Source organism: Emys orbicularis, chromosome 12 (assembly GCF_028017835.1).
Source record: "Emys orbicularis isolate rEmyOrb1 chromosome 12, rEmyOrb1.hap1, whole genome shotgun sequence".
NCBI lineage: Eukaryota > Metazoa > Chordata > Testudines > Emydidae > Emys > Emys orbicularis.
Window position 1 is genome coordinate 22,795,471 of NC_088694.1, and position 144,179 is coordinate 22,939,649.

The 144,179-nt window shown below is 44.3% G+C and overlaps 3 protein-coding genes across 3 annotated transcripts in view; all 3 read right to left on the reverse strand.

Annotated features, from left to right (window-relative positions):
• Window positions 1-68,505: 68,505 nt before the first annotated feature.
• DHX35 (DEAH-box helicase 35) lies at window positions 68,506-114,143 on the reverse strand. The gene is made up of 22 exons (XM_065414246.1): window positions 114,089-114,143; window positions 111,824-111,957; window positions 111,349-111,441; window positions 107,247-107,324; window positions 102,504-102,608; window positions 100,733-100,794; window positions 98,861-98,930; window positions 98,213-98,272; window positions 96,716-96,828; window positions 94,872-94,968; window positions 92,886-93,044; window positions 91,318-91,528; window positions 86,948-87,072; window positions 85,720-85,774; window positions 83,114-83,209; window positions 81,659-81,753; window positions 80,926-81,003; window positions 79,437-79,566; window positions 78,621-78,702; window positions 77,771-77,842; window positions 75,532-75,643; window positions 68,506-69,869 (listed from the first exon to the last, which is right to left on the reverse strand). The coding sequence occupies exons 1-22, from the start codon at window positions 114,126-114,128 to the stop codon at window positions 69,825-69,827; spliced, it is 2,112 nt and encodes a 703-aa protein (XP_065270318.1). The 5' UTR covers window positions 114,129-114,143; the 3' UTR covers window positions 68,506-69,824.
• Window positions 114,144-122,256: 8,113 nt separating this feature from the next.
• Window positions 122,257-131,020, reverse strand: LOC135886949 (protein FAM83D-A-like). Its single transcript, XM_065414730.1, has 4 exons — window positions 130,559-131,020; window positions 123,900-124,067; window positions 122,919-123,043; window positions 122,257-122,647 (listed from the first exon to the last, which is right to left on the reverse strand). Exons 1-4 carry the CDS (start codon window positions 131,018-131,020, stop codon window positions 122,257-122,259), a joined length of 1,146 nt encoding a protein of 381 aa, XP_065270802.1.
• A 6,759-nt stretch (window positions 131,021-137,779) lies between these two features.
• LOC135887090 (protein FAM83D-like) overlaps window positions 137,780-144,179 on the reverse strand; it is an 18,974-nt gene continuing 12,574 nt past the window's right edge. Inside the window, exons 3-4 of the mRNA XM_065414873.1 lie at window positions 139,832-139,956; window positions 137,780-138,737 (exon numbers count right to left, since the gene is read on the reverse strand). Of these exons, the coding sequence (XP_065270945.1) occupies window positions 137,780-138,737; window positions 139,832-139,956 (1,083 nt within the window). The remainder of the gene's footprint in view (window positions 138,738-139,831; window positions 139,957-144,179) is intronic.

Genomic DNA, 144,179 nt, shown 5'->3' on the forward strand with positions numbered 1-144,179 from the left:
GAATCTAAGGAGACCTCCTGTACTGCTTGAATTCACTGAGGCTGAAAATGCCAACGGAATAGTTCTGCAGAAACATTGCAACCAGAATCAGGAAGTGAAGAAACGAGCAGAAATATAATCCATCCAAAAAGTGAAGAGAATTCTTAAATAGTTACACATTTGTCAGGGTTAATTGATTTTTTGTAGTTTCAGATTAGTAGTTTACCTTAACAGGATCACCCAGCCCCACTAAATACACATTTGTATACTCACAGAATTTGAGCTACCTTAAAGTAACGTTAAGGGCCATGCATTTAGCCGCAGCCTCCAATTTTGTACACACAAGTACATGCAAGAGCAAAATGGGGTCTCACAAAGGTAGGTGTGTGCACAATTTGAAGCTGCAAATACCTGCATACACCTTCTTGCAACACCAAACATTAGGCTGCTTTGATGTCAACTGAAAAATTGTTCAAGGGTCTACACTCACCCCTACAAAGCAATAGACACACAATATTTAATACTCTCAGTGCTTTTCGTCCACTTTACACATAGCACCATAAAACATCAAACTTTACAAATGTTACCCCCATTTTCTAGATTGGGAAACTGAGGCCCGGAGGGGCCTGGTAAGTAACTTACTTAAGTTCTCACAGAAATTCGGTCACAAAGCCAGAAATAGAACCTAGGAACTCCTGACTCCTAGTGAGCATCTACTAGAACACACTGCCTCTCTCTCCCCATCTAGCTGCTACCTTACTGAAGTCAATTTATCTCTCGTCCCAGAAAACCTCTGCACAGAATAGCATCTCCCATGAGTGACCATGCAACAGGGATGATGGTAAGGGGAGTGTGTACTCCACTCTGGCTTTGGTGGGTTTTCCACAGGCCTTCCACATTATTTTGATGCAGTTTTCTTTTTTTTATTTTGCCCATGAATATGATGGCACTGTACATTGACACATGTAACTATAGTATATTTATTCTAGTTAAGCAAAATTGCTGGCCCGCATCATTTAAAGCTACAGTGTATGTTCAATCTGTACCAGTTTAACATACCAGCACCATATGGCATTCCATAATCAGCCGCAGTATTGTACTTCAAACCCAATGCTGCATTTATAATATTATTGTATCCAGTGCAAACACCAATATTTAGAAAGAAAAATGTCCTTTTTATTGAACTCCTGCTGATACTCCAGCTGTTAGCCAACACATGTAAAGAGTTTCTCTTTTTTGTATTGGGGGGAAGCCCCAAGCATTTTAAAAAAATACAAAAATCTTACATCTGAAAGGTATATTTTGTCCTGCCCCAGTAGGTCTGTACAACTGGGTTAAAATGTGTTTTTTTATTAGATGAACTGCATCATTAAATTACATTATAAAAACTAAAAATGCACCATTAATTTTCAAAAACAATAGTACATACATCTCATTTCTGATACACGATTCTGCATTTAATTTGTGCCCTGGGCCACATTTTTCTAGCAGCCTCAGTGTCTTCCATTATGCAGACTATACAAATGGAGCTAAATTGCCAAAGACTTTTTTTTTTTTTTTGGCCAAACGTCTAATGTGAAAATAAATGAATTTCTAATCGGCTGTTGCAAAAAGAAAAATTACTTTTTGATCTCGGCTCAGCCAAGCAAGAATCTACCTAACTTGAGTAATAAGATGCCAGGGTATTGTATAGGATGCAGAGAAAGACAAAAGGCTAGACAGAGAGACAGACAGACATGGCCGTAAATTAGGTTAGCACATTCAGTTCTAGATGAGCAGCATTTCTTAATTAAATATACAGAAGTTCCACTGAGCTTGAGCTGAGTTGCTGGAGGGTCTTCCCATTTAATGTAGCTTCAGTTCTAAATATCCATGGATCGCTCCCATTTGCAAGGGAAACCAAGAATTAACAGAAAGACTCTGTGTCCCATCCATAAACCACTGGGTGAATGAGAAAATGGAAGCGCTGGAGAAATGACATTTTTAACATTTAATGTACCAGGAATGGATTTTGACCGTTACAAAGGGTCTGGTGATGGCTATTACTGGCTATTGAATACAAGCAAGTTCATTGCTTGCCTACAGCATGCTCTAATGCTGCACACATTGCTATTCATTGTGTGACTTCTGCTGAGCAGTGCTCACCCTTCCTAAACAAGTCCCCACCTGAAAGTCTGGTGTGCCTTTTGTATAGACTTGTTCTTCAAACCCTGGGGCCCGACTTCTCCCAAGTCGGATGTGAGTAGCTCCCACTGAAGTCTATCTGGACTTCAGTTACACAAAGAGATCAGACCTCAGGTTAAAACAAAATGGCATGATTCTCTCCCCTGGCCCCAGAAAATGACCAATTCCTGCTAACTTCGCCACACTCCTTACAAAAGGAAGTAAGCATTATTCCCCATTTTAGACAGACTTCAGTGACAATTTAGTGTCCTTCAGGGGACAAGCAACAAAGTCCATCAGCTGTTATAAAAGTCATTTTCCTCCTTCTCCCAGCATTAGCTGCATTAGCTGTAGTAATGTTATGTTATGAGCAGGGGCGGCTCCAGGCCCCAGCACAGCAAGCGCGTGCCTGGGGTGGCAAGCCACAGGGGGCAGCGTGCCGGTCGCCATGAGGGCGGCAGTCAGGTTGGCGCGTGTACGCCTAAGGCGCGGGACCGGCAGATCACCCGCAGAAACGCCGCCGAATCCGCATGACCAGCGGACCACCCACAGGGGTGCCGCCGAAGGCCGCCTGACTGCCATGCTTGGGGCGGCAAAAAACATAGAGCTGCCCCTGGTTATGAGGTCGTTAAGGTTGAGTTTCATTTTACACCTAAAGCAAAGGATTCTACCTCCTTATGTATGACACAGACAGCACACGCTCCCCAAAATTACAGCACTAAGAATACAGAATGAAATTTACTGATTTACAAGTAAATCCATTAGTTTATGAATTAAGTTATGAATTATGTTTATTATGCTAGTGCCTAGGGCCCCAGTGTGCAGGGCACTGTCTAAACAGAGTAGGAGAGAGAGTCCTCGCACCAGAGAGCTCACAACCTCAACAGATAAAACAGACGCGGGGAAGAGACAGAACACACATGCAGAGTGAACAAAGTGATGGGATGGCAGCCAAGGGCATGAGAGTTTCTTGATTTTTCCCAGGGGAAGGTGGTGGTGGGGGCGTTTAGTCAGGAAGGGATTAACTAGAGGGAAAGACAACGCAAGGGAAGCGAATGAGCAGGAAAGGGCAAGGGAGAAGGGGATGGATGAGGAGAAGGTATGGAATGAGGCTGAGGTAAGGATACAGAGGTTTGGAGCAAACAGCTAATCAGCAAAGAGACAAAAAGTTGAGTCAAGACTGTAGAAGATATCAGTGTCCTATGGTCCCTGCTTAAACTAATTCTGCAGCTGCTGTGCTGGGTTCAATCTCTGGATGGCTCCTCCCTGTAGTTTATTTCCCCAGGAACAGAGGGCTAAGGGAGAGGGCGACACGGCAGGGGTTCTAGTACCCCCTAAGCAGGGGCGGCTCCAGGCACCAGCGCACCAAGCGCGTGCCTGGGGCGGCAAGCCGCTAGGGTGACCAGACAGCAAATGTGAAAAATCAGGACAGGGGGTGGGGGGTAATAGGCGCCTATGTAAGAAAAAGACCCCAAAATCTGGACTGTCCCTATAAAATCGGGACATCTGGTCACCCTACAAGCCGCGGGGGGCAGCCTGCCGGTCGTCATGAGGGCGGCAGTCAGGCTGCCTTCGGCGGCATGCCTGCGGGAGGTCCACCGGTCCTGCAGTTTCAGTGGCAATTCAGCGGCGGGTACGCCGAAGGCGCGGGACCAGCGGATGTCCCGCAGACGCGCCGCCGAAAGCCGCCTGACTGCCGTGCTTGGGGTGGCAAAATACATAGAGCCGCCCCTGCCCCTAAGGGGTGTCCCTCCCACACAGTTCTGGATGGTTTGTGGGAGAGGTAGCCCCATTTCACCCTGGTGAAGCAGTTCCTGCTTATACTGCTTCAGCAGCCACTCTGCTGGCTTTAGCCTAGTTTAAACCTAAATTTTAAATGGTGTTTATGAAATTTAGTTTTCCCTTTGTCCCAAATCATCTTAACAGAATAATGGAGAAGCTTCAAGCTGCCCATATATTTAATATTGAAGCTACACGAGCTAAGTTTGAGAACGTTAGTTTGTAAGTAAGCTACATTGTTAACATTGTTTTATCTAATTGTTATGGTATAGGGTACAGACTGGCTCCATTAACTTTTTAATGAGGCAACGGTGACCGAAACTCAATCAGTCACCACTCTTCCTCTACAGTAACTTGCATGCAACAGTTCTATTGGTTGTAACAAGTCGATGAAATGAGGAAGACTAACACGTGTCAAGAGTTTGCATGGGTAGGTTAAACAGCAGCAAAGGTTGGACCAAGGAAAGCTCCATACCTGCATGCTTGCTTGGGAATCGGCATCTGAAAGGCTTCCCTGGCACTGCTGCTCCACTGTGCAGCCAGGCAGCAAGGCCGGGGGGAGCCAAGGCCAGAGCATAGGGGGAGCCCTTGCAACACAAACAGTGGGACTTGGGGACTGGGCTTCCTTGACATACAGCTGGTCTCACTAACAGGTCTCTAAACCAATAAGGGAATTGCAAATCCAGGGCCAGATTCACTAGTACACTTTGGTTGTTTTGCCCTGTTCTAGTGATGCAAAGTGGCTGTAAGCTCAACTTCCATTAGCCAGTGTATTCTGGCTATAGTGGTGAGTCTGCCCTTTGAAGTTAAAATACAAAACGATTTACAGCTGATGCTATATCTCTAGACATAGCAGAATTCAATTTTTATTTTTTTATATTATTTTGATATTGCTTGTTTTAGATTTTTATGCATTTAAATGTTTACAGGTGTGGGAAACGATGGGCGGGTCCGACAATAATTATTTAATGACAGTAGGCTCAGATGCAAGAAGTTAAATCTTTATAACCATGAAAACACAAATTGTCAATGTCACGTCAAAATATACACAGTAAATATCCTTCAAACTCTAATAAGGCCTCAAGCAGCATTTTTCTTACTTTGCCTATCTGTACATTTCAATTATTATCAATGGAAATATTTGTGTACAGTGAAAGAGATGTTTACTAACATTTTTACCCATAATCCTTCCAAGCCTCTATATGTCTTTAAATCATTAATATTACATGGTAGCATTCTCTTTGGGCTTCTTGCTTAGTGTTCATGTATGAATTATTTAAACACCCAACCAACCAACGGAAATTCCAAGACAAAAAGCTAGGTTGGAATAGCGGTAAGGCTGAGAGTACAATTCATTAATGTAAGCACAGAAATCTTACAAGCGTGGCAGGAGCTCCCTTCGCCCATAGCCCGTTCCAAACCCCCCACCCCTTGCCTTGCCAGAGAACTCTCCTACAGACTTGAGGAGGTAGGAATCAACTGAGAAATGACTCCAACACCTTTATTAGCAAACACACAGACTGAGCCCCCCCACCCCAGCATGAGTCCCTCAGTCACACAGACTGGTACCCCCCAGCATGAGTCCCTCAGTCACAGATCACGGGCCTGAGCCTCCTTCCCTTTGGGCTCTGGCTAATTCTCACATGTGGTGCAGGCTCCGTGGCTCTCCCCAAACCCCCGCCCAGATTCCAAATGTATGTCCCAGCAGCAGCTGCTGCAATATGTTACGTGCTCAGGACTTAGCAGAAGGCATTTCTCCAGCCTCACTGTATGCCTAATTGATCACCATATTTGGGGTCAGGAAGGAATTTCCCCCCAAGTCAGATTGGCAGAGACCATGGTGGGTGCGGGGTTGCTTTCCTCTGCAGCATGGGACACGGGCCACTTGCAGTTTTAAACTAGCGTAAATGGCAGATTCTCTGTAACTTGAAGTCTTTAAACCATGATCTGAGGACTTCTGTAATAGACCCATAACCTCTGGCTGAGTTCCTGGAGTGGTTGGGCAAGGTTCTTGGCCTGCAATGTGCAGGAGGTCAGACTAGATGATCATGATGGTCCTTTCTGGCCTTAAAGTCTATGTGTCTATGAGTCTACAGCCAATCCCATGTCCCCACTTGGGAAGGGCTGTGTTCCTGCTTTGGAGTGGCATTCCTCTTCTCCAATAAGAATCTAGCTAGCAGCAGACAGTCATGGGAGGGATTTCCTCCTAGCACTCTACCCCAGTGGAACTATGGGGCCCTCTTCCCTCTCTGCCCACCCCTTGATCCATTGGGCTGTTAGGGGTGGTGCCGGCCCTTTTACACTGCTACTGGCCTGTGGAGTGGGGGCTCAAGAATGCAGTAATTATCCCCAAAACAACCATTATAAACTCGGGGAATTCAGAACTAGGGTAGAGAGGAATGAAATTTTTCAGCAAAAAAAAAAATGCAGATTCTGCATCACCAAAACATTTTAAGAAATCATGTTTTCAAGCATTAACAACTTTTCATTTTGACATTAAAGAATTCAAAAATATAAAATATAAAAAATGCTCAAAATCAAAAAGGAAACATCATGTTTTGGGTCAAACAACCTGACCTGCAACAATTCTCTCCCCTCCCCCCCCCCCCCCAACTTTTCAGTTTGCTATATGTTTTGAAAAATTTCATTTTCAGGTTGACCCAAAAGTGGTTTGGGGGGGGGGGGGGTTGTTTTGTTTGTTTGGTTATTTTGGGGGGTTTTTTTTGTAACTGCAAGACAATGGGAAAAATCTGGTATTTGTTACCGTTACATGTAAGAGAAATCCAAACATATTAAGGTATGGTGAAAACACCCCAAACAACCTTAACTCTACCCTGTAGTGACACCATAAGTGGAAAATATATGACAATTTAAAAAAAAGAAAAAAAAAACAGTTTCTCTCTAATCTAGGACCACAAACACTAAAATGTCTCCATCATAATTATCTGGTTATTCCATGACATCTCTCCATGGCAGAGTTAAGGTAGGGTGGGTGCATGCATTTCCATGCATTAACATGTTTGAGTTTCTCTTAAGTACAATCTCAACTCTGAACTGACTGGGGTTTTAGTGCTTGGTTTGAGGATAAATTACAACATCATTGTAATACTTTTTACCCTAAATTACTAAATGGCTCAACCTTACCTCTATTTTAGTGTAATTTTTTTGTCTTGTAATATATAGAGGCAATCAGAAATCAATCCCCAATAACCTGAAATATCATTAGGCAAATTATTTGCAAATGGCAGTTTACTCAAAGAATAAAATTAAGCTCCTCTTTCTATTCAAATTCTATTCTATCCGCAGGCTAACTTTGATTTTCCAGGACTGGCTTGTGAGTTGAAGCTATGTAGTGAATGGAAGATGTTCATACATTTCTGCCTACAGATAAATTCTGAATGGCTGACATGCACGCATTCCTGCCTAAAGATTAATCAAATAGTATTCACTGCAATGGTAGCTTCAAGTACAGTAGTCACTATTACCAATTTGTTAGTCATACTGGGTGATTTGCTACCTAAAAATCACATGGCACTGTTGCTGCTCCCTGACTGGATGGCTCAACCTGCAAAGAGCTGTCAGGATAGTTGTGCTGCCACTTCCAGCATGCACAAATGCGTGTGGACACATATGCATGTGAGTATTCACAACACTCCTTTCTGGGAACAGAAATGCCCTTGTACAAATGTTGCAGATGGCAAAGAAAGAGGAATCATGGATCCAGTCAAAGCAAAATTGCATGTTTTATTCAAACGAATATGCATGAACACTCTTCTGCGGTGTGTGCCCAGCTCGGTGTGAAGCCCTCATTTATACAATATCATCTAGTAGAGATCCCGATCCTGCAAGATGCTACGTGCCCTCAACTCCCAATGGGCCACTGCTGGGTCAGGCCCTCAGAGCACTGGTGGAGTAGAGGGATTGTGATTGACCTAGAAGGTGGCCAGCTTGCCTCCAGGCAGAATATTCCATTCTAGCAGGGGGTTCTCTGTGACAAAAGTATATAAATCAAGGGAAAAGCGAGAGCTGAGAATCCTAACTGCAAGAACAATAGAAGGTGATTACTACTCTAATCAAAGTCAGGAGAGAGATGAATATCCTCACTTCCTGAGCCACTCGGCACCTTTATATCATACTCAGACAACTTACAAGAAGACACTGATATACACTGCATCCGCCAGTACATATTCATTTTTGTTTATTATAAGGAGCTGTGTTGGATTGAAGCGAAGCTAAAGTAACCTATGGTCAGAGGTAGATTTTTAACAGGGAGTTTTGTAATGCACTGTCATTTTGCCTCCCAGGTCCCCAGTCAGAACAGGCATCATAATAAGATGCTGCTGGTTATATAGCACAGCAGCAAATGCAGAACCAGCAACAGCTGGAGTAGTGCTGTAAAATGGCATCTGGAATTCATTAAAATCCCTCACGCCACCATGCAAGAAATAATAATTCTACAGTAATAATAAAAGCACCTACAACTCTCCTCCCGAAAAAGGCTATTTCAAGCTACGCTAAATTATTTACATCATTTTATTAGCCTGCCGCCGATGCAACAAACCAGGGAAACACAAGGACAAAAGCAGATATTACAGCCATGGCAAGGAACTTAGAATCCCTTTGCATTCGGTGTCAACAAACCAAAAGGAAATGATTCAACACACAAATTAGCATGCAAGGCTGCAAAAAAAAAATCAAAACAAATGTAGCACGTGAAATCAGATTTTGGAAGCAGGTGATGAATTTTTAGCATCTTGCACATTGAATATTAACCAAATCCCCAACATTTGTGGTGCTGCTGCCTAGAACCAGCACCCATAACCAGCATTGTCTTCTCTGATCTACACTGACACTTTGAAGTTTTGTGTTGCCGCCCTTTGACCTATGCAGATAGCCAAATTTCAGGGTCTTGCAGGGTTATTTCCTTTAGGATGAGAAATTGGTGAAACAAATTAGGTAATTCTTGGTGTAATCTTGTGCACTTTTCTTCCTTCCACAAAGCCCTGTTGCCCTGAACACAAGTAGAAACAAACAGCAGGCAGTTTCCTGGCTCTGAAATCCTCAAATTTGCCCATCCAGCTAGCTCTGTGCCCAAGTAGCTTTATAATTCTGCTTCCACCCAAAGTCACACTGAACTCCTTGTCCTGGCATTCTTCGCTGCCTCCAGCACACAAGCTACAAACCAATATCCCAGCCCCTGCATTTGCAACCACAAAAACCCCTCATTCCTCATGGCTTAGCTCTGACCTGCCATGTGGCCAAGTGCCTAGGGTGGTAGGCTCTATTGTTTGCATCCATCTCCACCACATGAAGGGGCTTGATTGCTCCTTCTGTTGAACCCACTGGCATTAACAAGGTCTGCGGTTGTATTTGGATCCAAGACTCCACCAATGGCAGCCATTAACACCTCTCAGTGTAACGTTTTTCATGTTCTTTTAGTGCTGGTGAAAGATGCCACATTGACAGCCCTGCAGACTGACCCTCTCTACATACAAAAAAAAAAAAAAAAAAAGTACAACATGGGCAAGAGCGGCAAGAGCTTTTCCACACTGCCCTACAAACAAATGACAATGCTGACAAGGGAAACAAAATAAATGGGACCCAGCGGAGGTCACGGGGGACAGGATACATGCAAAGGATACACCTGATATATCCATCTTTGACACCTTGTAGAAGACCCTCCATTGCAGTTCTACAGTGTTGGGCCTTCGCACAAACTCGGACATAGGAGATAAAGTAAGTGGAGCAAGGGAAAAGCCACTCTCTGCAGTATGTTCCCTTACTGACCCTGAATATAACCTACCAGATGTTACACTGTTCGTCACAGCAACAGGGGAGAGGTCATCAGCCAGTAAAGACAACCAGCAGCACAGCTTTGCAGAAGCACTGGGCCTCCACAGCTTTCAGAAGATAATCTTTTCTCCCTACAGTTCCAGTGGGGAAAGCATCTGAAGACTCTGGGACCACTGGATACAGAATTGAGGCCTCTTGGGATGCATGGGGCAGTTTTGGGGAGCCTGGAGATTGGAAGCAATTCTATCTGGAGTACTAGGGCCCCGTAATATCTGTGTGTGAATATGGTCAATTCTATTGGAAGGGGGTCTGGGTAACATATAGAGGGAGGCCAGTTATCACATGTGCTGGTTAATTAATGGTGGATCTCCCAAGCTCACGCAATACCAAAATGAGCTATCACCTAGAGTGGATTGTGTAGATCTTCTATTCTGCCACTTTCTCTCCTTCTACACAATGAGATAGTAATGATAGTTAATGCTGGCATTTATACTGGGCATCTGTGTTAACACCCACTAAGATGAATAGGGACCTCTCAGAGCTAATATTTCATGCTCTCTGCAAACTCAGGCAGACGTCACTGCATCACTTGGCATGCAGGACTTGTCTATACACAGTTTTTGCACCAGTTTAACTACATCAGTTATGAACAGTTTTGATTAAATCAGTACTGCACACCACCACCTCCAGTGGGCACTCAAATTGACTTTCAAGTATTTTAAATCAGTTTAGCTTAAGCTGATTACAAACTGACTTAACTAAACTGATTTAGGACCCTCTTGAACCAATTTAAGAGTATCCAGACAAAGTTGCACCGATTTAACCAGGTCAATGGGCTGGGGGGGGGGGGGGGGGGGGAGGGGGAAATCACACCTTTAGTTAGGCCAGTGCAACTTTGTGTCTAGACCAGGCTTCAGTTCATGTTTTCAAGGTTGTCTTTGCAAGCATAACAGCTAGAGACTTGAAAATGAAAGCAGCGGTTCCAGAGAAAAAGAAAGGCAGTTGGAGAGAGGCAGAGATACATGTACAGCTGCATACCAGCCCAATTCAAACCCTACCCCCAACCTGCTTTTGCCTCAGCTGACCCAGGCAAACGTGGAAACCTGGGTAATCTAGATAAAGTCCTGTGAACTCACTGAAACACAGGTGCCTGTTCCTGCTAGATCTCACCTCCATGTAGAGTCTCTAACATGAGCGCACCCGCTTAGATCAAAAGGCTTAATTACCAATTCCATCCAAGGTTGACCTGGCCCAGGACCTGAAGGGGATACAAACAGGCTAACAACCCCCATAACTTACAGCAACCACAAGGACAAACTTAAACCCAGCTGCTTATGATCACAAGGGGTAGATCCAACACCTGAGACTACAAGGTCTCAGTAGTGCTGGAGCCACGTCCATTCGCATGGGCTGCACATTCTGCACCATGGAGTAATCAAGTGGATGAGTGGTGAGCCACTACATCCCTCTCCGGCAGCTGAGGAATTCCTGTACACCAAGTGCGTTCCTAGTGACCAGGTCCACTGACCTCACAGCCCCCTTTGCTCCACTCAAACATAACAGGGAGTTGGGTCCTCAGTGGTTTGAGCATTGGCCTGCTAAACCCAGGGTTGTGAGTTCAATCCTTGAAGAGGCCATTTAGGGATCTGGGGCAAAAATCTGTCTGGGGATTGGTCCTGCTTTGAGCAGGGGGTTGGACTAGATGACCTCCTGAGGTCCCTTCCAACCCTGATATTCTATGATTCTATGATAACTGGGCCCCCGCATCAACAGGGCTTATAGGATTAAACCCATTGTGTTGCACCTAAACTGAGCCTTTTCTGGGCTAGGCACATTGAAATCACATTATAGGGTTTTCGCTAACCCAACCCTAACACACACACACGCAGAGAATTCTATGACCATTTCCTGATCAGCCTCTAAACCACTAACTAGTTTGAGAAAGAAAAAAGAAAAAAAAGACTCATTCTATTTTTAGAACGCATATTAATTACCCTTACGCAGGTGCAAAATCACCCCCCGTTTATTATTATTTCTTTGACTCCTTAATGGCAGTTGTGAGCAAATAAATCCAGTTAATGCAATAAAAGGATTTATTGTCACCCAAATTTACGCCAGCAGTTTAATCATAACACCTTTTCATCTGACAGACTTTTTCGAGAACAGTTTGCCCCACAATTTGTCAGCAGGAAAATGGCCTTGGATAAATGCTAGGAGGAAATAAATGCTAATATGTGGCATAGTCTTTCATTCTTCTAATTGTCCAGGGAATTTAAAGGAGACAGACTTGTTTACTCAAAGTACGAAGTATGCTGCAATAAATTGTCACCATTATAGGCCTAAATAAGTCCCTGACAGTGGCAGAATGGGGAGGAATGATGGAGTCCTGGAAATTTACATGCCAGTAAATGAGTGTGTGAAAGCATGTATATCCATGTTAGTAATAGCAGTACTGAGGTATTAATATTCAGTATCCATATGGGACCCACATAAGACATTCCCTGCATTTTAAAGAGACAGCCCCTTGCCACCAAGTTGTTCCTAAGCAGATAAGTGGCAGAGGCAGTAATGTTAGTGTCTCTCTCCCCATGCTCCAAAGGTTCCCTTGGTGGAGTGGAGTCAAACCTTTTCATGCAACTGTGCCAGTTTCCCAGGCTGAGATTTGGCTGTGCATGTTCTAACCCGCCATGGAGCTCAGGCTCAGAGCTGTGTAGTGCAGGAATCCCCTAGGAGGGAGAGGAGTTGCTTCAATCCCCCTTCCCCAGCAGGCTCCCACCATCCTCATTCCCCCCCCCCCCCCATGAAGATCTCCCCATTCTCCCCATTCCCATTGCTCAGATACAAGTCCACAGGTCTACTGGAGACAGTTCTGCGAGGGGCTGCTGCCTTCCCATTCGGAGTGCCTGATTCTCACAGGACAATGTATCCCCTGGAGACTAATACAATCCCACCTGGTTTTGCAAACATTTGTTATTTCCATACCTAATGTCAGGCTGCTTAGCCAACGCACAAGGAGCTGGACTGCTTTGGCAGTGAGTGGAAGCCTCAAGCAGTAAAATTTTACCCGGGGGTTCAAGGAGCCAGCTAAGTCCCCAAATCAAAAGCCTGCAGGGGAAAGTGTGTGTTGGAAATGGGCCTGAACCGAAACCTTAGATATCAACGCCCTGCAATTTTGGGGAAAATTCCTATCTGGATTCAAACTCTTCAGCTCAAAGAATCCTCCCTGCAAGACTAATGGTCAGGAAGTGCTCTTTATGCCTTAGCTCCAGTCACATGACTGGAGTCTTGCTTATAAAGGTCAGCAACCTTGTCATATGACTTCGGTGGCTACTATAAAATGCTCACATAGAAGTAAGTGTCGAATTTAGGCCGCCAGCTTTGACAGGTTAGCTGCCCCTTGTGCTCAGTGTAATTATTTAGTTTATTAAAGTTTAAGATACACGGAGGCATTCAGATATCAATTATTAGCAAGCCAGCAAAGAGGTGAGTGAAGGTGGCATGAGCAAGAGAACCTAAACCCAGCCATTCTCTTCCCCAAAAAGGTACAACACACGTCTTCCTCTCCTCTGTGGACTCTTAATTTCATGCTAGGCACTGAGTTGCCCAATAGGGGCCCCAGGTCTGTCCTTGAAACTGGATATGCCCATTGCCATAACAACTGGCTGCTGGTGCTGGAAAGAGGACAATGTTTCTCTTTTCTTTTTAATTCCTTTATTTTCTTTTCCTTTTTGTCGTTTCCTTGCATCCCTCTCTCTAAAAAGAGACTCTCTCATTTCTCTGAAACAAATTGCCCACAGCTTGCTTTCCCATACATCATAGAGCGTGGACCGGGCCTTATCAACATGGCTCTGCTTTTCTCATCTATTACCCGGTTTGTTTGCACTTTTATCCCATCGTCCTTGCACAGGGGAGAAAACATCCATCATCGGCACATCTGCCACCTGTCACGGGGCTGTCAACGCTGTGACAGCCAACATGACAAAACTGTTGTAACACCACGCTGGCTCTGGGGCTCCAAGTTAGAGATTAAACGGCATAGGGGAAAAAATGTAGAGATAGATGGAGCAGTGACCAGGAATAAAAATAGCCCCTGTTGGAGAGAATAAAGCAGAAAGTGGCAAACAATTAATATGAGTGAGTAGTGTAATTGAGAAGTGCCTGCATGGTGCATCTGAGCTATGCTATGTTGTGGATTATCGTTTGACTCAGCTGGATGTTACTGAAGCAAATAGCTTTGGAGTCTATTCTGCCACCCTTGCTCGCACTGAGTAGCTTTACTCCTCAGGTAGTTTGAAATCAATGGGACTACTTGAAAAATAAGGTCCTACTACTCAATGATGGCAGAATCTGGCCCTTGGTAAATTACAAAGGTTTACACATTCACAGAGTTAATCAACATCACCTGCAATTATGCCAGCTAGGATAAATATTTCTTTCTGCTTCTTCCCTGCTGTCCCCCATGTGTTATCACTAGACCTGGAACGCCATCTATAGCTCAGACCACCATAACTGTCCCCTCCACCAAATCCTTCTTTAAAACTCACTTCTTCCACAAGACCTGTTAGACCTCTGCTTGCCCATTGCCACAAGGAGCTAAGGGGGAAGAGGCAGAAGGAAGGAAAGACTAAGGACTTGTCTGCACATGCAGCTATTCCTGCATAGCTCCATGTCCGGTCACTCTTATTCCTGAATATTTCCATTACAGGGGTGCTAGACCCCCTGCTGTCCCAATTCCACTGCCCCTGGCTAATGTTGTTTAAGGACGTAATTTAGCTACGCTGGCAGAAATCCTCCTGCCAGGGCTTACACTGCATCTCCCCTAAGAGGCTATACCAGTATAGGTATGCCAGCAAAACATCTGTAGTATAGACAAGACTTTAGTGTGGATGCAGGATAAATAAGGTTCCTTTTGCTGCTATAGCTTATTTACCTTCCCTTACAGGAAGAAGCTATGCAGATATAAACACTTTGATTCCAAAATAGCTACATCCCCATTTGAGAGCTGAACTGTTTAAACTTAGGGTTTATCTAAACACAAATTGCCCAAAGACACCCAAACTCTGAGAACTCTTGGAGACACAAGACACACGCTGCACATCTCCACTCGCTCAGCCATTTGTTTTGTAGCATCCTCTTCCTCATCCCTCATCTACTCATTGTCTATTTAAATAGTAAAGCCCTTGCTTCTTTATTGGCTTGTAATCACACCAAACACACTTTGGCACCTATGGGAATAATAATAATATAAGAGCTATATAAATCCTCATGCTTCAGGATAAAAGATGCTCACTGTCTGTGGTCAGTAAAATATCCTCCCTCTAGCCTATGACATTGTGTTGGACAGTTAGATGTATATAACATAATATATACCTACCTCCGAGGTACCCAGCATTAATGAGTAGCAGAGACAAGACAGCAAGGGAGGGACACATCATATGAGAGAGAAACTTTCCAGTCAACATTTCTGGTAGCAGCAACTGGTTTTGGGTACACAGTCAGAACCCCTTTGAGCCAGATTTTGCAGAAGCCCTGAGTACTCACAGTTCCAAAGGGATTAGTTCAGGTGCATAGCACCTCTGAAAATCAGGCCTAAAGCATCTCAAGTTAGGCAGCCAGAAATTTAGGCACCCAACATCATCAGCTACTTCTGAAACTCTCTTTGTAAAGGGTGCAACCTCATTCCTGCCCATCTAACTCTCTATTTACCTAGCTAAGCATTTATACAGCATTCATGCTAAGGCTGTCCAAGGGCCTCCCTGAGACAGAGTGTTCAATAACTCAGCAAAAAGGGCTTGACATTTCTAAATAATACTTCTATTCAGAGGGTTTGGTTCTGCAACCCTTCCTCACACTGTCTCATTGGTTTCATTTCAGTGGGACTCCTCACATGAGGTAGTTACTCTTCAATAGGCGATTAAAGAAGCAGGCCTTAGACTGTCTGTGATTTGTGACAAGTGATAGCATTCCTGTTACTCTGCTTTTACCACTCAAATTCATAGCATTTAACTTTGTTGTGAAATGGAACCAGTCTGTAAAGAGAACTATGAGTCTGGGTGTGCATGTAAAATAGCTCAATTTTGGCAAAGAAGTCTATACATTGTAACAGTAGCAAATGATGTTCATATTGGCTTTTTCTGATGCAGGGTGCAGCAGGGTCAGACACAGCCTATATGCCCCCTCACGGCCAGGGGCGTCTCTGTCAGGGCCGGCTCCAGGCACCAGCTTCTCAAGCAGGTGCTTGGGGCGGCCGCTCCAGAGAGGGGCGGCACGTCCAGGTATTCGGCGGCAATTCGGCGGACGGTCCCTCACTCCGCCTGGGAGCGAAGGACCTCCCGCCGAATTGCCGCCGCAGATCGCGATCGCCGCTTTTTTTGTTTTGGCTGCTTGGGGCGGCCAAAACCCTGGAGCCGGCCCTGGTCTCTGTAGTGCCCTGCTAACAATTTCTCCCATCTTCAGGGCTCTCCCCTTATGCTCCCGCCAAACAAACAGTCTCACAGACCCTTCTGGCCAGGTTTTTATTCTTTTTTTCATTTTCCCAGTACAGCCAACCAAAACTGAACCAACAAAATAGCATTACCCTGCTGCTCTTGATCTCCTCGGGGGGTATCTCTTCCACAGCTTACTTCCAGGCCTCCTACCTGTGAGAATCTCAGGAGCTCTTACAACCCACACCCCTTCACTGCAGCTTCTTGATGCTCTTATCCAGCCAAGGTATGGCTCCTTCACAATCAGGGTTGGCCTGCCCTAGGCCCTCTAGCCCTACACCAGGTTATACAGGGGCCTTGGATGTTGGTACACCTCAGTCCCTGCTGTTCTCTGCCTGTGACACACAGTAATTTACTCTCCTAAGGGCTGTAATATTTCAGCCTAATTCTGGTTGCTGGGCTAGATGTGTAGGTGCTGGATAGTGTTTAGAGGCCTGTGACATATAGGAAATCTAACCAGATGATTTGGTGGTCCTTCTGCCCTTAAACTCTATGACTCATTAGAAAGTTTCACAAACATTAATCCTCAGAACACCCCAAAAAGTTAAGTATCATTAAAGAGAGACCCCGGGGAAAGAGTGTTATCCATGGCTACAGAGTCACTCATTGTCAGAACTGGAATTGGAACTCAGGATGCCCTAACTCTCAGGCACTTAGAAGCGTATCTGCTCATTGGCGCCAGATATGTTTCCCCACATTCCAGGCCCTCCTCATAGAATTTTACTTTTCCATTTCCAGAAAGCACCAACAAACAGTCATAAGTAGGGCTTTACAAAAATAAAATAACTACCCATTGTCAAACTCTTAATAGAGGTCAGTTTGGATTAAGCTTCGGGTAGAAGTTCTAGTGTACTCTTATTTTTATCCAAAAAAATATTTTTTGTCAATAATATAGGTAGGCTGAAGTGTGCTCAATAGGTATACTGGGGAAAATTCCTATAAAAGGGAAACTGGTGGGGCTTAGGGAAAGGTACTACTGTTAACTTGGAGGCTAACCTCTTTTAAAGAAGAATGGGAATATGGCCCCTTTTTGAGACAGAAAGGGAGGCTATATGAAATGCTAAACCTGACTGTTCTTTACATTGTTCCCCACATCCACAGAACATTGGAACATGCCCTGTAGTGCAATCTCTACCTGTACTTTAAGTAGCGTAGTGTATATTTATATATTCTATCCTAACAAATAGTAAAATGGCAACCTGGTTTCTCTAATAATATTGTATCATATAATCCTGGCTAACATAATACCACATGGAGATAAATGGTAAATCTTACCCTATCCTGTTCTTGGTCCATGATTTTAACTTTTCCATTTTAGCCTCTTGCTCTCACGGAGAACCATGTTCCCTTTACCTGGAAAAAAGCAAAAAATAAGGCTATACTGATCTAGAGAACCAACACCTGGAAAGTAGACTTCTCCTGGTGGACAATGGGTAGCTGAGCACCATAGTGGATTAATGAAATGCCCTGTCCCTTCATTGCTGCAGGGCCTGGTTCAAATCCAACCCAGTCGCAAGCAATGTGAGTCTGCTGGTCTCAGCCTTATTAATTTCCACCATGAAATTGTGTGTGATTAGCAGTCTTTGCTCAGGGAAGAACCCAATCGCAGATTAACTCAGAAAAGCATTAGCAGAGACTGGGGTGGGAGACAAACAGATTTTTGCCTACTGCATGTCAGGTGCCACCAGGCCCTCACTTTCATGAGGACCAAATTCATCCAGCTGTTATATACATAAGAGTGAGGAGGGAGAGAATTTTTTCCCAGGCTTTATTTTCTTTGAATTGGGACTATGATCATCCACAATTTGACCAAAGTGCTGCCTGACACTTTGGTGCCGTAGGAAATAAGGATTGTTATGGTTAAGAAAGCATGGAAAAGCTTGTATGTTCCTTTCTCCCAACTACTTTAGTGCTTCTGCTAAATAAAAATCCATTTTTATTCTTAAGGGAGCTGAGCAGAGAGATGTTGTTTTACGTCCCAGTTTTTGCCAGTGATGATGTATGTCCCTTTTACAAACTTATCTCTGGATTTTTGCTCAGTTTATAAGCCAGGGGCAATCTTTCTTTCCTAAAGCCTCCTTCTCTCACAGTCTGGAGGAACCTTGAGATTTCCTGCTGGTGATTTAAAGGGCTATAACACTCGCAGGCTAGATTTGTTTTAGTGTCCATAAAACTCAAAAATTTCATAAAACAATTGGTGAAAATAAAATTACCAAAAAATGATGTACTGCCAGCAGACTGTATAATAGTTACGGGGAAATGGAGAATATGATTCACTGGGGTATAAAAATGACAATGTATTTATTGCAGCACAGTGACAAGAAACTAATTTGTCCCTTTTACTTTTCAGACAGGGCTAGAATTCCGATTTTTCTCTCTTTTGCTTCAGCAGTGACAGGATAGCACTACACAGGCTACACACATTCTGCTTGAGGGGCAGCTGTACTTTCCCCTACTTGCATCTTACTGTATCTTTGCAAGTAGAGCTAACCAAGGTTTTTATCACTTCTACAGCGCTCTACAGTTCCAGGGTGCTGCATGAATCTTAACTCATTCACAAACAAGCTTGGCTGAAATAAGAGCCCAACCAAAACTCAATCAATCTATTTAGACATTTGAAACAAAAAGGGGTTAATTATCCACAGCCCATTATTTTTCACATTGACTCAATCTCTGCACTTTCAGGTCCTGGAGAGGGTCAGTTTGCAAAGGCTTTTCCTGGGAGTACATTCCAGCCTTGATTCACCAGAGGCCTTGGAAAAAGCAAAACATCAGTAGTAGCATGAGAGTTTGTAAAATGGAGGATCTGGCCAGATGAGAAGTGGCCTTCACTGTACTCCAGATGTGAGAAACTCAGATGATGTCTTCAGCATTGTCTGACTTTGGACATGCCGACCAGAGGCTCTTCTTGCACGCTCCAGGGTTGGGGAACCAGAAATGCAGTGAAGAGTAAATTTCTCACTGGCATTGCACTACAATCTGTCAAAATGAGTAACCAGGAGTAGAGCTGGTTGGAAAATGGGTCTTTTCCAGGGAAAACTTTGACTTTTCATCATCAAAAAGGTTGGTTTTCAATCAAAACATTTTGGTTTCTGGCTTTCCAACAAAAATCAAAAATTAGAGGAAAGCCCACAATTCCTGTGAAAAATTAATGATTTGTCCAGCTCAATTGTCTGTTGAAGGAACATTTCAACAGAAAACTTTCAACCATCCTTACCTGGGAGCTGTGGATAAAGTCAGTTAAGTACAGTGACTGCATTTCTGGTCCAAAGGAAATCTGAAATTGCCTCGTTCCCTGCTTTCTTGAGATTCTCTGCCCAATTATGGGCCCAAGAGATTCAGATAATCTACAAAGATCACAAATTATTGGTTGGTCAAATGAATCCCAAGTCTGGACCCTTCAAGAGTCATTGGTCACTAATCTCATCTTCAGTTCTTCTACTAGTCACGGAAACATTAGAATTCCAGATGGCTGGACAAGCAGATATTACTGCCTCTTCTGGTCCAGTATTGGGAAGATAATGCTTCATCTGACTCACCACAGCAAACAACCTCCAGCACTTAGAGTGGCAAAGAGTTTGATAGGTGTCAAGTATCAGACGGGTAGCCGTGTTAGTCTTTATCCACAAAAACAATGAGGAGTCCGGTGGCACCTTAAAGACTAACAGATTTATTTGGTCATAAGCTTTTGTGGGTAAAAAACCCACTTCTTCAGATGCATTTATTTATACCAAAATAAATCTGTTAGTCTTTAAGGTGCCACCGGACTCCTCGTTTTAATAGTTTGATTGTGAGGGTGGGGACACTCTCCATAGTCTTTTCCTTACCTAGTGTACAATACTTCTAGTTTAACATAAGCGGCTACAGCTACTTTAGTTTCCTCAGCTTCTCCTCCTAGAAGTTAGTAATTACTAAGCATACAGCCAGCAGAAACGAGCTTCCTGATATAAACACTTTCAGCTTCAGAGTCAAGGGGTCATAGTCCAGATCCATACTTTGTGTCTTCAGCCAATCCCTACAAGCGTGTTCCACATCCTATTCGCTTGAGTGTGGACAATGTTGGTTTATCTCAGAACCATCCTACAGTAAACCCACCAGCCTACCTTCTAGTAACTGCCTCTGAGCCACTCATCTGGGGGCTTGCTGAATTCCTAGAGACCTGTACTTTGTCCTTCAGTAGAGGAGTTGAGTGTGATGCCCTATAATTCTCAGCAGTGAGAGGGAATGTTCCTATAAATTTGATTCAAAGACTTTCTTCTGTACCAACCTCTTCTGAAGATTTTAGACATCCATTTTGGTATGGCCGTCATCACACAGCTTTCCTTTCCCATTGCAACAACAGAGCCAAACCCTGAAACAACAACTTTACAGAAATGTGTGCAGATCCCTATAGAGGGCCCTGAGTCACTCCCTCTGGCCTGAGCGACAAGAAAGATTAATCTATTGGCCTCTCACTGCTGGATATGTGGATATCTTACAAATTGGGTGGTTCCATTCTACATCCGTTTGCCACATGTTCTGTCCACATCATAAACTCCTGGTGCCATTGGCAGTCTCTGCTTTGGAGAGACCCAAAACTAGAAAAGGGTGGATGCCAGCACTGAGGTGTGGAAACTGAGTTTTATGAGGGAAATGTAGTAGCTGCACAAACTGCCTAAGGGTAGGTCTACACTTACCTGGTAGTTCGGCGGCAAGCAAATCGAACTTCTGGGTTCGACTTATCGCGTCTTGTCTGGACGCGATAAGTCGAACCCGGAAGTGCTCGCCGTTGACTGCGGTACTCCAGCTCAGCGAGAGGAGTACGCGAAGTCGACGGGGGAGCCTGCCTGCCGCGTCTGGACCGAGGTAAGTTCGAACTAAGGTACTTCAAACTTCAGCTACGTTATTCATGTAGCTGAAGTTGCGTACCTTAGTTCGAATTGGGCGGTTAGTGTAGACCTGCCCTAAGTCGCTGTCTTAAAATGCACCATTGAATTGCTTTAAGTTCTCTGTATTTTGGAGGTGGAGTGAAAGCGTGGCTGTTTGTTTAGTTCACACTCCAAAGCTAATACATTTCAACAGATCGTAGAAACCCAAAATTAGATTCAGTTTCAATTTGTGGTTTCAGTTTGTGCCATTCCGTCTAGTTTGTTACAAGGCCTTTTAGGCCTGGTCTACACTAGTGAGAGGGATCGATCTACGTTACGCAACTTCAGCTACGTGAATAACGTAGCTGAAGTTGATGTACTTAGATCGACTTACTGTGGTGTCTTCACCGCGGTGAGTCGACTGCTGCTGCTCCCCCATTGACTCTGCCTGCACCTCTCGCAGCAGTGGAATACAGGAGTCGACGGGAGAGCACTCGGGGGTTGTTTTATCGTGTCTAGACTAGACACAATAAATCGATCCCCGCTGGATCGATTGCTGCCCGCCGATCCGGCGGGTAGTGTAGACATACCCTTAGTTTCCTTATTTTTCAAAATACAGGGGACGTGCTGGCATTGTACATTCCCTTTGAGCCCCACCTACGTCTCAGAGTTCCTGAACTACAGACCAAGCAGTAGGCCAGAAATGTGTGGGCTGATACACGGGGTGAAGTTATGGGCTCATTCCAGGTGCTACGTTCACATTGACTGTGCGGTCATAAGCTCCAGAAATGTGGATAACGGCTCTGCAAGAGCACAGCCGTCAGAAAAGCCCTGTTCACTCGTGTAAGTATATGAGACATCCTTTTAACTCAGTGCGGGCCCGTTAGTGCACGCTGTTCTATCACTAGAGAATTCAATGGTTTTTTTTTTTAGCTTATTCTGTTTGCTCTTTGTTACACATATTGTGGGGGAGAATGGAGTAAGTCCTTCTTCTGTAACCATGTAACCTAGAGCTGTCATTTTGTTCTCCCTTAAACTAAACAGGTTTGGACCAGGCCAGTATTTGGATGGAGATTTCCAAAGAAAAGCCAGTTGGCTGCAGCTCTTCCTTCTGAGTCAGTAAGGAACAGCACAGTACTTCAGTATCACTTTTTCAAAGAGACAAATCCAAGACCCTGAGCACTTGTGGATATTAAAAAAGCACATGGCACATCTCATGGGAGGCAAACCCTGATCTGGCCCAGTTTCAATTCAGAACTCCATTATGCCACCTGAAATACTCCCCGTGATGATGGGCTCACATCCAGACCCCTAGGCCTCAACTCAACATATGCATAGCTGGAACCCAGTGTGGCTCACCTGTGTGTTAGCATTGTTAAAATAGGCATTAGTTTTACAAAAATGTATTTAGTGTTTAGACTTTATGGAATGCTTGTAAGCTGCTGCATGCATTAATCTCACTTATAACCACTGTATCCCATGTTATAAGGTAATATTTAAGTGTTTGCTCTGAAACTATAAACCACCAGGCAGGAGAGAAGCATTGCCAGGTGTGAAATACTGGTTTGCCACAGGCGGTGGTGTATCCTAGCCTACAACAGAAGGCCCATCGGCCAACCAGACAAACCATTGTGGAACATCAGAAGACAAAAGACTGTTAGTTGCTCCTCCTCACCCCCATGAAGAGGAGTCCATGTGGACTCATCCCATCAGCTTGCACTCTGGGGGAAGGAAATAAAAATCCCTGACAAGAAGAAATTGGATCTCTGTGCTGCTTGGACTTCGTGAGGGCAAGATGTCTATTCATAAGCAATGGATGCTCAGCTGCTTAGCCCTAGAAGACATATAGAGCCTGCATATTACAGCAGCTTCTATTACCTTTTGGAACCTAAGGGCTGGTCCACACTAACCCCCCAGTTCGAACTAAGATACGCAACTTCAGCTACGTGAATAACCTAGCTGAAGTCGAAGTATCTTAGTTCGAACTACAAGGTACTTACCACGGGTCCACACGCAGAGCCGGCTCCAGGCACCAGGCAACCAAGCTGGTGCTTGGGGCGGCACCTGGAGGGGGGCGGCGCGGCGCTCGGGCCGCCGGGGAGAGCGGGGCCACAGCCGGGCTCGCCGCCCTCCCCCCGGCGCTCTGGCCGCCCTCCCCCCCCGCGCCCTCCCCCCCAGCTGCCGGGGGGAGAGCTGCGAGCCCCTGCCGGGGCTCGCCGCCCTGCGCTCTGGCCGCCGGGGGGAGAGCCGAGCCCCCGCCGGGGCTCGCCGCCCTGCCCCCGCCGGGGCTCGCCGCCCTGCCCCCGGCGCTCTGGCCGCCGGGGGGGGGGGAAAGAGCCGAGCCCCCGCCGGGGCTCGAAGCCCTCCTCCCAGGGCTCCGGCCGCCCTCCCCCCGGCCGCCGGGTCGCCGCCCTGCCCCCGGCGCCCTGCCCCCGGCCGCCGGGGGGAGAGCGGAGCCCCCGCCGGGACTCGCCACCCTCGCCCCGGGGCTCCGGCCGCCCTCCCCCCGGCAGGAGAGCGGAGGCCCCCGCCGGGGCTCGCCGCCCCCCCCCCGCGCCCTCCCCCCGGCTGCCGGGGGGAGAGCTGCGAGCTCCTACAGGGGCTCGCCGCCCTGCGCTCTGGCCGCCGGGGCTCGCCGCCCTGCCCCCGGCGCTCTGGCCGCCGGGGGGGGGGAGAGCCGAGCCCCCGCCGGGGCTCGAAGCCCTCCTCCCAGGGCTCCGGCCGCTCTCCCCTCCGGCGCCCTCCCCCCGGCCGCCGGGGGGAGGGCGGAGCCCCCGCCGGGGCTCGCCGCCCTGCCCCCGCCGCCCTGCCCCCGGCGGGAGAGCGGAGGCCCCGCCGGGGCTCGCCGCCCCCCCCCCCCCGCGGGGGGGGGGGGCGGCCGGAGGCTTTTTTGCCTGGGGCGGCAAAAAAGCCAGAGCCGGCCCTGTCCACACGCAGCAGGCAGGCTCCCCCATCGACTCCGCGTACTCCTCTCGCGGAGCAGGAGTACCGGTGTCGACGGCGAGCACTTCCGGGATCGATTTATCGCGTCTAGACAAGACGCGATAAATCGATCCCAGAAGATCGATTGCTTACTGCCGAACCCGGAGGTAAGTATAGACGTACCCTTAGACTGTAACTCATTTGTGTGTGTATGTTTATCTGCTTTAACTTATAAATAACACTCATTTCTTTCTCTTAGTAAATCTTTAGTTAATTATAGGATTGGCTACAAACGTTGTCTTTAGTGCAAGATCTAAAGAGTCAGGCTCCGTGTCTGTCACGGAAGTCATGGATTCTGTGCCTTTCCGCAACCTCTATGACTTCTGCAGCGGCCAGTGTGGCTGGTGTGGCTGACCCCAGGGTCGCCAACCACACCGGCCGTTGCTGGAGCGGCTCTGCAGCCAGCTGCTCGGGTGGCCCCAATAGCCAGCCGCACCTGCTGCTGCTCAGGTGGCCCTGGGCAGCTTGCCTCGGGATGCCCCCCCTCCCCAGTAGCAGCCCCCCCTAACATTTAGTCAGGAATCAGAGGGGTAGCCATGTTAGTCTGAATCTGTAAAAAGCAACAGAGGGTCCTGTGGCACCTTTAAGACTAACAGAAGTATTGGGAGCATAAGCTTTCGTGGGTAAGAACCTCACTTCTTCAGATGCATCTGAAGAAGTGAGGTTCTTACCCACGAAAGCTTATGCTCCCAATACTTCTGTTAGTCTTAAAGGTGCCACAGGACCCTCTGTTGCTATTTAGTCAGGAGTATTTATAGTATAAGTCATGAACAGGTCACAGGCCGTGAATTTTTGTGTATTGCCCGTGACCTGTCCATGACTTTTACTAAAAATATCCGTGACTAAATCATAGCCTTTCTAAAGAGCAATTGACCTGGGGTAAGTGACTGGTCCTTTGGGACTAGGAGTAACCTAAATATCTATCACAAAGGCAAGCTTGCCAAAGTGGCAAGATATAGACCAGCGTACCCAAGGGGACTCTGTGTGACTCCATTGTTAAAGCTGATATAGTGCTTGAGGAGTTCACACTTGATGCTTGGTTGGTGAAATATAAGGGCATGTCTACACTACTCAATTAAGTTGACCTAACTCACATCTGCATACAGCCACTGCAATAATTACATTGCTTGTTCATGCCTATACTTTGCTCCTTGTGTCGGCACGTCCTCACCAGGAGCGCTTGCACTGATTGAACTGTCACTGTGGGGATTGTGAGATGGCTTCTGAAAGCCAGCAATAGTCCATGTAAGCAAAGCAGTGTCTACACTGACACTGCATCAGCCTACCTACATTGACATTGGCTCTACGCCTCTCATGGAAGTGGAGTTATTGAATCAGTGTAGCACGCGAGTTACCTCAGCGGGAGTGAAATTTTAAGTGTAGACACTTACATATTTAGGTAGACGTAAGCTGCCTTGTGTCAACCTAACTCTGTAGTGTAGACTGGGGCTTGATATAGAACTCACAACCAGTTTGGGGTTTGTGCCCTGGTTTGCAACAGTCTGCCCTGAGCTTAGTACTCATGCTCTTGTGCCACTCCAGACAGCTTGATGTTCCTCTCAATTTTGATTACAAAAGATAGTCATCTTTCCTCTCTGTCCTACACTTACATAACATTGCTGTGGACAGTTAAACAGTTGCCATGTTCCATCCCGGAAGTGGCTGCATTTTAGTACTGAGTGAAGAGAGCTGGTATTCTGCATGTAACTAGACATTCTATAAAGTGATTTCAAAAGGTGCTATATCAAAAAAGCAGTACCTCCCTCTTTATTTCTACCCCCATCCTCCTCAGCCTAGGCCTGACTTCCTTTGAAACTAGTTGATCAGGACAGAGGACATTGCTGAAAACTGAAATACTCCATTCACCTTCTCCATTCCATGGGTTGAGTAAGCTGTTTCCAAAACTCTGGTGCTCAAGAATAGGCAGGGCTTGGTTTTTATCTTTTGTGGGATTCCAAGTTGTGTGACATTTGGTGGTTTTCCTCAAAGCCCCAGCTCGTGGAGTCATGTGATTATGTGAGAATCTCAATTTATGTGTTTAATAAAAAGATCTAGGTCTCATGGTTGCAAAGAAAAGCTTGACAATGTGACCTAAATGCATCTTAAAGGCTCAAAAATGAGAAGGCAAATAAAAAGAACCCTACGTTTACTATTTGAACACTGTCCTCCACAATGTCTGTTGCAAAGGGGGGAAAGTGAGCCACAGTAATGCAGGGTGGTGTACTGTGTTCTGCCTGGCTCTGCTGTTTTGGGGCCTGTTAGGAATTGTGTACTGCTTGATGTATGTCTATGAATCTATCACTGTCAATGCACCTATTAATTTTGCAGTGCTTGCTGTACATTTATGATTATTACGCTGCTTGTCACTGATCCTATGGGTTGTGTATCATATTCAACACTTGGCATTAGCAATACAGTAGAGCCTCAAAGATACGAGCATCAGAGTTACAGACTTACCGGTCAACTGGACACCATGTGGAACTGGAACTGTCAATCACCGCAGCAGTGCAAAGACCAAAAAACCCCAACACAGCAAGTACTGTACTGCCCTCAAGGCTAGAGCCCTGGGGCTCAGAGCTTCAGCCACGGGGAGTTGGGCTGCAGCTGCAGGATGGGGGGGCCAGGACTCTGCACGGGGGGGGGGGGAGGAGGCTCAGGGCTTCCGACCCTTGGGAGTACTGGGGCTCATGGCTTTAGACCCGTGAGGAGTGCTGGGGCTTGGGGCTTCAGCCCTGCAGCTCTGTTCCCGGCATCAGCCCCGTCGGGGTCACTTTAGCTACAAGGGAAGTGCCAGTTTCAGCCCCAGTGCTCTCCCTGTAGCTAAAGACCTGAGCCCCAGCGCCCCTTCCCCCCAGCTGAAACCTATCTTAACAGGCTGGCCTACACACAGTTTTTGTGCTGGTATAACTATTTTGGTTGCAGGAGAGGGGGATTATTTTAGTTTAAAAACAAGTTAAAGCAGTACAGCTGCTAGTATAGATGCAGTTATACCAGAATAAAGGCACCTTATACCTGTATGGGAATAGCTACATCAGGGCTTGGCCACACTTGCGAGTTAGAGCACATTAAAGCAGCCCCGGGCATCCTAACTCATGACGCGTCCACACGGGCAAGGCATGTAGAGCGCCTGGACTCCGCGGCTGGAGCACTTCTGGTAATCCACCTCCATGAGAAGCATAACGCTTGCTGCGCCACGGCACCAGTGTGGATGCCCTGGTCTATTAATGCGCTCTGATCAGCCTCCAGAGGTGTCCCACAATGCCTGTTCTAGCCACTCTGGTCATCACTTTGAACTCTACTGCCCTGCCCTCAGGTGACCAACCGTCAGACCCGCCCTTTAAATTCTCTTGGAATATTGAAAATCCCCTTCCTGTTTGCTCCGCAAGCCATGGAGTGCTCTCAGCAAATCTTTCCAGGTGACCATGCCGCCACGCACCAGGCGATCCCCAATATGGAGCAATGGCGAGGTGCTGGACCTCATCAGTGTTTGGGGGGAGGAAGGTGTCCAATCCCAGCTGCACTCCAGCCGTAGGAATTATGATACCTTCAGGCAGATATCAAGGGACATGATGAAACTGGGCCAAGACCAGGACGCACTGCAGTGCAGGGTTAAAGTGAAGGAGCTGTGGAATGCTACTGCAAAGCACATGAGGCAAACCGCTGCTCCGGTGGTGCTCCTGCGACCTGCCATTTCTACAAAGAGCTGGACGCAATACTTGGGGGCGACCCCACCTCCACTCCAAAGACCACCATGGACACTTCAGAGCCCAGTTCAACAAGGCAGGAGGAGGAGGGAGACAGCCCAGCATCCCTAGATGCATGCAGTCAGGAGCTGTTTTCAAGCCAGGAGGAAGGTAGCCAGTCACAGTGGAAGACGCTTGGGGAAGAACAAACACCAGAGGAGATGCCCGGTAAGTGGCTTTTATTTTGGGAAGGAAGTTGTTCGGTGCGGGCTCTTGGGGTGAGGAGGGTTAGGGCTGCATGCATGCCTAGATGCGGAATAGGGTGTTGATGTGCTCTCTCACTTCTCTTAAATCCTGCGGGCCAGAAGGTAAATGTTTGCCTACAGTCAGAACTGGTAACTCTTGAAGAAGATAGGTGTGGTGACCACTGCTCGGTATAAGTGTGACTTCCAGACATCTGTAGATCTTGTGATAGTGCAAGAGATAGGCCGCAGCCTCAAAGTTTGGAGCCAAACATGGGGGTGGTCAGATCCAGGAATTGGGTTTCACCCACTCTAAAGAGTGGAAAGCTATGAAGTTTGGGGCTAGAGATGAACCTCCTCAAATCCAGGGATTGCTGAATCTGGGGTTTGGGTGCACCTCTGGATATAAACAAGCTTTTTATAATCAACTTTTGCTCAAGTGTGAATTAAACACGTTTGATTTTCACCTGGTTATAACTAGAGCTAAGCCAGTAATTTACAATGAATAACTTACTCCATTAATTTAGCCTCTTCTCATGGGAACACCTGCAAGCAAGTACCCTTTATTCCATGGATTGTAACTTTAAAATGTGAACTGTTTTGTGATTGATCAGATAAGTAACATAGTGTTTGTCTGGTTAAGCCCAGACATTTTTTGTATGAAAACTTGCACATGCCAACTATTAATTTGGTACATACAATAGTCCTGAATGTGACTTTGAACTCTGCTTTCCATAAACTTTTATGCCAGCATAATGTTATAATCCAAATGTTCATGGAAAGTGCTTGACAAAAAGGCTTGCACATAGCTGAAGCAAATTCATTTAAAATACTAAGCCTTCTCAACCAAGCACTTAAGCATGTCCTTGAAATTACTGAACTGGAGCCCCAATGAATATTCACAGGAATTGTTGCGTTATTCACTCAACTCTTGTTTTAACAATTTTCTTCCATCCACACACAGGAACAATGTATAGCACAACTCTGCCATAGCTGAGTTAACAACCATTTTTAAGACATTAGTTTATCTACACAGCCAAAACCAAAGTCCTGCTGCTTTTAAACTAGCACCTCAGTAAGAATTTCTTGATATTTATTCTTCCAACAGCAGCTTCCAGATTAAATTTGGGAATCAAGCAAGGTTTTCTTATTGCCCGGGCTGTAGACTCACAATGGCTTCCAGAAATCAAGTTCTGTTTTTTCTATTCCGGAATCTCTAGAGCTGAGAGAATAACTCACATGAACCATTCATTAGATACATGTAGCCTTTTTCCTGGTTTGTGAATTGTCTAAAAACGCTCTATTAATAGATAAAAATGCAGTAATACACAGCATCCATAAATACCATGTTGTGATCAAACAAAAGCCTGCCTATAGATTGCTTTGTGAATGGTTCACTTCAAATATTCAACTAGTTAGTATTTGTGGCTTGATATCTGAGTTGTGATTGGTCACCTATATTGCTTGGTTCTGTTCCCTGACTATATGAGCTAGTTAATTAAATAATATTAAGATTCCCACATTAGCACTGGGGCACATACTTGTGAAAAGCAAATTCAAAGGGTTATGGATACCATTGAAGCAAATTTGGAAAAAATATTGGCTGTATTCTGCCAGTTCTAACTTTCAAGAATGGATTCTCAATCTGAGCTAGTTAGCAATTCTGATCCATGGATGTAGCTCACTTCTTAATACTGTATCTGTATTGGACTAAATTCCAATGGTAAAAGCCCAATAGCCAACTCTGGGTTGTTCTCAAGGTGGAAATAAATTCACCATTTAACGGCAGCTTCCAAGACTCCTGGTGCTGCTAACATAGCAGGTCCTGGTTTCAGAGAGCGCATAGAAACACAAAGAGGGTGGCAAGTGAGGACTTTCAAACACCATTAAGGAACAGTTATACTTCTTGGGCACTTCATTCCTTGGAGATGAGTTTCCATTATTGCCAACCCCAAACGTTCAAAAAACATGAGCCTGGACCCCAAAAACGACAAGTGGCTTCAAAATCATGAGGCTTTTTTGTGACCATTGGGTTTTTATTTGCCATCTGGCTTTTGAGCCTTTAGGGTGGAGTTCGAGAGCATTTTCAAGTTATTCTCCGCAACCACAAAGGCTGGAAGCTTTTTAAAACGAAAGCAAAACTTCTCCTGCAATCACTTGCTTCCAGCAGCTGGGATTATGAATACACTACCAAATATTTCGAGACTCTTGATAAAAATCACGAGAGTTGGCAACATTGCTGAAAGCTCTGTTCACAAGAGGACATATACTAAATATTAAGGAGTTGTGACTAGGAAACCTATGATACAAATTGATTTGACCAGCTCTAATTTTATAGTTAAAGCTCTATAGGTAAATATGCCTGGTAAAATACTATTCTCCAACTCGTCTTTGGGAAGTAATCTTTCTGTTGATGGGGAAGAGTGTAGTGGTGTATAGACCTAGCACTGGCTCTCTGCACAGGGGTGAATTTCACTCCCACTGAACAAGTCTCTGTAGCTGGAGAAGCCAAGACAGACTCTTGGTTTGACTGTAACATCCAGCTCTCTCCAGGTCTGTTTAGGCAGGTCTGTTTCCTTTCCTTCTAGCTGCTGATGTCCTTAATCGAGAGCGAGTGAGAGAGAAAGAGAAGAACATGGGTATCTGGAAAGGGTTTAAAAGCTTCAGTTAAATACAATGGGAGTTGGTGCACTCAGGTTTTATTGTCAATTTTACATTCACATAAAATTTTACAGCGGCAGGCGACCCTGCGTGTGTGTCTGTGCCGCAGCACTACTCACACACCAGCCATGTTCGCATTGACCTACCCGCCGCCCTAGCTCGGCTCACTCATCTCCCTGCCTCTCTCCGTAATTGATTATTTATCTAATGCAAGGCTGAAATTAAATCCTCATGTCAGTTTACTGTAAGAGGAGAGAAAGGGGTGGAGAGGACTGGAACACATCTAATAAAGTATAGATTTCGCCATTTGCCTGTATGGTCTTATAGACCTAATCTCTGAACCCTGAAATGATGGATAATGGCCCCTGGCATATTGCTTATCAATTCCAATAGAGGAAGCAGAGCTGCATGCAGGTATCAGTGCTGACTGCCAACCTGCAAAGACCAGCAACCCAGCCCAGCACAAGCCAGTTACACAGCATCAAGGGACTGCCTCCTCGTTCACTAGACCAGCTGTTCAAAGACCAGTTACTGTAGAACTAAGAAGAATTTATAGCAGGTGCTGAATGTTATGCATGCAGGGATTGAATGTTATATGACCTACACACTGATTGCAGTCACCAGAACTTCCCACAATTTGGGAAGGGTAAGGACTCCAGATCAGAGGAAGAAAGTGAGGGCGGATGCTGTGGGGCAAGCAAAATGCAGCGGAGGACAGAATGCTCGTAGAATAGTCTTACCCCCATATACCAGATGTGCCCAGCTGTTAGTTGGCAACACTCTTCTCCCAAGCCTGCCATGTGCCAGGCAGCATATTTGGAGTGAGTTGAGATGAGATTGAAAATAGGGGACTCCACTGCACAATTACAAAGACTTTTCTTATCTGTCAGTATTCTCCTTTCCTCTAATCTTCAGTATTTAAAGGATTTACCACTTTTATTTGTCTTGTAAAAGCAGAGCAACAAAACAGGCAGTAAATGAATTGTACGGGAACAGATGCTCTTATCACAGAAGAGTATGGAATAAAAACAATGTGCTTTTATCTTAACATATCCTGGGTTGGCCCATCTTGGTATCTTGTCTCTGGCCTCTCTCAAAGGAATGCAATCCCCCTTCCTATACCTGGAAGCAACTGATTTAATAGTTTTTATCCTTGCATGTATAAATAGCAATACTACTATTGCTCTGAATTTTTATATCAATACTAGTGATACTACTGTTAAAAAAATTACCCTGTCCTCTTATGAATCCTGCTACAATATTTGACTTCCTGCTGCAGTAAGAACGTACAGAGGGTGAAAAATGCTTAAACAGACATGCCTCCAGTTCAAAACAGATTGGAGTTGCCTACAAACTTTCTAAACAGTAACTCTGACATTCCTTGTCTCACAAGGACAAAAGGAGGTTGCAGATGAACTAATCCAATTAAAACACCCTTAAACTGAATTAAAGATGGGAAAAGATTGGGTCATATTTGCTAACGTACTCTACATATAGGCTCTAATGGGGAGCAGGCAGAAGAGTAATTTATATGGTGGCTGCTTTAGGCAGGCAGTTTTGTCCTCATAACTAGATTGATGGGCCTGATGATTTGGACCAATCAATTATGGAACAGAGAGAAATGAATGAATGTCTCCAATATGCCACTATTCTGATTCTGCCTGCAAGTATCAAGAACTGGAGCAGTGAGTGAATCAGCTGTTGAGAAGTCACTGTGTCTAATGAAATCTTAATTGGCTTTTCTTCCACTGATATTAGACTCAATAGGACTAATCACTCTCCCATGAATGAATGACTTACAAGCCCCATGAAGGATCACAAAGCACTATGGAAACAATGAATTAAGCCTCATGTCTCCATTTTTCAGATGGTGAATCTGAGGCAGATAGAGGCTAACTCAATGTGTTGCACAATCTCTGGAAGAGCTGGGAAGTGAACACAGGAGTGCTGACTCCCAGACCTGTACAGTCAGTTAGCATTTCTAAAACTCAGCAAGCAGTGTGGAAATAAAAAGCAAACCATCCAGCCTGGGTTATCCCATGTACACACTTACAGCTCTAAAAATAAATAAGCAAAATAAAAGCTCCCCGCCTGGTGCACCAAAACACAATGGGCATCAAATTGCATTAGAATGTTTATATTGAGGAAAATTGCATCCTGCAAACTTAAATTATCTCTCTCTTCCCTCTCCCCTCCCACCTGCCACGGCCCATTTCCTATTATATTTTTCTAACAAACCAATAGATGCTTGAAATCACAGAAAGCCATAAAGAATTGGAATCAAATTAAGTCTACATTCTAACTGCATTAGGTGCTGTCAAGCATAGTTTACTCACTTTTCACAGTTCTATCTAGAGGCTAAACAATTTTGTACCCTTTCTCTACTAATCAAAACTGATTACTCTGATAATGGACCCCTGACGCTGAACACTTTATGAAGGTAAATTATGCCATATCGAACAGGAAGGGAATGGAGAAATCATCCAGAGATAAATAGGTCTAAAGATGCATATATTGATCTTGCCCTCATTCTTTTCCTCTCTTTCAATGTCTGCAACAGCCAAAGGTTCAATCAATACTTTCAGTGCTGTAATGCCATCTTTTATAATACCACCATAATTGGCCGTTATCACAGTTTGCCCTCTGATTGGCTTGTTCTAGGGGCCTTTTTTCTGAGGTCTTTTGTTTTTCCCCCTGTTGAGTTTCGTAACCCAAGGGGTAGGCAAAGCATGGCCTTTGGAATTCTAAGATGCAGGTCCCCTCTATGCATCAGTGCAAGGGGAGGCCAAAAATGATCAGCTATGACTTGTAATTGCTGGCAAATTCAGTCAACAAGCAAGTTCTAATTCATTTACCAAGGAACATACAAGTACAAGCAGATATTACGGTCGAGTGCATTGATTTTTGACTGCAATAGACAATATAGCTTTACAGTCCTGGAGCTTTAAAACTCCTCCTGTCCCTGCAGGAAGGGAGGGTTTCATATTACAGGAACTCTGTCAGTCAATGCAATTGACCCTGCAGCCAAGGAAAACCCCTGTAGGCGCATCCTGAAGGTGAATTTTTAAGACTCAAAGCCAGTATATAAAAATTCAGAGCATGCTTTAGGCTCCAGGCAAGCTGCCAATGTGGCCCTCAGTGCTGTGAATTTGGGCACCTGAGTTGCAGTAGAATCTGAGAGGTGTTGGAAATACAATGCAGAAATTCAGAGCTTGGGGTCTTCATATTCGTAACTTCCTTAAGCATTGTTGTGTCCGTTTTAGTTGATAATACATTGGTTTCCTCTGCCCTAATTGCAGCAGTGGCTTATTTTGATTTTCACTTACAGTGGTTGCCAAGTACCCTCCGATGCTTCTGCATGAAGTACTGTAAATACAGACAGTACGCATTAATCTTCTGGACATGCAAATCAACTATCAGACCAGGTACTGCATTTACTTGCTTTCTGATGTCAAACACTGGAGATCTCCCTTAATCCTTAACATTTTATATTACACACACACACACACACACACACGCGCGAGAGAGAGGCAGAGAGTTGTTTTTCTGCTCTTTATTAACTCCAAGTAAAGATCCTTCTGACATGAAGGAGTTAATTCAGAGTGTTGAAAACCCTCACTTCAGTACAAAAATGTAAACAGATCTTTGCAACCAAGTGAGAGAACTTCACAGCACAGCACAATGGAGATGGTGGAGTTCACTGATGATTGAATATCAAGTCAAATGCAAAGCAGATTTTAGATATGATAAAAGATTGGTGCAGGCCCCAAGCAAGAGTCGGGTGGATCCCAAAAAAAGAACACAGCCCAGCACCATAGCCCAATTCCAATGCAGCAACAATGTATTGGAGAAACTTGGAAGTTTTCTTAAGTGGGGACAGTATGGTCCCCTTTCAACCACTGATAAGACAATCCGGATGATTGGTTTCTGCATGCCATGGTGGGGTGGGACAGCGTGGCAGGGCAGTGTGTTTCCAGTGTGTTTGACAATAGTCCGTCAGTTGATGGAATGGATATATTTGCTGTTTTAAGATAAATAAATTGATGGAATTTGGTGACTTTTTGCTAAATACAAGCAACCAGAAGGTGAATAAAATACCCACCCGTATGTAAATCCCTGTGGTTTCATATTGGGAATACTTTTCTCAAATAAAAAGGCTATTTCTTCCAAAGAGAGGAATCACTGTGGTGGGTGTTAAGTTTAATTCCCATCTGATCCATACTGCATCCCCTTCCCTGGAGCAACCTATTAAAGGTAACATGTAAAGGAAAACGTGGGTTTATGCCCTCTTGAACTTTATGATGGATAAAGAAGGCCTGAGATTTCTCCCTCACACCTAAAACACCAGGGGCCCAGGGACATGCACACTGGGTAATTAAACACCTATCAAGTTTCCCAATTTGATAATAAAATTACAGGGCTTGAGGTGGGGGGGGGGGGAGAATCCAATGTATTGGCCAGCTTGGGCCTCAGGAAAAGATTCAAAATGACTTTTAAAGTGAAACGTATTTTCACTCACATTGTAGTAATTCCTAGAGGCTTCAACTAGTCTGGGCCCCATCGTGCTAGGAGCTGTACGAACATATAGAAAATGACAGTCCCTGCACCCACAACACTTAGTCTAAGACCATCTAGATAGAACATATTTTTTCCCCTCACTTTCAGACATCTTTGGCCAGACTCTTTCTCTGTGGTCAATAGTTCACACAGTGCAGAACTTGGTCCATGGCCTTTCCGTCTGATGTGACTGGCTTTTTACAAAGTAAATGAAAGTTAAATGGTCAGGAGGAGTCTGTTCAGAGCCACAGCGGCAAACTCAAGGGTATTCACGTGGTGGGAAATATTTCAACAAAATTGGAGAAATAAGTTTATGAACATTGCCGATTTTTTGCAAAGCAAGATTTTAAAACTGCTCTTTTTGCAACTTTCCATTTGCAAAAAAGCAATTGCTTTGCTTGTGGCAAATATGTATGAATTACTTTCAGTGGTTACCTTTTTCATATAACTTTAGCTAAAAAGAGGAATGAACTGTTTACTACGGTCTTATCTATACACAAACACAGAGAACAGGGGCTTGGTGTGTGAACTGTAACATACTGGCTGCTATTTGCATACCACCCCCCTCCACTGGATGGAATCAGAACTACTCACCTGTGTTGCAAAGAGCCTACTCTGCTCAAAGGGTTTTTGAGTTAAAGTGGTAGAAGGCCAGTGCTAGTGGAGTATTGGGATCACAGTTCTATACCTGCTGTTATCATTAAATTCCAGGCAGCCATAGGGAGCCATATAACAACTGAAATTCGATGTGGTCATAGATTAAACATGTGTATGTGTGTGTAGACACTTACGTAAATCACCTCTACTTTACCAATTGGTGAAAAAAGCTGAGAACTGCATCAATAGCTACTAATGTGCAACCGGGATGGCTTATTGCTCTTAGACTATGGCGCCTTAGTTCTACATTTCATTAAAGTATCTTGTAGTATGTTATTCAATGTATCCATCCACTACAAAAAGTAGTTCCTACTAAAAGGATAAGAATCATAGACTTTAAGGTCAGAAGGGACCATTATGATCGTCTAGTCTGACCTCCTGCACAACGCAGGCCACAGAATAGCAAGTGCTAAATACTACTTGCCCGTTCCTAATATTTATTGCTCACAATGGGTGCGATGTTCTGGTATCAGAGACAAAGTCCCAGCTGAGCGTTGGAGAGAACTGGTTCATTGCTGTGACAACACAGGCCCAACCAGCCAATCAACATGGGACTTCGGACTATCTGTGTGACCCAGATAGATTCTACTTGTTGCAACAGCCTGCAGTGTTATATGGTACCACTGATGACTAGTGCATGATCAAACACTGCAGGCTCAATAGAGCTGTCACCAGCCTGGTGGCTTCCTTCTGACATGCACAGCATTATGCTTATCTATTCTTGCCCTTTGTGTAATAGGAAATAATGGTCTCCAAAATCTGTCAGGTGTCAAACTACCCTGCAGTCTGTCCCTCATGGCAAATAAAGGCAGGCAAAAGTCCCATTCACCCATCCATCATTATACCTGCACAGAAGGAGAAAACACTGAGGCTACGTCTTCACTACGGGGGGGGTCGATTTAAGATACGCAAATTCAGCTACGCGAATAGCGTAGCTGAATTCGACGTATCGCAGCCGACTTACCCCGCTGTAGGGACGGTGGCAAAATCGACCTCTGCGGCTTCCCGTCGACGGCGCTTACTCCCACCTTCGCTGGTGGAGTAAGAGCGTCGATTCGGGGATCGATTGTCGCGTCCCAACGGGACGCTATAAATTGATCCCCGAGAGGTCGATTTCTACCCGCCGATTCAGGCGGGTAGTGTAGACCTAGCCTTAGATACCTTCACACAACTTCTCCTAAAGGGTGGTAGATAATTGGTTATGCTGTAATGGGCATGATGACATACTTGACTTCACCAAGACTGGATAAAAAACTACTTCTACTGTCCCAAGGCCTTGAATGCGGCCTTGAATAATCTAGAAGTTTATTATTATTGCAAAGTCTACTAATAAATTAAAATAAAACACTTGGAAGGAAGGGGCTTGAAGCTACAATTTGGATAAGGATCAGAACATCACGTACAGTTTACAACTGTGTAGATCTTGATGGAAGGTGCTGGTTTACTTTCCGAACTAGAGCTGTGCATATAACAGATTTTTTAAATGTTTCATTTCACAAAATCAAGTGTTTTTCACTTAGACCTGGACTGTTTTTTAAACATTTTTCAATTTTCTATATAAAATTAAAGGAAGTTTTTAAATGAAAAGTCATTACAAACAAAAAAGAATCGAATAGTTTCGTTCCAAAATGTCAAACTGAAACGTTTCCGTTAATTCAGAAATGGTTTTTGATTTGTTCTGCTAAATGAACAATTCAGTGCAACCTACAAGAACTCATAAAACTTTTTGATGTTTCCAAATTTTAATTTTTTTGCTGAAAAAATATTTCAGCCAAAAAAATCTTGCCCTGCTCTGTTCACATCTCCTCCCAGGTTCTATGTAAATGAATACGAACTTTAGGAAACAGAATGTGAATGAATATTATCTGTTGCCTCATGCTATGAAATAATGGTAAATAATACAGTTCCCCCAGCACTGTCACTCACCATGGGGCTGACGTGTACATATGTACATACACAAACAAACTCACACACATACATACACTGGTGTTCCTGGACTGTCCTGTCTGTAGCTGAAGCTCAACAAGATAAATGCTCTCCTCTCAGAGATGAGATACCTATCCCACAAATCACTGCTCTCTTCCCTCTGCACCTTCCCTTCCCTCTAACCCTCCTCCATTACTCATCCACTGGAAGAAAATGCAAAGAGTAATAATAATTAGACAAGTACAAATAGCCAGATGGTGATATGGATGGCGTGTTCCACTAAATAAAGGGCCGTTACCATACCAACAAGCGGGCAGAGTGCTGATCTAACAGAGCTCACAGGCGCTCAGGCAGTGGCACATCATCCGTTATCCGACAACTTGGTCTGGCCTCTCAGAGACACGAGACGCTGCCCAGGTCCAGGTGCCCCATCAGTTTAAGTCAAGAGGAACTATTGTTTCTTATTATGGAGAGTTGTGAAAGCCTTTGTAGTAGCAGCAAATTAGGCAGAAGTTCAGCACTGCGCTGGGAGGGAGGGGGAATAAGCATCTTGGGCTGTTCCCAGGCAGTTAGCAAACAATAATGCCAATGCCCTGTTAAATCAGAGGGCTGACAAGGCAGGAGTTGGCCAGGGCTCAGGTGGTTAACCATGGGCTCAGCCTGCTGGGTTGGAGTGCTGAAGTCTATTGTGCATAATGGAGGGAGAATGCAAATGTAACCCAGGCTTACTCAGTGTGGTGCTCTGTCCCCTTCTAGTGGCTGGGCCACGCTAGAAGTTTGAGTATTCTACAGCCTTGGAGCGAACAGATTTAGGTCGCTTAGCTCAGGCAACAGAAGCTCATCCTTCTAGATCCAGAGATCCTGGGACTGATTCGCACGGCCAATGACACACCCACGGGCTTTGTGTTAAACAAGCATTGGCCACCTTGCAGTTGGCACCTCCAGCAGAATTCTGGATGGCTTAGGGGTTTTCTGCACTGGTGTAAGAAATGATTTGCACCAGTGTAGCTTACCCCAGTTGGAACTCCCTGGGAACAACTGCTAAAGCCCAATCAAGACAAGCCCATCGCTAACATTCCGCCCAACAGGGCCATAGCAACAAAGAACGTGGCCCCCTCCGAACGGTGGCCCCCTCCGAACATATGTCCGGGCAGGGCCCCTTACAATGCAGAAACTGGAATGCGGTATTTATTTTGCCACTTTTAGGGGCCCCCTTCCTTGCGGGGCCCCCTCCGGTCGGAGGGTACGGAGGGCGCTCGCTACGCCTCTGCCGCCCAAGTTCTGGGGTGTGCAGCTGGAGGGGTAGGTCTGCCCCTGCTTTGGAAGGTCCAGTGTAGGCTAAAACTGTGGGGGAGGAAGGAGCCCAATCTTGAAGAGCAGAGACATCAGCACTCAAAGGACACTCACTGTGCTGCTGCCTCAGCAATGCTACCTGGGAACACAGTGCAGCTGAAGCAACAGTGCTATGGCAAGTCTTTGGAACCCTTATGGCTGGGCAAATACATAGGGACTGGGCTGCCTACCCTCTGCCGAATGCATAGCCTTGGTCTTCCCAACATGACACTCTCCCCCCTCCCTGCCAGGCTCATGTACATCCCTGGCCTCCCGCACAGCCCCCAGTATTGCCACTTAATCCCCTGCATGCTGCCCCCATCCCTTCTCACACCCCTACCAGCTCCTCCCCTGCCATCAATACTACTCAGTTACAGCCTTGCTTTCCCCACCACCTGCCTCTCTGCTGCCCAGCCAGTGGCCAGATTTCTATAGATAACTCAGTCAAAAGGAAACAGATATTCCCTTTAGTTATGACAGATGAGTTCCAGTTTCATGTTCTGGATGTTTACTTGTATATTTAAGATAATTAAATATAAAAAAAATTTACTCTGCATCTCAGATAACTAAGCTACTAAATCAATTGCAAATTAAGGGGCAAATTAATTACTACACTTGCGGACATGCACTGCCCTGATGGCAATGCAAAGCAGCTGTAAACTCAGATTCACTGACCAATGTGGCCAGACAGGTTTGTGCTGTTCCTTTAAAGATGAGGCTAGGGGTGATCTGGGAACTAGACCAGCATCTCTTCCTTGTGTATTTAGTTAATTGGTGGAATTGTAAGACCTCTAGATGACATGTCATAGGGTACGTCTTCACTTACATCCGGGTCCGGATGTAAGCAATCGGTTTTCTGAGTTCGATTTATCGCGTCTGGTTAAGACGCGATAAATCGATCCCGGATCGATCCCGGAAGTGCCCCGGATCGATCCCGGAAGTGCTCGCCTTCGACGCTGGTACTCCAGCTCGGCGAGCGGAGTACGCAGCATCGACGGGGGAGCCTTCCTGCCGCGTCTGGACCGCGGTAACTTCGGACTAAGGTACTTCGAATTCAGCTACGTTATTAACGTAGCTGAATTTGCGTACCTTAGTCCGAAGTGGGGGGGTTAGTGTAGACCAGGCCTTAGGGACAAGCCACCATTATTTCAGTAAAGGAGAATTGTGTCTCTTGAGATGGTTGGTACAGACCTTTTGGGATCCCAAAGGGGCCCGTGTGGTCTTTGTTCCCCCATACCTTACTTCTCCTAATAAAATGCAATGCTCAACATTGAAGACTTGTGATTTTTGGGTGCCCAAAGGCCTGATTAACAGAAAGTGCTGAGCCCCCACCCTCTGAAAATCGGGCCCCTTCAAGATGTCTCAAGTCAGGTAACCAAAAATGGAAACCCCTGAGATCACTTTTGAAAAATCTCACTCCCAATCAGATATTGACCAAGAAGTTTGGACAAACAAGCTTGCCTTGAAAGCGTAGGTGGAAGAAGGCAGGACAGCTGCAACTAACCTACAACACAGGCAGCCTGCTACTGATCTGCAATGAACATTGATCCACTTCTAGCATCTGAATCTGGATACCATGCAGACCTTATACTGAATACAGAAGTGTTCCTTTCCTTGTGGACTTTTCTCTGGCATCCATTACCATAGTATCTGAATGGTTCACTTTTGCAAATCAGGCACTAAGCTGTTTCATGCAAGTTCGGCATCCAGAAAATGAGGCACATAGTGGCTACCTGTGAAAATTTTGGTATAAATTGTTTGCCCAGCATCATATAGGAATCCTTTGCGAGATGCAAGGATAGAACCCAGTTCTCTAGGGAGGCATTCAACATCCTTAACCATGGCACCTTCCTTTCTCTTCCTACAGTGCCCTGCTTCATTCATTAGACACCTTCCAACTTCTGCAACAACTGAACAAGGGGTCTGCAGACACTCTTGTTCACTACTCAGCACAGAGCACCATCCACCCGGTACACTGAATGTAGCAGAGGTCCCTGTGGAAAAACAGTATGTGATTGTGTAATTAAAGACATATGCATATGTACAAGGGGGCTGAACTAAGGTTACACAGGCAACTTTAATTCTGGCTTTTGCAAACTTTTGAGTGCTTAACTTCGCAACTTTAATGTAGTTTCTTAAGCTTTTAAAAAAGCAAACAGAAAACCCAGAAATTCCATTATGTGGAAAAACATTGCCCCACAATGGTCATCAGTAGAGTTAAGACCTTTAGATCCACAGCACAGACCTCTCTATCTTTGAACTAACTTAGTAATTGGTAGCAGTAGTAGGCTATTATCAGCCATTAGAGGAGGATGAGATATCATGGGTTCAATTCCAGCTTGTGTTCTCTAGTGGCTAGACCTTTCTGCTCTTCCTCTCCCCCAGCTCCAAAATTGTCCACCCCAATCTACTCCTCATCTGTGTGCAGCAGTGAGTCTGCTTCTTCTGACCAAAGCACCAGTGTGAACTCAAGATAGTCACTCTGCTCTTAGTTTGGTGCCACAGCAGCCCCTGGCAGCCAGGAGGAGCAATTCTGGGATAGGTCCTTCTCAGATCCTGTAGCCCTGAAATGGGGCACGTTCAGTTGCTCTGTGGGACGACATATGCACAATCCTAGCAGTGCACAGGAGCTGTGTGTGTGAATGGAGCATGCTCAGCGCAGATGAAATCTTCAGAGAATAATGCTAATAACCACTAATGAGCATGTGCTAAGTGCTATTTTTGGAGGCTTGTACTTTGGACAAATTTAGGCAAATTTTCACAGCAAGAGGCACATCTCTGGCTGCAGGACAACCTCCCGTCCCCCCGCCAAATTTTTAGTCCCCTCTCCAGGGAACGGAGGCACTAAAGCTTTTAAATGAAACTGTTGTAAGAATTGAACATGCACAAGGTATATTTTTCCAACCTGATTCTAGAAAACAACTGAGCAGGGTTTTTCTGAAAGTTGTTTTTTTTTTAAATTTATCAGTCTGATGCAGACCCCCAGCATGGAAAATTTCAGCCTGGCGGGTTATAGTTTGGCAAACTTGGAGGTAACAGAAAATAGTCTTAAAATGAGACTTGTCAGACAATCCCCTAACTATAGACATGGTTACCAGTGCTGCCTCTAGTCCTGAGTGTGTTCACACAACAGCGGACAGAAGAAAACCAGCTGAATAATTGAGACAGGTAGAGACACTCCCATGTGAAGAGACTAGAGTACTTATTTTAAAAAAATCTAAACAAAACCTTTTTTGGGGAGGTTGAATGGAACATTTTATTCAACTGAAAACTAAATTTTTTCTTTAATTTTTTGGAACTTCCAGCAAACTGAAAAAAGTCAGTTATTCACACAGCTCTAGTAGACATAGCCTTATTTACATGCAATTGTTTCTTGTTATCCCCAATTTAACTTGACAATTGGGAGAAAAGCTCTGAGGATTTGGTGCCCCTCCCCCTTCAATTAGGGTCAGAGACCTCTCAATACATACCTGAGTCAGCCAAGGTGTTCTCCAGAGGGAGATTAGATACTCTTGAATTTTCTAAAACTAAGAAAGCAGGAGGAAAACCCATCCAGGCCTCTTTATATGCATCAGAAAAACAGCAAAAATGGACCCTGTGATGGGTTCCCCCCGGGATACCACTTGGAACTGGGGTACCACTAAGTCCGCCTGACCCACCAACCTGGGCTCCCTTTCACACTGTGGTGCTGTGACAAGTTGCCAAGCTCTCCAGGCTTGCCCTTTCACCACCATACACACAGATACGGACACACCCAGCTGCAGCTATACACACAGATGCTGAGATCAGCTCTGCATGGGAAGGCTCAGCTAAGGAATTGCCCAGTACTCAAGTGCACACCCCCCTCTAGAGGGTAAACCCAAAATTGTACCGTCTTGCACTGCACTTACAGCGTAAGCTCATAAAATTCACCTCCTCCCTCAATGTGGAGAGAAGTATCAGGGGGTAGCCGTGTTAGTCTGTATCTACAAAAACAACAAGGAGTCTGGTGGCACCTTAAATCTGTTAGTCTTTAAGGTGCCACCAGACTCCTTGTTGTTTTTGTAGATACAGACTAACACGGCTACCCCCTGATACTTCTCTCCACATTGAGGGAGGAGGTGAATTTTATGAGCTTACGCTGTAAGCTCATATTTGCCCAAATAAATCTGTTAGTCTTTAAGGTGCCACCAGACTCCTTGTTGTTAATGTGGAGAGAGATATGCAAAAGCTTTCTGCCCCATATTATAATTTCCACACACTGGTTTCAGACAAAACAAAAACAAGATTATTAACTACAAAAGGGTAGATTTTACGTGATTATAAGTGATAGCAAACAGATCAACGCAGATTACCTTAGTAAATAAACAAAACCGCAAACTGAGTTTGACACACTAGATAGATAGGATATGAATTAGCAAATTCTTACCCTGAGTGATAAAGACGCTGGCAGATTTTAAAGCACAAGTTGCCTTGACTTTCCCAGGTTTTCATACACAGGATAAAAATCCCTCTAGCCTGGGGCCATTACTTCCCACAGTTCAGTCCTTGCCCCACGGTGTGTTGTTGTAGGGAGAGTGAGGTCCCATCATGATGTCATTTTCCCCCTTTTATATCTTCTTCCCACTTGCTGGAAAGCTCTTTTGCTGTGACCTGGGTCAGACAGTTCCATTGTGTAGTGCTATCTCTGAGCGGTTTCTATTGTACACAGTTCCTAGGGTAATTATTGTGCTTGTGTGCATTTCCTCAATAAGCCATTAACATCTGAAAGGCTGCTTGTGGGTGTTTTCAACCTCATAACATGTTTCAGTAACACATACATACCCAAACTTCATAACTTCACATACAATCCAATCAGATATTAATGTCTAGCAGATCAAGACTTTTAGAATGATACCTCACAAGGCATATTTTGTACAAAACATATCCTAATTGCATGACAGTGGTGAATATTGGGGTACCAGGCTGTCACAGACCCATCCCCATTTCATTTTCCACTGCAGATCACCTTTCACTACTGAGCCATTTTCCATACCTGATTCTACCTTCCCTTTGCTGGCTCCCAGCACATCCCTACTCCCTCTGCAGCCTACCTCTTTTCTCTACCTGTTCCTCCTTAAGCAAAATCAATGTCAGCAGAAAATGGATGCTAGTTCAGATGGACACATGGGGCTTTGCAGGAAAAAAAAAAAAAGATTGCTCTGTGGCCGCTACATAAATTGCAAGTAGCATTCAGAGGCCAGACCCAGGCTTCAAAGCTCCAAAGGAGCATTCTCCCAGCACAAGGCTGCCAAAAGTATCCTATGCGGGCTACCTGGCAAGCCCCAGTACAAGGGATGGTAAGGGACACATCGAACAGGAGTAATTTCATATGATGCTATGGATATTCTGGGCTGCTCTAGACAGCCCAGCATGCAATATGCAGCCATCAGGACATTGTCATAAATAACTTATACAGGGGGCTATTCTGGTCTCTAGAAACCCGAGGATGCTAAGGTGGCTTACAGCCATTTCTGTCCCAACCATCCCTTTCTGTGCTGCAGCTTCTATAGCTACTCCTAATCACTGCTTAATTAGTCTCTTCAAAGGCAGCCCTATCAAAAAAATAATGGAAGGAATGAATCGGGTCACTTACTAGAATCACCTGAGTAGAGCTCACTAAATCAATTCCCCACCATTGCAGAGAGCTCAGGCCCTGGTGCACCTCGGTCCTTCCTGTTTTCTACCTGTGGCACATAACACTTTTGTCTTGGATCTAATTCTGGTTGTTGCACTTGTGGCTGTGATAACACAGGAAGCTGTATGATCTTATGGTCCTTTCTGGCCTTAAAATCTATGACTCTAGATCCAGTCATCCAAGGACACTTACAAGAGATTTGTACCTACATTAGCTGATTCATTGGCCCCATTGGAAGTTGTACCCATTTTCTATGGCAGACCTGTCATTACACACACGATCACTATCACAAGTGCAGTTGGATGGTCTTAAGGACTATAAGAAGAAATGGTTTGAGAAATATAAATAAATCTTTCAATCACCATAAGATTAGTTACTCTTAGGAAACTGAAAATACTCGCATATGCCCAACTACTTACATGACAGCTCGTAATTGAATGACAAACCCACTAACCAAGGGCCTGATTCAAAGCCACTGATCCCCAACCTGTAAAGCAGTCATCACCTGAGGCTTTCCAAAGTTAGCCCTGGGTGGGTCATGCTCCCATTCTTAGAGAGGGGCAAAAATGGGAGGAAGGGTTTTAGCTTTACAAAGTCGAGTGTGGCCTGGAACTCCCAAAAGGAGTTGCAGGCACTCACAAAGGTGCTTCACTCTCCCTGTTCCTCGGGTTTGGGAAAGTGAGACAGAGGTGCAATGACTCCCCTAAAATCCAAGGGTATGGCCTTCAGGAAAAGAACTCTGAGCGCAAGATGGGAAGTCCCCAGTCTAGTCCCATTAGACAACACAGAATGGCTCTGTCCCAGGACACTTGTCAAAAGTTATCCTCACTGGGGTGGTACAAGTGAGCTCTGACCATTAGTCTACCCAGAGTTCCCATGACAACCATAGGGCTCCTGTCTGTGGGTACGTCCCCAGCTGTGTATGGGACACCAGCCTAACCATTTCCATGTGAAAGCCCCAATGTCCACGCCAAAACTCAGGTGTGTTTGGCCAACACCGGTTTTAAATGGGCAAGAGTAATTAGGGTGGGGTGGGACTTCAATCTGAAAGGCTCCGTAAACAAAATTGGACAAAATGGCTTAGATCTGTTCAGACAGGTGCTTTGCAGGAGAAGCCGGCACAGTGCCTGACTCTAGACATTGCTATTAGCTCCTCTTTTTCACAAACATTAGATCCACCCAATTTGCAGAGGGTTTTATTAATATATCGAAATTTGAGGGGAGGGGGTTTAAACCCGCTGACTGAGCCTCTCCACCAAGCTGTTTCTTCCCTTTGCACTTAACAAGATGAACAAGGTGGTTAACAAGAAGTTTCACAAGCTAAGCTTTTTCTATGGTTTTATTTTTTTATTTTATTTTTATGACCTTCGCAAGCCAACTCATCTGCTCTGATGGGCTCCTTGCTGATACGTCTCACTTTATTAGTGAGTTTGGCCTTGAGCGTCTCAGCTCTTTGATCAATACTGCGGGGGTCAGTGATATTTTCTCACTTTTAGTGTCTGGCTGCCTTTAACTTTGTCACCTGATGAACAGCGCTACCCCTGGAACGCTTATCTCATATCGATTTTCTCTGGGCTCCTACTGCATTTCCAGCTGTCCCACCATTTCCTCCCCTGTCACTGGATGCCCATTTAATGTTAACTTATCCCCTTTCTCCCAGGTGCCTCGTTCTTACAGGGATTTTCCCCCACTCACACACAATAGCAGATTGTCAGAAAAACAATTTCCTTTTTTCTCCTGACTCATTGTTATCCTTCAGCTGTTTATTCTTTGACATCTGGGCTCCTGCTTTCTCCCCTACCCCACCCTCGCACACTTGAAATGGGGAGACTGCTAGGCTGGAACCTTTGTTAGAAATTCATCCAGCCATTCCCCCACATAACCCTAACCCTCAGTTCTCCATGCTGGGGTGCAAAGCCTTCTGCCACCAAAGAACCCTACTCTGGAGGACTCCATTCTTCACATTCTTGCCTTAGATCTCTCTGCCACACATTCAGACTTCCCCCCACCATCCACATGCTCCAGCAGCCCCTTTAGACTCTACAGTAATAGCTCACAATGCCGCAGTTAGTGTAAGAGTCACTGTTCAGGACCCGTCCTTCAAAACATGGCAGTGTTTACAATGGCCACGTCTTTTGCTCTCAGCAACCACACAAACACTGCCTCATTGACACCGGGAGTAAACAGGGGGTGCTGAACTCTTCTGCCTTGTTAGGCTACGGCCTCGCCATAATACCATGAACTACCCACTTACAACAGAGTCCAAAAGTCACCCAACTGCTGGGGCCTGCTCATTCCTAAGGAGCGAATGCAAAAGGGCTGGGGTTTATGTAACACTATCAGTGAAGAACTACCTCTGCGGGGGACGGGAGATTATCATGGACAGGATTTGCCCTGTTATATGCTCTATTGTGAGAAAAAACACATGATTCAGCTGCTCCTGGGTCCCTCATTACCTAGAATTAATATGCTAAGATTTGCTATTAATTTTGGTGTAATGGTAACAGCTGGGTCAGGCCAAGTAGTGGCTATAGAACCCATCCCCCCCAGTTGGACTCCAGCCCAGGTTTGTAGCAAGCACAAGCTGTTAGGTGTAAGCTCTTTGGGGCAGGGAATGCCTCATGCCATACGTTACACCACTGCCATGTAAATGTGAAATGTAAATGATTGAAATTCCTCTTGGGGGAACCTGTGTCAAATGGACTGATAGTTTCAATCTTGGTGACCCTGGAAATATCCTGTCTCAAGCAAACACCTTTGTTAGCAGTCTCGGCAGAGAGGCTAAACACGGAATGGGCCTGCAGACTGAACTGCCATCTCATCTCTAGAGATTGTGCCTTTTTATGCTGATGATTAATTATTATTAATATTTGTATTGTGGTAGCGCCTAGGAGACCCACTCATGGACCAGCACCGCACTGTGCCAGGTGCTGTACAAACCCAGAACAAAAGATGTCCCTGCCACCAAAGAGTTTACAATTCAGTAGAAGACAAGAGACAACAGTTGGGGGTGTAGAAGGAAACAATGAGACAGAACCGGTCAGCATGGCAGACAGTGGTCTCCGCACACCAGCAGCCTAACCCTTATTACATTTTTTGTAGGCATTGCAGCAAAGGAGAGTTTTGAAGGAGGAGGATGAAGGAGCTTTTTGGATGTTTATGGGAGGGGAGAAAGCACAAAGGTGCTTGTTTCAGTCATCAAGGGCCCGTCGGAGGTGGGAGTCGATCTTTTGATACTGAATGAGAGAAGGTAGCATGGGGATAGGCCACAAATGGCCTTGAAAGTGAAGACAAGCAGCTTATATTTAATGCGATAGAGAAGGGGGAGCCAGTGGAGGGATGCAAAGAGAGGGGCAAGGTGGTCAGAGTGATGGAATAGGAGAATGATCTTTGCAGCAGCATTCCGAACAGATCTGAGCAGGACAAGGTTGCATTTGTCAAGGCCAGAGAGAAAGATATTGCAATAATTGAGACTTGAGAGGATGAGAGTTGACTCTCTTGGTCAGGGTTCACTCTGAGCCACATTGCCAGTGGGGCATGGGAGAAGCTTGCACTGCCATTGCTAGTGTTGTACCACAAAATGACTTGATTCACCAGGACTGTCACTTACACTAGCACTAAAACCACATACTCTTTAAAAAAAAAAAAAAAAAAAGATCCACTAATGTCATCTGACACATTGATCTGTCTAGTACTGGCAGAGGTTGCCAGTTGCAGATACTGCATAGGATTAAACACCATCTAGCTAATTAATCAAAGATGAACAGTGGGGGAAATCACCTTCCTAGCCAAGAGGGGAATTCTTACATTCACCTTTCTCCTGCGACACTGGGCTGAGGAACACATTATTGGGCAAAATAAAGTGCACTTCATGTTCCATGAAAAACGTTGAACCTCCTGGCGAATTGTTCCCAAGCTCCTCTCTCTACTTTAAAGTAATCTAAGCTTAAACCAACTATGAAAGATCTCCTGGGAAACTCTCAAAGCACAGATCTTCCCACAGGACTTTCCAAGCCCCAATCTGTTTAAATCGCACTGTATATTGTCCTGAGACAGTTGGAGCATGGCAGAACTTTTCCCTATCATGCTACATTAGCTATCACGCTACATCATCAATTTTAAATAGTTGGTTCTAAAACTAATAAGGTGCTGGCCCATGGAGAATCAAATCAATATTTCTCATGAAATATATCTGACTGAGAAATATTCCAGGGCACAAATGTCACCCACCCACAAATGCTCCTGCTTCCCAGAACTTTGGGATCTTTAATTGCAGATTCCCCTCCCACCATTTGGTAACTGCAGAAAGAGTCTCACACATCCTTCATGTAGAAGAGTTTCGTTATTAGAAAAAACAACCCCCACATTAAATGCACCTCTATCCATGCGACTTCCTCTTTGCATGCACACACGTTAAGAGACTCCTGAAGCCTGTAAAAAAAACTTGATCCAAAGCAGTGGTGGACAACCTGCGGCCCATCAAGGTAATCCGCTGGCAGGCCGCGAGACAGTGTTTACATTGACCGTTTGCAGGCACGGCCGCCCGCAGCTCCCAGTGGCCGCGGTTCACCGTTCCCAGCAATGGGAGCTGTGGGAAGCAGTGCCGGCTGCAGGGACGTGCTGGCCGCCGCTTCCCACAGCTCCCATTGGCCGGGAACGGCGAACCGCAGCCACTGGGAGCTATGGGTGGCCGTGCCTGCAAACGGTCAATGTAAATACTTTCTCGTGGCTCACCAGCAGATTACCCTGACAGGCCACGTGCAGCCCACAGGCCGCAGGTTGCCCACCACTGCCATACAGGATGGATTACCTATCTAGCATGCTAGTGGTAGTAGCAAGCATTACAATCACTAGCAAACATTTCCTGGCTCAGTCCCTGTATTTGTGAGCAAAGACTTGATACTCAGCACTGTAGGAAAATCCCATTAAACTGATAAAACACAGCCTATTTCTTTTAACAGGCCTGTTCCTTTAGGTAAGGCAGGTCTTAGATACTGCTTGGAAATACCTTGTGTCTTGGGGCTCAGAGAAGATCAATTACCTTAGGTCAACTTTATTGTATTTCACGGATTGGTGCCCTGAGAGTTTACTCCTATGTGAGAGTACCCATTTGCACTAACCTTATCATGTTTCAGCATATAGCGATTGGTTTATGCTACTGAAAACTAGTTCAACAGATAGTCGTTTAATGGGGGAGGGGTACGTGGAGCACTTTCTTGTGACTGGGACCAGATCATCTCATCTCCCATGTGAAAACCTGAAGGAGAGCTTCAGGAGATGAACTGTGTAGGTCATCTAGCTGAGTCTTCACCAGGCAGGCTGGAGGAACAGGGCAGAGAAGGGACAATTAGCAGATAGTGTTTTCCACTGCAGAATGAGCAATAGGTTCTGACACAAAACTGCAGATTCCACACAAGACCTGCGGGAGGCCAGGAGTGAGATCTCTGGCAATGAAGGGCTTGCCTAGAAGCTTCAATTCCCCAGTAGAGCTGGGGGAGAGGAATAAGATTCACAGAGCACCTGTCACTGGAATAATGCCAGGGTCCCACAGAGCTGCCCAGGAGTGGCAGGGGGTAGTGCTACAGAAGTATTATCTCCCTTCCATGTAAAAAGGGGGATAGCTGCCTGGATCCCATGTGTACATCCCAGATGGGCCAATCTGGACTCTCTTTTTTTTTTCTATTCCTGCCACTTCGTCCCTATGAGACCTTTGCCAAGTCATTTACAGCTCTCTGTGCCCTCTTTTAACCTTCTCTAAAGCATTCCTAGAACCAGACCTCCCTGACAGAGATCCTCTGGGGCTAGAAAAGCGCTAAGTGCTAACCCTCAAACAGATCTGTGCAGAGAGTTCTCCGTTCACTATGGTGTGGCACCGGGGTGAGGGGGCTGCCAGCTACCCCAGCTTGGAGAGGGAGATTTCCATCCCATGGAGCACATCCACAGGAAACACTTGGCGTTTCCCTTGAACGGCTTCACTGGGTTTAATATTTCTTGGTCAGGGGCGGCACGCATGTTACAGAGCCTGCACCTTGCGGCCCTGTATCTTTGGCATGGCATTACGCTCTCTGATTTAATGTAGATGTGCCCTTTTATTCCCCAAACAAGTTTATTCCTTTGTCAGGGGCAGCCTCCTATCAAAGGGCTTTGGTGAGATGGGTGTGCAGAGAATTTATTGCTCCAACAGGTTTATTCGTACACCAGCTATTCATTTATACAGACTCCCCTTTATTTGTGCATAAATGGGCTAAGGCAGGGTTCTTGTCTTTACAGAAGTGCACAAAGTGAACCTTCAATGCCCCCTAGTGGTTGGCTGGTGCACCTGGCGTCCCGAACATTAATCATAGCAGCAGGAGTGTAAAATTCAATTTTACCTCTCCATTCATTCTGAGATGAGTTGAAGGCCGGCCTTGTACATATGAACCACACTTTACTTCATCAGAGCCTTGGTAACAAATGGAGTGTCTTCTTCGGGGAGTTTAACCATCAGAAAACACTGCGCCAGTTAATTCCACTTGTGCCTAGGGTCAGAGGAGGAGCTCTTGGCATCAGCAAATGCCTCAGCCCTCAACTGCGCAGTAAACTATGTTTTAGAGATTGTTCCTCAATATGAAATGATCAGTCCATTTATCTACTAAAGAAGCCTGTCTCTTTGTTCAGCCTCCCAATATTTTTTCTGCTGACCTGATCTGGACAATAAACCAGAGTCGTCTTAAGATATTCAATTTGTTCAATTTGTTACTTGAGTGCCTCCGAGCCTGGCTGTCTCTGCTGTCAGCATCCTAGACTCTCTGTAGCTTTCACTTTTGCCCAGAGTTCCTGGGTTTAACTCCCCAAGTCTAAGGGGATCGGAGCCAGCACAAAAAGTGGTGAGAGCCAGCGATTCCAGGAAAGCGGCTTAGCACCCAGTAATACTGGATCACACAAAGGGAGGCAAATTATCTATCTTAGGTACTTCTATGGCCCCATCACCATAGTATAGGGTGACCAGATGTCCCGATTTTATAGGGACAGTCCCGATATTTGGGTCTTTGTCTTATATAGGTGCCTATTACCCCCCCACACACACACACACTCCCTGTCCCGATTTTTCACCCTACTATAGTATCACAATATCCCTAATGAAGTACAGAGGTGCTGTTAACCCCCTATTCAAAATAGGAACTGAGCACAGAGAGGCTTAGTGACTTGCCCAAGTTCACACAGTCTGTGGTGGTGGTGGTAGGGCTTGAACCTAGGTCCACCAAGTCCCTGGTGTGCTAGCCCCTGGACCACCCTTCCTCTCATAGACAAAGGACTGAGCTTCACAAACAAGCTGGCCCTTTAACAAAAACTCCTACAGCCATTACTGCTAATCCAGATACACTGGCCACTTTCATTAGTTATATTTGCCATAGTATAGCAGTATTCCTCCTTTAGGAACACAGGGAATGCATCGTGATAAAGATGTACACCAGGGGGTAATAAACATCAAGGTTTTATAGCAGCTAGTTAATAATGAGTTTCTCAGCACCTCCTGCCTCGGCCCCTTCACAGGACAAATTTGGACCAATCCAGCCAAACTAATGCAGAATCAGTGACTGTGAAATTCCCACAGCCTAGAATCTCATTTCCTTTGAAATAGCTGGAGGACTGTTGCGCCATGTGTGGGTGTGACGAATGTTGCTGTGGAGAGCTGAAGCTGGAAGGGCTGTAGCCAGTAGGGCTCTAGCCCTGCGGAGAGGGTGGCTGTGGAGAGTTGGTTATGTGGGGCTGCAGAGAGAACTTGCAGAGCTGCAGCCTGAGGGCTTTGATCAGATTAGGCGATTAGAGCCCAGCTAGTATTTCGAACTGCTAGGACCCTGATTTTCTGTAGATAATCAGCAGAGCAATTCAACAGGTCATACATGGATCTGCTCGTATTGCTTCACTGTAATAGTACAGCTGCTTACAATCTCAGCAATCTGAATGCCTTATACAATGCCTTCAATCACGAGAACTAGAGCTGGCTCATGAAAGCTTTTCATTCAAAATGGGTAGGTCTTAAGCAGGACATTTTTATTTTGTGCCTAATTAAAATGGTCTTTGTTCTCCCTGTTTCTATCACTTTTTTTCCAGTGGGGAAAAAGGTGGGGGAGGAGGAAGGGGTGGAAATAGGTGAGCAGTAGAGAAACCTCACTGTCCCTCATTGTAACTCTTTCCATACTTTTCCAATGGGAAAAAAAAGTCTTTGCACCCATTTTTCTATCACTTGAACAAAGTGAGGGTGGAGGGGAGCAAGGGAGTGTTTTTTCTCTTTCCCTCCCTTTCTATAATGGGGTAAAGGGGGGAGTAAACCCAAATTCAACCTCCCTGCAAAAAAAAAAAAAATCTAAAACAACAAAAAAGTTTTAAAAACAAACAAACAAGTGCAACTCAAAACAAAACCATTCATTCAGCTTTTTCTGTCAAAATCAAAACATTTCATCCAATGAAACTTTCCCACAAAATTTAGTTTTCAATAAAACCCCATTTTCAGCAGGAAAAATCATCAGGTGAACGATTTCAACCAGCTCTAACTAGAACCATTGTTAATTCAGGCCAACTTGTCAAAAAACCTTTGCTCTTCCATAAGGCATCTTATCCACAGATCTCAAAGTACTTTACAAACATTAAAGTCCCCCAGTCCCTTAGGAGATAAATATTGCACCCATTTTTACAGCTGAGTAACATAAGGTACAGAAGGGAAATGAATGGCCCACTAAGTAACAGACCCAGGGTGAAAACCCAGAATTCTTAACTAGGTCCCAGCCTCTACGATAAAACTCTTGGGAAGTGGAAGGAGGACCCCATGTAATCAAAGCTTCCACATGGCCGTGTATTTATGAAATGGCAAGAAGCAAGGCATGCTCCATAGAAATCAATACTGCACAGCTCTCTAAGGCTGTAGCACTGCCTGCCAGTTCAGGACCAGCCTTGGGGATGGCAGACCAGTGGGGCATCCATAGTTGTTTTTATGGACGCTGTCCTGGAGTTCTCTATGTAACTATCTCCAGTTGCAGTATTTGCCTGGGAATGGCCAAATTTTGTCCTGTCCAGGACACTGGGACTCACAATGCACCTGAGGCAGGGATTCTAGTACAGCTTGAAACACCTGCCTTGAGAGGAATTATTGCTCACTTTAGGTACAAGGTCTCCTGGAAGAATTCCAAGTCCTAATGGAAACTTCACTCAAATGACCAAGAACTGAGTAGTAGTTTTCCATATATTTCAGTCTACTGTATTTCCCACTCTACTGGCTCTCCTCCTGGCCTGTACAATACATCTTTCCTCTGTATAGCACTCTTCATGCAAACTGTAACCTCTGTTAAATAGAGATAAAAGCAAACTGTGGCAGCGGGACAGGTACTAAGAGGTACAGGTAACAGACTCTCAGAGGGAGAATGTCTGCGGAGGAAAAACAGGGGGCAGGAGCTACAGAGAAGGGTCTCACTAACCGTAGTATTACCAGCACCAATTTTGACCACTTGGGGTCTTTCCCAGCAGTCTGGGTAACCTGTTGAAACACAAGCATTACATTATAACCTTCTACAGCGGGCCTTCAGAATTCAAGTGTGCATGGACGACCGTCCCCAGACTTGTTACAGAAGCACTGGGAATGCTGACATTAAGGCAGTTGGGAAACAGCCCCAACTCAAAACTGAGAGCAGAATCTGGATACAAACCTACCTTTATCCCAGCTCTTTACTCTTCAATGTAAGAACAGATGAAGACGCCACAGATGAAGACTCACTGCACAGGGTCAGCAGCATTTTCCAAGCAGGGGGCTCCAAAGCACCAATTGTCTTGACAAGCCATGATGCAGGCCCCACCCAAGAGGCCTTCTCCAAAGGGCCTGTCAACTGAAAAGCACAACTAAGGTCAGTGACAGAGCCATAGCTGCTCCCTACTGGCAGTGTCTCCATGGTAATCTGTGTGGCGTGTAAAATGCAAATAGCCACATGTTATAAACTAGCTCTAAACCAGGGCAGCCAATGAGAACTGTAAGTACAATTAATGGTAAATAGATCTACCCAGAAAGTACTGAGAGTCCTGTTGCTGGAAACCACACTTGTCTATAAGAACTAATCAACCCCCTGATTTTCCAGAATGTGTGTTAGCAGGATACCTCTAGGATGGGAATCTGAATCCAACCCAAGTCAGAAGAGCCTGAAAACTGTCCTGGGGCTATCTAGTGGCCTTGATTGACTTTCTAGCATACACATCCCCATACTGCTCTGACTAGCTGTGCCAACTGCAAAGGTAGATTTTGTGAAGAGGCCAAGGACACCATGCTCTGTAAATAATGAACTGGATTCATTGTTGCTCTACAGCCCTTTTGACAACCAAGTCATAAAACAGGTGGGACCGGGGAGGTAGGAAGGGAGGGTGGGAGAAAATGTTACTGATTAGAATGAGGAAGATAAGGGAGTGAATCACATGGAGTCAACAGTATCTTAGCACTAGAAATAAATTAGAAATGTGGTGTCAGCATCTCTGCCATGTGTAACCTGGAGCTATTTGTGCTTTATGGAAAGGCTAGGTAGGAGTAGGACAGAGCCAGGAGGTGGGAAAGCTATAAGGGATGGGGTAAGGCCAGCATTGCTAACTTTCATAATTTTAGGAGTCTGACAATATTTGTGTTTCTCAAAGGTCCAGCTCCTGGGATCCTGTGATTATGGGGAAATAAGCTTCTAGCCTTCATGGGTATGGAGAAAAGCTTTGAAAATATGACATGGTTGTACCCTAAAGGCTCAGAAATCAGAAGGCAAAGAACCCAAATATTATTATTTTAAGCCAATCTCATGATTTTGTGGGGCCTGATTCACCAGTTCTGAAAGCTCAAGTTGGTGATAAGGCATGGAGAGCTTGCAGTTAACAGCTAAATCATTTTTATTTAAACATTACAGAACCCAGCGATGGGAAGAGGAGGTTACTCACTTCGTGCAGTAACTGCAATTCTTTGATATATGTCTCTCTATGGGTGCCCCACATCAGATGCACATGTGCCGCTCAAGCACTTGATCGGAGATTTTCAGTTAGCAGTGCCCATTCGGCCCGCACACGTGCCCTATGCCTCCTTGTGCCATATACCAAGGCTATATTGGGTGCGCGAGTGAACCGTCCTCAGTTCCTTCTCCACCCAAACATCCCCGAAGGAACAGTCCGAAGCAGAGGGTAAAGAGGGCAGGTAGTAGAGTACCCATAGGGACACACATCTCAAAGAACTACAGTTACTGCACAAAGTGAGTAACCTCTTCTTCTTCTTCTTCAAGTAGTGTCCCTATGGCTGTATTCCCAGATGGAGGAGGGAGCTTTGGAACAGAGTCCAGAATTGAAGATAGTACTGCAGAACCAAGTGCCTCATCAGATCTGACAGCATGGATCAGGGCATAATGTTTTGAAAATGTATGTATTGAAACCCATGGAGTAGCCCTACATATTTCAGATACTGGTACATTCTTCAGTAATGCCATAGATCAGTGTTTCTCAAACTGGGGTCGGCGCTTGTGTAGGGAAAGCCCCTGGTGGACCGGGCCAATTTGTTTACCTGCCCCGTCTGCAGGTCCGGCCGATCGCGGCTCCCACTGACCGCGGTTTGCCGCTCCGGGCCAATGGGAGCTGCTGGAAGCGGCGCAGGCCAAGGGACATACTGGCCGCCGCTTCCAGCAGCTCCCATTGCCTGCAGCGGCGAACCGCGGCCAGTGGGAGCTGCAATCGGCCGGACCTGCAGACGGGGCAGGTAAACAAACCGGCCTGGCCTGCCAGGGGCTTTCCCTACACAAGCGGCGACCCCAGTTTGAGAAACACTGCCATAGATGTTGCCTATGATCTGGATGAATGTGCTATTACCCTTTCAGGAGATGGACCCACATCTGCAGCATCATAACAAATGATAATACATCCAGATATCCATCTTGAAAGTCTCTGAGTAGAGATCGGGGACCCCATGGATATATCCTCAAAGGAAATGAAGAGCTTAGGTGATTTCCTAACTTGCTTGTTAGAAGGCCAATTCCCTTCTAACATCCAGGGTATGTAAAGAGGATTCCTGTAGAGAACTGTGCGGCTTTGGGGGAAAACACTGGTGGGTCAATGGATTGATTAAAGTGGAACTCTGATAGAACATAAGGTAAGAATTTAGGGTGTGGATGTAAAGAGACCTTGTCCTTAAAGAACACCATAAAAGGGGGATCTGCCACCAAGGCTCCAATCTCCACAACCCTATGGGCCAATGTGATGGCTACCGAAAAGGCCGTCTTCATAGATAAATGAAACAGAGAACAGGTTGGCATTCATTCAAATCGAGGTCTCATAAGGTAACTGGGTACAAGGCTGGGGCCTCAGGTCGGGGTAGGGTTTTTAATCTGTGGATAGAGATTCACCAACCCTTAATAAGCATAGACAATACTGGATGAGCAAATATGGAGAATTCTTCTACCAAAGGATGAAAGGCTGGTATTGCGGCCAAATGGACCTAAATTGAACTAACTGATAACCCTGATTTCTTTATATCCAGCAGACAATCCAGGATGACTGAAAGTGGTACTGAATCAGGAAAGAGGCAGCGAAAATACCACCAGTGAATCTCTTCCAATTCTGCAGGTAAGTAGTGCGGGTTGATCTCACTACTATTAACACCTGCTGTACTTCTATAGCACAGTAGGATTCTAACGCCATGAACCATCTTTTCATCCCAGAGAACTGCTAGGTTGGGATGAAGTGCCTGACTCACATTCTGTGACAGGAGATGAGGAATGGTTGGGAGTTTGAACAATGGTTGGAGACATAGGTGAAGCAGGTAAGGGTACCAAGCTTGTCTCGGCCAGGTCAGCATTGTAAGGATAAGTCTGGCTCTGTCCTGTCTGATTTTGTTTGTCACCCCTTACTATAAGCAGTGTTGGAGGAAATGCATAGAACAGACCCTCTTCCAAGACAGAAGAAAGGCACCTTCCAGGGAATGATGGCCCAGACCCCTTTGAGCAGACCCAGACCTCTCGGGTCCCAGTCCCAAATGTCTATGCTTGCCTTCCTTGCTGGTAGAAGGTACCAAGGCCCTATCAGAGCCATGTTTCTCCTTCATGTTCTGGAACTTTACAGACCTGCTGGTACCAGAGGAGGAGTCCTTCAACTCAACAGCACTGAGTCAAGAGGTCACGGCTCCAGAGATTGTAGATCTCGGTGGGGACTTGGATGTTTTCAGAGCTGGCTCCTTAAGGTGAGAGTCCACATTCCTCTTTTTGGAAGCCTTCCCTGAAGTCTCCAGAGTCTTCCTTTCTTAGGGGAAGCCAGCGCCAAGGTACATGGGGCACTGGATCTATCTGGAGACAGACGTATAAGCGGGGGATGTGTCTCCTCACCTGACTCAGAAGCTGGCCGAAGGGACTGTTCCATCATTAGCAGTCTGCATTTAATCTCACTGTTTCTCCTTGCCCTGGACATGAGGGCCAGGCAGAAGTCGCACTTCTGGGTGATGTGGGATTCCCCCAAGCAACAGGCACACTTAGTCCTGGGCTACACTAGCGGGCAAAACCGGCTCTAGGCACCAGCCAACCAAGCACGTGCTTGGGGCGGCACCTCAGAAGGGGCAGCCAATGTTGGGGTGGCGGGGGGGGGCGCTCGAGGGGTTTTTTTGTTTTGTTTTTTTTGTTTCGGCCAGGCAGCGTGGGGGTGTTTCGGTGGCGCGGTGCTGAGGGGGCAGGGGCTTCGGCGGCGCTAGGGGGCGCGGCGTGGCGCTGGGGGGGGGCAGGGGTTTGGCCAGCAAGGCCCGGCTCGGCGCTCCGGGGGTATGGTCGGCCCGGCCTGGCCCGGCCCAGCGCTCCGGGGGTTTGGCCGGCCCAGCGTGGCGAGGCACTGGGGGGCGGGGGTTTGGACAGCCCGGCCTGGCCCGGCGCTCCAGGGGTTTGGGCGGCCCGGCCCGGCGCTCAGCGGGGGGGGACGGGTTTGGGCGGCCCGGCGCGGTGCTGGGGGGGGGGCGCGGGGGTTTCGGTGGCACGACGGGGGGTCGGCAGTGCGGCGCTGGGGGGGGGTGTTACGGCAGGGCGGCGCTCTTCTTTTTTGCCTTGGGCGGCAAAAAAGTTAGAGCCGGCCCTGCTAGCGGGGGGAGGGGGAGTTCAAACTAAGATACGCAACTTCAGCTATGCAAATAGCGTAGTTGAAGTCGAAGTATCTTAGTTTGACTTACCTGGCCGTCCTCACGGCGGCGAGTCGACTGGCATGGATCCTCTGTCGACTCCGCTTACTCCTCCTGCCGAGGTGGAGTACGGGCATCAATTAGCGGATCGATTTATCGCGTCCAGACGAGATGCGATAAATCGATCCCCGATACATCAAACACTACCCGACGATCTGGCGGGTAGTATAGACGTACCCTTAGAGTGGCCGTCACTCACAGGTATAGCCTCTCAGCAGAAGATGCAATGTTTTAAACCTGGCAAGCAGGCATGCCCTGACAGGAAAACAATAAGTCTCCCTAAGGGGAAAGAAGAGGACAACAATCATCCCACTACTTATCTGACTAACTACAAGTACACTAACAACTAACTATTAACTATAAAAACAATCATAACGACTACAGAAATATTAGAAAAGCTGAGGCACACTCAAGATGGACACTCTAGGGCTCTGTCTCAGGACGAGGTAGTTGAGAAGGAACTGAGGACGGTTTGCCTGAACACCCTTACATAGCTTCAGGATCCAACACGAGGATGCATAGGGTGCATACGTGGACCAAACAGGCACCACTAACTGAAAAATCTCTGGTCAAGGGCTCAAGAGGCACATGCACACCTGAAGTGGAGCACCCATAAGGACAAAACTCAAAGAACCACCTGCTGTGAGCTGCAGCCAGTCACAGTCAGTTCTCTCCCCTGCAGCCCAAACTGGAGGATGATCTTTGGCCTTGTCAGTCATGCCCTAGGTAAGCTGTGCAGCCACGTGGCCATGCAGCAGGCTATTTAGGGCCGTGCAGGTCCCCTGGCCCGGCCAAACCCCTCCGGAGCTGCCAGGGAGAGAAGCCCCTCCCCCGGCCCGGCCCCATCAGAGCTGCCATGGCGGGGACAGGTGCCCCTCCCCCAGTCCAGCCCAGGCCCGCCGGAGTTGCCAGGGAGAGGCGCCCCTCCCCCCCCAGCCCAGGTGCTGCTGCGGGGAGGGAGAGCTGGGGAGAGACCTCTCTTCCCGTTGTAGCCCCAGGGTGGCCCCATCCCAGAGCCTGCACCCCCAGACAGAGCCCTCAGCTCCCCTGCAGCCCAACCCTCTGCCCCAGCCCTGATCCCCTCATCCCTGGCCTCACCCCAGAGCCCGCACCCCCAGCTAGAGCCCTCACCCCCCTACACACCCCAACCCTCTGCCCCAGCCCTGAGCCCCCTCCCACACTCCGAATCCCTCGGCCCCACCCCGCCACATGAATTTTGTTATGTGCACCAATATGGAGGTGATGTGTGACACATCACCTCCATATTGGTGCACATAACAAAATTCCTTCCGCACATGGGTGGGAAAAATTAGAGGGAACGCTGGTCACACCCACCTTCTTATATAACAGCCGTAGTTGCTCTATATCTCACCTCGCAGAATCCCACGTGTTAGGTGTGGGGGCAGAGATGGGGGACTGGGGCCGGGGAAATGTGGCCCAACTGGATCGGTGATTCTGCTACATATAGGGGCCGGCGAACAGGCCCCCAGCTGTTCCTCCTCCTGAACTGCCCCCAAATCCTCCCCTCTGTATAAGTGGTCCCTGCAGCTTGGAGCCAAGCTGAAGGTGTGGAGTGCTATGCAATGCTGGCACTAGCACTGCATACACTGAACCTGTTCTGCGGAAACCCAGACAGCTTCACTCTACAGAGCTGGTAACCCAGCCTTTCCACCAGCGCTAATTTCTTTAGAACTTAAAGAGCAAAAAGGCCTATGCACGCCGCCCCCAAAGGCAGCTGAAGCTAAGCACACCCCAAGTATGCCTAAAGGTGCTAGAATGAGCTTTTTGTAGAGCCGGAAAGGGAGATCTACAGGACTGGGGATGCTGTTCTTATCCTACATGTAGTTGGAAATTAACAGCTCTGCCAAGACTTACACTCAAGCAGAACAGGACACTTTCCCCTCCCAGCCCCCTCACATCTAACCATCTGATCAATCCCCCTCTCTGGCACCTGATCATAGAAAGTCCCTTTCCCATTAACCCTTTGCATGGCAGGAAGATTGCTAAGTGACCAATAGCTGCAATTTCCAAGAAACTGAAACAGTTTCTAGTAAGACAAGTTCATCCCCTGCCTGCTCTCCGGCTCTGCATACATGTAATTTAGTTCTGAAATACGTCCCTGGGTTCTCCTCCCCGACCAGCACCTTCCCAGGGGAGCAATGAAGAGCCCCTCTTGGTGTTCAGACCAACTGGATGGTTATCAGTGGCTATCAGCAACACTACTTTATGCTGTCTGAGCCTGTATTTACATTTCAGGCCTGTTACTGCGATCAATGCTTTGCAGAAACACTAACCCTAATCTATGGCAAGTTCATAATGTCAGAGATCTGTTGTCTCTGGCTCAGGATTTGGCTCCCTGGCTAACAGTCAGTCCTTAAAATGCCAAAGAGCTTCTAGGCTGTGTGAGATGGAGATGCTGACATCACATTTCTGATTCCTTTCTTTTAGTATTAAGCAACTTCTTGGCACAGTTTTACTCATTTTCTTTTTATCCTTGAAGATAAGAGTTTCATCAGCGGCTCTATGCACGCCTCCTACACTCCCTACTTATTTGCATTACACCAACATCTAGAGACCTCAACTCAGATCCCAGCCCTTTGGCACGAGATGTACAAACACACAGTGCAAAGATCCCTGCCCCAGTAAGCTTGCTATCTAAATAACCAAGAGAAAGGGTGAGGGAGAGGAGGGACTGCCCCCATTTTACACATGCGGGGAGGGGACTAAGGCACAGAGACTAAGTCACACTTGCCAAGCTCACATTTAGTCTGCAGCAGAGGTGGCAATTAAGCTTAGATCTCCTGAGCTCCAGGCCAATGCCCTAACCCCAACTATCCTTCCTCTGTCCAGCAGTTTCCAGATAAGTAGGTCTCCTAGCCACTTAACTCTCTGGGTCATTTAAAAACTCCTGATAGCCTGTTACATCCTGTGGAAGGGAAGGAGAGCAATATCTGATTCTTAAGCATTATCCATCCCAGCTGGTTCTGTGAAGCTTGCTCCATTCCAGTTGGTGGAATCAACCTGTTGGCCACCAGGCGTGCGGAAAAAGTCTCACACTACCTGAAAACGCTTAGAAAATCTGAGAGACCTTTGCAACTCCTTGTTTTACATTTGACCTTGTTAAAGATCTACTTGTATTTGTTTTAATAATAACTTTTCACCTCTAGGTACCTAGTCAAGTTAGTAGGGATTGAAAAACGTTGGCATTTGCTAGCTGTTAGATGACCTAACCCACATGGAATGAGTTCAGTGGGTCTCAGTACAGCTCCCAGTGGTCAAGGATCCACAGCTCCAAAACAACCACAGCTGGTAGTAATTGACCCCTTTGCTGGCAGTCCAGGGGGAGAGGCCACACAGCAAATGGTGCATGGAGATTGGACTCCCAGTTCAACCCCCACAGGTACCCTCTCTAGATTGGGATTGAGGGCTGCTGGTAAGGAGTAATGGGAGCTTGTGCTGCCACTAAACTTGCTGAGGGTATAAATTAGCTTTTCAGAGCTGTTAGCCCTGAATTTTCAAATGCAGGAAGAATGGCCTGGGAGAAAGGTTCCTGTGGGTAGGAGGGTTCAAAGCTCAACTGAAGAGCAATAGTGAAAGGACTTTAGTGTCAAGTTTAGTGCTTATTCATGCATCCTTCAGTTAATGTACTGTACAGGAAGCCTGGAAGCCTCTCTTGCGCTAACATGCTAAACTCCTCTGTATGAAATAGATTGAAGAGAGGGCATTACTGCAGGGAAATAGGAACTTGAGGCTGTGTAGGATTGGATATGCAGATGTACAAATAAGTATAAGTGGTCTTTTGCCCTCATACAGGTTATTGACTTCTTTTAGGGAAGTGTCCTACAAAAGTTTGTACTGTAGGGCAGTAAAGAGACAAAGGTTGTGCACTGGAAAAATTTGTTTACAAAAATTACCCTCCTATGTTTGGGGGTGCTCACCTGCACAGTTCAGCATCCAATACACTGAACACTTGAAAATCCAGTCACTATGGAAACATGTACATGGTAGTACTACAGCGATGTACTTGGTAGTACTTGGCTGTACATGTACACTACCAACATTCATAGCAGTAGCCAGTAATGCCTTTTCTGTCCAAGATTGCACCCCTTCTGTTCATACATAGACCTAGCCATAGCAACTCATGCTATCATCTCTAGGCTGGACTAATACAAAACATTTTCTACCTGGCTTTGACAGTGGAGATTATATATAAACTATTAGTTCAACTTGCAGCAGCCTGCCTACCTAGCAACAAAGGGAAAAGTGCATGTCGCACCAATGCTTCGCCTTCTAGATTACCTGCCCATCCAATTTTGGACCTGATTCTGTGTCCTAGGGCTGACCGACTCTGTGGTCTACTACAACAGATGCAACTGGGTGGAGCTGCTGTTGCAGAGTCCAGGCTGATCCACACCTCGGTTAAGGTTTGCAACCACTGAGATTCTCAGGAGAAAGACACTGGATACTACAGGGCTTTGCAGAGGATAGCTATAGATAAGGGGAATCCTATGGGGATCAGCTGGGTTGCCTCTTTTTTGCTATAATGAGGCAAATAGGACTGAAAAGCAATTAGACTCATAGAATATCAGGGTTGGAAGGGACCTCAGGAGGTCATCTAGTCCAACCCCCTGCTCAAAGCAGGGCCAATCCCCAGACAGATTTTTTTTACCACAGTTCCCTAAATGGCCCCCCTCGAGGACTGAACTCACAACCCTGGGTTTAGCAGGCCAGTGCACAAACCACAGAGCTATCCTTTCCTCCCTCCCTATGCTGCTCTACAGGACAAAGTTAATACAGCCTCATGGGTGAATCAAGGGGATTAAATGCTCAGCTCTCAGCAAAATAGCTTCACCATTCTAACATGACAAGTGTATTGCTGTATTTTGTAACTAAGTTAAGGGCTGTGAGAGAAAAGAAACCAATTATCTCAACACCGACAAAGAAGACTGGCCTAGTTAAACATATGGGAGCCTGAGCCTGGTACTACATCAGTATACTAGTAAATACCTAGCCCAGGGGTCAGCAACCTTTCAGAAGTGGTGTGCCGAGTCTTCATTTATTCACTCTAATTTAAGGTTTCGCGTGCCGGTAATACATTTTAATGTTTTTAGAAGGTCTCTTTCTATAAGTCTATAATATATAACTAAACTATTGTTGTATGTAAAGTAAATAAGGTTTTTAAAATGTTTAAGAAGCTTCATTTAAAATTAAATTAAAATGCAGAGCCCCCCAGAGCGGTGGCCAGGACCCGGGCAGTGTGAGTGTCACTGAAAATCAGCTCGCGTGCCGCCTTCGGCACACGTGCCATAGGTTGCCTACCCCTGATTAGCCTATGAGTTATTTCTGCTTCTGGTTTGCCCTCATGCATGTCCAGCTCTTGCAATGAGTTCCACACAGGGGGACCCCTGCAGCTGCACAAAACTAACTTCAGGAATTGGGCACTTGAGGAAGTCAATTTACCTCCCTGTGGCTCAGTTTCCCTATCTGTAAAATGAGAATAATACCTCTACTGGACAGGAAGGCTGCAAAGCTTAATGCATTGTAAACTCTGAGATCTGTGGCTAGAAGCCACCATAGAAGTCCAAGGTATTAAACCAAAAGAACAATGTGATTTTTTTTTTAAATTGTGTGGAAGCTAAACATTCTGGGTATTTAATAACTTAAACAAGCCAACAACTATAAATGAGCAGTACTAAAAAGTTTCATTCCTCCACCAGCATATTCTTCCCTACATAGCCTATGACAGTTGCCATTTTAATGACCGGATGGATAGTTGGCAGAGTCCACCTAGATAACAAATTGTGTTTTATGGGCTTTTCCCCCTACCCTGTCTGATGCCAGAGGTATTACCTAGCTATCTGGGCCATCTTTTCCACTGGTTTCCCACTCCTTAGTACTACCTGCACCCATGAAATTGTTTCAATTTCCCCTCCCTCTATTTATCACTCAACTGTTTTGAAACTGTCAATTTTTCTAAAGTTCAACAAATGGGGGAAGGAAGAAGTAGAGATTAAAAAATTGGCCAAATACCTTTTCAATAAGAAACTGGCTCTGGAAGTTGTGATCTGCTGCCACTTACTGTTGGCTTTCTCAAACTGCAGTCAGCGTTCATTTCTCTGAAAAGGGACTGTACAAACGGACAGTGTGGCTGTTTCTCTGACTTCCATGTCAAATGTGCTCAGCTTGCAAGTGATTTTTTTTTTCATAAGTGCCAGTCCTGTAAACTCATCCTTAGATCTGAGAGTCAAGCTGGCTTCTTTCCTTCTCATGGATTGCTACCAAAATCAGCCCTCAGTGAAACCAACACAATCTAAACTCATCCAATTAAGCTCCTAATGACACCTGGCCTAACCTACTGCCTGTACTGGGTTTGCTCAAGAATGACTGTCTGGCCTGATAACTGGTACTTAGTAGTAACAATATTGAGAAGGAACAGCTGCACGCTCATTCGCACAGATGAGTTGGATCCAAAGAGTTGACAGCAGTAAAGTGGCATTTAAAAAAAACTTGATTTTAGTCACTAAAGAAAGCAGCTCAGACATTGATACACAAAGGAGCAGATCTGCAATGTAAGGAGATTAAAGTTTGCAATTTTCAGAGCAGAACCACACTTTCAGATCAGAATGGATTTTTGTGGACATGTCGGACAGGCTGTAAACCTGCTTCATGTTTAGAGTGGGGGAATTCCCCACAAGCCAGGCACTGTGCTGATTGATGACAAAACAGCCTCTAATAAATTAGATGAAGAGCCTCCTAATTTAAATACTACAGTTCACTGTAGTAATGTCCCCTCCCCCAAACAATATTGTAATCATTAGTACTTCTTTAGTGCTAGCTCTTCAAAATACTGTTTAGAAACATCTGATCCTCACTGTAAGGGGAATGATTGATCTCCCTTAACAGAGGGGAATCAGAGAGCTTTGTTTCTAGTAAACAGGATCCTCAAAGCATAGCATTGAAATGATGGCAACTTCTACACCTTTGTAAGTGTCCAGAATGATACTGCTCTGCTACCTGCTCTCTGCCAGCTGACTAATAGTAGACTGCCTCTGCTATTACAAAATGCCAAGTTTAAACAATGAGGACCTATGTAGTGAGAGGGTAGAGCCATTGAGTCATGATCCGGTTTAGGGGGTCTAAGACACTTTCATAAGGAAGGTGCAATCAGCTTGACAGCCTTTATGTCCAGGTGCAACAGGGTGTCTGCCACCTTCCTCCTCCACAATTTAGTATTAGTTATTTGACTGGTGTGAAGAAATTTATGCACCCTGGAGCTAATCTTGTTCCCCTCAGGTGCGTCTCCTGATTCACTGCTTCCTTTCTGCTGACTCCTCCTGTCTCTCCCATTCTCCTCACTGAACTCAAGGCAAGATGAACTCAAGGCCTTAGCTTTCTCTCAGGGTTCAGAAATACTCCCCCTTTCAAAAAGGGTCAGGCTGGTGTTATTTTAAAATTCTTTATCTACCACCTCAGCTTCCGGCAGGCCTGTCTCCCTTCAGGCAGAAGTGCTTGGAGGGGGTCCCCATGCTGCCAGTCCTTCCCTTCTTGGTCTTGCGTCTCCAGTTGCTGGCACAGGATAAACATGCACGGTCTGCACTGACCCATTAGACAGAGGAGTAGAGAAGATCCTGGTGTTTCATTAGTCAGGGGGCATATAGAAATAACAGAGCAGAGTTCACCTGCTTTGATTCCGGCAATGCACTAAAACACTTTTTTTTTTGGTTTGAGAATACATGCAAACTAATCTGCAATGAACAGATTATGTAAAGGTCCCATAAAGATGGTGAATGTCATGGCCAGGAACAAGGGCACAAAATGGAATTAAGGTACAGCACTGTATCCTGAAATTAAAGGAAGATTCTAGTGTTGTTGTTTTTTTTAAATAAAATAAGCCAATTAGAATCTGCAGGCAATCTGGTTAATATACTGGGCACTTGTGTAACAGGGCATGGCTACAGAACTAATGGAAACTGCATCACCTTAAATCCATCTGCCTGAGCTTTTCATTTTCATTTTAGCGCATGCCTCTTCCTAGGACTGGCTGAAGAATGGGCCACAGCTGTGACTGCTTCCCCATCAATTTGTCACAGCCACTGTTAATCTCCAGGAAGTGATTTGCATTTCAATTGCTATTGCTTTGACTGAATTTCTATTCCAATTAGCTTCATATTATTTCTACCATTGGCAATCCTTTTTTATAGTAGGCTATAATACAGTGAAGGTCTTATGCAGAAATACTAACAGCACCTTCTATTGCTTTAGGGTGATTTAACATCTAACTTCAGTGGGTAGTGAGGGAGCTATAACTTGCTTTATTTTTACAGGAAACATCTCTTCAAATACAGCTTTGGTGATGCAAGAACATAATACTCTTAATCACCCTCCCTTCAGCACCAACGATGTTTCTGCTAAGACTCTCTGTACTGCACAGAGCCTGCTTCAAGCCAGCATTATCAGTCTCTGTAACCAAACTTATTTAAAACACAGTGCTATGAATTAAGCAGGCAAAGCCTAAGGCCTGAATTTCACAAAGCAACTAGTGATTTTATTAGCCTCACGCTGTGGGTGAAAGCCCTTTAAAGAGGCCTGATTTTCAGACAGGTGGGGGCATTGTACTCTGTTCTTTTCTGTTAAGCTGTCTCAGTTTGGATACCAAGATATTAAGGCAGCCAGTATCATTAGTCACTCTTGGCCCAAATCTTCAGAATCAAGTGTGTCTGTTCTGACAGTGTGCTGCCTCTAGCACGGTCAGGACAGAGGAAACATAAGTAATTTTTCTACTGGGGAGACTGGGATTTCTTACACAGACCTATTCCACTTGTTCAACTGAAGATGCAACTAGTTACATGTTGTAACACCACTTTCAAATCTCTGTGCTCCTAACTTTGCATGAGTCACAAAGGCCTTGCTGGGTACAAGGACTCAAATGATCAAGAATCAATTTATTTTGCAACAGGAAGAAACATTGGCCACGTAGCAGTGTCAGCCTCTGGAGCACAGAGTTCAAGTGCACCTGGTATTCCCAGAAATGCCAAATTAATTGGATGCTCACTGCACAGCCATATCACAATGCAGATCAGCATGCTACAATCACGGCAGAGTGGCAATAATCACTAGCTAGCTAGTTGGATGTGTGGGAAGGGATATGTTCTCAAGCCTTCTTGATTCAGTTATTTTATTTCTCTAGAGAATGTTTCCAGAGGACAGAGCAATATGGAAAGTTTACAAGTCTTTGTATTCAGCTCTCGCTCTCTGCCCCTTTAAGAGGAAAAAGCTACATTGGATCTTTTTATTTAGTGCTTTTGGTGTTCTTCCCACGGTACAGTACACAGAGAGAGTCCCTGCCCCAAAGAGCTTACAATCTAAGAGAAAAATACAGAGAGGATGGGTTGCACTGGGAAATCCAAGAGGGGGGATGACAGTTTGTCATACTCCCAGTGCCACACACTGAGGCTAACGTATCTTATTTTTTGTGCTGGCGATGAGGACCTAGACACTGCACAGACCACACACTTCACACGACAGAACAAGCTTTGTGGGAGGCAGCAATGTAAATGAAGTTTTCAGAAATGATGTGCAAGGCAGCCCTATGGCAAGAGACATTTATTCTATGTAGAAAGTTTCACTTATTTACACACTTCTTAGAAATGGAAATAAAATTATAGTTAACATGTTCCAAAGAAGCACATCAACCAAACCAATGTCCTTACAAAAATAAAACTTTCAAACCACATTTCTAAAATAAATATCATCAAAAGGGTAAGAAAAATAAATACACATGTACCCAAGCGACTGTGCTTAAACACAAAGGGGTAATGTTCTTTATGAAAAAGACAGCCATGGGGTCCCAGTTAAACCACTAGCTGCTGAAAATACCCCTGTCCCACTGGCATAAGAGGAGGAGAGTCCTCAACAGCAAAGAGCAGATTGTTTTAATAAAAATATATAAAGGACTATGTTCCTGATCAAGGGAAGTACAGGGCATTTTAATCTTAGCTGAATCTTGCTAAAAGCAGCATTCCTATGAGGTTTCCCTTCTGAAATCTCATGAGGGTTTGAAGTGTTAAGAGAGGCTGGCACATTTATTCTTACTCAGAAAATAAAGCTAAGCCCCATCTGTGAGTCTGCATAAATCCTGTTCCACAACAGAACATGTGCAAACATCCCACGATTGATCAAAATGTAGCCCCCTCCTAAACGGTTGAGCAACAGCAAACCCAAAGAGATTTCCCCACTGCTGAATAGTGCTTTAATTTCAAATACAGCACTACGTACAGAACAATTGTTACAGGCTGGGGAAAGCTCGACTCACAGAGAGGAGGATTCTGCTGCTTCAGGGCAACATCATACCAATTAGGCACAGTTAAACACAGTATCAAGGTTTCCATGGCAGCCCCTTACATTTTAAGGGCCAACTCATTGTCCTCCATCTTCCCACTTTCAGCAGGCAGTCTCAGGATGGCCAGCAATATTCACAGTGCTCCAAGGAATGGGAAGCAGGGCATCCTGAACCCTGGTCCTCCTCTCTCAAAGGGTACTGTGCCATGCTAAGCATTTGGTTTCTTTCCTGGAGGTTTTGAGTCTTTGTGGTCCTGTGTCCCCCCCCCCCCTTTATATTCTGATCATTTGTCTACCTATTAAAAAGAGCAACATATCCAGGTTACAGAGAGTGGTCAATTAGGCCAAGGAATAATATGTCCACAACGCAAGCTCTACTTAGGTTTACAATGTATTGGTCATGCATAAACCCCTACAGGATCCTGGCAGGCATTTAAACATTTAATTGATGTGGGGTCAGGTTGCTAATGAACTGACTGCTGAATGGACTGTAGCCAGCTTTGAATTAGCGGTAGGTTTTGCATCTGATGTCACAAGGCTCAACAGGCACACCAAATCAGTGGTCATCTACTTTAACTCTCTTTGCTTTCAAGGAAAGATGCTGCAAGAGAAAGAAAAAAAGTGCTTAGTACATATGGCACAAGCTCATAAAAATCCAAGTACAGTGTATTGAATCAGTCTCCATATCTGTATCTCAGAATACTTTATAGACTCAACGTAAATCCTGTTGTTTTTGTGGTTGTGGGGTTTTTTTGTTTGTTTTTTGTTTTTGGTAAAATGCATCAAATCTTAATGCTCCTCTGGAAATAAATGCAGAAACTCCAAAAGCCAAATGTTCCCTAAGGTATTTAACTGGTCCTAGTGCACACATTAATACTTAAACAATTTGCAAGAGGAAGCAACTCGTCAGTGTCTACTAATGCAGATTGTTTATGCACAAAATAGTATTTACCTCTAGCTACCTGCCTGATGGTGCAATTACCAGATGTGTGCATGCAAAATGATATATTTACTAATGCTGCAGCTGCAGTTCTGTTGGCCCTTTGAATATTTCACCCTTAAAATCTAATAGGAAGGAAAAAAGTGCCATGGAGAAAGTGCACACTGAAGAGGACCCAAGAAAGGGTACAATCCCTCAAAGGTATATTCACTTTAAGGAGTGAAGCATATGTGAGATTACTGCCCATGCTTGTGACCAAACCAGAGGAAATGAAAAAATAAAAATAAGAACATAACTAGCTTTTTGATCAGGGATAATTTGTTTTAGATCTAGTGATTGAAGGTATCAAGGTTCCAATGTTTCTGGAACCTCTTAGTGCACCACAGAGATTTCTCTGCTAAGCACTCTCAGTCGATGATGTCTTGACCTAAGTGGTTTCAACGTGAGACAACAACTTTACAGATGTTTGGGTGATTTATTTTTGTTTGCCTGAAGTACTCAAATACCACTGCTTCTGCAAACATCCATTCATATGTTTTTATGGTGCACCAAGGGTAAAACAGAGGTTCTGGTACCTTTAGTCCATGCAAGAGAAAGCAGCAGAGCTATTTATAAATTAACATCTGTCATTTGTGTGTCTAAGGCTAGGTCTACACTACAGCGGGGGTCCGACCTAAGATACGCAACTTCAGCTACGTGAATACCGTAGCTGAAGTTGCGTATTTTAGGTCGGCTTACCTGGCTGTGAGGACGGGGGAAAGTCGACCGCTGCTGCGCTGCCGCCGACTCCGCTGCCGCCTCTTGCCGTGGTGGATTTCCGGTGTCGACGGCAGAGCGATCAGGGATCGATTTTATCGCGTCTTCACTAGACGCGGTAAGTCGATCCCCGATAGACCGATTGCTACCCGCCGGATCGGCGGGTAGTGAAGACAAGCCCTTAAAAAGCACCTAAGACACTTCAGCAAGATAGTGCATTAGTGAGCTTTCCCAGTGCCTCTTTGAAAGACGTTCTTCCCTGTACCCTTGGGGACTCTTCTGTCATCACCAGTGGGGGAAATTTTTTTATTCCTTAAAAATGAGGAAAGTTTAACGTATTCTTCAAACATCCATAGCTAACTGTATGTTAATATATGCAGCCAACAAGAACTCTTTCATATGGGAGTGTCGCAGTTCATATTCACTGGTCTTTGTGTGGGATCAAACTGGCTGCAAATAGCTAGTACAATCACACTTATGTGAGAATAGCATCAATGCAGAGATCACCTAAGTGGGTTTATATTAGTGTCATGCGAACAGCATGTTGCACGATTAACAGAAGAGAAGACCCCACAGGGGACTTAGGAGCACTTAATTTTTTTTTTTTTAAACCCTCCATGGATTTGCCCAATCTTACCTCACAAACCTCCTCTCTCTACCCCTCCCTGCTCACCTAGTGTTGTCCACCACCCTGTCCTTTCACTCGGTTTCTCTCCTGCAGCTCCTGTTTGTCTTACAGAACACAGGCAGGGCCATAGCAAGGCTTTCCCTCCCCCCCCGCAAAAAATAACTAATTTATTTTATTCCTTGCCTATTGCTTGTAATTTCTCGCTTCCTTTGCTACTAACTCTGTATTAACTGCACACTGGGTTTTGAGAATAGGTTTATGATTACACTGTCCCACAGTGGGTGTGAGCAGCGATGTGCACCAAAGTGCTGTGCTGTAATTTCCCCGTGTGGATACTGCAGGTGCCAATTAAAAGGTTCCTAGTTTGCACTAACGTAATCCTCTTCACACAGGTCTACATTAATGCAAACTAGGAACCCCTTTTGGTTGGCGCTCGCAGTGTCCACGCGGAGAAGTTACAGCACAGCACTTTGGTGCTCACACTATTCACACTCCCATAGTCCAAATTTAAGGGCAGTGTAGACAAGCCCTCAGTGAAATATGCTATAACAAAATTAAGTAGTTCATTTATTCTGATTTTTACCCCCAAAAAACAAAGTGAAACTAAACCAAGGCTCTAGGCACCACAGATCGAATATAAAACAATTTTTATCTTTTATACATTCAGCAAATTCACCTAAGTCTTTGCAGAAAGGGGGGAAAGGCAAGCAGAAAAACAACAAAACTTTCCCCTACTTAGGATGAAAATGATTCTTAGGGCATGTGGCAAAGCTGAACAGATTTGATCTCTTTCAGACCAAACAAGAGGGTGATGGTGGTGGAGTGAAGTCCTAAAGTCATCACTGAGAACACTCTGCTAGCAGTTCCCTCTCTATTAAACCAACGGAGCTTTTAGATCAAGCATTTTCAATTATCATAATGGTGGCAGTATCGCACAGGGAGAGAGATGGTCACTCCGGATAGGTAGGTCCTAAGCCATCGGTATAGTGTAAAACACCAGCTCTTCCAAATTAATCATAATCCATGTAAAGATCTGAGTCACAAGGATTCCAGAGGCAGATTTGATACAGTGGGAATGTTGGCTCATTTCCTTCTAATGCCATGCTTGAGGCACATGTGTTGAACAGCAGCAACAGAAGCCCAAGGCCTGCCTTGCAGTGTCATTACCACCTCAGCCAAGAGAATTATGGAATACCCAGCAGAGACCCTTCAATCTAGGAATCATTCTGGGCAAGTTCTATGGCCTGTGTTGCACAGGAGGTCAGACTACATGATCACAATGGTTCCTTCTGGCCTTGAAATCTACGAATCACCGGAGAAGTCTATTTATAGCATGGTAAGCATCCTATATAACAGATGAATTATCCAAGTTTCACATTTTAGAAAATCTCTGAAATCACTTACATGAACATAATGCCAATGCTCTGCTGTAATCACAGTGCTATGTCTTGCTAACAAATGAACTCACAAGGTCATGTAATAAGAAGAAGCTCTCATAGGCATATCAAATCTTTAAGAGGATACACTTCCCTAAAACTCCTTCAGTGTCGCCAAGAGATATGGACAATAGGGATCAGATTTTCAAGAGGTCAAGTTCACAAATATGCATGCAAAACTATGTGCAAAATTAGTGTGCACAAAAAAAAAATAATAAAAAAAATACACACACACGGCTATTTAGCTACATTTCCACATCCAATTCTCTTATTTGCATGTGCAATTGTGGAATTTGCTCAGGTAAATTAGGCACGTAATTTTCACTTGATCATTTGAAAAATCATGTCTGAAGTTTTTATGACAGTATTGTCCTGCATTTGAGCATCACAGTACCAGATCTCATTCCAATACAGACTAACACAGGTTTCCATTCTGGATCCCTCCACATCAGAAGAGGCTTGTTCCACAAGTGGAGCTGCATATTCCTATTCCATGCAGATTGCTCCTGCACAGATGGTAGTGACTGGCTTGAATAGAGCCTCACAATAATACTGCTCTTTGTGTGCCCATTTTATGGCCACCCTGAAGAGTACCAGAATTTGGCTCTTTGCCACTGATACTCCCACATCATTGTTTTGCTGGAATGTTGCCCATCAGAAGAGCTTTATGAAGATTCACACAGAATCTCATGATGCATGTGGAATGAGGCTGTTTGGCATTGCTTTATAGTAAGCACCTCTCAAATTCCACTAAGGTTAGGACTGAGTAATTAGTCTTCCTCCCTGCATGATCACACATGTGACACCCATTTGGTCACCCCTACTGTTCAGTGTTTATGTACAGTCTGCTATTGCAGAGACTAGCTTCAGTGTCACGAGCACAGGGCTAATATTCCACTCTACATCGAGCCTGCTCTGACAGTGCCTAATGAAGGTGGGTAGATAAATGAGAGCAAAGTCTAAACAAGACGAGGTGATGAAGGTTGGCAGGAATAAGTGGCAGCTACTGAAGATGTACATGTATGCTCTTTGTGGATATGACTCATGACTTCTAGGGGCCATACGCAATCTGTCACTGCTCCTGTGTTCCCAGATAGCAAGAACTTGTAGGGCCTTTATTCATGCAGTGTCAATCAAGAGACTGCAGCATCTCCTCTCTCTGAGAGAGACCTTGCCACAGTGATTGATACATACCCATCATTCACAAACTACATTACAGCAACAAGCTCTGCATAGGGCTACCCTTGAAGAGGATTCAGAAGTTTTAGCTGGAACACAATGTAGCAACTTGCCTCTGAGATGCTACAAGGCTATTGTGCCAATGCCTCATGTTCTGCATTAGTTACCTGTTTGCTTTTGGATACTATTCAAGGATGTGCCATAGGTCTAGGATCCTATTATCTAAGAAGTCACCTCTTCCCCTGTTCCCCATTGAAGCAGTTATCTGCTGGATGCTCTTGCTGTTCAGAACTGGTGGCAGGGCTCTCTCTGCTGAGTGTTCCTGCCTGTGGCACTTACTCCTTTCAGGGGGCTAGGGCCAGAGTTTGGCTACTTTCAGGCCCAGAGAAAAGCTTTTGTTTTTAGCTAGAGGGATAGCATCAACTGGAAAAAATAAGAAACATCTGTCTGAAAATGTGGTGCCTGCTGTCATTATTGGTACCTGCCAACCTGGCTCATTTTTCTATTATTTCACTTTGTGCATTTGAGCCACTTTGTGTACAGGGAAGCAAAATAAATAAATAAATAAATAAATAAGGGATGTACTATTTAAAAGGTCACACCGAAAGAACAAGCCAGTACTCCTCATTCAAGTCCTGTGGCTCTAATCAACTTCCAACTTAACTGCTTGAAGCCCAATTTTTGCTATTTAATTGTTATGGTGCCTTGGGGCCTCAGGAATACATGTTATATAACTATACATCCAGCTACCTCAGGTCTTGAACCAATCTCTTTCATGTAAAGGTGCTAAGTACAAAAATGAACTTATATTAAGTTTATCGATAGAAGGACGCTTCTTTTCATGACTCCAAATTTTAACCTCTAATTTATTTTCCTAAGTAAGAGAGCAATTATCATTTATTTGCTTGAAATAATAAAGTGTTGGGTACTGCCAAGAAAGACGTTTCAAGGCACATGAAGACTCGGGCCATCTCAAGTTTACACTTACCTACAGCAAGTCAACAGAACTGCTGAGAGAAGTGCTATTGAACACATATATCTGAGGATAGACTAGTTCTGTGCTGAATTTCCAAATGGACATCAAATGGAGAAATGCAACTCTGAGCTAGCGTCTAGACAGGCTGTACTCCTGTATGGCAAACAGAGCTCTTGCAAGGGTACTGCAAAGCAGAGTTTTATATATTAAATCCCCTTAAATGACTTACACCCCAATTCATTTCTATTCCCATCAAACAAAAGAAAAATACTGGGGAAAAAAAAGCTTTAAGTACAAGAGCTGTCAATACAGCAATGATACCATTTGGTGTCTATGTCGAGTCCGTACCGTTCCTTCTTGGTAAAAGTGAGGCGCCAGTTCCAATAGCCAAGTGGATTCAATAGCAGTCACATCTCTCATGTAGTACCTGGAGGTCTGTATGACTTCATTGTAGACTACCCTGAAAACACAGAGAAAAAAAAACAACCCGTGTTATATAGCAGAGAGGGACTTGTCTCCGACTGTCTGAACATTCCACACTATAGAGATTACAGAGTTATTTCACGTATAAGATGCCATTGGGTAGTCTCTGCTGTGCGGGAGGAGAGTCAATTATAAAATACCCTCCGACCCACGCCCACCAAGGTGCTCAGAGTATTGTATAGCAGGGCAATAAAAAGATTTTTAAAACTCCAGTAAAAAAAATATCTCCACAAAACTATCAGGAAGAACAGACCGGGGGGAGACAAGAAGAAAAGGGAGGGGACACTTGTAAGTATGGGGCCAAGAGCTCTCATACTAAACACCTCTGAAGGGGAGATTTTAGGTGTTGTGGGCAGAGCGTGACTGAGAAGGATGTCGAGGGTTGAGTGCAAAACCCTAGGCCCATCAGAGCTTAGTAACGATCCACAACCTAATGGGATGGTGGGATCCCTGACTGCAGGCACGAGTCAGGACAAGGCTTACGGGAGGAAGAGTGTGTTTTGAATAAGGCCAGGACATACACTGCTTCGAGCTTTAGAAAGCAAGCACACCAGTTTAGAAATAATCTGCTACATCCTAGGCAGCCATTGCCAAGAATGCAGGAAAGTTAGCTCTAAGGCCTGTTACAATCACCCTCCATGGGGACTAAAGCATCTCCATCCCCACACCCTGCTCTCTGACTCATCCAGTTCATAACCTCACCACACGGAGCCATCTTCCATACACAACAAAAAAGACAAAGCAATCGCCACGCTGCTTAGAGGGGGGAACTCTTTTGAGAGCAGAGGGTTAGTGAATGGAAGCAAGAGGAAAGTTCTCACTCTTCCCTTCTTTCCCAAGACCCACTGAACCATTAGAATGCATCTAAAATTTGATGAAAATCAAATTAAAACAAGAAGTGAGAAGTCACTATACTCACAGTTGATAGACAAAACACAGAGCAAAAGACAACATTCTTCCCTTACTAACAACAAAGAACAAAACCAAATCAACCCAACGGACACTGTCCATAGCCCAGTATATTGATTCACACATGAACATGCCCTAAAACCAAAACTAAACAAGTGGAGGTGGAAGGAAGATGGATGAGGTAAGTTCTAATAGAACCAGCACAGTTAAGACTGAGTGATCTGAATTCTATCTCCATCTTGAGCATCAACAGAATTGATTGCTAAGTTCCAATCAGCTACACCTGTGCAAACACTGTGCACAGGTGTCACTGAGGGTACAATTCAAAGACAATCAAGTTGCACAGGTGTCACTGAGAGCCTAATTTAGCCTGCAAAGTTTTTCTCACTGGTGATTATGCACAAGGTTGCAAGAACCTAGCTTGACTCCAGGAACCCAGGCTGCAGTTGCTAGGCTGCCAATTGGAAAAACATTTTCATTTGTTTACTGAGCACTTTTGATATGGAAATCAATGACACACAAACATGTAATATCCCAAGAGGACATGCGACTAGAATCACATTTTAAAACCCACTTCTTCCACAAATCTGTTTATACTGTCACACCTTCCTTTTCCTGAAGTATTTTGTCTCTTCCATTTTAGATCGTAAACTTCCTGGAGGAGTAACAGTGTCCCAGTGTGCCACGTACATTTACTGCACTATATAAGTGTATAATAAAAGTAACTACTACCTTGTATTGTTCAAATATGTCTTTTTCAATGGGATGGCCTTGTTAGCCTCCACATAAACCTCAACATCACTGAACTAAGATAGCCTTCCCAGTAAGTCGAGGGACCCTCCTCAGAGAGCAAGTCCTGTGAGTGATTTTACCTGCAGCACAAGGCTCTGGATTCTGGTATTTTTTAGGAAGGGGCCACCTGGCTCCCCTCTCTCGTCTTCACAGCTCTTAATACTTTTTAGTACCACATTAATGCCACTTTTCCATATCCTCCCCACCTAGCAGTTTTATTTGGGTGTTGCCTAAAGACTACTGCAGAGGAAACCTCCTTTGAACTTACATTCTGGGAACCAGGATCTTCCAGGTGTGTTGCTACACTGAGGCAGAACAGAGTTATTAATGGGAATCTCCTAACAATGCCTGATGTGGAGTGCCTCCTGGTCTAGGCAGACAAGTGACACCAGCTCTAACTTACCAGCGAGGAGGTTTCTCTGCATACAGCACTGAGGTGGGATGGATGTGCAGTTCCTGGTCATCACGGATAGTCCTTGAAGAGAGGGAATTATGTCAGATTTAGCAATTGCAAATTTATTCTTAACATTTATTTATTGGTGACCTTTCAGCCCCAGTCAAAATGCTAATAAATTTGAGTACTGAAAGAGCTGGAGCAAGTTAAAGAGGTGCAAAGTTAATGCACTGGCCTTTCAGTTGCAGAGATCAGGCCCAAATTCTGGCCAAGACACCAGTGAAAAAGTTTGGAGTTATCATTCTATGGGTTTGTCTACAGGAGGAGTTATTACTGATTGATTAACTCCATTTATAGACATTCTTATTCCAAAATAATAATATCAACAAATGGAGTTAATCAGGAATAATTAATTCACTTTAAATTCATACCCTACATCATTCCAAAATACTTTTCATGTGTAGACAAACCCTAACACTGAATGGTTTTCTGCCCACATCACAAGAACAAGGTCCTGCAGGCTTGGATTAAGGTGCACTGGAGGTGCTATGGAATTGAAGCATTTATAGTTCCTGCTCACATTAGCACATTAGTTAGTAACTATTAACAATTCCCCTCTATCAATCTTACTGTCATCATTTAACCAACAAGAGAGGCGATAAACAAGCAAACAGCGTTTGGAAACTGTTACATGTGACACTGCAAGACTTCATTAATTTAATGAGCCAACAAAACTTTTCTTGCTAGTCTATCTAGAGAAGCATCTGTTTGTTGACTATCCAGATCTGTCAATTCATAGAAGCATGCTAAATAAAAGGACAGTTCTAAGGAATTATATAGATCTACATACATATTTTACCTGTAAGCTCCAGTGGAGTGGCATTTAGCTGCATTAGCAAAGAATCCAGAAACTATACACCTCAGAACAGGATCTGGGTCACCTAAAGACGGGACTGACATGTTATTCTGCAAAATGTATTTCATAAACTAAGCTGATGCAATGAGGAAAAATCCCCTAAATACTGCTCTTTCAGCAAAAGCAACTTTGGGGCTTTCAGAAGAAAAGCTTAAGACAAGAGACTCAGGATTCTTTATTTCCCTCTCTTCGGTTTCACAATAAATCTCAATTACTATGTGAAAAACAAAGGTGCCAGATTACCTCCCCTGGAGATAGTACCAACCATAGCTATCTCACAAGGTACTATGAGGATTAAGTGGTTGCAGCCTGATTTTTAGAGGTGCTGAACACTTGCAACTCCAACTGAAATCAACGGGAGCTAGGGGTGTTCAGCACAACTGAAAGTCAGCTCCAAAATGTCTATACAGTGCCTTGATCATAATGAGAGATTTTCAAAGGTATAAATGGGGGGGTGGTTGAAAATCTCCCATTAGGTTTTATCTAGGACGTTATTATTAATTACCACTACACAACACTGCTGCTATCAATTAAGCCACCAAGGTTTGAAGAAATTCTAATTGTAAAAATGGGCTCAGGTGCTGCTCTGGAAAAGTATATTTTGAAATCCCAGTTTTATTTAACACACATTATTTTTAGGCTGGCAAGATACAGTATTTCTTGAATGTAGTAAGAAAATAAACTGACAGTTGGGCGACTCGAATTTCAGGTAAACTCCAACAGGTATGACACAAATCAATGACATTCAGTGGCTCCTACCTTCACTGGATTTCTTTGGTACTTTAAATTTGACAAGAAGCTTTTTCAGCTGCTCCCTCACAGTGGTTGCTCTGACAAGCCCTTTGTAGTTTAGAAAGTGTTCCTGACACCACTGAGAACTCTTGCTGTGCTGTATAGCAACAATACAAGAACAGTTACAAATGCCACAGTCAATCTCCCTACTGCAAAGTGTAGTCTAGTTCTGTTCCCCAACCACTGTGTTGTGTTCTGGTATTTACCGATTTGCAGTGGGAAGTTAACTGCAGCCAGTATGCAAATGAACTACCACTTCCTGCACAGTGTATTTCAAATAGAAATAATGGCTTCCAATTCATAAACACATTTCCAGCACTTATTTCCTATTAATGTATTTGAGTCATTTCTTGGGATGTGGTGGGGAAGAACAGTGTCAGCTATTTCATACCATCACATAAATGTGCTTCATCTCAGTATAAATTAAATCTGAGTAAAAAAAACCAACAACATTTTTTTTGGCCCAAGACACAAGTAGACATCTTTGTACTTTGTTTTCCAACATGCACAAAGACAATCAGTTCAAAATACATTTAAGGCCTGGGCTACACACAGTTTTGTACCAGTGTAACAACTTCGGTTAGGGTAGAGCTCCTAGTGCACGTTATATACGTGCCTTACATTAGTATAGCTTATTACCTTTCCCTACACATGTACTATCCTGGTATAGTTAAAGATGTACAACCTGAGTATTTAGACAAGCACTAAGATTTCAATTAAACCTCACTGATCACCAAGCACTTTAAACCATTGACAAGACTTTATATAATGATTAGGGATGGGATTTTCAAAAGAAGCCTGCAGGAGTTAGGTGCCCAACTTTCATTGAAATTCAAAACTATCAACAGACAATAAATGAGAACATGAATTTCTCATGTTCCTTTGAATGTCCCAGGATAACTGAAGATATGGAGGTTACAGTTAAGGGCCTGTGCGTTACACAGCCACAGACTTTATGTCTTGCCAACGCAGTGGGATTATGTGAGCATCTGTGACAAATGTAGCCGTTAATTAATTAAACAAAAAGGTATATTAGACACTTGGGTCCATATCTTACATAGGCTCAAGCTTCTAGGATTTTTATAGCAGGTCTACACTAACGCTTAAGTCGATCTAACTTACATTGCTCAGCAGTGTGAAAGACCCCTCCCTTCCCCCCCCCCGAGTGACGCAAGTTACAGCAACCTAGGCGCTGTCCACACTGGTGCTGTATCAGGGGGAGATGCTCTCCTTCTTACATAGCTTCTGCCTTTCGCAGAGGTGAAGTAATTATGCCGATAGGAGAGCACTCCCCTGTCGGCATACAGCGTCTTCACCAGACGCACTGCAGCTGCGCTAAGTAGAGTTTCTAGTGTAGACCTGCCCTTAGTTTTGAGCATCAGGCATTAAAACCACTGGAACCCACCCTCTCCCCTTCCTCATCCTCAGGAATCCACATGCACTCTAACCTGCTTACTTTAATAAAAGCTTCATAAACATTAAGCATAGTGAGATGATCTCCCTCTTCCACAGCAAATTTTCTGTGTTTCCTGATCTGGAAAAAAGAGAAGAAATGCATTTTTATACAGAAATTAGTTTTTTTTCAAAGGTCGTTCCTGCTGCCCTCAGTTCTTAGTGTCTTGAGTATTTAGTGACCTTTAACTCTTATCATGTAACAACTCTCCCTTAACTGATATGCATGTTTCACTATCCAACATACTATATTTTCAAGGCAGAGCTCTAAAACTGAAATTAAAACTCATTTGCACAAAGGAAATGGGATTTACTTACTGTATGTAAGGTTATGCTCAGCAGTATTTCTACCTCTGAATTAACCATTTCATATTAAATAATTTTATCAGCCTGAAAATAAATTTACTTTTTTCTCTCAAAGGGAAGTTCAAAATGAACAATCTTCCTTTCCATGCACCCCAAAACTGACTAATACCAACTTATGATCCTAACATTTCCAAACACTTTCCTAACCCTCTGTAGTACAAGGCCTCCATCATTAGCCAAGGACTGTCTTCAGGTTTCACTACCATAGAGCTTCCCCTTTCTCCATTACCAAGCAGTATGGGCACGGACAGAAACCCTCAGTTCCACTCTAGCACATCAGACTTTGCACGTCCCTAACAGATATTAATTACTGAGTTGGCAGACACTCAAAGATGTGGATTAAGTGAAGAAAATTATGAGACCGAACTTACAGCCTGAGCCTTTTGGTTTGGAGGGAACATAAAGATGTTCTGAATCTGCATCATGGCAGCAATGCTCAAGATCTCTTGGGAGCAGCCAAAGTTTCCTGTAAAATAAGTGGTGAAAGAAAATAAAGTTTCTTGCTTCCAAGATTATGAAACAAACAATATCATAAAAAAGGAAGGAGAAATTTACTCTTAGATTTTCCAGAAGAAAGTATTTTACAGCAACGAATGGGGGGGGGGGGGGGGGCGGAAACTTATTTCATTGCAAAGGAGGACTTTGCTGATAAAAAGCCCCTTTTTGTAATATATGATGGGGAGTGGGAGGGGGGACAGTTAGGAATTTCTCAGCAGTGGATCACTCAGTCCCTGTAGCAGCAATCAGGTACATGCAATCAGCTCTGCCGTCGCATCTGCATGTTGTCATACACAGACCTTAGAATCAAGGACTGGCAAATGCCTGTTACATTTTTGTCTGCACTTAAGAGTACAGAAATAAAGAAGATGTATGATTTTTTACATATTTAAGAGAGACCTTTGTTACAAAGTATGCTTGTATGTACTGAGCATACATTAAAAACAACTTTTCTTAAAAAGGTTTGTTCCTTCTTTTCCTTTAAAAGAGAACTTGGCAAATTATGGAGCTTGTGAAAGATCTCAAAAATCAGCTCTGCTTGCAGTACAGTGTGGGCAGATTCACTCCAACACACAGCTTTGCTAATATACCCCATTCTCTATATTTCAGTCCTCGAGAACAGGGCATGAACTGTGAAGAAATGTACGTTGGTTCGGTGATGAATACATATTTTCACTGGAGACTGAATTGGAGATGAACTGATTTCACTGGTGGCCTTAGCAAGCACTTCAAACCAGGTAATCAGAAATAAGAGGTTAAAGCATTAACTCACTGCGCTGCAAAGACTCATACATGTTCTTAAAATTATCCTCATAACTAGTCCCATTAACTTCAATAGGATTACTCTCCATGCATAAAATTAAGCATGTGCATGAGTCTTTGCAGGATTGGGGCCTCCTATTATATCACTGAGCCCTGCAGTTGGGAACTATTATTTATTGTTTATTACCTAAGAGGTAACGTTGTGGAAGCTGAACAACTCTGTAAAAGATGTTGCCCTGATCCAAAAGTACAACCAACCCCAAAGCATTTTTCTGCTGGCATGGGGACCAATCACTTTCAAACCCTGTAAGGTACATTGGTGCAATACTGCGAGTCATGAATATAAATATGCCGAGTTATACTAGATAGACTAACTCTGAAGTTAAGATTACAGGAAGGCCCATGGGATGCACTGATGGTATCAAATGGTTTATTGACGTCTTAACTATGTATCACACCAAAATTGACTATAACTTCTTTTAGATACACTAAATATTATTGTCCCTGGGTAGACAGTATCTTATACTCAACACAAGACTATTGATGGCACCTTGCCTTTTACCTACCTGATTCCAACAGCATCTTTGCAAACATAGGGTTCAAAGGGAACTCTGCTATTCTCATACCAAGAGGTTCTGTTAGGCGGCAATGTTTATCCAGACCTGCAAGAATAATACTAAGTATTCAGAAAGCAGACCAAAATAGCATAGAAAATGATCTTAATCTTTGTGCCATCAGCTAATATGTAGCAGAAACTCACAGAAAAGCTTGTTGAGCTAGCAAGTATCCAACTGGGAAATCGGGAGCTCTTATAAATACCCATTAACTTTCCCATGAGTCCTCGGTACTTTTTAGCAAACACTACATTTACATAAACACTGGCTTCTTGCAGACACACAAGGCACTCAATCCATGACCAAGTTCTACTGGCACCTCCAGTAATTCAGGAAATATGTAACCACCAAGGTCAATGCAGCAATACAATGGTCACAGAGATACATTCTGTAATGTACTTTGTATACACCATTTGGAAACTATTTAACCCTGCAAAGTAAGTTTTGTAGGAAAACTTCCACCTACTCTTTTGGAATTTGCTTCCAAGTTATTAGAAAAAAAGAGCATTGATACGAGAGGAAAAGATTGGGCATGGCTAGCAGATACAGAACAAGTCTCTGGGGTGATAGGGTGCCATTTTTCGGAGTCATATTTACTTGGCTCATTGACAAAAATAATTTAATATCATCAGCACTACGGTGCCTATTCCAGCTACAGGAAAAGTTAGCTGCAATCTGTTCTGCCTCATGCATCAGTAGCTAAATCAGCAGCTACATTCTAGCTCCAGAATGATGGTTGTTGGTGATGATGCACAGAACAGAAGGATGACAGTTTGATTTTCAAATTATTATTACTGGAGTACAGAGTTATGTTATTTTACAAAAAGAAAAGACTTGCCGCTTACAATCGAAGTACTCTCTACCTGAAGAACTAGTTACTTAGATTGTGAGCTCTTTGAGGCAGGGATCATTATTTGTTTGGTATTTGTACCACGCCTAGCACCATGGGGTCCTGATCCATGAATGAGCTTGATGTTCCCCGCAGTAAAAATAATAATATAAATGTGCAGATATACATGAGTTTACTCACATAAAAAAGGGATTTAATCCCTATTGTAACTGCAGACACCAACACAACTTTAACTTTGCAGTTACTGCCTCCAAAATAAAAACAAAAAATCCCTTGGATATCTGAGAGTATCAGTTTCAATCTGAACAAAACACACAACCCGCTCCGAGCCAAATGGCAGCGTTAGCAGCATTTTTTGAGCTTCTAGAAAACATGTGGGAAACCAGTGGACAACATCTCTGCACCTTTCTGCGATTCTGTCCAAGGGTGCAGGATTTTTGGCAGAACATCAAAGAGCTAATCAGGGATCTTATCTCCCTCTCAGTTTCAGTCCTCCCTAAGGTGGTTTTGCTGTGTATCTACCCTTGCATTACACTTCTGAGCCAATGGGAGAGCACTGGTTCCCAGCTCAAAAGGGTTGCCAACAATCAACTAGCTCACAGGTGAAAACTCTCTCGTCCTCTTTTCACTGAACGGAATGAGCACATGGAAAACCATGGCCACAAAAGAACTTACAGCTCTAATGCTGTATGTCACAGCATGGCATCTATGAGTACAAGGAAAAAACAAACACAAGCCTCTTGGAGCCGCAGAAGCCTGCACAATGTATTTCAAACTTACTACCCTCTTCCCAATGTTTCAATTGGGAAGCACAGTCTTTTTTTCGGATACTTCTGAAATGAGGATAGGTATGGTTTTGTTTTACTCCCTAGCTTTCTTGTCAAAAGTTCTTAATGCGAGTGTGAAGGTGGCATCTTTTTACTGGAAAAATTACAAGTTTCTGTTACTTCTGTAGCATGCAACACAAAATGAAAGACATATCCACTGTACCAATTAAGAACTTCAGTGCCAAGCAATTTATCCAAGTGAACAAATGTCGATTTAAGTGCCTAACTTTAGGTACTGATGAACTTAGTATCCTCAACCTAGTTCCTAATGAGCACTTCATAATACTGTAAAATCAGGAACACAAGAACTGCCACTGCGAGCCAGACCAGTGGTCTATCTATCTCAGTATGCCATCTCTGACAGTGGCACATATCAGATGCTTCAGAGGCAAGTGCAAGAAACTATGCAGTAGACAGTAATGGAATAATATTTCCTTCCTAAATCACAGCAGTTAAAGAGGAGTACTTGTGGCACCTTAGAGACTAACAAATTTATTTGTTAGTCTCTAAGGTGCCACAAGTACTCCACGTTGTTTTTGCGGATACAGACCATCACGGCTACCACTCTGAAATCAGTTAAAGACGGGCTTATGCTCTGTGCATGAGAGTTTACAGCCTTTCTAAAACTCCTGGGGTATTCTTGTTTGGAAAAGGAATAGAAGATACTTACAAGTCAAGACTGAGGTACATTGACAAAGTCATGGACTGAGACCACAATAGAATCTAGTACAAATAGTATTCTCGAAAATAAAGATCTGGTTACTACTCAAGTTAATACCCACACACACATTAAAAAAATGACTCTGTAAAACACACATTGATTTGGATTTGTTCTCTAGTAACAAACTATAAATACAACAATGAAAGTGTAGCATGCTCACCTCCTAAAGCATACAGCAGCTCTAATGCTTGCACCATAGACTGTGCAGGGGGCGGCTGTGAAAAAAAAACAAACTTTTTTAAGCTGTCACTGATATGGGAATACGTGAAATTTCCTAGTGAGAATTTTTAAGTCCGCCCTTCTTCAAGGAGTATTCCTGCCTCAAAGGCACCAATTCGAGCCCTCTATATTCCCTTTTTCCCAGATGCAGTACTTTCCCCCAGCCCGCTCCTACAGAATGGTGGAAGATGTCTCAGAGCATCACCTGATGTCCTCAACTGACCAGCCTGGCTCATTAGACCCACAACTCAAAACCCTCTCCAGGTTCCTGCATCCCCACTATGATACTCTCAACATCCTGTGACCACATGGAATAAGTCCAAGCTAAAAACACAAACTTGGATTGTCCAATATAGTGATACTATTACAGTGTCAGACCAATTGCTTCCTGAATTCTCTCAATTTAAATTCTATTGTGTTGGGTTTATCAATGCAGATGTAACTGGAAACATTACAAGGAGATTCACTAAACAAGTCTAATGATTGCTACTTGCCATTAGTTAATAAAAATTGAAGTAAGTGCAGAGGCTTGATACTGTTGATTTATCTTTTTCTCCACTTCACGGAAAGGCCTCCACAATTCTACTTTGGAAAAATTGAGGGTTTTCACCTTCTAAGTTGTTCAAAGTCATTCTTGGTCATTCTTTGTTCTCAAATACAAACTGTACAACAGTCTAAAAATAGTGGCATTTCAGTAGTGCTGGCAGAATCATGGAAACTTGATACTCCTCCACAACACGGTATTAGGTCATCAATTGCTTCTTCCAAAGTAACAGAGTATTGGCTAGCAAACAATGACCCCGGGGCCTCAGATGGTCTACACAGCACTTGCTTATGGTCTACAGAGAGCAGGTAGGTCACATAATATGGGATATTTGTCTTGGTTTCCAGGTGCATCTACAGGCATCCAGAAACTTTTTTGCAAAGAAGAGCCTGGATATCTGTAGAATCAACAGGAAACAAGGAAGAGCCAACCAATCACATAAGCCACTACTGTAGCTACCACAGGAATGTTACATGATTACAAATGGTATATTGATTAGGAGGTGGTCCATAAGACAGATAGAAAAGGAGGTGCTCAACAAGATATTTCTGTTATGTGGTCCACACTATGAAGAAGTTTGACAACCCTTGTAATACAGAATTTCAAACAGGAATCCAGGACTTACAGACAGGAAGGGGAACCTGAGCACGTTGTCTATCCCCAGAGCTTTCAGCTGCAGGATAACAGGGGCCAGGTTACTGCGCTGCATCTCAGGAACAGTAGATTGAGGCAACTTCTCAAAGTCTTCCTCTGTGAGGGGAGAAGTCAAAGATCCATGTGATCATGTTTCAGATTCAAACACTGATTATATTGAGCCAATATCCTCTCACTGTCTCCAGTTTCAGTTTAGCATTGTTAATGGGAGTGTACATACTACTGAGGTGCTAACTGCACCAAAAATGACTGGAAGTCAAATAAAAGAAACTTATACCTCTCACCACACCATTTATGCGATTTGAATCCTAGTGAGCAAAATGATTATTAAATATAAAAATAAAACAATTTAAATAGGGACTGTCAGGGTTGATAGGCTCCACATTTGACATACTTCTTAATTAACTTTTTAATGACTTTATACACATTTTTCAAAACTAAATATTTAATCTTTTTTTCTTAACAGATCAGTGTTTCTAAGCAGTCAGACAATAACAAACAAGTTTGCACACATTCTGAAAGCAAACATTTTTATTAAATGGAAAAATGCTTGCAAAGGCTTTTTACAAAGAGGAAAATATCTGTTCACGTTGGGAAGAATAACTCAGGGTCCTGTTATTAATACATAGGCAATGAGTTTTTTAAAAGCATATAAAGCATTACTATTTGGGTTTTTGTATTTTAACCCCCACTTGCTATTTTACAGAGCCCTTTTTAAAATATTTTCCTTATAAGGCCCAAATCAGGAAAAATATTTTATACAAGGTCAACAAAAGCTGTATTTTACATTAGTCAGTTAACTTGCCATTCTAATGCTGTGACTTCATCAAACCTATAGCCCACCTTCAACTAACTACATCAAGGTAAAAACTACCTGTGTCTTGTCTCCATTAGGATTTTACATCAAGTTCGCTATTTTGATGTAAAAAACAAACCTTTTTTTGCAGTGAAGACTTAGCTAAAACTATCAGAATTAAACTGGCTCTCCCAGCCCACAAAGTAATTCATATGCAATAAGAGCTTTACACATTTGTGCCAGCACTACTCCCTTTAAAAATCACTACAATAGCCATGATGTTTGAGCTACTATGTAACATACAAAAGAACTCTGGTAATAACTTGAAAAATTTGGAGTATACTTGTGAGTGCAGAGTACAGATATTGGCGTTTCCATGAAAAATGTTGGAACACTACACTGTATACTGACATGCAAATAAAGATCTTTGCTTCAAAATTCCTACTCAACACTGCCATAAGTGGCTTTGACAGTAGAATAGTGCTTACTCCAGCCAGGTATGCAGCCATCTGGACATTTGTATCAACTCATCAGAGTTCAAAAGTAAGCTACAATAACATAATTTAGCATGGATATGAGTACAACCAACCCCACTGTACACTCAACCCTCAAAAGTCCGTTAATGTGGGACAAATACATAAGAGGTAGAAAGTCTTTGTTCAACATAAGAAAAAAGACAAAGCCTTTGCATGTGGCTAGAAAAAACACAAAAGAAGAACAAGTCATTTTGAAAATTTGCTCTCCCCACTTAGCATACTAAGTCACAGTACTGATAAAACACACTAAGTACTATGGTTTATTGACTTTGGAGCCACAGTATTATTTTGATTGTCTCCCCAGGTAGTGCATTACATGCTGTTTCAGATATGGAAGAGGTCATTCGTCAGATCTGGGATCACAGATGAGAAAGAGCTCGCAATATGGCCGTTCCCTGGAATCTGGGAACAGGTATCTGATTTTCAAAGGAATGAGGGCTACACTAGTGAAAAGCATTCTACAGTTAACAAGAAATGCATTATAACAATGGAGTGTTTTAAATCACAGACCAACATAACGAGAGACCTACACAGTGAAGTGTACAGACAGCCTACTGGAAAGATGCCTTTTAATATGGTATTACATAAACCTTACTATGATCATTAATCTTAACCACACACAGAGCATGTGCCCCCTACTCTCACTCCCACACAGTGCTGGAACACTCTCTTGATAGAACTAAGGCAATAGTAACCATGGTAGTACTCTGATTGCAAGCAGTGGGCTCATAAATACACAGAATAGACCAAGTTTACATTTAAAATTGTAATTGTAGCTGATAGGCCTAGTGTGTCTTTAAATTTCTAGGCTATTTAAATCTTAAAGCTTCAGTAAAACGAGAGGGAATCTGAAACATGCAAGCAGCTACACAGTTATACTGAAAAGCCTTCCCTCACAAAAGGAAATAGCCTAGAGCTAAGTATTTAGACTGCAGCTTTTTGAAGCTTACCAGTTGACTGACTGAATCATTTATAACAACTAATCTCACTACACCAGCCTCACTGAGCCTCACGCAACAAGCTAAGCATTTGTTTATGACAGCTAATGTTGCAAGAGGAATCACATGAGCAGGGAATTTTTAATTATTTAATTACCTTTAAGAGACGCAGTATCTGAAAGAGCCTTTTCAAACATAATACAGAACAAAACATAACAGATAAATAGGTAGAATGAGTTGGAGTAAATTCTCAGCCTACAGCAGCCCAGAGATATCAACAAGAATGCACTGCTTAGTGGACTTCGTGGTCCAGACTTAGAGCAGCATCTTAGGTTTGCAATTGCTGCTGGTCTCACAGCATGTCTCTCTATCAGCCTGCTTTTGCATGTTATAAAAGGGCCTCAATTTCAGAGACTCTGAAAGTGCAGCACAAATGGGGTACTATGTCTATAAACCTGTATAACATGCATGCATGGGTGGGTTTATTTGCATACAAAGGGGTGTGGCCTGCATATATTGTGGGGAAGATTTTCTGAAGCTGTTGGAAAATTTGGCCCTGAAGTTTTAATTATTTATTACATACTTACTCCTTTGTAACTGTTCAACTTAATACAGTATAACTTGATTAATTTGATTAACACCTACTAGTATGAGGCCTCTGGTGGATGATTACCATGCTGTCCGCACGATGCAAAGACCATCACGGTTAGCCAAGGAACTTTATACTAACATCACCCTGATCTAATTGCAAGTGAAATGGAGACAGTGCATTCTTGGTGAGAAGTTAACTATAGAAGAATTTGCTTCCTGCCTCTGTTCAACAAATCTGTTGACTTTCAGGTCATGATGCAAGGCTTCTGGTGGGAAGAGTGAATTGGTGAGATGTGAAGAGACCTAATTTTGTCAGCTGTTATAACTAAAATATTTGTACTGGTGTCCAGGATGAAGCACGAGCACACATCACAAGATTAGAAAATGTAAAATAAACACCAAGTTAACGTTTAATAATGACAATCAGTTCACCTATGTATTTGCCATATGCTATCTGTTTTGTTTTATTACTGATTGAATATATGTAACTGACTTATACTTCTTGTTGAGAAATGCTGAATCACTTCCAGACAGGGGTCTGTGGCCCTTGGTCAGAGCAGGGCCGGCTCTGGCTTTTTTGCCGCCCCAGGCAAAAAAGCCTCCGGGCGGGGGGGGGGCGGAGCCCGGGGGGGCGGCAAAAAAGCCTCCGGGCGGGGGGGGGGCGGAGCCCGGGGGGGGGGGGCGAGCCCCGGCGGGGGCTCCGCTCTCCCGCCGGGGGGAGGGCGGCCGGAGCCCCGGGGCGAGGGTGGCGAGCCCCGGCGGGGGCTCCGCTCTCCCCGCGGCGGCCGGGGGCAGGGCGCGGGGGGGGGGGGCGGCCGGAGCCCTGGGAGGAGGGCGGCGAGCCCCAGCGGGGGCTCGGCTCTTCCCCCGGCGGCCAGAGCACCGGGGGCAGGGCGGCGAGAGGTCGGGGAGCCCCATTGGGGGCTCGGCTCTCCCCCCCGGCGGCCAGAGCGCCGGGGGCAGGGCGGGGAGCCCCGGCGGGGGCTCGGCTCCCCCCCCGGCGGCCAGAGCGCCGGGGGCAGGGCGGCGAGAGGGCGGGGAGCCCCGTTGGGGGCTCGGCTCTCCCCCCCCGGCGGCCAGAGCGCCGGGGGCAGGGCGGCGAGCCCCGGCGGGGGCTCGGCTCTCCCCCCGGCAGCCAGAGCGCCGGGGGCAGGGCGGCGAGAGGGCGGCGAGCCCCGGCGGGGGCTCGGCTCTCCCCCCGGCGGCCAGAGCGCCGCGCCGCCCCCCTCCAGGTGCCGCCCCAAGCACCAGCTTGGTTGCCTGGTGCCTCGAGCCGGCCCTGGGTCAGAGCCAGTGAAGACTGCATTGTTTAGAGACCTGGGTTAACTAATCCATGTGAGTAGTGAAGGGAAGTCACTAGTTCCTGCTGAAACACAGATTCCAATTCTTTACTTCATGATTTAATGTTTGTGAATAGAAACTGGTAAAGCTAGCTGCAAGTCCCACAACAGCAAGATCTCCTGTGCAACACACCGCCTACCTGTGTAAAGTCTATAACATTTTCCAGAACGGTTCCGGCCTGCACGACCTGCTCTCTGATTAGCTGATGCCTTAGATACCGGGACAACCACAAGGCATTCGACTGCTGTTTTTGGATTATAGGCCCGAAGCTTCACAAAGCCACAGTCGATCACAAATGCAATCCCATTAATTGTGATAGATGTCTCAGCGATGTTGGTGGCCACTATCACCTAAACGTATCAGAGAACAAAGTTATTTTGTGACCTTCCACTTCTATTAGTGTTAAAACCTGCAGTCAGTGCAATAGGACTCTGATAGGAACAATTTGGAAATAACTCAGTTAAAGAAGCTACATGGAATGCACCTGAGAGCAAAAAGAGGTTATACATAGATGAAGCAGTTCACATCACACTAGTGAGATATTGACAACTTGAAATCTGTCAATTTTTATGATTTTACAAGCATTTTCCTATTTAAACTGCTGTTCTCTCCCACCAAAACCCAGGGAAACTGTCAATACAAGGAAAATCATGAAATTAACTATATACAAAGTGCTAACAAATAAAAACTGAAAACTGAGAAAAATGTTTCTCTGTAATTTCTGTCTGTTATAATCCCAGGTGTCACTTGTGACAACAACAAAAATGGGGATGGTTGATTTAAGCTGACAGTTTCCCTTTAAAGTTACATTCGTCACCTTCGATCTAAAGAACTGCAAGAAAATGCTAGAGCAGAGTACAGAGAAGTTTAATTTTTAGTTCATCTGAAACAGCAAAAATTAAATCCTCGTCGTTGCTGACCAGTATCAGATTCATGAGCAATCAGGGCAACTTTCCAATTGCTCATCCCCCTCCAACAGCGAGTCAATGATATAGCACTAGTTAAAGCCAAGCAAAGGCAAAAGCTATGATAGCTCACCCCAGGCAGTTCTGCCAATATATCTCAGTTCCAGACATAGGCCTCACCTAAACAGAAAAGCCAATTGTTCCCAATTACAAGGTAGCTCTTGTGCTGTGGAAAAGTGTCCATTACAGGCTAACAGGAGTCAAACACGTGCAAACAAGTTTTAACTAATTTCTTCAGATCCAATTCTAGAGCATTAGCCCAGTGTGCCACCAAGCCTCCTTTTATTACTGACACAGTGTCTCAGCTGTATAAATTGAAGGAAGAAATCCAACTGGAAAAGTAGGCAAGTGCAGAGTACTTTAAAGAAGAGGATGAGAAGTTTGAAGTGAATGCAGAAACACCTGGGGAGCCAGTGCAGAGACTTAAGAATGGAGAAACTGATCAGGTGGACAGAAGGGAAAGATGATTATAACCATCACATTTTGGGAAGACTGAGAAGGTGGAAGAAATAGAAGGAAGCCAGAAGAGTTTGCAGTCGCTGAACATGAAATGATTCCCTCTGTACTGATAGTCTTCACTTGCCTTCTGAAAACTGATAGGCAATGATAGCTGGGGCATAAAGACTGCTTAGAGCAAAAATCAGAGATTGCTTCATTCTAAGGATGGGTGGGCAGTATCTACACAATCTATAACCCTTCTGGATGACAGGCACTATAGCAGTATTATATATGGCAGCCTTACCTTCCTGACACTGTGTGAAACTCTCTCAAACACTTTCATCTGCTCCGAGGAAGGCAGCCCAGCATACATGGGAAGAACACGAAGGTGTTTCTTCATCCCAGAGTGAGAAAGGACTCGAGCCTGTTCTATTAGCATAGAAACGATGGTCTCCACCTCCTCCTAGAACCATATCAAACCAGAAGACAGACCAACAGAGATTAAGCCTTAAAATTGCACAACTCACTCCCAGTTGCATAAGAAAAAGGTACAAACAAAGTTTGTCGCTAGTATCTTGTTACTAGATCGTGAAGAACTTCATATTGCAATCATCCCTCTTCTCTCTTTTATGCTTTGATCAGGAGTGAAATAGTTAACAATACTGACATCTGAACTGCCTTAGCTTCAGATTTTGGACCCAACTGAAATTAATGGCATTTGACTCCTTTCAAAACTTTTGTTTCAGGCTGCCTGCAAACTGAGACAAAACACCACTGCATCAATTAGCTCAGTTTTTCAAAACTTAATTTAGCAACAATAGCGGCTAGAGAATTTTTCTTTAAAAAAAGCTTGAAATCTGGAGCACAAGATGTCAGCCACTACAAATAGCACCAATTTGCCTAACTTCCTTGAGACAGCCCAATTCAACCCCTAAAAGAAAAGCATGTAAACAATCTAAAAAGAAATAAAATGAGATGTAAATATGTTACCCATAATGCTTTGCTTGTTCCCTTTATTTACATGGTCAGGAAAAGAAATTGCACTAAACAAGAAATTTGGCATGCAAGACAGCAACAGGCTTCCTTCACCTGCAACCTTTCCCACTCCTAACACAGGATAGCTAAACCCAGTGGTGGGCAACCTGTGGGCCGCATGCGGCCCATCAGGGTAATCTGATTGCAGGAGGCGAGGCATTTTGCTGACGTTGACCATCTGCAGGCATGGCCCCCCAGTGATTAGGGTTAGGGCTCCGTTCCCAGCCAATCGGAGCTGCGGGTTAGGGTTGCCTGCAGATGGTCAACGTCAGCAAAATGTCTCGCGGCCTGCAATCAGTTTACCCTGATGGGTTACATACGACCCACGGACCGCAGGTGGCTTACAACTGGCTAAACCACTTTTATTATTATTGTGCATCACAGTACCACCTAGAAGACCCACCTGAGATCAAGACCCCCTTGGTGCTAAGCGCTATACAAACACATGGATAGGACTTGACCACACTTGAAAGTTAATTTCGATTAAGGTAGGATATTAATTTAAAGTGCAAAAGCTATTCCTTAATAATTCCATTTGTGGACACCTATTCTGCTATTCCTGAATAAATTCATGTGTACATAAACCCCTAGTAAGAGAAAGTCCCTGCCCCAAATTGCTCATATCTGAAGTAGGAACCTACACTAACAAGGTAGCAATAGTTACTGTACAGTTGTTGGCTTTGCAGTCACATTGTTCCATAGCACCCATATAGAGTAATAAAAAGCTTGTCAGAAGGGGATTAAAATCTATACAATAGCAGGAATTAAAAAGCAAGTTGGAAAATATTTCTTTATCTGAAGTACCAGCTAGGTTGAAATATTACTGGTCAAGTCATTTTAAAGATTTTTAACTTAACTGACACAATCTTACAAACTTAAAACCTTAATAGTCACCACAGTTGGAATTTCTACTGATTAATGAGGATTTACTGGCATTTTAATAACTTGGTGAGTTAGACTAGTACGTAAAAGTTTTGCATTGTTTCTCTGGATAGTGAGAATGAAAGTGCACCGTAACATCAAAGGACATAACTCACCATAGCACCAAGTGTTTGACTTTGAGAAATCTAATTTACTCTGCAGGTAGGATTTTCAGAAGGGCTCAGTGTTGGCCTAACCCTGCTCCATTCATTTCAGAAATCCCAGTGCCTTTAATGGGAGCAGAGTTATACCAAGGATGAGTGCTTTGAAAACTCCAGCATACATCGAAGTAGAGACTTTAAGCAAAAAAGAACAGCGTCCCTTTTGTCTGTACCTGGCCAGTTAAAAATGCCAATATATCTCCATCACTCTCTGTCTGGTGAATTTTCATCACGGTTTCCACAGCTGATTTGACATAATCCGGAACAGGGCTGTGGAAAACAAACAAACAACCAAGACTTAAATACATGGACCAATACAATCTTCTCTCTTTAGTAAGAAAGGAACAAACTGTTAACTTTGCATAGACACTACAAATCAGTCATGTGTTCATTTAATTCATTATGTATCTCCATGAAATTAACCAGTCAACCCTTGGGCCTTCCTGTATCCCATATCCACCAAATCAGAAGCATCCCATTTGTTCCCTTCATACTATCAAAATACAAAAATGTATGATGCTTTTTATAGTAAAAGTATACATAAAAAGCAATATTTTAAATATTTTTGTTTCCTAACAGATGACAAGCAACTCACTCAGGTGAAATTCTAGTGCAAATACTATGGGCTAAATTTTCAAACAATGGTGAAACTGTTTACTGCAAATGCACTCACAAAGGCTCCTAATTGCCTAAGTCTTGTATGCAAATTTTTTGAAAATCTGGCCATAAGCATTTCCATTTCCTAATATTCTACAGGCTTTATTTTATAGGACCTTTGTAAAATTTGGATATGCTCCCATTTACATGCAGGAAGAGTGACATTTTCCCATACTAAATGTGATAACATGTCAAGGCGTGTTTGTACAAATGTGAGTTAGCAGGTACTCAAAGAGGGAGGTGCATAAATTAGAAGGCTCGTTTGAACATCTGATCGTAATGGACTGCTATCTGAGTGACCCCACTGATATCAAGGGGCTGCCCGGGTTTCCTTTAGAAACCTTTTCTCCCCCAGAGGTGTGTAACTCACCTGTAATATTTAGACATTATTAAGAAAAGACTTATTTGTAAGAGGCTAGACACATTTCTTTCAAAGCAAACCGAGGGAAAACCAAAAATCCAGACCCACCAATTTGTCTGTAACTTAGACTGTATGTCTCGTCATGGTAGCCAGGCCACATTGTGCTCAAGGCGGGGGATGGCCATTAGTTGAATGGGAGATCTTTAGATAAAACCCAAATGCAGCACAAGTGGTGATGATGCTTAGAAGGTGCAGTAATTCATCCCCAGCATGGTGCATGATGACACTGTTACCTAGATTTGAGTAGCAATTCCTTTACTTCTTAGATGTTCTTCTCCTTGCAGTTCATTATTACTACTGTTTCATTTTAAGCATCCCCCAATAGCATCTGGAGCAAACAGCATTGGGGTGAGGGGTACATAACTCACTAATATGTGACAATGTACCGATCACACCCACAGTTCTTTGATCAACAAAAATGCAAACTGAGCACTGTATACGCGTGGGGTAAAAGAGCTGACTGCTGCCATCAGACCTGTCCATCCCATTCTGTGGAGGAGAGGGAGCACGAAGCTTCTGCCAGGTTTGCCCATATCCCTTCTGTGGAGGGAGGGGAGGTAAATAATGAAATAACACTGGGCTTGCACCCTCAAGGGGAGGAGAAGCATGAAGATGCCACTGAGTCCCTGCAGCACTTGTCTGAAGTCTGCTCCAGAGGAGAAGGGAACAGGGGAAGGTTCCTGAAGCCCTTCTCCACTGAAGTCTGCTCCTGATGCTCACAAAATAGGAGAAAGACACATTCAACTGCAAAACAATTTCAGTTTTACAGCCTTAATGTGTTAGTACCGAAACCATGTAGTAATATTTTGAAAGCATGACTGAAGTCCCCTTAATAACTGAATTCCCCCCAGAGAACTCCCCAGACACTAACTAGGTAATCTGAAGTCATAGGTGCATATTTCTCTAGTCACCACTTACAAGGATTAAACAGGAACAGACCTCTGTATGTAAAAAATGTCCACCGGAAATGTTCTCCCTTCCACGGTAAGGATCATGCTGGTATCCTTACTGGGGTCGTTGGTCTCATTTTGATTGAAGAAATCTCTAAATTTCTTGATAAAGCAAATAAAAATTTTTCCATTTTAAGTCAGTTTTTGAAAGAACTGAGGCAGACCCCAGAGAATACTGAAGGATGTCAAGTTAATGTCACTTGCATCTTTCCAAATCTGACAATTTGTTATTTTAATAAAGTTGAAGTCCTTATTTTTTTAAAATTAAGGCTAGGGTTTTGGTGCCCAAATCCTATTTAGTCTCAGTGGAAGTTGGGTATTTAAATCACTTGAGACCCTTTGGAAATCCCTGCCTAGAACTCTTTTGTGTAGTTATTATGTGCACACTTTTGTACACCTACAGCTGAACTAACAATTTACACATTCAGTCACAGTAATCAAGCACATGCAGACCATGGATGTCTCTTTTTAAAAAATCAGAGTTAAAGTGTTTCAGAAAGGAACTGATTTATATTTATTAAAACATGTTAATTATTAATGGATTAATTTAATATATTAAATTGCTTACATATGTGTTATCAACAATACATTAAGAACATAAGGGATTCTGTAATTATTGCAGTTAACTACATCTCAGGGTTTCAAAATATATCCATTTAATAACAAATGTGTAACAAATATACTGTATATAAATATAATGTATATACTTAGATATAATAAACATATATATATATATATATATTTAGTCACATATAAATACATGGCTAATATGTCTCTCTCTTACCTACAAGATATTTGAAATTTAACACTTTTTTGATAGTATACAACTCCTCAAAGATTTAATGGAGTATTGTAATGATATCTCATACTTTTACAAAATATATTCCAATATACATGTAGAATATTACCAAGTATGGCACATTATCAGCACTAACTTAAATTTAAATGCTAAATGAACAATGTAGATTTTTTTTGATGCATTAGTCTTACTTTGTGTTTATTTGCTAATTAGCTAAATTCTATAATTCTCAATGGGCTGTTGAGTTACTAGTGAGAAATAGCAAGGTTCTACTGCAGTAGATCATTTAATAATCTTAAATTTTTAATAATCAATGATTGTGTCAATTTGTCATCACCAATATAGGGCTTAAGTCTTTTGGTTTTCTTAGACAGGAAACAAGCTAGATTAAGCAGCAGGAACATCTTTAAATAAAAACAGCCATTTAGGAAAGAAATAGCCACAAATACATGACAGAAACTGATTCATATTAAAATAACCCACCAAAAAATGAGCTTACATAACAAACAAAACTGCAAAGAAATAGAAACACAGCAATTTCACTACTTGTAGATTCTTTTTGCCCATCACCACCATTCAGACAATTCTCCAGATAAGCAGACCAAGTAGGACGAGATGTCTTTACTGCTAGAAGTGAAACTTCCACTTGAGCTCACTTAATTTTTAAAACAAACTCGTAAACTGTACCTCTGCATCCAGTGTGGCTGATGCTACGATCACTCGAAGATCCCCTCGTTTCTTCTGAATCTAAGACAGACAGTAAGAAATTAATGGAGAAATGCCACTCACCCAGGAATGATTAACAGACATGAGATGTCCTACAACATCCTGACCATCATGAACTCTTAGTTACAAATACTTAACAAGCCACACGACAACTGAATGAGTTAAAGCTCATCCAGCAAGGACTGTGCAAGACTCTTTTTTCAAACACTGGGATAGGCTAACTGGTGCCTGTTCCAGAATGATCTCGGTAATCCTATTCCTCATGCCAGAAAAATCAGGAGAAAGTATCTCCAAGGATACAAATCACTTCATACCAGATCGCTCATAGGGAAGCACTATCAGCTGCCATGGAAACAGACTTACTTTACGCCCATGTGGGATAAAAGAAAAGAGCAGTTATGTGTTGTGGAGGCAACAGGGTGGAACCTGAGCGCCAGCTGGGGAAGGCAGAAAGCTGTGTATAAAGAAAGGGTTTAGCCCAATAGATGCATTATAAACCTTTGCTCATGAAACTTTTCCCAACAGGGCCACCAAGCCGTGCAGCAGGATTAAAGGATTAATGGTGAAAATCAAAACAAAAACTAAAAAGGGAAGCAAGTGAGGAATAACCTTTTTTAACAAACCGATGGCAATGTCTGTATACAGGGTTCTTTCATGGGCTTCATCCAGCATGAGGACACTGTTAAAGCAGAAAGACAAGGTTTCAATAATCAGATCTGATTGCCTTTGGAACCAAGACATCCTGTCTCAAAATCCCTACACTTTCAGAGACGTGCCTGGAATTTTAGGCACATCACTCATTAAAGTCAACGTATGTTTGTAACTAAAGTCCTCTCAAAAACAGAGGGAAATGCAGCAAATTACCAGTGATAACGCTTTAATTTACTAACCATAACACCAGGCATTACAAGTAGGGATAGGCAAGCTTCTTTTGCCTAATTTTAAACCTTCTTGAATATCATGGGTTTGAAAGTTTACTCAGATGTTACTGTTCACATTCTACTTCAGTGAGATTGTGGAGAGAAGAGGAGCAGAGAGAGAAAAAACAATCCTGTGTATGTGTGTGGGGAGGGAGAATAAAGATTGAAACATGGAATGAAGTGGGGAGGGAAAAGAAACAGGAGGGGGAAATAGAACACAGGCTGAATATTAAGCATCATCAATGCCAGCTAGTTTTTTGAAGAGGTGCAAGAGGGAATTTCTTCTATCCTTAATACACAATACAGACTTTCCTGGCACTAGGGATTTTGTTTGTTTTTTAGTGATAATCCTGAGGGGAAACGTGTGTTTAAATTAGCAAACAAAATGATTTGCAAACTAATTTAGCAAACCCAAACAAGAGTGAGAAGTTAACAGAACAGCAAATTCCATGAGATTCATTTATCCCTACTAACAAAGCCATTGCATCCAAAGATGCTTCTCAACAACATTTATTTTTTCATTAGGGACGTGGTCTGCTGCTTTTCCTCTTTTGATTTTGGTTTTCGTTGGCACCATCTTCTCAGTAGCTCAGTTTATGCAGTGAAAGTGCAGTTCTGCTCTGAAAAGTCACTATATTAAAAACTGCAGTTCTTTAGTCAACCAGCCAAAACAAGTTTTTACTCGTGTTGACCCTGCAGAGCCAGCACAGCTATAAAAGCATGAGATGTATTCTATTCTGGTTTGTGGATAATAAAGATTAACTAAATTTTGGTTGCAAATTATTGTTACTGATGCACGGGCTGCAATGAACCCAGCTTGACTTTCAGATTGTGTCTGCAGGGATGGCAGTAAGGAAAAAAAAATGATTTGAGCTGAAAGAAACTGAAAAAAACCCAAACCTAAACTGAATTCTACCACTGCCTCCCTACCCACCCACAGAGACTTTTTCAAAGTACACCCTTGTTGTAAGGTAGGTGTTTTCCCTTTCTACTATAAACCTCATTTTCCAGGGGGCTTATTTCTTGACTCTGCTTAAATGTCTCTGGACTGAAACAAAATGCTCAAAATTGTACTTATGCCAAGTCTTTGTTTCATGCACTCCCCTGAATTTAGTGTAGCATATGCTACAGTACGCAAGCTTCCTCCCACAGCTCTGCTGCTGGTTCTTGACCTCCTGAAGCAGGCACTAAGTGGTGCTGTGTTGCATAGTGGTTCTGTGAGGCAGAGATTCAGATACGAGCGAGGGTGCATCTGTCCAATGGCTGCTTGTGACCATAGTCAGAGGAGCAGATGTTCAACTTTAAATGAACAAAAGCAAACCCTCCATTGGGCTAGGTTACCCAGGTTTACTTGGTTACCTTAGAAACCTTCCAATGGTGGGGCACTGTTTGCATGTAAATTATTTCCTATAATTCCCTAATAAGGCTGACATTCAAACACCAAGATCAGCTTCAGTCTTTGGGATGTTTATTAACTGCCTTTTAGCCAGAAAAAATTCAGACATTTGCCATGGGTCTGCCAGTCATCAGCAAGGATCTGCTCCATGTAACATGTCTTTACCTGTATCTCGTTAATAGTGGGTCAGCCATCATCTCCCTCACCAGCATACCATCGGTCAGAAACTAAAATCAAACACCAAGAAAAATGAGTCATCTATAACCTACCTCTAGGCTCAAGCTCAGCTGGATAGGCTATTTATATTACCTGTTTGTAAGAAACTAACAAGTATTCTGGATTACAAAATTCTATTTATATTGCCTTTGACACATTTTCTATGTGCCTTTCACGCTCTGCAGTGTCAGCTACAGACATGTGCTTCTGAACGCTAGTACTGAAAAATAGTAAGAGCTACAAGTAAGGGACACCAAATCAATCCAAGTATAAACAGATCAAATTTGTGTAAGAAATTCATATTTAATTTTTTATAAATTAAGTTAGTACTTGTGCAAAAACATGGACTGACAGCACTAAAGACAGCAGTTCCTCATTCTGGCCTGCTATCATGCCTCAACCTGCCTTAAAGAATGCCACATGTAGAGTGAAAAGCTTCTTCATTCTCTGTGCCCGCTCAGTTGTCGGCACCTCTAAGGAAACTGCTTAACAAGTGTCAGGTAGCTCAGATCAGAATACAGATGATGTTTTGTGATATGGACATTTTCCTCTTAGCTAATGAAACCACAATCTTTTCACAAAAACAATAATTTCTAGCTACTCTGGACTTAGAAACAAAACCTTTTCAGTTTACTCATGAGTTGGACACAGCCCTGAGCTAGATATGAACTGATGACTTTGAGGCGAAAGGTTCCATATTTCTTCCCTTACTAATCCCATAAGCACCAAAGTACTAAAAAATATTTAAGAACTGTTTTGTAAATACACATCCTCCTATTGTTTTATATTGCTTTTTAAAATTACTTTGAATTATTCAAGCTTTTGACAATACTTTTAATAAAGGTAAAGTATTAGATAAATCCTATTCACTGTTATTATTCCATAGAAAATAAAACAAACTCTCTTCTCCACATAGCATAAATAATTTCAATATTCCCCAATGTGATAACAGAACAAAGCTGTGAGGGGGGATACCAGAAAGCTACAGCCCACATGAAGTCACCTTCAGCTAGTTTGTTCATTCTCTCAATCTAATTTTATCTTTAAGGTGGCTAGGATAGCCTAGCTTCAATTCATTGCAGCCCTTCCTTTCCACTTCACTGGTATCTCGGGTTACACTAGCACTGGAGCAATAGCTGATCATAACCACCTTGAAAAGCTCCTTTGGGTTTAGAATGGTGGCGGCTGGTATTAGCAGAATAGAACATAATGTTCTATTCATTTTATTAAGATTTAAATAACCATTTAAACATTTTAAACATATGCAAACACACAAAGAGGGTAGAATCAAGAACCTTACATAAGCTGACAAAGTCCTTAACAATGAGCAAAAAAAATACAAAATTAAGACTGAAAATTCAAGTTATATCCCTTAAAAAAAAAAAAAAAACTCCTTTCAATAAACTAACCCACCATCCCAGAAATAAGGATTATAATAAAGCACTATACCACTTCCTTTATTAAACTTTAAAAATATTGAAGGCAGTGTGACTAATGACTGTGGCAGGGACCTGAGAGCCTGTTCCTCATTCTTTTACTAACCCACTGTATTATTCTGTGCAATTCACCATTCTGTGACTCAGTTTCACCATATGCAAAATGGGTATAGTACTATCTATCCCACTCATTGGGTGTTACAAAGCTTACTTAATGTTCACAAATGCACTTTGAGAGCTTCGGCTAACCATTTCAGGATACCGGCACTCTGCTTAAGATTCACCTTAATTCTTGTAGCCTGTGGGTCCGTGCAGTCATCAAATCGAATACAATATCCAACTTCATGACCCAGCACTGCGCCCCTTTCTTCAGCCACTCGGCCTGCAACCTAAGAGAAGAGAGGTCTTGCAATGCAACAGAAACAGTACAATGGAAATCTGTTGTAAACCACCTCCTTTTCGTAGCCTTGTTTGGGAGTGAGGGGGTAGGAAAGGTGGAGTGTGAAAATACTGTCATTTGCACTGATTCCACTGGACTCAAATTCTGCTCTGTATAGCAATATGTCCTGAACAAACATTCTGTAGTTACTTTAAAAAACATTAGGATTAATTAAATTAAAAAAAAAACCATGACATTTCAGTTTTTCCAAAAGAAATTATTAGAACACCAGATGAAAAAAACAGGATATATGGTCACTTTACTTGTAGATAACAGTGAAACCAACAACAAACAGATCAGTTTCACTCTGCTTTTGCTTGAGAAAGCTATGGAGCTATCTTCTGTGATAGAGAACTCAAACGGTAAACATGGGAAAGAGACTGCCCCTCAAAACAGACAGAAAGCTGAGGGAAGGACAGAGTAACAAACACACACAGCCCATTGCCCAAGCTTGGAGGCAGAGGCTTCCTAAACCACCTTGCAGCAGACAGGGCACATAAAAGATTTTTTTAGATTATTTTAGTTTGAGTAATTTGGCACTTCTAGTGGGAAAAACAGGGAAAGGGGAGTCAGAAATCCACAGTTTGATTACCAGGCCTATGCACTTTGGTAACTGCACTGCTAATCAAAACACAATCTTTCTCTGGTAATCCTGAGATTACAGCGTTCACTATCAAATTCAAAATAAAGGCACTAAAGAATGGAGGGAAACAACCTCCACTAACCAAAAAAAACACGCTTGAATATTTGAAACTGAATTTTTAAAAGTTATTTCAATAGACTGCATGAATCCAAGTCAGGTGGCCATGAAAAAGGAACAAGTTATCGCTTGCAAAATCATATGCACATGGACAGCATCTTTACTGTCTTTTTCTGAGAGGACAAATATTTTATGTTTGCAAACATGCTGAGTCAATTAACAGCAACCCTGTCCGGTGCAAACATTTATAACCTCCGAAATATCAGCTTTAGCTGAATTTCCTATTGGGGTAAATGGAAAAATACCTGTAATTTATTGTTTGTGGTAACATTCATGGCTGCTCAACCAGACTTTTTTTCCACATGATCAACACTGGTAAATATGGACATGAGGTTTGTCAATATTTTTTCATGTTTTCAGTCAATGTTTTGCAGTAATAATTATTATAAAAGTCTTCACACATTTAATGGATACTTCCAATTTATACCTTATTTATAATATGCCAATTTCAGAAAATTTCATCGGGGTTGCCAGCAATCTTGAGAGAGAGAGAGAGCGCGCGCATGTGCACATTTGTGTGTGTTTATGTATGTAGGGAAGGTGGGCAGGTTCTGCTCTAAAACTACTATTTTAATCAATGGCGGATCTAAGTTGGCCCAAAAACCAAGGGAAGGACTGGAGTGCTCAGTTCTGATACCTAATCTTTTACTGATGAAGACTGAAGACATTAATGTAAGGTTCAAACTTAAAATGTCAAAGTAACCACTCCAGAAAATGAGGCACACATTTGTAAACAGTTTAGACCCATGCCTAATTTGTGCATACAGTTGCTGAAAATGCTTTCTTAAATCTAGAAATCATGTGCCCAATTTGTTTAAAAAGAGATATGATCAACTTAAAAATCATACGTTGTAAGCCAAATTTCTTTACGTATGCTACTAACACCTAAAAAACAAATTTAAAAATCCAATTTACTTATTTATAGACTTTTTGCATTTCTCTCAGCTTGGACAATGAAAAAAATCATTTCTGCCCAATTCACTTTTTGTTTACACTCAGTTTCACCTGCAGGTCCTTAGTGCTGTAATGTTTGTGTTTCAAACACTGCAAGGGAATGTTTAATTAAAAACAGCTTGCACTGGAATTTTACATAAACTGTCAATGCATTTCTATTGGTCTTCTATTTTACAAATGCTTTTAAAATAAAATCTTTAAATTAGAACTGAGGCACATTTGTGCTACGTATTGTACACACACCGAGAAACAAACAATCCCTACCCAAGAGAACTTGCAGTCTAAGTTCCCTGTCTGAAAACTGATAGTACGCAGGCAGATTGCTGTGTCCTCACAGGTCCATACGCGTACAGCAGCCTGCTGCACACTATCAATTGCAGGATCAGAGGCCAACAATACAAGTGACGCAAAATGGAAGGAGAGATCTAAGCAAATATGTTTAGTATTATAATTAGATAATCGATTATTCCCATTTGTCCCTCAACTGACCCAGCACTGACCGATTTCTTATAAAATGACAATGTCGCTTTAAAAAAAAAAAATTCTGAGTATAGAATCTTCTATCCATCAGACAGATAGAGAACAGGCAGAAGTAATTCAAGCTAACCCACTATTGTTTTGCCAATGTGACACAACTGGGATGACCACTCGTGAGGGAAAAGGGTAGTTCTGTCTTCATGGTCTTTCCAATAGTTGGCCTCTCTCCCGAGACTGTGTACCAACTAGTTTTGATGGCGATTTTGTGATAGTGACACACAGGAAGTGAACTGACTAAATATTTCTCATGTGTCACTGAATGACTATCAGACAGCAATGACTATGGGACACTACCAACTTGGGTCATTTTAAACCAACAGCCTAGGGATGAAAGCTCCAATCTTGATTAATCAGATCCTATTCTATATTATTGGTTTTCTGAACCCAGAGATCTGCTGTCCAACACCTACTTTTAATGAAAAACTAAACAATGTGCATTTTAATCCTATTAATTTGGTCAAAATTACATTGTTTTCAACAGTCATTTGAATTACACTCTTTAAATCGTTTTGACAGGCTTTAAAAATAATCTCCACATGTGTATGTTTGTCTCTGCCCTGCACATAAAAATGAATCTCTCTCAATCGCCCATTTTCTCTATTATTCTCTCTCCCATGAATTCCTTCATGAACCCATTACTTCAGATGGGATCTTCTCAGCTCCCTTCCTCTCTCAAACCAAGCATTCAAGCAGATAACCAGGGCTGACAATGCAAAGCTAATTCAAACAGAAGTCCTAAAGTTTCTAAATTATTTCCCCTTTATAGCTCTGCAACTTCCTCTTTCCCCTCTGGCAATGTCTATCCTCTAGTGAGGAGAGCAGATGAACAATCTTCTTTAAAAAAATCCATTTCAACCAGTCAAAGTAATAAGTAACACCAACCATGCCTCCCAGCCCCCTCAAATGGCCAGACAGTCAGGAGAAATTTCACGGGTGTTCCCAGCTTGAGACCCCACTGTGGCAACATGCTAAACTATAATCAAGCAATCTCAGTCTTTGAGCCTTAAAAGGAAAGGGGGTAAAAGCAGAGGTACCATTGAGAACACAGACTATAATTTAACATAAATCTTTACAATATATGGAGTCTGTCAGGTACAGAATTACACAGTCAGGTAGGCATATTAGATGGAGGTTGAGAGAGAACAGATGGAGGCGAGCATCCCTCTAGAAGCACTAGACTCAGATCACTGCTGGAGGCAGGATGCTGGACTAGATAGATAAATGATCTGATCCAGTATGAAAATGCAACAGGAATCCACCAAGCATTTATTTTTCTAAGACAGCATATTACCATAGGTACAGGTTGACAGGTGGCACATACAATGTAATGTAAAGAAATTAGGACAGGATATAGAATAGCAAAGAGGTCTGTGTATGAAATGGTCAGAAGCTGCAAAACACAGATGAAGAAAACAATTGTGGCTGAGGGGAGAATGCTGCAGTGGACATAAACGCAACGTCTGGCAGCAGTTAAGAGAAGAACAAGGGGCATATCAGAAGAAAAGAGCACAACTCAGTAGAAATGATCATGGAAGCATTATTAAAGGCAGGAAGAGCCCATATTGAGTAATGGGGACTTTGCTACAGGAAGGATATTGAATGTAATGATACAGAAAAGGGCAACAAAAACAAAATGCCCCATATGTTCTGAGATGTTGTGAAAATTAGGTTTATAGTCATTAGAAAAAAGAGGACCTCAAGAAGGGAACAGGACTGAGGTACCTATAATTCCATGTGGTACAGAGAAAGGGGATGCTACCAAACTAGCAGTGAAGGCAACCAGTTCATACAAGAGAGAACGAAAGAATCCAAGAAAGACAAGTCACTAAAGGATCAAAAAGGCTAACAATGTTAGGAACCATTAGGAAAGGGACAGATAATAAGACAGAAAATATCATAATGCCACTATATAAACCCACGGTACGTCCACATCTGGAATACTGTGCCCAGTTCTGGTCACCCCATCTCAAAATGGATATAGTGGAACTGGAAAAAGTACAGAGAAGAGCAACAGAAGTTGATCCAATAAAAGATATTACCTCACCCAACCTGTCTCTCCACTAGTTTAGTGATGCAGATAAATGGAAACTAATGTTCAGTTATATAACCTGATACAAACAATCAATACATCCATTCAAAGGAAATCGCTAGTAAATTAGCCTGAACCAATATGTGGACTAGTAAAAATTTTCTATGGTAAGGCCAGATCTGAAACTGTACAATTTTTATTGAATTTAGAACTTTTGAACATTCTGCTTAAGGAGAATCAGTAGAAGAATCATTTAAACTTGAAGCTGCAACAATGTTAATTTTTACAGCAAAAAAGAAAGAACTCACTGAAACAGCAGCAACTCTGCGAGGCTGCGTCACTCCCACTACTCTCCCTTCGGCTGTCCAGCCAGCTTCTGCTAGATACTGCAAACAAATATCGAAGACAGGAAATTAATTAGTCATACATGACACAATGTATCCAGCAGTTAAAGCATGGTACTGGATATCAGGGCTTCTAAGATTTATTCCTGGTTCTGACATCGACTCTCTGTGACACCGCAGGTAAAAAAACGAAGATTTTGTGCATTAGTTGACCCCCACTATAAAATACGTATACTATTACTACCCCTACCTCACAGGTACATTAGCATTTAGAAAGCATTTTAAGATATTGAGATGAGAGAAGATTCACAACTGTAAGTATTTCTTCTTAGTGATTCCTTCCCTGCCCCTCTCATTTAGTAGTCCTGTCTCAGGAAAAATGTCTGAATAGCATTAGTCAAGTACTCATGCTGAAGCAGTTAACATACCTCACTAGTTTTGTAGCCATGTAGCAAGAAGAGCTAATTTTATATATTTAGCAAATATGGTTGTTGTTTTTTTACAATACTTGTCACAAAAAAACAGCTACTAAATTTCTGTAACTGTTATACTTCGGATGTGTTGCACATGTCCATTCCATGTTAGGCGTATGTGTGCCTTGAGCACAGTCGCCGGAAATTTTTCCCTCAGTGGTACCCATTGGGTTGGCTCTAGCACCCTCTGGTGCGGCACGCTCATGGCACCAGCGTAAAGGGACCGGCTGACCCTGCACCTCTCTAGGGTGTCCCATCAAATGTTTTCTTTAGAGCCCCGCCAGGTATCTGGCTGGGGCGGGTACAGATGCTGAGGTGTATGGGGGCAGCTGCCTGCGCGTAAAACCCCTGCTTTGTTTCTTTTGAAGGTCATGGAGGGATGGTGAAGCATAGAAACGGGTGCTCTGCTGAGGCCTGAAATGCTTCCTCAAAGGCACTAGGGTGTAGAGGCCCAGGGACTTGAGGGTAGCTCTGGAGTCCTTCAGTGCATGGAGCTTTGCTTCTTTCTGCTCTGAGAAGAGTGAGGTCCTGTCAAACGGAAGGTCCTGGAGAGACTGCTGGACCTCCGTCGGCAGGCCTAAGGACTGCAGCCAAGAACAGCTGCACACGGCCACAGTTGAGGCCATGGATCTAGTTACCAAGTCTGCTGTGTCCAGAGCAGCTTGCAGAGAGGCCCTGGCTATTGACTTCGATTCTTCCACCAGTGCAGAGAAGTGCTGCCTGGACTCCTGGGGAAGCAAGTCCCAGACATTAAAATTGTATCTCCCTAATAACGCCTGTTGGCTGGATATACAGAGCTTTAAACCTCCTGTGGAATAAACCTTTTACCAAATAGGTCTCTGAGTCCTTCGCCTTAGGGGTTTCTCCATGCAGCTCCTGTCTCTCCCTTTTGTTGGCTGCTGAGACCACAACGGGGGGGGGGGGGGCGCGCGGGAGAGGAGGAGTACAAGTACTCATACCTTTGGGCAGGAACAAAGTACTTTTTCTCAGCTCTCTTTGAGGTGGATGGCAGGGAGGACGGGGTTTGCCACAAGGCTTTAACTGGTCACATGATGGCCTAATTGAGAGGCAGCCACTTTAGACAGCCCTACCGCAGCCAAGATGTTGACAAGGCTGTGGGAGGATTCTTTGACTACCTCCACATGCAGCCCTAAGTTCAAGGCCACCTCTTCATCAGCTCCTGATGAGCTTTGAAGTTGTCCGGGCGGGGTGGTGGGGGGGGGGGGTGACATGCCCGCCTCTGACACTGCCTTGTCCAGGGAGGAGGAGGAAGCCTGCACTGGCAAGGGGCCCTCCTCTTCTCCTTCTGCACCGACTGTGTCCCGCAGGTCTAGGTCCTATGGATCGGTACCAGGATCAGTACCGGAGTCCAGGTCGGGTGCTGTGTGATGGGATGGAGGAACCCTTCTCTCTGAAGCCTTCAAATATAAGCATCTGGAATGTGCCCCTGACATCAGGGGAAAACCCCAAGGGTTCCAAAATGGCCATTCCCTTGACACAGGTCAGTGGCCACTGGATCAAGCACTTGGAGGTACCCCTGCGTCCAGGTCTATCACCACATAGGTCTGACCAGGAGGGTACCGACAGCAACCCATCTGTTCGGTATCTGACCCCACTTCTGACTCAGACGATGAGCCTTCCTCCGGAGACCATAGCGGTGTGGTACTCATCGGTTCCAGAGATCAGTGCCAAGGTGGGGAGGCCTGCATCGAGGATAGCAGGGACAGTTTCCCCCTAGATGGTACCAAGGGTCCAGGTACCAAGCAGCAGCTTGAGGTGACGTGCTCCCTTCTGCCCACCTACACCACCAACACCAGCTCTTGCACTGCCGGCAATGGCAGTACCAATAGCACCAGCAAGTATCTGGCTGCTATGAATGTTTTCAGGGTGGCCAACACCGTGATCACGCCAGAGTCTTGCTGTCCCTCCGGCACCAGCTTATCTGGTACTGGACTCAACAGAGCCTGCAAACAGGATGGAATCAATGGTACCCGCACATGGAGAGGGGGCAAGGCAGTGACCTGACTCATGTCGCACTCCTGCGCTCCCCATGCTTGGCCTTTTTCTGAGTCGGGGAATGCCCCCTTTTGGCCAGCTGCTTCTTATATTTCTTTCTCGGCACCGGTGACAGGGAATGGTACTGAGAGTCCCTCATGGTGGGAGGAGCACTCTGCACTGACGCTGAAGTACTCAGTGCCGAGTCTGACTCGCTTGGCTCCGAAGAGGGTCTGAGTGCCTCTTCCATCAATAGGAATTTCAATCTGGTCTCCCGGTTCTTCTTCGTACGAGGATTAAAATCCCGGCAGTTATGACAATGGTCCCGGACATGAGCCTCACCCAAGCACTTTAAGCAACTGGCATGCGGGTCGCTCAAAGGCATAGGCTTGGCACAGGACTTGAAGCCTGGTGACTGAGGCATGCCTTGGCACCAGGGGCAGATGAAAATCCACTAACAAGCAAGAAGCTCCAACTAAACTATGTACAAAAGCTATTTACAGTACAAACAAAAAATAAATAAGTAGTGAAGAAAGAAACAGGGGAAATGGATGAAAAATGAAGACCTCTGAGTACAGCTTGTCGTAGCAAGAAGAGCAGTTCCAGCAACCATCACAGGCAGTAAGAAGGAACTGAGGGGGGCGTGGGGTTGGCCGTTCCCTTTTTTACCTGCGCCATGAGCGCGCGGCACCAGAGAGCACTAGAGCTGACCTGACAGGCATCACTGAGAGAAAAATGTCCATATACTGTGCTCGAGGCGTGTACACACCTAAAGTGGAATGGACATGTGCAAGCATTCGAAGAAGGTTAATATTTTAATGGAATATGAAAAGGTGCCATACAAATATGTTTCTCCCATTCATGTTACAATTTTCTGGCAAGGAAGTACAGGAAATAAAGATGGTCACTGTTTGACCAGAGAATTAGAAAGATCCTGATTGAAATTTTTTCTTTACAAATGGTGATGAATTTAAAAGAATTCTGAAGGAGTAATAAATTTAAGAAAAGTTGGCCTCCTAGTTGAGCAGGAGCTTTTTGCAGTGGGAATTGTGGACCCAAGTTTGATTCCTGAGTATGGTCATTTGTTACATAGGCCAATAAGTTATGTGGCAGAAGGATTTTATGCTGTTGCAATCATAGAATATCAGGGTTGGAAGGGACTTCAGGAGGTCATCTAGTCCAACCCCCTGCTCAAAGCAGGACCAATTCCCAACTAAATCATCCCAGCCAGGGCTTTGTCAAGCCTGACCTTAAAAACCTCTAAGGAAGGAGATTCCACCACTTCCCTATGTAATACATTCCAGTGCTTTACCACCCTCCTAGTGAAAAAGTTTTTCCTAATATCCAACCTAAACCTCCCCCACTGCAACTTGAGACCATTGCTCCTTGTTCTGTCAATGCCAGAACCTGTTGGCTGATAGCAAGGGAGAGACAAGGTGTAAGGCTTTCTCATACCTCAGTGCATTGCAATATTAGGACTGGGCCTAAGGTATCACCCTTGCCCCATAAGGTCTCTACACCATTCCCAAGAGTTGGCTGTCATCCTACGTAAGATCTCCTGGAAGAATACAATTTTGCTAAGTTACATGCACACTCACTTGTGGAATCTGAGTACTTTTTCCACATCCTGTTTCTCCAACAATCACCAGCGTCTGATAATTCTCCACCAGATAAAGGATGTGGTTTCTAAGCTGGAAGGGCGAAACATATTCAAGTTAGGAGAACAAATCTGTACAACAGAATTTTCAATACATTTCTGCAAAGAGCAATGCACATATAGACATACACTCAGTATAAGGTACGAATTATTAATTCATTAAACTTCATCAATGCAGTGCACAACATATAATATTTGAACATAAATCCACATAAAGGTTGTAATAAAAAAGAGCAGATTCACTTTTGCCAACATCTATTAAACACAAAGAATAAATTTCATGAAATAAAAGAATGGTGACTTCCATTACATCACTTTCATGTTGTAAAGTGATGTTTAAGAGAGAGGATCAAAAACAATTTATAAAAGAAACACAGCAGGCATGAGATTCAGCATATCAAAAAGTTCTTTCATACCTTAAACACTGGTAACTTTTGTCTCTGTTGTTCAATTGAAAGAGATGCATAGGGATTATAGATGACAGAAACACCAGTACTTTCAGCAGCACTCTGCCTCTCTTCTGTGAGACTGACACCAGGACCTTCCGTGCCTACATGACATGAGACAATTTTAATAGGAGGATGATAGAAATTTGCCTGGCATATCTCAGTCTAACTCAGACAAATAAGTTCTTTAGGAAAATGAACTCTGACTGCCTTCTAACATGTGCTGTTAAGCATCTCTAACGTAATAATAATAAACATATGTAGTTAATGCTTAACAAACAGGAACTTGTTCCAAATTAAATGTAAATCTCCATTTTTTAAAGTCTCCTAACATGGCACAATATATCTGTGTCTTTCAAAGAAAATTGTAAAAACTTCTATGAAACATCTATTTCATGAGAAACGTACAAAAGCCTTAACTTTTGGCACCTCTCTTTTTCCTTTTCTTCTGCTTTAAAGAAAGTTTTTTGACATACTCACTGTTTTTCCCAGGAATGCCTCTATTCATTTAAAACCAGGAATAGGCAATAAGAATCAATTTCATCAACACACAATGCTAGAATAAGTCTTCCAATGGAACCGTTTTGATTGAGATTAATTCTAAGGTATACTTTTAGCCCTACTTGCTTATGAGCCATGCCACTCACTAAATTGAGCTCATAAATCTATTTATTCCCAGTACATGTAACTGGGAAACTAATGACAGCTGGAAATGCTCAATCATGTGAGGGGAAGGAGAAGATTTTTCTCATTAAGGTAATGCATCATCTGCAGTTTTCTCCTCTGCTGTTCAGTTGAGATGTCCCTCATTTTGTAGGATCTGTGTTGCACATTATTGGCCATGTCCACTGAAGGATTTAAACTATATTTGCTCAATTCTGCTTTAAAACAGACAGGTCCCATCCACATTCAACAAACTGTTTACATTTTGTATTTAACATAGACCAGTTTAAAGAGAGGTTAAAAATGGTTCCAATAAGAATTTAATCCCCATTGTAGACAGAGATTTAAACATCATATCATATAACATTTGGATGCCAACTGAAAGATAGGGAATAATTCCTCTGATCATCCATATGTTTTCTGTTACCGCTCTCCTGGACATACCGGACAGGTAGTCATCTGATTTAAATAAATTAATTCAACTTGCCAAGGCTCATCCATTTGGAGGGAGACTCCCTCATTTTTAGATTAATTTTACAGCAACGTATACATTTCTCGTTGTTAATCTTCAGTGTATGGACCCGATCTTCCCATGTGTTTGTACAGTGACCATGCTACAGGGGATTTGGGACACACAGGAGACTTCAGTATATCCCAGGAAATTGACTACTTGAATTCAAAATGTTTCTGCCTCTTTCTCTACTATTAACCAGTCTATATTCTGGCTCTTCCATAAGCTGATTGCTGCTTTGGGCAAGTGCATTACTGAAACCTCTGGGTGATAGTAAATTGTTTTCAGATCCTCACACAAAACACAGAGCATAAGCACAAGATGGTATAATTCTTTCAGGAAGAGTTTTGCATTTCAGTTAGATTTGCTCTCTGCTTTGCTTTTATTATAGAAGAGCTGCAGCGCTGCTATAGTTAAGGTTGGGAGTCCCTTGCTTACAAGATGACTAATTCTATTTTATTTTAGAGCTATACGTGAATTTAGTGCTGGTGAAAGATGCCTGTTTGATATCCCTGAAGACCCACCACCCTATTTATCCACAGGGGAGTTTCAACCCAGGCAGCAGGAGCACACGCTTCCCGCCCGCGCCCCCAATGCAGCCCTGCCAATGTGCCTTCACCCTGCAGCCCAGAGCCCACCCTCAGCTGCACGAGCAGAGCTCAGACTCCGTGACCCATCAACCCTCAGCATCTCCGCTGACCGGGGGCCAGGCAGGACCAGGGAGAACGGCAGCTCAGATAATGGGGGCGCCCGGATTGTAACCCTGCCAGCTCAAGGTGAACCTAAATGCCCCACCCACCCTGAGACTCTGGGGAGAGGGGGAATAATTACAGACCATTAAGTCACCAGCTCCTGGTCACTGTGGTGGGGAAGGGTAAGAACTGAACAGCTTTGCCCCAGCGCCAATAGGAGGTGGGACGAGGGGAGGCCCAAGAGGCTCCTGCCGGGCGGCACGGCCAGGTCCCGGCGAAGGGAAGCAGAGAGGACTAGCACCGGCGGTACCTATCCCCGGCCTTTGCTCCCCCGTGGTTCCCTCCCTCCAGGGCCCGTTCGCCCCTCACCGGGTTTCCAAAACTTCATCGGTCCCACGGGCGCCGCCATCTTGGGGTGAAAGGTCAAAAAGGAAGTGACGCCCCCACCCACCGCAAGGGGCGGGGCTGGGCTGTGTGTCACGTGATGAGCTATGTGATTGACCGGCCGTTGCCATAGCATCGGTCCCGCGGGCTAGCAGCAGTTGCTCTTTTCTGTGCCATGCGCTTCCCAGCCCTGAGTCGTAGGGGAGCAGGGGGCCCCATTGTGCCCCTGGCAGCTCCCTCCCCCACCAGAGGAGGCGCCCAGAGACTAGGGTGATGGGCGCCAAGGTTGGAGCCAGAAGGTCCCTCCCCTCAGGGGCGGCCGGGCAGCACCCCAGGGCCCGGCGGAGCAGGGGGAGGCGCAGGCTCCTTGGGACTTTGTGCCTTGATCTTTAATAGCGGGGCGTGGAAGGACTTTTAGGGGTAAAATGCGGTAAGTGGTGATTTCGCTATACACAAACCTAGGAGAAAATATTTCAAGCAATAATGATTGAAAGCTACAGCTGGGCCAAGTCGGGAAAATGGGGCTTGAGAACATGTTAGATCAGTGACACTCACTCAGACCTCCTGGTGCAGGAGCCAAATAGGGCTTGGGTCTTTTTCTTATATAGGCACCTATTACCCCCCCACCCCCGTCCTGATTTTTCACACTTGCTGTCTGGTCACCCTAGAGCCAAATCAGTATCAACTGTACCCAAAAGAGTCATAGTAGTGTGAATTCATTGTTTCTTTATATATATGTGTGTGTGTGTGTGTGTATATATATATATTATTCTCACAGCAAAGGGACTGACCAAGTATTATTATTTTTATCAACTATAATTGGTTAATAACATACCAAAAGCATCCTGACTGGTTAATAACTTAGATTGGTTAATAATTAAATCACACCCAGTTTTAATGTGTGCTGCAAAGAGCCATGCCTGGAGACACATTAAAGAGCCACTTGCAGCTCCTGAGCCTCAATTTGAGTATCTCTGTGTTAGAGTTTGATTGAAGGATATTCAGCTGATAGATTTTGATGTGTGATGTTGACTATTTGTGTAACAGTTATGAAGCTTTAACTTTTTGCATCTCAGTGCCAACTGCCATTAAATAATTATTGTCTGACCCCCCCCAATAAATTCCCATAACTGTGAAAATTTAAAACAATAAAAGAAAAAAGCTTTAAAGTAAACGTTGGTGTGTGTGTAATCTAAATCAATTTCTTTCAGGCCTAATAATAGATGTGGGGCACACAGGACAATGCTGTACTCAGAGACCCCATGACGAAACATTCCCCATACTGCCAGTTCACAAGTGCTGAGCCACCAGAATATCATGTGTGGTTTAAAAAAATCATTACCTTTTAACAGATGCTATGTTCTGGATTCTCGTTATTTGCCTGCTGATTTCTCAGATCTAGGCTAGGTCTGCACTACAAAGTTTTGCTTTCACATCTATATCAGGCACGGGGTGTGATCTCTGACCAACATAGCTGTGCTGGGAATAGCACCTAGGGTAGACACAGTTATTCTGGCAAAACTGTGCTTTTGACAGTATAGTTTATTTCAGAGGGAAGGGCTATCCACAATAAGTTATCCATGCCAAAGTGCAGATTTGGAAGTATATACTGAGTCCACACTAGGAGTGCTTTACAGGTATGCTATAACAGTAGAGCTATGTCAGCAAATCCCCCTAGTTCAGATGCAGTTTATACAGTTCTTTTGCTGGTATAACTTAAACCAAAACTAAGCTATGCCAGCTAAAGAACATTTTTGCCAGTACAACTGCATCAGCGTTAGGGCTTTTGCCAGCATAGCTATGTCAGTTACCAGTGTGATTGTTTTCACACTCCTAACCAACAGTTATGCTAATAAGGTTTCTAGTATAGACCAGATCCAAGTGTAGATCTGACCCTAATCTAGACTAGAAAAGGGTTGCATGTGTTTTTATACCAGTATCGCTACACTGGCAAACCCTCCTAGTGCAGACATAGTTTATACTTGCAAATTGCTAGTATAGCTTTTACTGATTCCCCCAGCAAAACAAGTTACACTAGAGCTTTTGCAGATACAGTATAAAAATGTCATAAAAAATCACCCACCCACCCCCACCCGGTATTACCATATTGGCAAAAGTTTTGTGTATAGCTCTGGCCTAAGCCTTTAGGGTGCATTTCAATAATGTTTTCAGGATTTCCTCTACAACCAGATAATGAATGTTTCTAGCCTAAGAAAAAAAGTAATCTTGATTCACACCTAAATTTGCTCCTAGGAGCTGGAGCTTTAAGAAAAATACTATGCATCGGGACCCTCATAATGAGAGGGTTGCACATTTTGTTGCTTCCTTAGGCTGAGCACTTTGCACACACTGGAGGGTCCTTGCATTTCTCTCTTCCCAGCCACAAGTTCCCTGTGTGCCACCCTCCCCTCCCCTCTGTTGTAGGGACTCTCTTCAACCCCTTCATTCCTTCCCTCATGCCAGGGTCTCCATGTCCCCCTTCCCTTCAAGCCAGGGTCTTTGTCCCGCATTCTTCCTCCCACACCAGCAGCTCTGTTTACCCATAGTTCCCCTGGCCCGCATGCATGGGGCACTGTGTGTCCACATTCTCCCCATGCTCACTATTCCCCCTTCCTCACCATGGCAAGGGCTTAGCGTGCCTCCCTATTTCCCCCTCCCCCATACTATTGTCCCCCATTCCTCCCATGCAGGATCTCTGTGTGCCCTCCATGCCATTATCCTCCATGCCAGGGGCTGTGTGCTCCTCATCCCATATCAGAGTTCCTCCTTCTTCCTCCTTCTGTGTATCCCTCATTCCCCCTTCCCTTGGGTTTCCATGGGCCCCCCTGCCTATGCCAAGGACTGTGTATGTATGCCCCAGCCCCCCACCTCCAACCCATTCTTTTTCTTTCTCTCTGGGAGATAAGTAATTCAGAGTGTCAATATGTTTAAACTGTACTAGGAACAGCAGCAGAGCTGAGATTGGGGTATTGCTATGCTGGAAAGCTGCCATCAGCTGGTTCTTTGATCTACAGCCACAGTCGTTGGTTGAAGATGCTCAATCTGCTAACCAGATGCCAGAGGATCTGGTCACCCCCCATTTCGCCCTGCTGGTTTTTTGATTTTCATCCAAAGCAATAGGGTTCTGCCCACTGATACCTGCAACAGTCCCTGAAAGTTTGGAGTTGATCAAATGCAGCATTCAAACATTATTGCATTGCAGACAAGCATAGAAAATGTCACCGCACTGAGTGCAAGATTTCATTTCACCTGGCCCACTAGAAAAAGAGGTTGAGTTTAGGTTGACCTTAGCTACCACATGTTAGCTAAGCCCTAACTAAATTAGTCTTGACTAGAAAAAAGATCAAATAGTCAACATTGCTCCTTATATTTGATCTCACCTGTTACGTCTTTAAAATGACTTCAGCAGTGCAAGGTAAAAAGGCAGGGAAGCAATAGCAAAGTGGCTGCTGCTGTGACCATTTGTATTATGGACAGCATTGGAAGGGAATCACCTTTTGGTGACTGGCAAGCATGCTGGATGTAATTTTAGGCAGCACCAGCATTGGAAAAACCGAGACAGAACTGGATGGATATGGCTGCTCAAGGCCCAGTTTAGGCACAGACCCAAAGCTTGACTTGTGAAAAGTTTCCTTAAATTCACACAAGAAAACAAAACAAAAAAAACCAAAAGTATGATGCAAGCCATAATCCCTTGCATCAGGGCCGGCTCCAGGCACCAGCTTACCAAGCAGGTGCTTGGGGCGGCCTCTTCAGAGAGGGGCGGCACGTCCAGCTGTTCGGCGGCAATTCGGCGAAGGACCTCCCGCCGAATTGCCGCCGCAGATCGCGACTTTTTTTGTTTGTTTTGTTTGGCTGCTTGGGGCGGCCAAAACCCTGGAGCCGGCCCTGCTTGCATGACTCATTAGAACTAGCCAAGCCTTAAGAAAACCCTCTGACAGCAGTTCTCAAACTGTGGGTCAGGACCCCAAAGTGGGTTGGGACTCCATTTTAATGGGGTCGCCAGGGCTGGCTTAGACTTGCTAGGGCCCAGGACTGAAGCCCGAGTCCCACCGCCCGGGACTGAAGCCCAAGGACTTCAGCCCTGGGCAGTGGGGCTCAGGTTACAGGCTCCCTGCCTGGGGCTGAAGCCCTTGAGCTTTGGCTTTGCCCCCCTCCACCTAGGGTGGTGGGGCTTGGGTTTTGTCAGAGGGGGACGTGGTGCAATGAAGTTTGAGAGCCTCTGCTCTATAAGACAAGGCAGCACAGGCTGTATTTGAGGTAGTGGCTCGACCTAAGGAGAACCACAGGATCTTTGGACAACAGCTTCAATAAAGAATCCCTATTATATTCATTACAACCAACTCAAGTTTCTTCCCTACCACGAGTGGTAGATACCACAAGGATATAAGCACCAAAATCATTGCACTTTATACCAGGCAGCTGATGGTTTGGGAAAAGAATCACCAGACAATTAAGTTCAATTACCCTGATGCTTTATTAAATCTTTGACAGAGAGGGTGAAAAACCTCACAGAACCACAAAATCCCCAGTCACATTTCACTGGCTTCTTAATCACTAGCACTCTTTATCATGCACATAAATAATGTGACAGAGCAACACTATGACTATTGTAATTAATCTTAAGTGATGCTTTTATACAACATTACCTAGTTAATATAGTCTTGCAATTAACTATTAGATAATAAATAAAAATTGTTTCGCAAACTCTTTTGGAGAAAATTATGTCTGATTGTAATAAGAGTAATCTTAAAATCCTGGCTGTTTATTTGGATACATTTTGAAATTACAAATAATACAAACCATCTCAGTGGTTTGAGCATTGGCTTGCTAAACCCAAGGTTGTGAATTCAGTCCTTGAGGGGGCCCATTTAGGGATCTGGGGCAAAAATCTGTCTGGGGATTGGTCCTGCTTTGAGCAGGGGGTTGGACTACATAACCTCCTGAGGTCCCTTCCAACCCTGATATTCTAGGATTTTATGTAAATGTTGCTTTTTTCCCCAATCACAGCAACAATAGCCCATACAGGAAACACTGTTACAGTAAACTTAGAATCCTTTATATAAAAGAGGGGGGGAAATCTCATTCAAGAGAAAAGTCCATCATCAATTTTGAACACACAAATATACAAGACACTTACAAATTCTGAAAGAATTTGTTAGCCTGACAGGAACATTCTGCATAGATCACAAAATTGGCATTAAGAGGATTATTGCATTTAAGAGAGACATATCATAGCAAAGGACAAACCCCACACTTAAGATACTAGTAAACAAGGATAAAAAACCATCATGGACATTTACAATTATTGAATGTTCTTAAATCAGGCAAATTAGAAGGGTTAAGTTTCAGTTACAATAAATGCAGAAGATAAATTATGTTATACATTCAGTTTGTCATGTTTTAATCTTAGTGTTATCTTTATTGCACATAAGATTTTTTCTTGTTTGTTGTGTATAAAAAAAAATATACAGGCTATATGAAGTGCTAATTAATGTTGATCTAGAATATTACATTTTTCCTGATTTAAAACAGCCTTAATGCAACAATAATAGGGTTGCCCCAAGTTGTGTGCCTTTTTTGTTTTTAATTGCCATGCTTTATAACATACGGTAACTCCTCACTTAACGTTGTAGTTATGTTCCTGAAAAATGCTACTTTAAGTGAAACGATGTTAAGCTAATCCAATTTCCCCATAAGAATTAATGTAAATTGGGGGGGGGGGGAGAATTAGGTTCCAGGGAATTTTTTTTTCCACCAGACAAAATATATATATATATATATATATATATATATATATATATATATATATATACATACACACATACACACACACACAGTATAAGTTTTAAACAATTTAATACTGTACACAACAATGATGATTGTGAAGCTTGGTTGAGGTGGTGAAGTCAGAGGGTGGAATATTTCCCAGGGAATGCCTTACTGCTAAATGATGAACTAATACTCGGCTGAGCCGTCAAGGGTTAACACATTCTTAATGTAGCTTCACACTCTGCAAGGCAGCACAAATGGAGGGAGGAGACACAGAGACACACTCTGTGTGTGTCTGTGTGTGTGTGTGAGAGAGAGAGAGACACACACACACACACACTCCGTGTGGGTGAGAGAGAGATGCGCATTGCCCCTTTAAGTACGCTGACCCCACTCTAAGTACACTGCCTTTTTAAGTAGATCAGCAAGTTGAGACAGCAGCTGCTGCTAGCAACCTCCCTCTGTCCTGAGCCCTGTCATGTCCCACCCCTGCTCTGTGGAGATGGGGTAAAGGAGCAGGGTGGAGGGGGGCAGGAGAACACCCTGACATTAGCACCCCTCTTCTCCCCCCCACCCTCACACAGCAAGCAGGAGGCTCCCAGGAGCAGCTCCAAGGCAGAGGGCAGGAGCAGCACACGGCACGGGGGGAGGGACAGCTGAACTGCCCATCAATTGGTAGCCTGCTGGGTGCCTGCACCACAGGGAACTTAGGGGAGCTGATAGGGGGGCTGCTGGTCCACCCTGGTTCCGAGCCCCAACTAGCTTCAACAAGCTGCTCTTTCTGTAAGCAGTGGACAAAGCAGGCGGCTGCCAAACAACATTATAAGGGAGTATTGTGCAACTTTAAACGAGCACATCCTCTAACTGATCAGCAATGAAACAACTTTAACCGGGATGACGTTAGGGGAGGAGTTACTGTACATAACTCCTCAGTTAGGTTTAGATGTTCACACCTCAGGCCCAGACTCAGTAAAGCACTTACACCCATGCCTAAATGCTCTGCTGAATCAGGGCCTCAATGAATGAAGTGGGATAAAATTAAGTTCCTACTTTACTGCAGATACCACTGTTGACTGAAGAGAAGTTTCTGCAAGGCTGAATTAATGAGACCACAGGGCAAGAATATATGTTGCAATTACTATTTTTGCAACAGTAAAGGTTAGATTTGTTTTAAATGAGAGCTTTGAATTTGTATTAAGACCTTAAAATGGCAGGATTTTTTTTTTTTTTTTTTTTTGCACATACGATTTGATTTTGGGGAAATGTGTGCAGTGGGGGGAGGAGGATTCCCCCTGCGTTTCAAAATCTCTCATAAAACTTGTCCCAGGAGTAGACTGAAAGCAACAGCCCCTGTGCCTGTCAGGCCAGGTATGGAGAATGTACAATGATATAATGAAGTAGGGCTTCATTTGGTTCTGCAAAAGCAAATAGGGAAAGCTTCAGCATAGAAAAAAAAAGTAATCTAAAAAAAGATTTTTTATAATCTTTTTGCAAACTTATCCATACTTAATTACAAAACAAAAAGGATATTGTATATTTAAAATAATGTAATTTGTTCAAAACTCAAATAGCAAATTAAGGCACTTCTATGTTTTAATGCTTCAAGTACTTCACTGTGCATTGTGTAATAAGTTGCCTAGGTAGAACCACAACAGTGCTCTGTGTAAGCTTGAAAAGCATGTCTCTTTCACCAACAGAAGTTGATCCAATAAAAGATATTACCTCACCCACCTTGTCTGTCTAATATCCTGAGACCAACATGGCCACAACAACACTGCAACCAACAGTGCTTAAAAGCAGCTGATGCACTAACTTGCTCCACCTAGCTGCGGCCATTCATTTGAAGAAAGGGTGTGATGCCTGAGGCCCAGTAGGCTGACATCGATCTTTTTCCATCTAGTTGAGGTTATATGTTATGTTTGGCTATCCATGTCATTTTTCAGTCAAATGTCCCTGGCTGGAGAGGTTGCCAAACACAGGATTGAGCTTGGACCTGATTTCAGAGCAGAAGAGTGCCCCCCTCTATTTATTTTTCAGAAGGAGATCTTTAAGCATTGTTCTTTTCAGTAGCTAGAGTCTTTAGAATAACCAGAGCCATTGAGTTAAGATGATACTGATCTAGTAGAGGATGGGAAAGTACAGGAGAATGACTGAAAACTAGAAGAAGTTAACAAGAGTTATCCACACCTTGGAGGCAGAGACCATACCAGTCTTATGTTTGTTGGCCTGCGTTGTAGTGGTCTTCAGTAGAACCACTGTTTGAGTATTGCCTTCTCAATTTGAGGTTTGTTTTCCAGTGGCTACCATTACAACATTGGTTTGCAAGGAAGCATTGGATATGGGCAAAATGGCTCTTATCTTTCAAGTTGAGTGGACAGTGCTCACCTCTCTATGCTCCAACGTGGCCTCATGACTGCAGAGACATTCCTCTCAGTCAACGGTGGAGATGCTTGCATGATGATATTTGACTCACACTTTGCCTCCCTGGAGGCATACAAGAAGCTCTGTTTCCTTCTCATGTTTCCTACAAATGCTCTAAGGTAGAAAAAATCCATTCTCAAGAAGTTTTCCTTCATCAAGTCACTGGAAGCCTTTGTTCTTCTAACCAGCTGATTAAACATTCCACTCTTCTTGCAACCGGATGACAGTTTGGGGTTGATGGGCTTTGACCGTGCAAAAAGGATCCGGAATTCCAGGTCAAAGTGTGCGACTGCTGGGCCCGACAGAATCAAGATGTTACTGCTGCTTAGTTTCCCATCAGTCCATGTGAAACTTAATAATGAGAAAATTCACAAATGATGTTAATTTATTAAAATAAATAATACACCCACACAAAGGTTGAAATAGTGCCAATACATGTTCTCTTTCAATACAAGAAACTAGATTGTTACTGTACTACGGATAGTTAGCAACATAATTTTTAGTGCAAACATCACATACGATCAACAGCTCACAAGAAAAACAGTTTTGTACTATTACCCTTCACCCCACAATCCAAAGAAGTCATAGGAGACAAGGACATGAAAAGAAATAGGGTACTTGCCTGTAGGAACCTGTTGTCACTCTTATGCCATCAACCAAGATAAACTTTTCTTGGACCTTCCCCACAATTTTGACTCCTGACCTTGTGCAATAAGTGTTTCCCGATATAGTTCGAACTCTCATCAGCTGTTTGAAAGAGAAAAAACGTATTTAAGTTTTGACATATCAAAAGAAAATGATTCTACCTAAGAGGGAAACTTACAAACATTAACGATAAAACAGAGTCCGAAGACCACTGTTGATCAGCTAACACAGGATGCTGCTGAGTGGCATAAGATTCTCTCTCCTAAGGAGTCAAATGACCATTCTAAGGCCTTCTTGTGGCTTAGGGAGCAAAACACGAAGTGAAAATTTGAACCAGAATTTAGTCTCCCTCTTTGTGAAGCAGTGAGCCTTGACACTGTTGGACTAACAAGACCACTCAACGTATTTGTCCTTCAGGGAATAAGAAATGGACTAAACTGAACTGAAACCTCCTTTGTGTCCTTACAAAAGAGTGACTAAAATATAGTGGATTATGTGTTTACCCAGTATGAGTCCCCTCCCCCTTTAAATAATTTATGTTTGTGGGAAGAGAACCTCTCTTTCAACAGATTTCCTAGAAGAAGGAAAAAACTTTAATCATCTGGGCCAGAAACATTAAGACATTCATCAGAAAGATTCCCAATTCTAAGGAAAGTCAATTTACTTTATGAGATGGCTACAGCTATTTAAATAAAGAAAAGAGTGTCTGCAGTGCTTTCAGCAATCCCATAACAAATGTTAAAGACAAAAATCACTTCAATATAATACATGGGTGTTAGTGCACCTCTAAAGACATCATAGTTTGTGCAGTTAATGCCTTGTTTTTCAAGAGCAGTTAAAACTTACCAAAAAAAGAGCAAGCGCTACATAGATCATATTTCTTTTGAAAACTCAGATGTTATGGTTGCAATAGGGCCAATAACCAATTGTTTGTTGCCATAAGTATCACAGTGCCTACCTTCTCCTGCTCAAGATCAACTCCTAGATTTCTGCACATTTTCAGAAAGTGGGGAAATGAAGCACGATCTAAAAGGATGTACACACTAACTTTCCGCTTGCTACAGGCTTCCTGAAGGTCTTTGAAGATATCAATGTCTGTGAAGGTATCCATAACCACAGCAATAACCTGAAACAAATACAGAAGAAACCATTAGTTCAAGAAAACCTTGTGACCTATGTCTTATTTTTCTCAGCACCCCAGGGGAGATTTAGAAGGGGCAGAGGGGTGTATGAATCAATTTAGCTTCCAAATTAAGTAGACCCCTGGTTGGTTTCCTTTTATTGATACCATATTCCCTAGACAAGTTTCCATTTTCCTTGCTACTTTTTTTAAGTGTTATTTTATTGTGACATAGTCAACCTGTTCTGTCATTCTTAGCAGCATTCCACAAGTGTGTCAAGTACTGGATAATTTAGATATGTAATGTTGTAGCTGCATCAGTCCCTGGATATGAGAGAGATAAGGTGGATGATGTAATAGCTTTTATTGAACCAACTTGTTGATGACAGACAAATCCCTGGCTGAATCAGAGCTGTATGTGCAGGCTCTACAGTGGGAAAGCTTTTTATATTGCTCTGCATCAGAGGTGAGAGAGGACACCATGATACTGAGGGATGGAAGGGTAAGGGAATGGGTTTAGGTTAAGCTAACAGCACTTCAAAGGGAAAACACATGGGTATTGCAGGTGTACTATACATCTGTTAGGTGTCAAATATGTTGCTTCACAGCACACCTAAAGTATAATGGGTACCCATTATAATCAATCTCTGCATATCATCGCTTCCACAAAGTCATACATAGTAAAATGGAAACATAGATATTGAACTCGTAGGATGATGGGAGTCTGCTTCTTAGAGTATTCATTCTGTCTTTGACACTTACCATTTGATAATGTATAAAAAGAAAGTACATCTAAGATTCTTTGCTATACCATCCACGTGGTTTCCTTTTGTACACCTGGAATTGCAATAGCAGGAACTAGAGAGTCTGCGAATAGGGACTACATCTCTTTGGTTCATAGGGTACAAACGACACAATTAAATAGCTGAAGGCAGGTAAGTGAATTGGGAAAGCGAGATTGCTGGCTGTCAGTCCTTTCTGCCAATGCATAAGTTACTCAGGAAAAGGAATCTTATATACATTCAGAATCAAGTACTGAATCATCACTTATCAGGGAACACTATCTCCGTTTGTCTTTGCTCAGCAGCATCTTGCTCACTGTTTAATTATATTTGTTTTCTATGTTCCCTCTTGTGTATTGCATGACTTCACCTGCAAGGTTGAGCCACATAGGTCTTAAGGTTCCTTCATTTCCCCCACCTCTAAATTGATCCCAAGACCCACCAGGGCAGGCAGGGACCACAGGCTGCTCTCCAACACCAGATGAGTGGGCTAGTAAGAAGCTTACTTAGAAACATTTTTTGTAAAATAAGTGTTTCACCACCAGCCTTCCACAACCAAATAGTTGACCTTTGATACCATTCAGCCACTTAATAAACTGAGATATGGGAATGGGGAGTAAATATCCAGTCCAAAACAGAACTTTGGCAAGATGGTTAATTCTTAGCTTGAAGTTTCTTACACTGAAGTACCCCAAGTTGGAGATGCAACATAAATGCAAGCCGTTTTGATAGACACATCCTAAATCAGAGATTGTGGAATTGTCCCCTCTTCCTGTAAATGTATTGCTTGAAGAGAAGGACTGCTTCAGTCCCAAAACTTGGAAAGGATCACTGACTTCACCAGGGGTATCTGCAAAGGGTTTGAGTATGCAAGGAAAAGGAACTTCTCAGCACAGCAAATACCTTCACTGGTGTGAATTGTTTTCCCCTTTACTATCATTTCTTTAGATGAGAAGAAATGCTGAGGATCCTTACTGTATTGTCATTAGTAGGGCTGTTGAGTGATTAAAAAAATAATCACAATTAATCGCATGATTAAAAAAATTAATTGTGATTAAATCACACAATAATAGAATACCATTTATTTACATATTTTTGGATGTTTTCTACATTTTCAAATATATTGACAGAACAGAGTACAGTGCTCACTTTATTTTTGATTACAAATATTTGTGCTGAAAAAATATTTTTCAATTCACCTCAAACAAGTACTGTAATGCAATCTCTTCACCATGAAAGTTGAACTTACAAATGTAGAATTATGTACAAAAAATAACTGCATTCAAAAATAAAACAATGTAAAACTTTAGAGACTACAAGCCCACAGAATCCTATTTCTTGTTCAGCCAGTCACTCAGACAAACAAGTTTGTTTACATTTGCAGGAGATAATGCTGCCTGCTTCTTGTTCACAATGTCACCTGAAAGTGAGAACAGGCGTTCGCATGGCATTGTTGTAGCTGGCGTCGCAAGATATTTACCGTGTCAGATAAGCTAAAGATTCATATGTCCCTTCGTGCTTCAACCATCATCCCAGAGGACATGCGTCCATGCTGATGGTGGGTTCTGCTCGATAACAGTGCAGACCAGCGCATGTTCACTTTCATCATCTGAGTCAGATGCCACCAGCAGACGGTTGATTTTCTTTTTTTGTGGTTCGAGTTATGTAGTTTCCGCATCGGAGTGTTACTCTTTTAAGACTTCTGAAAGCATGCTCCACACCTTGTCCCTCTGAGATTTTGGAAGGCACTTCAGATTCTTAAACCTTGGGTTGAGTGCTGTAGCTATCTTTAGAAATCTCACATTGTACCTTCTTTGCGTTTTGTCAAATCTGCAGTGATAGCGTTCTTAAAATGAAAAACATGTGCTGGTTCATCATCCGAGACTGCTATAACATGAAATATATTGCAGAATGCAGGTAAAACAGCAGGAAACATACTGTTCTCCCCCACAGTGAGCTCAGTCAAAATTTAATTAATGCATTTTTTTAAACAAGCGTCACCAGCATATCTGACATGTAAATACCTTGCAATGCCGGCTAAAAAAGTGCCATGCGAACGCCTGTTCTCGCTTTCAGGTGACACTGTAAATAAGAAGCAGGCAGCATTATCTCCTGAAAATGTAATCAATGTTGTAGGTCTTAGCGATTGGCTGAACAAGAAGTAGGACTGAGTGGACTTATAGGCTCTAAAGTTTTACATTGTTTTGTTTTTGAGTGCAGTTATGTAACAACCAAACAAAAATACATTTGTAAATTGCACTTTCACAATAAAGCGATTGCATTATGGTACTTGTATGAGGTGAATTGAAAAATACTATGTCTCTTTTTTTATAATTTTTACAGTGCAAATATTTGTAATCAAAATAATATAAAGTGAGCACTGTAGACAGTATTCTGTGTTGTATTTAGAATCAATATATTTGAAAATCTAGAAAAAAATCCAAAAATATTTAATAAACTGGTATTCTATTGTTTAACAATGTGATTAAAACTGCAATTAATCATGATTAATTTTTTTTGAGTTAATCGCGTGAGTTAACTGTGATTAATTAACAGCCCTAGTCATTAGGGATCCCACAACATTTTGAACAAAGGAAGCATTATTAGTCTAGATGGCCTGGCCAAGATCCAGCTTGGATAATTACACTCTGCCTTCATAGCTGATATCATAGGGAGAAATCTAAGTAGAGATGTTCTTCAGTTCTCCTCTGAAAAACTTAAGTGGGACTAACTTAAGTTAGCCTCACTTCAGGCCCCAGCAAAATCATAGAGCAGGTCCTCAAGGAATTCATTTTGAAGCACTTGGAGGAGAGGAAGGTGATCAGGAACATTCAACATGGATTCATCAAGGGCAAGTCATGCCTGACCAACCTGATTGCCTTCGATGACGAGATAACTGGCTCTGTGGATATGAGGAAAGCGGTGGATGTGATATATCTTGACTTTAGCAAAGCTTTTGATACGGTCTCCCACAGTATTCTTGCCAGCAAGTTAAAGAAGTATGGATTGGATGAATGGACTATAAGGTGGATAGAAAGCTGGCTAGATTGTCGGGCTCAACGGGTAGTGATCAATGGCTCAATGTCTAGTTGACAGCCGGTATTAAGCGGAGTGCCCAGGGGTCAGTCCTGGGGCTGGTTTTGTTCAACATCTTTATTAATGATCTGGATGATGGGATGAATCGCACCCTCAGCAAGTTTGCAGATGACACTAAACTGGGGGGAGAGGTAGATTAGCTGGAGGGTAGGGATAGGATCCAGAATGACCTAGACAAATTGGAGGATTGGGCCAAAAGAAATCTGATGGGGTTCAACAAGGATAAGTGCAGAGTCCTGCACTTAGGAAGGAAGAATCCCATGCACCGCTACAGGCTGGGGACCGACTGGCTAAGCAGCAGTTCTGCAGAAAAGGACCTGGGGATTACAGTGGATGAGAAGCTGGATATGAGTCAGCAGTGTGCCCTTGTTGCCAAGAAGGCCAACGGCATGTTGGGCTGTATTAGTAGGAGCACTGCCAGCAGATCAAGGGAAGTGATTATTCCCCTCTATTCGGCACTGGTGAGGCCACACCTGGAGTATTGCGTCCAGTTTTGGTCCCCCCACTACAGAAGGGATGTGGACAAATTGGAGAGAGTCCAGCAGAGGGCAACGAACATGATTAGGGGGCTGGAGCACATGACTTACAAGGAGTGAGGGGGGATCTGATAGCAGCCTTCAACTACCTGAAGGGGGGTTCCAAAGAGGATGGAGCTCAGCTGTTATCAGTGGTGGCAGATGACAGAAGAAGCAATGGTCTCAAGTTGCAGTAGGGGAGGTCTAGCTTGGATCTTAGGAAACACTATTTCACTAGGAGGGTGGTGAAGTACTGGAATGGGTTACCTAGGGAGGTGGTGGAATCTCCATCCTTAGAGGTTTTTAAGGCCCGGCTTGAAAAACCCTGGCTGGGATGATTTAGTCGGTGTTAGTCCTGCTTTGAGCACGGGGTTGGACTAGATGACCTCCTGAGGTCTCTTCCAACCCTAATATTCTATGATTCTACGACTACAGTAACTCCTCACTTAAAGTCGTCCTGGTTAACGTTGTTTTGTTGTTATGCTGTTGATCAATTAGAGAACATGCTTGTTCAAAGTTGTACAATCCTCCCTTACAACGTCATTTGGCAGCCCCCTGCTTTGTCCACTGCTTGCAGAAAGAGCAGCCCATTGCAGCTAGCTGGTGGGGGCTTGGAACCAGGGCGGACCGTCAGCTCCTCCCCCCCCTCCCCATCAGCTCCCTGCTCTCCTAAGTTCCCTGTGCGGCACTCGCCCAGCAGGCCATCAATTGCCAGGCAGTTCAGCTGTCCCTCCCCCCACTGCCATGTGCTGCTCCTGCCCTCTGCCTTGGAGCTGCTCCCGGGAGCCTCCTGCTTGCTGTGCAGGGGGGGAGGGGGGCTAATGTCAGGGTGTCCCCCCTCCCCCTGCCCCCCACTTACTCCATCTCCATAGAGCAGGGGGGGAACACGGGAGGGAGCTTGCTGGCAGCAGCTGCTGTCTCAACTTGCTGATCTACTTAAAAAGGCAGTGTACTTAAAGGGGCAATGAGCATCTCTCTCTCTCTCACACACACACAGGGTGTGTATCTCTGTCTGCCATGCTGTCTCCCCTCCCTCCATTTGTGCTGCCTTGTAGAGTGTGAGGCTGCATTAACAACAATGTGTTAACCCTTGAGGGCTCAGCTGAGTGCTAGTTCATCATTTAGCAGTAAGGCATTCCCTGGGAAATATCCCACCCTCTTCCTCCATCACCTCAACCAAGCTTCACAATCATCATTGCTATGTACAGTATTAAATTGTTTGTTTAAAACTTAACTACTGTGTGTATATATAATATAGTCTTGTCTGATGAAAAAAATTTCCCTTGAACCTACCTCCCCCCCATTTACATTAATTCTTATGGGGAAATTGGATTCGTTTAACCTTGTTTCGCTTAAGGTTGCATTTTTCAGGCACATAACTACTACGTTAAGCGAGGAGTTACTGTACAAGCAGAAGGCTGCTATATTCTATCCTAGACGTGGCATGAGTGATCCCCAGGTGAATTATGTACGTAGCACCCATTGTGCGTTAGACACAAGTTATCAGGTTTTATTTAAAAGACACACTGTGTGATGGTGTGATACTAAGGTGCCACAAGCATGTGTTTTGGGATGACCACATTACTCATAATTGCCAAGGTCCCAAGTGAGCTAACCAAGGCCAATGAGTGTCCATAAGCACACTACACTGTCATTTATTCTGCATATAACACATACCTTGCCGAAAGACTAGTTTCTAAAGTATGAGAGATTTTATCACAAAGCAGACAGGATCCCTGCCCTGAGGAGTCTCTCCCTTCCTTCATTCTCCTGCAGGATTGTAGTGATGGCCTATCCACAGAGGAAAGCTCACCACCACCATGAATGTCACACGTTTTTACAAGACCAAATATTAAAGTAGTGATTTGTTTTTAAATGCAATAAATAATAATGCTAATTTGCAGATTTCAGAATTGAATCTGGTTGGAAATCAGGGACCAAAGCCAGGAGGTCTTTAGTGCAACACCGGTGTCCAGGGCCAGGCTCCTAGTTCCCCAGGCACAGAGGAGCGTTGTGCAGCACAGTATCCCCCCGGGTTTCCCAGGGCGCCCGGAGAAGGAGGCTCGGGCAGGAAGGGGGCGCAGAGGCCGGGCTGGGGACTCACCTCCCTGGCCGAGCGGATCTGCCTGCGCACCGCCTCCTTGCAGCTGTAGATGGTCTCCCCGAAGCTGGGCTGGAAAAGCGCCTCCACGCGGGTGAGGCCACGGTACGAGCCGCTGGAGAAGGCCGGCCAGCCCAGCTCCAGCACGGGCGGCTCCACGTCCGACTGCTCGGGGAAGTAGGTGAGCGAGGAGCAGTCCAGCGAGGCGCTGAGCGAGGGCTCGGCCGCCCCGTCCTCGGCCCCGGCCGGCGGCGCAGCCGCCTGGAGGATGACCTGAATCTCGGGCTCCGAGAGGAAGCCGGGCACCTTCTCCCGGCGCAGGAAAGCGCGGAAAGCGGCCCGGCCGCCCGCCACCAGCTCCTCCAGCGCCAGCCGCTGCGCCTCGCTGTAGAGCTCGGGCGAGCTCGGCTCCCCGGGGGGCCAGCGGCCGGGCGCGTCCTCCAGGCACTGGGACTGGTTCGCCATGAGGAGCCGCGGCCGCCGCTACTAGCCCGTAACGGTAGCCACTAAACCAGGCCTTTTATGAGGAGTTTTAAACCCAGCCAACGCCCCCTCACCCCAATTCTCCTCCACCTCCCACCCCGCGCCGGGCCCTGCCTCCTCCTCTTGCACCTTCCCAGGCTGAAGGGAGCGACGGTTCGTTGAGTTCAAGCGGCTGGTAGGCTCCCTAATGCAGGGCCCCCCAGAGGATTCAGGGGGCCTGGGGCAAAGCAATTTCAGGGGCCCCTTCCATAAAAAAAAGTTGCAATTCTCTAGTAACATGTATTTGGAAATGTAAAAATAACCAGTGAAATACATTCAAAAATTAATTTTTAATAATTTGAAAATACACAAAATACATTATTTAAAAACATTAAATGCTTTAATGGTATGTATACATTTGCAATTACATAATGAGCTGTCGCTGGATGATGGTGATGGTTGGTGCCAATGGGCTGTCGCTGCCTGGGGGTGGTGCTGCTGTTGCCCAGGGCTGGGTGGGGAGTTAGGCTCTGGGTTGGGGGGGGGGGTGCCTGGCTCACAGGGGCTGGACTCAGGGCTGTGGGGGGATGGGGTTGGGGGGTGCCCGGCTCCGAGGGGCTGGGGTTGGAGCTGGGGGTCAGGGCTGTGGGGGGATGGGGTCGGGTCCGGCTCAAAGGGGCTGGGCTCGGAGCTGGGGGTCAGGGCTGTTGGGATGGGGTCGGGGGGTGCCTGGCTCAGAGGGACTGGGCTCAGAGCTGGGGGTCAGGGATGTGGGAGGGATGGGGTCGGGGGGTGCCTGGCTCAAAGGGACTGGGCTCGGAGCTGGGGGTCAGGGATGTGGGGGGGATGGGGTTGGGGGGTGTCCGGTTCAGAGGGGCTGGGCTCGGAGCTGGGGGTCAGGGCTGTGGGGGGGATGGGGTCAGGGGTGCCCGACTCAGAGGAGCTGGGGGTCAGGGGTGGGGTTAAGGGGTGTCTGGCTCAGAGGGGCTGGGCTCGGAGCTGGGGGTCAGGGCTGTTGGGGGAATGGGGTCGGGGCGTGCGTGGCTCAGAGGGGCAGGGCTCAGAGCTAGGGGGCAGGGCTCAGAGCTAGGGGGCAGGGCTGTGGGGGGGATGGGGATGGGGTCGGGGAGTGCCTGGCCCCCTTACCATGCTGCTTACTCCCGCCTCCTCCCTCTCCCAGAGCCTCAGCGCGTGGCATCCATGAACGGCCCTAGACAGCGCTGCAGCGGCGTGGCTCCACGGGACCTGAGCTCCCGCCGCTCGGCCCGGAGCCCCGCCCCCTTACCCCGCGGCTCCGAGCGGGAGGAGCTCTGGCCACACCGCTGCAGCGCTGTCCGGGGCCGCTCCTGGACACGGCGTGCTGAGGCGCCGGGGGGGAGCCTCCGACATTCTCGTGGAGGCCCCTGCGGGGCCCCGGGCAAATTGCCCCACTTGCCCCCCCCCCCAGGCGGCCCTGCCCTAATGCCCCAGCTCACCTTGGTGGAGATGCCCTGACTCAGGCTGGGCAGCTGCTGGAGCGGGCCAGGGAGAAGCAATGGAGAGTCTCTAACTCTACCAGTCCCTGCTTTCCTCCCACACTCCCCACCTAGCAATCCCTTGTGTAACCCTATCCGCGCTCTCGGAATGGCTACCCTGCCCCACAGGGCTGTCAATGAATTATTGAAAACAGTTGTAGAAAGAGCACATTCAGCACAGGAGACCTGCTACCAAAGCATTGCACCGATCTTGTCCTTGCCTGTAACCACTAAAACTGCATTTACAAACCTGCATGGGGAGGGTCATTTTGTTTACTCTGATTTCTCATCCTCTTAACATGAAGGAGCCCTTCCAGACATGCGTCTGCCGAAGTGAGTATTCACCCGCGAAAGATGATGTTCCAATACTTCTGTTAGTCTATAAGGTGCCACAGGACTCTTTGTCGCTTTTTACAGAACCAGACTAACATGGCTCCCCCTCTGATACTTCCAAAAGGTGGTGAACTCCCACTGCCCAGGTAGCAAGTAGCCAAAATAAAAGCAAGGCATTAGCCTACCCCCCCCCCTTTTGCCAAAGGCTGTCTGGGTGAAAGCTAAAGCTTCAGAGGCCACAGCTGTAAGTCACGTTAACAGTCATTCTACCCCTTTTCTTCAGAGTAAACCATATCAGAGGAATGTTTGAAACAGCAAGAATAAACCCAGGGTCTCTTCCACAGCACTGTTCTTTCCCCCAAAAGAAGTCTAGTGTCTAAAGAATAGGCTGTTATGAAGAGTAGAATGGGTATGCTACATCTTGATAACTGACTTCTTCCATGTGCTGCTTATGGTGGTTAATAGCACTAGAATTAATTCCTGCCTCCCCCCTTAGCTGGAAAATATAATCTAGATAGAAAATGTTTCATTAAGCGAATAAGAGTCAAAATCCCAAGTAGAAGGAAAGAACCAAAGATAAGGAAAAGTCATAATTAAGAAAACCCACACTGCACATTCACTGTTTAAATTAATTTGTCAAGTAAAATATTTTCTGCTGATGGGAAAATACTGTAATGTAACATTGTAAAAAGGACATGAAAGAAGGAAGGTTTTCAAATAGAGTTTAAAAAGGAGAAAAGTGCTACCATAAATGAAGCATGGAATAAATCCCTCACTTGGCTACTAAAGTGTGCATTGACCAGCTCTCTACAACCCCTGCAGTGGCTGATGAGGGGACTTCTGACCACCGAGCCACCTTTTTTACTGGCTTAAACAGTGCTAGTGCAGCCAGGGCTTTAAAGCCAGATCCTCCTTTCCTCATAGTTGCATAGTATGGGCGCAGTAGCATAAAAGAATGAATTGTCAGCTTTCCCCATGTAGGGAGGTTGAAATGCACAAAGTAGCCACTTTTGAGCATAGGTATAGGTATCACTACCAACAAGAATCAGAACAGATGCTGACATTAATAGAGAAATGTTACTGCATTTAACCAGCTTGTGTTGTAGACAAGTTAGATTTAGGGTACTGTATACCTTTCTACTCACTGGCATATGAGAGGATCCAGTAAGAAAGCTGGCTTGTTCCACTCATTACACACAAACTCACTGAAAGCGAGAACTCTGTAGTATATTTATGAGACCTGAAGTTAGTTTTACAAAAGTGGAAATCAGATTGGCCAGTGAAGGTTCTGTCCATGCAGCTATCTGCTATTGTAGCTTGCCGAGAATAAACATCCCACAGTAGGTTAGAAAGATTTGGCTTCCTCCATCTCAGCCTATCTCCAGGTGATCAAGATAGATCAGAATTAGTAACTGTTCCTCACTTCTGAAAGATTTATGAAATACAGGTAATCTCTGAAATAGGGGCAGCAGTGTTAGAGGTATGGTACTTGCAAGGATTATACTTCCCCCACATCCCTCTGCCAATTGTTGTAGGTTTCTAATTTAAAAAAAAAAATGTTTCTCTCTGCTTCTTGGTAAGAGAAAGACACACAAACATGAAACAAACTGTACTGGAGAAAACAATGGAACTGGCAACAGACAAAGTGCTATCAATTACCACACTTAAAAGAAATTGTTTTCCTTGTATTTTTCCTACTTAATTATTTGTAACAGTAGGTAGCACATCTTCACACAAATGTAATTAAGATGATGGCATCCACTTGTTGCAACCTACAAATTTAGATTACATGAATGTAAAGGTTATGCAATGTCATTGTGTGAAGAAGTCACTGCTGTGCAAGGCTGTCAGCTAGATATTAGGACAGATGACAGAGCACCTGCTGCAATCATTTGTATTGCCCCATTGCCACCCCCTATATCAGCGCTTCTCAACCAGGGGTCCGTGGCCCCCTGGGGATCCACACGGCTGAACCCCCAATCCCCAGCACCCCCGGGGGAGCTGCAGCCAGGAGGCAGGTGTGACATTGCACTCCATATGTTTATGGAAATATGTTTACGAGTGTGAATATAATGTAACTAGAATACGCTTTATGTAAAACGTCTCTTGTAAGGTATCATTACAAAGCTTATAACATACTGAGTGTGTTCAACCTATTTTTATGAATATATTCTTGTATCTGAAGTTAGAAATATGAAGTATTACTCTGAAGTCCTATTGTAATTATGCAAAATGTGGGCTATTAATGGTGGCTTGGAATCTTGATGGCTCCCATTAACTAGGACAGGAAGAATGAAGGCTTGGGGTCTCACAGTACTGGTAGTAGATTCCATCTTAAACCTGGTGCTTTTCCATTTAGGAGGGGTGCAGACCCAGAGAGACAAAAGATTCCCCACTTGTGCCAAAGCTATAAAAGGGGGTGGAACAAAACAAAGGGAGCTGCCAGTCATGAGAAATCCCCGAGTTACCACCTGAGCTGGAACTAGGACTGTACCAGGGGAAAGGATTGGGCCAAGACTAGGAAGGAGTCTAGTCTGTGAAATAAGCTTATTGGAACATCTCTGAGGGTGATATTTACCTGTATTCAGTTTCTTAATGTATTAGGTTTAGACTTGTGTGTTTTGTTTTATTTTCCTTGGTAACTTACTTTGTTCTGTCTGTTATTACTTGAAACCACTTAAATCCTACTTTTTATACTTAAAATCTTTTATTAATTAACCCAGAGTAAGTGATTAATACCCGGGGGAGCAAACAGCTGTGCATCTCTATTAGTGTTATAGAGTGTGGACAATTTATGAGTTTACCCTGTATAAGCTTTATACAGAGTAAAATGGATTTATTTGGGGTTTGGATCCCATTGGGAGCTGGGTGTCTGGGTGCTGGAGACAGGAGTACTTGCTGAGCTGTTTTCAGTTAAGTCTGGAGCTTTGAGGGCGCGGTTCAGACCCTGGGTCTGTGTTGCAGCAGGCTAGCGTGTCTGACTTAACAAGACAGGGTTCTGAAGTCCCAAGCTGGCAGGGAAAACGGGCTCAGAGGTAGTCTCAGCACATCAGGTGACAGTCCCAAGGGGGTCTCTGTGACCGAACCCGTCACAGCGGGTCCTGAATCCCAGAGCCCCGATGCTCCCTGTGGGGCAGAAGCCCTGAGCCCATGGGCAGAGTTGGGGACGTGGAGGGCATTCCCCCCCCCCCTCAAAAAACAAACAAAAACTGCAGTGCAAGAGCATGGCAGTCCCAGGGGCAACTCCACACCTCTCCCTGCTCAGGTTGGAGGCGGGAAGCCGGAACCGGGCAGTGCGGGGCAGCGGCTACTCTGGCTGGTGCCCCAGGTTGAAGGTGCTCCTCAGCTTCCAGCCCCCTTTGCTCCCACAGAGGCAGTCTGTAAGAACCGCTCAGGTGGGGATACCTGGGTCTGTGGCTGGCAGACCCCTCTGGGAACAGGGACTGCAGGGGAACCCTCTGAGCACATAGCTCCTAATACCCCTCTCCCTGCACCCTGAGCTACCCCCTGCCCTCACACAGCCCCATGTCCTATATGATACCTTATAGAGAAGAAAGTTACTAGACTAACTGTTTACAGGCACATTGAAATATAGCCTACACCAGCAATGCTTCCCTCGTGGGGAAGTAGCTTATACCGACCAGTTCTTTTGCCCTTATAACTTACACCAGTTACCTGAACAAAATGAACTAGACTGCCAAGAGGACTCTTTTGCTGGTACAACTGCATCTACTGTAAGGCTTTTTGCTGGTATAAAAACATGGTAAATAATCATCCCCCTGACATTATTGCACTAGAAACTTTTGCCAGTACAGGTCAGGGCTGCCATTGCTAGGAGATTCCCTTGATTTAATAGAATCAGGTGCCTACTCATCAGGAACAACTTCCTTCTGAGGGGCAACTACATAGAGTGTGTGGTAATAAGGACACATTCTCCTTCCTAACAGGAGTAACGGTTTTTCAGCAAAATATCCCACAAAGAAAAAATGTAAGGTAATACATACCTATTGGTTTTGCTGCCCCACATGATCACTTTTTGTAGCATAGACCCTGAAAAGGCCTTAAAGCTTGTCAGACTTATGAGAGTTCTCCCAAAAGCTGGGGGTTATACTCGGTAGTGTAGAGTGGGCATTCATCAGGGTTGTTTACTAGGTTATTAAAGAAGCTTGGTTTTATAGAAAACAAAATGTGCAAAAGAATGATGGAGGCTGGAAGATTGGCTAGTTAGGTAACACTCAGTGAGTTTCATTAGTTTGGAGTTAAAAAGAGGGGATATAATCAAACACAAAAACACCCATAAGCTCTTATCTAGAGTCCTTATGACTATCATGCAAGAGTGATAAACCCATAATATATCTAAATTGATCATTGAAGTCAGATTAGGAACAGAGTTAGCCTTGTTTATTGCAGATATGTGAAGCTATTTCCCCACATTATTTTGAAAATAAAAACTTTAAAAAGCCAGTTATAATAAAACCCAATATTAAAATAATTCATGTTAGTGAGTGGAAATCAGAATAAGATCTCAGAACCCAGTTTGAACAGAATCATTCTGACTTGATAACTTTTCTAAATATAAATAAGTTAAAACCATAATGCTGACAGCACTACAAAGCACTAGCTAGTATATTTTGCCGGTCAGTCTAACAAGGAATTGAGGGGGTAAACATCCATAGATAGAATGAATTTTACTGTTATTACATGTTAAAAAAGCAAGTGGAGGCACTTATGGCATTAAAAATATCTAAAAATATTTCAGTGCATTGTTTAACAAGTTGTATAGAATAAGACTACAGTGCTGGCAAGTTACCAGCCCCTACACACAGGGTACCAGGATGGACTATAAGAATCAGTAGCTATTAAAAGGACTGTGCAGTGAGCCTGGAGCTCTTGTTCTTATAGCCAACTCAGTCACTTATTTGAACACTGAAATGTCTCGGAGGCTGAGTAGGCTGGTGCTGATCTCACGCCTCTGTTTTACATTGCAGCTTACAACGTGGCAGCTTGTACAGTTTTCAGGCACGCGTCCCCTTCGGGAGAGGATAGCAACCATATGGTTAAGTTTGGACCTGATAACAGAGTAGTGGACCTGCCTCTCTTTATGCAGTTTTTGGAAGTACTCTGCCCTGTGGTTGCCAGAGTACTCAATGGACCTCAGAGAGGACAGCGAGCTGGTAGAGCTTGCCAGAGAGCACTGGGAAGATGATGAAGAAAGTGACCGTAGACTAGAAGAAGTTGATGTGGACTTTCCAGATGAAGGAGATCCTTCTTTCGATTGTTGTCTCAGCAGTAGATGCTCTTCCACACTCTCCTTCTTGTCTGTCTGGGTCATAGCGGTCTTCCGTGGCACAACTGTTTGAGTGCCAGCCATTCTAGCAGCAACAGAGGTTTGGGTTCCAGATGCTACCATTACAACACTGGTTTGCGTGACAGCATTAGAGAGAGTCACTGTGGGCTTCTCTTCCCATGGTTCAGTTTGAGTAGACATGCTGTTCACCTCCTTTGGTTCCACTATGGCCTCCTGACTTCCAAACCACTCCTCTGTGCCGATGTAGGAAGGACCTAGGTTATAGGATTTGCTTCCTTCAGTGTTGTTAGCCAAATCTGTTATTTTCAGTGGTTTCTTGGGGGTGCTTGACAGTCTGGCCAACTCTGCTCTCAAGAGGTTTCCCACAGTGTAGTCTTTAGGTGATTTTGTTCCATTGACCAGGTGATCAAATATTCCACTGCTCCGGCAGCTGGATGGCAGCTTAGGGCTGATCGGTTTTGACTGTGCATAAAGGATCCTGAACTCCAGGTCAAAGTGTTCAGCCACTTGGCCTGACAGCAGCAACAAGTTACTGCTATTTAATTTCCCATCAGTCCACGTGAAGCTATTGAAAACAAACGGAGATTCACAGTTAATCTCACTTTAACTGGTACATTAGAATGAATAGTACAACTATACGCACACCGAGTGACAAGTACACATTAGGAGGGTTATGTGTTTAGGTGAGGTATAACTTTCCATTAGGGCTATCCATATCCAGTCCTTATGCAATCGATGACACTTTATGCCATAGTCATACAGAAGCCTGTTGAGCTAATGCAGTGGCTCTCAACCTTTCTAGACTACTGTACCCCTTTCAGGAGTCTGATTTGTCTTTTGTATCCCCAAGTTACACCTCACTTAAAAACTACTTGCTTACAAAAATCAGACATAAAAGACAAAAAAGTGTCACTGCACACTATCACTGAAAAATTGCTTACTTTTATTTTATAATTATATGGTATAAATGATAATCAACTGGAATATAAATATTGTACTTACATTTCAGCGTATAGTATATAGAGCAGTATAAACAAGTCATTGTCTGTATGAAATTTTAGTTTGTACTGACTTTGCTAGTGCTTTTTACGTAAGCTATTATAAAACTAGGCAAATATCTTGATGAGTTGATGTACCCCCTGGAAGACCTCTGTGTACCTCTAGGGGTATCCATACCCCTGGTTGAGAACCATTGAGCTAACATATGGTCATGTGGTTGTGCACTGGTTTTCAGGAACCCACCATGCAACTAGGTTTCATCTCTGATGCAGCAACAAAAACTAAGTGAGAAATATGCTTGCCCTTGCACAACTGGCTGTAGGTGTTTGAATAATACAAATGGTAGAAAGTTCCCCCAAATGGTGGAAGTTACAGGAAATAGCGTACTAGGGAGCTCAGCCTGCCAGAAACAGAAGCAATGAGACAAATGTTTTCCTCCCCATGACCCTCCTCTATGGATCTGAGCGCTCAATTGAAATGCAGCCACTCTCAATTTCCCATTACTCAAGGCTGATTCAGATTCAAAAAGTTAATAGCATTAGATAGATGAACCAATATTGCTTTTGAGCCAATCCTATATCTTTCAAGTTAGTTTTCACTTCTTGCAGAAGTCTCCTCCCCACAAAGACCTAAAGAAATGCAAAGGACCCCAGAACTTGCCTGTAGGAGCCTGTCGTCACTCTAATGCCATCAATTAACATGAACTTCTCATGGACTTTCCCAACAATTTTAGCTCCTGACCTTGTGTAGTAAGTGTTCCCAGTTATAGTTCGAACTCTCATCAGCTGTTTAAAAGAAAAAAAACATTAACTGATTTTCATAAGAGTCAACAATTCTCTTCAACATATAAACATATAAACCATGCAGTGGAGAGAGGAAAGAAACTGACTTGCTTAATACCACTTACTGTCCAGCAAGTGTTAATACTAAGGGTACGTCTACACTACGGGATTAATCCGAATTTATATAATTCGAATTTGGGAAACAGATTGTATAAAGTCGAATGTATGCGGCCACACTAAGCACATTAATTCGGCGGTGTGCGTCCATGTACCGGGGCTAGCGTCGATTTCTGGAGCGTTGCACTGTGGGTAGCTATCCCATAGTTCCCGCAGTCTCCCCTGCCCATTGGAATTCTGGGTTGAGATCCCAGTGCCTGATGGGACAAAAAACATTGTCGCAGGTGGTTCTGGGTACAGCCTCACCCCTCCCTCCCTCCCTGCATGAAAGCAACGGACGGCAGACAACCATTTCGCGCCTTTTTTCCTGGGTGAACACTGCAGACTCCATACCATGGCAAGCATGGAGCCCGCTCAGCTCCAGACAGCAGTCATGAACATTGTAAACACCTCGCGCGTTCTCATGCAGTTTATGCTGAGCCAGGACCAGAAAAACGAGGCGAGGAGGTGGCGGCGGCGCGAGCGCAGCGACAAGCGTGATGAGGACATGGACACAGAATTCTCTCAAACCGCGGGCCCCGGTGCTTTGGAGATCATGTTGTTAATGGGGCAGGTTCTATCCATGGAACGCCGATTCTGGGCAAGGGAAACAAGCACAGACTGGTGGGACCGCATAGTGTTGCAGGTGTGGGATGATTCCCAGTGGCTGCGGAACTTTCGCATGCGTAAGGGCACTTTCATGGAACTTTGCGACTTGCTGTCCCCTGCCCTGAAGCGCCAGAATACCAAGATGAGAGCAGCCCTCACAGTTGAGAAGCGAGTGGCGATAGCCCTGTGGAAGCTTGCAACGCCAGACAGCTACCGGTCAGTCGGGAATCAATTTGGAGTGGGTAAATCTACTGTGGGGGCTGCTGTGATGCAAGTAGCCAAAGCAATCATTGAGGTGCTGCTACGAAAGGTAGTGACTCTGGGAAATGTGCAGGTCATAGTGGATGGCTTTGCTGCAATGGGATTCCCTAACTGTGGTGGGGCGACAGATGGAACCCATATCCCTATCTTGGCACCGGAGCACCAGGGTACCCAGTACATAAACCGCAAGGGGTACTTTTCAATGGTGCTGCAAGCACTTGTTGATCACAAGGGACGTTTCACCAACATCAACGCGGGCTGGCCGGGAAGGGTTCATGATGCTCGCGTCTTCAGGAACACTATTCTGTTTAAAGGGCTGCAGCAAGGGACTTACTTCCCGGACCAGAAAATAACCGTTGGGGATGTTGAAATGCCTATAGTTATTCTTGGGGACCCAGCCTACCCCTTAATGCCATGGCTCATGAAGCCATACACAGGCAGCCTGGACAGGAGTCAGGAGTTGTTTAACTACAGGCTGAGCAAGTGCAGAATGGTGGTAGAATGTGCATTTGGCCGTTTAAAAGGTCGCTGGCGATCGCTACTGACTCGCTCTGACCTCAGCCAAAGAAATCTCCCCATTGTTATTTCTGCTTGCTGTGTGCTCCACAATCTCTGTGAAAGTAAGGGGGAGACCTTTATGGCAGGGTGGGAGGCTGAGGCAAATCGCCTGGCTGCTGATTACGCGCAGCCAGACACCAGGGCGATTAGAAGAGCACACCAGGAAGCAGTGTGCATCAGAGAAGCTTTGAAAACCAGTTTCATGACTGGCCAAGCTACAGTGTGAAATTTCTGTTTGTTTCTCCTTCATGAAAACCCGCCCCCTTTATTGACTCATTCTCTGTAAGGAACCCACCCTCCCTATTCCCCCAGCTTGCTTTCAAACCAAATAAAGTCACTATCGTTTAAAAATCATTTATTCTTTATTCATAGATTATAAAAAGAGGGAGGGAACCCGGGTGGGGTTTGGGAGGAGGAAAGGAAAAGACCATTAAAAAAATGGTTTAAAAAAATGACAGCCTTTTGCTTGGGCTGTCCACTGGGGTGGAATGGGAAGGTGTACGGAGCCTCCCCCCCCCGCGTTCTTACACGTCTGGGTGAGGAGGCTATGGAACATGGTGAGGGGGGAGGGGGGTTATACAGGGGCTGTAGCGGCACTCTTTTATCCTGCTGCCGTTCCTGAAGCTCCACCAGACGCCGGAGCATGTCTGTTTGCTCACGCAGCAGCCCAAGCGTTGCATCCTGCCTCCTCTGATCTTCCTGCCACCACCTCTCATCTCGAGCGTCCCTCCTGTCCTCACGTTGGTCCCTCCTGTCCTCACGTTCACTGGCTTCTTTCCTATACTTTGAAACCGTGTCCTTCCACTCATTCAGATGAGCTCTGTCACTGCGGGTGGATTCCATGATTTCTGCGAACATGTCGTCTCGCGTCTTCTTCCGATGCCTTATCTGTGATAGCCTTCGGGATGGAGGAGGGAGGCTTGAAGAATTTGCAGCTGCTGGAGGGAGGGAAAAAAGGAGAGAAGTTTTTTAAAAGATACATTTTGCAGAACAATGCTTATACTCTTTCACGGTGACCAACACTATTCACATTACATAGCACATGTGATTTCTGTGCAAGGTCGCATTTTGCCTCTTAATATTGAGTGCCTGTGGCTTTGCTGCTAGAGATCAGACGCAGGTCCGGGCAACAGAATTCGGCTTGCATGCAGCCATGGTAAGCCATTGTCTTTCGGCTTCTGCGCCCTCCTTTCCCACATACCAAGCAAAGCCCGTTGAGTGCTGCGGTTTTCCTGTTAACCTTCAGCAGCAGAAAACAAACTAACCCCCCCCCCCCCATCCAATTCTCTGGATGATCGCTTTATCCCTCCCCCCACCGCGTGGCTGGTATCAGGGAAGATCCCTGCTAGCCAAACGCGAAAAGCTCTGGGCCAATCCCCCGCTCCCCCCCCGCGCTCGCCTAACTGCAGGGAAGGATTTCTTTTCAGCCACAGGCAAACAGCCCAGTAGGAACGGCCACCTCTGTCCCCTTAATTAAATTCCCGTATTTCAACCAGGTTACCATGAGCGATATCACTCTCCTGAGGATTACACAGCAAGATAAAGAACAGATGTTGCTTGAATGCCAGCAAACACCGGAACCATACGCTGCCAGGCTTTGTCATGCAATGATACCAGATTACTTGCTGCAAGCATGGCGCGGTCAAGTGTCCTACCATGGAGGACGGAATAAGGCTGCATTGCCCAGAAACCTTGTGGCAAGGCTTTTGGAGTACCTCCAGGAGAGCTTCATGGAGATGTCCCTGGAGGATTTCCGCTCCATCCCCAGACACGTTAACAGACTTTTCCAGTAGCTGTACTGGCTGCAAATGCATCCCAAGTCCTCAGGGCAAATTAATCATTAAAAAAGCTTGCTTTTAAAACAAGTTTTATATTTTAAAAGGTAAACTCACCTGAGGTCCCTTCCATGGGGTCGTGGTCTTGGATACTGGCTTGGGAGGGTACTTCAGTCAGGCTGAGAAAAAGATCCTGGCTGTTGGGGAGAACAGAGTGCTGGGTGCTCTCCGCAAGCTCGTCCTCCTCCTCCTCTTCCCACTCCGCAGAATCCTCAGGTGTAGCTGATGAGATTATCCCCGCCTCGGAATCCACGGTCAGAGGTGGGGTAGTGGTGGCGGCCCCCCCTAGAATTGCATGCAGCTCGGCGTAGAAGCGGCATGTCCACGGCTGTGACCTGGAGCGACCGTTTGCCTCCTTTGTTTTTTGATAGGCTTGTCTGAGCTCCTTGACTTTCACACGGCACTGATCTGAGTCCCTATTGTGGCCTCTCTCCATCATGCCCTTGGAGATTTTTTCAAAAGTTTTGGCATTTCGTCTCTTTGAACGAAGTTCTGCTAGCACTGAATCCTCTCCCCATATAGCAATCAGATCCAGTACCTCCCGTACGGTCCATGCTGGTGCTCTTTTTCGATTATCGGCCTGCATGGTTACCTGTGCTGATGAGCTATCTGTGGTCACCTGTGCTCTCCACGCTGGGCAAACAGGAAATGAAATTCAAATGTTCGCGGGGCTTTTCCTGTCTACCTGGCCAGTGCATCCGAGGTCAGATTGCTGTCCAGAGCGGTCACAATGGTGCACTGTGGGATAGCTCCCGGAGGCCAATACCATCGAATTGCGGCCACACTACCCCTAATTCGAAATGACAA

Bases quoted from the DNA above. Each gene is read 5' to 3' on its own strand.
- LOC135886949 (XM_065414730.1), bottom strand. From the start codon at position 131,020: ATGGCGAACCAGTCCCAGTGCCTGGAGGACGCGCCCGGCCGCTGGCCC. The intron at 124,068-130,558 runs GTGAGTCCCCAG...TATTTGTTTCAG, and splicing joins AGATCCGCTCGGCCAGGGAG to GTTATTGCTGTGGTTATGGA. The intron at 123,044-123,899 runs GTAGGCACTGTG...TCTTTCAAACAG, and splicing joins TTGATCTTGAGCAGGAGAAG to CTGATGAGAGTTCGAACTAT.
- DHX35 (XM_065414246.1), bottom strand. From the start codon at position 114,128: ATGGCGGCGCCCGTGGGACCGATGAAGTTTTGGAAACCCG. The intron at 94,969-96,715 runs GTCTGTTCCTGT...TGTTTTCCACAG, and splicing joins GACATTTTTTACATACAGAG to CCCTGTTCCGGATTATGTCA. The intron at 69,870-75,531 runs GTACGGACTCGA...TTTCTCTTGCAG, and splicing joins ACTTTTACCAAGAAGGAACG to CATCTTTCCTTGAAAGCAAA.